The sequence below is a fragment of the Podarcis filfolensis genome, assembly GCF_964270895.1.
Source record: "Podarcis filfolensis genome assembly, chromosome: 11".
Taxonomy (NCBI): Eukaryota; Metazoa; Chordata; class Lepidosauria; order Squamata; family Lacertidae; genus Podarcis; species Podarcis filfolensis.
Window position 1 is genome coordinate 28,879,047 of NC_139613.1, and position 143,291 is coordinate 29,022,337.

Genomic DNA, 143,291 nt, shown 5'->3' on the forward strand with positions numbered 1-143,291 from the left:
ATACTCAAATAGGGCAATGCTTTCTTTAAAGGTCCATATGGAAGTTGGGAAGTCATACATTTAATCTGATAACACTTTGAGGTGTAGTGCACTAATACCATTAAATAAATAAAAAATTGACTTTGGATCAACAAAGCCTTCTTAATCAATTTATAAACTAAGTAACAAATCATGTATGCCTCAGCTGCTTTGCAACCATAGGCTGAGCTCTATTTTGAAAATATATTTGCAAATAAGTAACTAGGAACCAACTTCAGCTTCATGGGTAGGTGTGCTTGTGTGTGGACACAGTGAAGAAGATGGGACACCTTTGTGACACCTTAATCAGAAGAGGACAGGTGGTGCTTACCTGGGTACAATTCCACAAAATGCAAAGCTAAAGATAAAGGCGTATAACTTTGAAAGGGGCTGCCTCTGATCTGGAACAGGATCCTATTAATCTATCTTTACTTATTTATCTTTACAAAATTCTTAAGACGGTTCTCTAGAATTATAGTTTATTTCACATTTTCAGGGACGTAAAACTACGAAGCAGATTGGGGAACCTTTGGCCCTTCAGGGACTCATCCGTATGTCATTTAATGTGAATAGCAAGCTTCCTCGACCTCCATGAAGTCTCCATGGTCCTTATGATGCTCTCCTCCAAATCACTGCCTTTCCACTCTTTCACCTCCCTCAATCTGTATTTGTTTATATCCTCTCCTTTCTGGAGTATCCCTGGTATATTACTGTATTTATTGTAACTGAGGCTCATGCATATTTACTAGGGAGTCAACTCCATTGCATTCAGCGGGATTTACCTGACTTCTGAGTAAATATGGAGAATCAAGCTGCAAGTCCCAGCGGTTCCATTTAATTTACTCCACAATAAGCATGTATGGATTGCAGATTTACCAGGACCTAATCCCACTGAGCAAAGTGATATTTACTTCTGTGCAAATGCACTGGGACACATTGCAAAACACAGTCAAAGACCTGCAGTCCAGGAGCCTGGATGATTAAATACACTGTTTCTTATTAAATAAAACGGAGACTTTCCTTCTGTGTTATCCTATGCCAGTTTTATGGCTTATTTACAATACATGGACCATCACTAATGCCTGCCCTTTCTTTTCTTCATTGCAGTAACATACATGAACCTCCCTTCTTCCAGCTCCAAACTCCCCTTTGTTGTAAAATCATCTTTCCAATCAATTTCTAAGCATTTGCCTACTGCACGTTCAACAAAGGCTGTCACTGACGTTATAGCCCTCGCTACTCTGCCATACCCAAACAAGAGATCGCGATGCCGCCAACCCTCTCCAAATGTCTTTCTCCATCTCTGCGTTTCTTTGCCGCCTGCCCATCACTGGCAGCTATCAGTCATTTTGTTCTCTGGAATATTTGCAGCGACTGCTGTTGTGGAGCACGGCTGCAGCAATAGATTGGGGGCCTTTTGGAAGGAAAGGTAGGTGGTGTGTTGTGCCAACGTTACCCTTCATTTTGCATTCATAAATCCTTCGCCCAGCTGTGCCGTCTTTGGAGCACGACAAAAGGAAGGCTTGAATTGATTTTACGCACAAGGTCTCGTTTGTCCCCGGATTTCTTTTGTTGTTGGAGCAGCGGCGGTGGCGGCGGCAGCAGCAGCACCAGCTTCTTGCCGGCTGGGCGATGCACTGAGGAGGGAGAGCTGCAAGCGCGCTGGAGTGGGTGCAGCTGAAAGCTCCAGACGTTGCAGAATGAGTGCGTCAGAAACAGGGAGAGGAGAGGCGAGCGCGGCAGGGGGAGGGACGCCGATGATGCTATCAGGCGCCCAGTAGCAACGGCGAGAGGAGCAGAAGGTGAGCCTAGGTGGACTCCTAGCTGGCCCAGCCACCCCCGGTCCGTTTTGCAGCCCCGGAGGAGGTAGATTTGCCCGAGGTGAGTGAGTGCAGAATGCAGGGGGCGTGATAGGAGATGGGGCAGCCTTCGGCTGATGACAACCTGCTCCCCACTCTCCCTAGTAATCCAGGCCTGGCAAGCACCGGATCCAGGATTCATAGTTGTTGCTAGGCAGCCCGGGTGGGAGTGGTGGTCAGCCCTAGGGTTCGGGGTCTCTCCTCCTTCTCCTCGAAAGGAAGTGACTGTGCTTATCGTCGCGTAAAGCCAGGTAGGCGAGGGCAGCGGAGACCCGGCCGCTGGCGTGTGCGCGCGTCCCTCTTTCCCTGCGCTCCCCCTTGGCGTGCGCTCTAAGCCCACCCTCTCCATGTTCTCTAGGCCTTCCTGCGCTGCGCCTGCATATATCCGAGTGCCTGCGTCCCTCGGGTGCCCGAAGGAACCTGGGCGCAGCACGGGGGGCTTTCGACGCCCACCGCACCCGCTAGGGGCGACCAAAGGTGCCTCCTCACACCGGCGCCCCGTCCGCCCCCTCCGGCTTTTCGCCCGCCCACGTCTCCTCTCCGGAGTGCGGCGTGCGCCTTGCAGCCTTTTCTTGCCGGCCTCAGCTGTGGAGAATGAATTAAACCCGCGCTCCGGGCGCAGCGCTGGGCGTGGGGTCACCGAGGGCGGCGGCAAAGGTAACGGGCGCATGGGATTTCGAGGGGTTCAAGTGTAATCCGGAGGGGAAAAAATAATAATCGTTAATTGGCAAGGTTCCCTTTTCTGTTCCGGCGGCTTGGCGCCCCTCCCCCTTCTGCCTTTTCTTACTGTGATACTGTATGTAGGCCAATAATTGTGGTGGGAGGGTTGTTGGTGCGCGTTATTCTTGCCCAGTGCTCGTTTTAAGCCTGTTGGAGGGAAGGGGTGGTGGACTCTGAGGAGGTATTTGCAAACATCTCTGCATTTTTAAAATGTCGGTGTGAGAGAGGTTTGCTTTTTCTGGATTGTTTACGTCGGGGGTGGGTCGGTTTCAGGGTTGTGAGGTCTGTTTCTGCAAGAAATTCAAAGTAATGTACACTTAGTGTGAACGGTGGAGTCAGCAGCTGTGTATTTTACAGTATTGGGTTTCCCTTTACCATAAGGTCCCGGGGTGGGTAATAGCAACTGAAAAAATAAACAATTGCAGTATATACCAAATAAAACAGTTAACAACCATAAAGACAAGTGTCAGGACAATGAGAAACACTTCCATGCATAAAACAATTACATATATAAAAACAGTTAAAATTAGTTCCAGTGCAGACTGGGATGTAAAGATATTCAACTTCAAAGGCTTGGTGAAAAAAGGTCTTGAGTAGGTGCCAAAAACACACACACAAAAAAAACCAGAGACTGCCTGTTTAATATGGAATGAGAAGGCTTTCCAAAGGCTGCTACCATGTTAAAGGCCTGATTCCTATATCCCAAGAAAGGAACCTCCTGATAACATGGTATCCACAGGGGGCCTTCTCCTGCAGAGCACAGTGATCAGTTGGGTATATAAGTGAAGTGGTGAGACTATCTTTTCGTTTTCCTGGTTCCCAGCTATGTAGGGCTTTGTACCCCAGTACTTGGCAGCATGTCCTGTAAGCTATACACTGAGAAAAAAAGTACTGTATATGAGTACAATCTGCATCTCAGTTACTACAGATCAGGGACTTACTTAAACATAGGACTCTTAAAGCTGGCCAGTAGAACTGCACAAAGACCTAGTCAAAGGCAAACACATTTCATTCATTCAGCCTTTATTGGCATAATAGCAAACACTTAATCATATTTTATAGGAGAGGAACTTAGAACAAGACTAGCCATGCCAGAGAAACATGTATTTTCACTTGCGTTAAATTATACGGAGTAAGAAGTAACTGCAAATCACCTAGAGTTGTAGATCCTGAGGATCTACCTTTTATCCTGGTTTACATGAAAGTATTCGGCAGGATCTTTTAACAAGTCACAGGTTAACTTTGTGATTTATATAGGGCTTATAGCAGGCATGTCCAAAGTCCATTTTGGGGGCCAAATTCGGCCCCCGTGGCAGCATATGTCCTGGGATAAAATCCTTTGAAAGCTCAACAACTTTGGGGTGAAATTGTAAAAAAATAAAGCTCAACAACCTAAATCCTAAAAAAAGGCTCAACATCATTGGTTGGCCCTCACACATGTTCACTTCATCAAATCTGGCCCTCTCTGAAAAAAGTTTGGGCACCCTGGCATATAGGAATGGGTAGTCTTGCACATGGTTACAGCACAGTCCAATCCTACTTACAGACAAATCTGGTCGGCTTCATTCCCAGGCAAGTAAGTTCAGGAGTGCAGTTTAAATTTAGGTTAATTACCAGGAGTGGTGATTCCCAAAGTGTGTGCTGGAGAGTTTCTAGGGAGGTCTGGGCTCTTGGGGCTTTGTGTGTATGTTTGTAGTAGCAAGTTTATTATGTCTTTGCTGTTATACTCTCAGCTGTTCTTGAGGGATTTTATACCTGATTCTAGCAAGATGTTTTTGTGTGCCATGTTGCTTTTGCTGGTGTAAATAAATTAAGGTGTGCTACTAACAATAGACATGATAGTGTCCCTCGTGTGTCTGCCTTTGTGCATATTGCTGTGAAGGGAAGCACCATGCAGAGGCATTATAAATTAAGAATGTGTTTCCAAAGTGGCCTGCCTTGAGCTTCTCCAATTTGTGTGGTGGTGAGTGACTACTTATAGTACAGTATGTCTAATACCCCATGCTTCCCTGGGTTGATTTCAAGGGTGACAAACAATTTGTGTCCCATCCTCCCTCACAAAGTTCTCAGATGCCATAGAATCCCTCACACCCTTCTGCTCATGGGTCTTGTACGTGCCCTTTGTCATTTTATCAACTTGCCTCAGCCAAATCATCTGTTTCACATTATGTCTCAAAGTTGAGGAGCCTCATAATTCTTACAGCCTTGGGGAATTGGTTTCTGACTAAGTTGGACAACTTCTGCACCATGGCAAAATTCTGTTTTGAATCCTAGGAATTACCGGGGCTCTTAATTGAGAATTACTTTAGCATGCATCCATCTCTGTTCCCCAGACTTTGGGACCTGGATGGATGCAAACTGATTTCATACCAGGGCATTGCCTGTTTCAGATTGCATTGCAATTACTGGCAGTGCTGCAATGAAGACGTGTCCTCTTGTACAGTGGTAGCTTGGGTTAAGTGCTTACCGTATTTTTTGCACCATAACACTCACTTTTTTCCTCCTAGAAAGTAAGGGGAAATGTCTGTGCGTGTTATGGAGGGAATGCCTACGGGTGGCTGGGGGGGGGGAATCTGCTGCAGTAGTGAGCAGAGGATCCATGGTTCCCCTTCCTTTCCTCCTCCGTGGCTCGCTTTGAAACAGCAAAGCAGGAGAAGAGCCGCTGAGTGGGGAGGAGAGAGGGACAGAGAGCCTGCTTCTTTAAAGGAGCAAAGCGGGAGAGGAGAGGAGCCGCTTACACGAGTGTAAGCGGCTCCTGTCCGGTTGGTTCCTTTAAAGCAAGCAGGCTCTCTGTCCCTCTCTCCTCCCCACTCAGCTCGCTAAATAGCAGCAAAGTTTTTCAGCTCGCTAAGCCAGGGATGAGCGGGGAGGAGGGAGAAAAGCAGAGCCTGCTTGCTTTAAAGGAGCAAAGTGGGAGAGGAGAGGAGCCTTCTCCCCTTATACCCCTCTTCTGCATTATTAGCAGCATCCTTCTCCTTGTCCCTTGAGTGCTTTCCTTCCCTCCCCACTTAAAATGTGGTTACAAAGCACGGATCCACATGGATCCTCAGGATTTTTGCACTGGGTCACCCCAAATTCACCATCAGATCACATAACATGTCCATGGCTACATCTTGCACCAAAAAAATCACGCACCCACTGTTGCCTGGGGCTGCAGTGGTGCAAAAACATGGTTACAAAGCATGGATCCACATGGATCCTCAGGATTTTTGCATTGGGCTACTCCAAACTCACTGTCAGATCACATGTCTGTGGCCACAGCATGAACCACAAAAATCATACATCCACTGTTTCGTTTAGAATATTTTTTTTCTTGTTTTCCTCCTCTAAAAACTATGTGCATGTTATGGTCGGGTGCGTGTTATAGAGCGAAAAATACGGTAATTCGTTCCGGAGGTCCGTTCTTAACCTGAAACTGTTATGAACCTGAAGCACCACTTTAGCTAATGGGGCCTCCTGCTGCTGCTGTGCCGCCGGAACATGATTTCTGTCCTCATCCTGAAGCAAAGTTCTTAACCCAAGGTACTATTTCTGGGTTAGCGGAGTCTGTAACCTGAAGCGTATGTAACCCGAGGTACCACTGTATTCTCTAAAGCACCATGAACATTGATGGTGTTGTTTACAGCACCGCCCGCTGACACCATTTTAAAGCATGTGAATGGCATTAGAGTAGGGGCTTAGATGAGCAATAACTTACCCTTAAAAGAGAACTGCTGTTGAGAAGCTCAGGAGGTATTTCCTTCTCCCACTAAGAACCTTGCTCTAGGAGAGGCCAGATGCAGAAGAAGGGAGGATTTGAGGAGGTGTTGCATCTCCCTCTTCTGCACAGTTACTAAAGGTGCCTGAGCCCTTTCCTCATTTGCACCCAATCACCCTAGTTCTAGAGGACATTCTCAGTCTGTGTGGGTGTGCCAGAGAGGCCTGCTTGGTTGGGGAGGGGGGACTTGAAAATTGTGGGTGGGACGGAAGGACTTCTCCTCTTCGCCAGATTTCCCAACCGCCACCAAATGGTCATTTGGGGAAATGCAAAAAAACCCCTACCCTCTATGAGATATTTTGCTTGTTTTGGAAGGAGTGAAATGCTCTCTAAGATAATTTATCTACTCAAAATGTTTAGTATGGATTTATTTGTGCGAGACAAAATACTGCCGGAGAGAAGGTTAATTCCTCAGAATTCTGTAGACTTGAGTCCTAGATGATACTGCTATGTCCTTGAGAAAAGCTAAGAGAGCTTTAGCTGCAGCTTGCCACCTCTTCCTGGTGACCTTTGATCTAGTTTGGAGATATTAGAAGCAAGCACCCTGTATCTGCTGTCCTTTTGATATGGCTGACCCCTTGCGGTGGAGCTTTCCGCCTCTCTTCTCAAAGGACTGACGCAGATACCCTAGGGGAGCATAGCACGCAGCAGTGTGCAGCTCCCTCTCTCTAGGGATGTTATATTTTCAATTTTGCATGTACAGAATTTAAGGCATTTACAAGGCTGCAATTCTATGCACGCTTACCTAGAAATGAGCTCCATTGCGTAGAGTGTGCCTAATTGTGGAGTAAACATCTGTAGATTTCCCTAAATATGCCAACTAGTACAATTTTATGTGCTAAGTTATAAACGATGCAAGGCTTGGGGAAACCCAGCCAGATGGGCGGGGTATAAATAATAAATTATTATTATATTATTTGACATTGTTGAAGTTTTACTTCTTTAGGGTTGATAATAAAATAAATATTGCATACATTCAAAATTTGCCCTCAAAATCTCTAGCCTGGCAATGCAAATTGTGGGTGTACCTTAGAACCAGTAGCCTTCAACATTTTCAGATCTGGGATCCAGTTTCATCCAGAACGTGCATTGGAGACTGGGAGTCCCACTTCCCACCAGACATATCTCCTTCAGGAATGTGTTCCACAGTTAGGGTGCACCACAGAAAAGACCCTTTCTTTGTACTTCTAAAGATGGAATGCAGAGAAGGGTGTGGGGGACAGTTCTCTTGTTGCTACTCCAGTGAAATCAGGATGCAATTCAGTTGTGGGTCCTAATCTACCAGTTTACGACCAGTGCAATAGAATAGCTCCTGTTGCAAGGGAAGATCAGCACCAGGGGACAAACTGGCTTCCAATCTTGTTGTCATGGAATGCCTCATATTGCTCAGAACTTTGCAAACCAATGAGATAGAAAACAAAGCTCATTGTTAGGTAGTGTGAGTCTTAAACTGTCTTAATATGTCTGGCAGAATAACTTTGACAAGAGGTATGTCATACCTCCATTCATCTCAGTAAATTTCACCTCTGGACCCTAATAATTCTGTTGTTTTTTTCCCCCCAGCATAAACTGTCTGACCACATCAAATCCCCAGGGACTGTGAGTATTTGTTAGCATTTACTACTCTCTTACTTTAATCTGTTTATATCCAGCCTCCATTGTGTGGGGAACAACAATTGCGAAAAATAATAAAATAAATGGCTGTACAACAGAGGTACCCCATGCTTGGCAGAATACCAAGCATTTTTGTAAACTGGTCATTTATCTGTCTGGCAGCTTTGTGCAGCGTGGGTGTGTGGTACAAAATCTGCTAAGGTTATATGCAGAACAAGGGCTGTTTATATCTGGAAAAAAAGTACCGGTATATAAAAGTTTTCAAAAAATAAAAGGGCCTCATTGCAAAAGTTGCCGCCATTTGAATTCTAAGCTTGCTTCCTTGGAAGCAAACCCCTCTGGAGCATATTGAAATTTCCTTTGCGGTGGGCTGGGAACTGTGATTCCAATTCAGATGTGCTCTGGATGTTTGCAATGGAAGCCAGCTGTTAGGCAGCACTGACAGACTGACTGGCACTCCCTGTGTATTTATTACATTTCTATCCCAGCCTTCCTCCCTGAAGAACCCATAATGTATGGAAACAAGGCACTTAATGGCCCTGAATCTCTGGAGCAGTGCTTGTAGCTTGAGGGTAGAAGATGGGTATAGTGGGGAGACCACCGTTTTGGAACCTAATATAAATTAGCTTAAGGAAATTCACAGAAGGATAACTTCCAGTCCCCTGAAAAGTTTTGAAGTAGGGCCAGGGGACCTTCCTGAATGATGTGGTGGGGCAGCGGGGAATTGTGTGAAGGTGGGCAGAGCGTCACATCTGCATCCTGTCAGTCTCCTCAGCCCATCGGGGGCTTTTCGCGATGCACGGATGGCAATGGCATAAGGAGTGCATGTGAAACTTCCTGTGAATTTCCTTAGTACAGCAGCTTTTCTTAGGATCCAAGCCACAGTTTTTAAAACAAGGATAAATATGCATGTTACGCTTACAAAAGCAAATAAAAATATCAGGCAGGTTGCCTGTCTAAGCCTTGAAGGAGATGCAGAAGTTGGATCTGAACAAGCATTCAGTTTGTATCAGCCAAACTGTCAATGGGGGCTACCAGGCGCACCTTGTGGGTGAGGAATGTGGTGTGAGCTCTCTTTTATATTATAGAATCATAGAGTTGGAAGGGACCATGAGGGTCATCTAGTCCAACCCCCCTGCAATGCAGGACTCGTTTGTCCGAGTTGAACCCACAACCCTGAGATTAAGAGTCTCGTGCTGTATCTTCTGAGCTGTCCCAGCTGGATATGTTTGTCTTCATCTTTCTCTTGGTTGTTGCTCCCAGTTAAAAGTATCCTGACAAACGTTAGTTCAGGTACACATGTGTGCATCGGCTGGAACACTAAAGATTGCCAGGCTCCTTTGGAAGTACAAGAGGAGGTGCGTGGCATGGGGCTGCTACCCATGAAGTGTTTGTTGATTGCGCCATTGATCGTGACGTAGCGTGATGGCAAAGACCATTTTGACCATGTAAAGTTGACAAGTGACGAAAGCATTTGCTTTCAGATGGCTGCAGCCAGCAGCATATTTGAGCAGCAGGAGCTTAAGAACTTTTCTGGACACTCTTCGTTTTTGCACCTGAGATGATTGCATTGCAATGGTAGTTTTGGCTGGTTCGGTATCATCCTAGCAAATTAACTCTGTTGAAGTCCATGTGTCCCTGATGTTGCCTCGGTGGAGGATGGAGAGGGGTGTGTGAGTGTGTATGCAAACTAGCCTGCTGTGCAGAGTTAGAATTCACATCCATTGCTTTGCAAGCTTTTGCCTCTGGCTGCACCCCTTGCCATGTGGCCCTCTGAAACACACTAAGAAAGAAAGCGGCCCTCAGCTTGAAAAACGGTTCCGCACCATAGTGCTACACCAGCATCACAACATAGAGTTCAAAGAATTTGGAAGCTTGGCTTTGATGTTGCTTGATATTGGCAAGCACAGTTGACAACCATTATCTGAATTGATATGCTTTTAATGTACAGCGTTCTTCCCTTTCCTGTGCCTTTAAAGGGGCTCAGTTTTTCAAAGAGTTGTGGGAGTTACTTCCCTACCAATGCAGCGTGTGCAACTCTAAATTGTGTGCCCTTAAAGGAGGCATATCTGTAGAAGTTCTGACCCTGGAAAGATCCCTGTGTTCCTATCAATTCCTGGCCCTGTTAACCTGCCTTTGTGGTATTCAAGGCATTTAAACTATTCTGAAGACTGAAAGAGCTGTGTGCTTTCATGAGAGTAATTAATTCTGGTTACCACATGATTGTTGTTTCTCATATAAACTCTACGTCGAGAATGGAGAAAATTGTATACAGTATATATGTATATAAATCTTATAACTCATTTAAATCAATCTTGCGTTTTTGTTATTTTAGGTTTCACATATGTGCTCCAGATACCTTTAATCTGTTTCACAACTGACATAAGACTTGCACAAGACTTTGTGGGATCATGAAACCAGTATTGTGTTTTTAAGTTGTACGTTATATACCGCCTTGCAATATTTTATACCAAAGTGCGGTTTATAAATATTTAAATAATGATAAACTACTTTGGGTGACGTTAGCTTGTCCCATCTAGATTAATTTTGCCTTGTAAAATTCGACCTGTTGATTTTATAATGCTAAAAACACTCAAAGCAGCACATTTCAAATATTGGCCAATTTAAATTGGATTAAAATATCTATCAGGATATTTAACCTGGTGCACTGATGAGATGAGCCAGCAGAACTTTTTACTTCCCTGTGCCATTTTCTAACACATGTGGCAGTTTTTAGGCAGAGCATTCCCAGGGGGGCCAATTGCCTTGAGTTAGACTTTGATCTGACAGAAGGTCATTGTTCTGCTTGAGCCGTAAAAAGATGTCAGTTTTTGATTTTGACCCATATGGTTTCTGCTTGAAAGCCTTATGGTTTCCCAGAGATGGGCTGTCTGTAGCTTACAAGCTGTGTGAAAGTTCATTAGGGCAGTTTTGTATCCTCTACAATGTAAAAGTCCTGTGAGCACTTGTTCTCCCACTGTGTATGATTATAAATTGCTAGCTTTCACGGTGGCCGAAGGAAGTTTGGAAATGTGGTGGGAAATAATGCTAAAGGATCAGAAGGAATGAATCAAATAAGATGTTACCGGTATTTCTCTGTGGATTTTTCACCTCATCTTGATGACGTAGATAACACTTGTGTGTAGGGCTGGGCGATACATGGTTTTCAACAATGTGATATATCACTAGCTAAACACCACACTATATTGATGTATCACAATGTATGAAATAAGGAAGGAGCGGGGTGGGGTAAATTCTATTGGGGAAACCTTCCGGCATGTGGGATTTGGCTGATAATCCAGAATCTTTAGCTGGACCCTGAATTTCAGGAGTTTTGATTGGGGCAGTTGGTGTATTCTACACTGTAGAAGTTAGCTCCTCTCCTCCAGTGTCACGACCCAACAATGTGATCCGACCCCCAACAATGCTGCTCTTAGCTTAAAAAACAAATTGTGGTTGGTCAGACTTCCTGCTGTCTCATCTAGTTTGGCTCTGAAATATGCCATTTAGTTGGTTCACGATTCATTTCCCCTTGGTTGCTGCTGAGTAAACGTTTGACCCTTGCCCCTTTTATTTTTCCTTTTGCAATTCACCATGATATATATTTGTAGCGTTACATGTCAGAGGTTTTTCTACCAAACTTTGTTTTCCAGAAGAACAACAAACTCTTCTTAAAAACATGAAACCTTCATATGAGCCAGAAGCATGGCAGCTGCTGTTTCTCAGGTTTCATAAATAGTTGTGCCTTGACATAATTTAAAAACTGTTGAAACAGATGAAGACTGAGGGCAAGGAGGAGTAGGAACTGGGTCTTCATTAATTTCCCTTTGAATTCAGATCGGAAGCTATGACTTGTCTCACTTTCTAATACAGAGCAGCATAAGCTCATTGGAAAGAGATTACAAATAATATGGTTGGTGCATTAATCTAGGCTTCTTGGTGGATGTTGACAACCTATTTTTAAATCTGACAAACAAGACGGTGGAAAGTAATCTTGTTGTAGCATTCAGCTGTATGAAGATCTAGGGAAGATCTTACTCTGCCCCATCCCACGATTTTTCGTGTCTACACAAAAGTGCCGGAATAGGTTGCCCGGGCATTTGTGATTAGGTGATATCAGTGTACTGAGGACCTTCCTCCTTTATCTTCTGAGCCAGGTGAGGTGGTGTGAAGGGCCTTCAGTGGGAAAGTGGGCTATAAATTTATGAATTATTAAGTAAATAGGATGCTGGTGGTAGTAAGTGATGTAGGAACCAAAGAAGGGCATATCTTCTGGCAAGTTGAGAGTAAAGGCTTAAAAGTTAGGCTGAGAATCAGAACTTTAAAATTTTGGGAATGTAGGGGTGGTCCCTCCAGACTTACATTTTGTTTCAGGTGCCTCCTGAGACCTATTCTTGAGTCATGACACAATCATGGTGCATAAGTGGTGGGTTGATTCTTCTTTACCTTGTTCTGCGATCCTTCCCCAATGCCAGCTCATCGTTGCTTTCCGGGAGTATATAATGCAGCAAAAGGGAGGTGAAAATAAACCCAAACATTTGTGGTATTCTATATTGTTAAATAAAAAATAAATTAATTAATTAAAAATTTATAATTGTAAATTGAATATAAGAGATAAATATGTAATATCAAACAGCAGTGGGGAAAACTATGGACCGTAACTATGACTAGGAGTGGGAAGTCAACTTTTTGGGGAAATTGTATTAAATTTGATGTAATTTGGCATTGATTTGTTTTTTTAAAAATGGAAAACTAATAAATATTATTTGGCTAGATAGATGGATAGATAGTTGTGAGTTTTCAGCAGGGAGTAGGGGATATGTACTGATTGCAAATGAAGCAGTGTGACCACCACAAAACTTTTGCAGGGTTGCATAAGCTTAGTTGTACTGTACTGCATATGACCATAGCCTTGCCTGCCAGAGCTAGGGGTCTTTTTATTAAGGGCATCTATCCCCTATCCTTCCTCTAGCTCTCTCAGTGCAATGAGTGGTCAAGTTTAGAACTGCAGCAGCCTTCAGTTACCATATTTTTCGCTCTATAAGACGCACTTTTTCCCCTTCAAAAATTAAGGGGAAATGTGTGTACGTCTTATGGAGCGAATGCAGGCTGCTTGGCTTCAGCGATAGCAACGCGAAGCCTCCGAAGTGCAGAGGGAGAGCTTCCCCCACGCTCCGGATGCTTCGCGTTGCTTTCGCTGAAGCCGCCTGAAGCCCCCGGAGCACAACAGGAACTCCCGCTGCACTCCGGGGGCTTCAGGCAGCTATCCGCAAACCTTCGGAGCGCAGCAGGAGTTCCCGCTGCGCTCTGAAGGCGTGCGGATAGCTGCCTGAAGCCTGGAGAGTGAGAGGGGTTGGTGCACACCGATCCCTCTTGCTCTCCAGGCTTCGCTTCGCTGGAGAGGCGCTGCACAGTTTTCCCTCTCTGTGCAGCGCCCCTTCAGCGAAGCGGGAGGAGAAATGGAAGGGGCTCCATTTCTCCTGAAGCTTCACTGAAGGGGCGCTGAGCAGAGAGGGGGAGAATTCCCCCCCCCCCCCGTTCTCCCCCTCTAAAACAAGGTGCGTCCTATGGTCCGGTGCGTCCTATAGAGCGAAAAATACGGTATATTGTACTACAAATCCCACACCAAAATATGTTTCTCATAGAATCCCTAGAGGATCATCTAGTCCAACCCCCTTTTGCTCAAACCACGACTCTGAGATTAAGAGTCTCATGCTCTGCTGATGGAGCCTTCCCAGGGCAAAGCGTTTATTTACTATGTTTACACCCTGGTTTTCTGGTATGATGGAACTCAAGATGGGATTCATAGGGGCTGCCAGGCTGTCTCTTGCCCTGCTTAGCTTTAGCAAAGTTGCTGCATCATGTACCTTGAGAACCTGCCCTGTTCTGAGACCATTCAGAGCTTTGAAGAGAGTTAACTATACTGGACAAGTTATTGGCTTAGTTGCTCAGAATGTACACATTCCCAACACTTCCTGGCAGCTGCATGCTGCAGTGGAAGACGGATAATAGTGCCTGTCTTCCATTACTGACTGTGCCAGTGAGGTACCCCAAAGTTCCTCCAAACACAGCTGGAAAACCACTTTTCTAGGCTGAGCAGTCTTTGAACATACTGTATTTATTATATTTCTTTCATTTTCTCGTGTGATACTGAGATGCAGTGGGAGTAACATAAATGACCAGGCAACTCCCATTTATTTTCAGTGACAGCAGTTTGGTCATGAATGGGCTGCCTGTGAGATGCGCTTGTTGAACTGCGTTCACAGTTTTTTTAAAAAAAATAATTCTGTGGCAATTAATATAATGCACTTAAAATTAAAAATTTAAGCTAAGATGAGCTGGAATCTGCAGCCTGTTCGGCAAATTATGGATCATGTTTCCACAATTTCTTCCTTTTGCAAACTGTTCTGCGATTGCTGCTGTCTTGCACAATTGTCATAGAAGAGGAAAGGATGCTTGAATCTCCCAACCCGAACAAATGTTATTTAGGCCTCTCTGCTCTCAGACTTCAGCATTTATTATTACTCATACAGATGTTGCAGCCTTATGGGCTAGTCTTGTGTCCCTCAAAGCTGAATTCTGTGCTTGTCACATTCTGCCCTTTCCCCCTCTTGTTCAGCCACAGCCCTGGTTTTTCCCCTAGGTAAATCCCTTTAGCTCATCATTGTATAGCTCATCATTGTATTACAGGATATTCCTGTAATCAGCCATATTGACATTGAAAATGCTGAAGTGAATCAGGGTGCCCATACTTGCTTATTTTGTGCTGCATTGAATTCAGTCTAAGAAGCCACAACAATGGCACATTCTGTTAGTGATGGACGTGCTGCTTGTAGCGTAGTCACTTTGCACGGCCACGGAGTGTGTGGAAGGTCTGTAGCTATTACAGTGAAAGCAGGCACGACTTCGGGGTCTTAGCACAAAGAACCTTTTAATGCTGTTATGTAAGTGCGCACGGTGGCGTCTCTCTCTCTCCTCTTAACGGTGTGATAAAAATGAGAGTGCCTGCTTGTTTCATACAAAAGCGCCGTACTCCTAATTAAATAATGGGTTGTGTTTGGGATTTATTGGAATTATTGTCTCTTCCCTTTTCAAATTTCCGTTCTGCATGAATGGCTGCGACAATTTGTGTTGCTTAAGGCTACATTGCGTTTGTTCAGGCAGCCAGAATATTCACTGACCGATCGGGTAGTTATCTCATGAACAGAGCACAACCCCGAGCGCATGACGAGGATTTGATCTGACAGTTTTACTGTCATGCAATGCAAAGAGGTTTTAAAGCAAGAGGAAGGAGAAGCAGCCATCTGGGTGTTGTAGGAGGAATCTGGGCTGTCCTCAGTTGTCAGAAATGATGCAAGATGCTTTCCAGCATACACAACTGCTTCTGTCTGGCTCATCTGTCTGTCTCTGTCTGTCTGTCTGTCTGTCTGTCTGTCTATCCATCCATCTATCTATCTGTATCTGTATCTGTATCTGTATCTGTATCTGTATCTGTATCTGTATCTCTATCTCTATCTCTATCTCTATCTCTCTATCTCTCTATCTCTATCTCTATCTCTATCTCTATCTCTATCTCTATCTCTCCATCTATCATCTGTCATCCATCCATCCATCTGGCTATCTAGCTATCATCTATCATGGATCATTGTTGGCATCCATCTGTCTCGAGAGACAATGGAAGAATGCACCTTTGGGGGTAAAGTCAAATTGTTAGGAGACTTACAGCGCCTGCTGTGGCTGTAGAGGCCAGTACTAAAGAGACATGTTTTATTGCAGCTGGGGAAGATGAAGGCATCTGGTTTCACTGTTACAGATGCACCATGGCATTTCTTCTCTCCTATCAGAGAGAGTGAGAGAGCGCTAATTTTAATATTCTCCATATTTTAAAGGCTTATTATGTAACCTCAAAAGAAAGCTAAGCAGTGACAGATACGCATCAATATGGACCATACGTCGGCTTTTGAATCCAGACTTACATTTTTACTTTCATAAGTCCTTGGTATATTTACAAACAGGCATAAAAGTCACAGATTAAATTTGTTAATTGCAGTGAGTTCACTTTTGTAATGGATAGTGTTCAGGACTGGAAAAACCCTGTTTAAAGTAAAGCAGTATCTATTAGGATTATTGATGATCATGACAATGAAACACCTTTCCTAGAAAGGTGTGTGTGTTGTCTGGTCAGTCTTTTTTGTCTCACCAAATCCTGGAAGCAAAGCCAGTGTATTTGACCTGAGAATTGTGAAAGACTGAAATGAGAGAACTTAACAATTTTTTACACTAGGTATTGGAACGAAATATATAACAGGAATTTATTTGGATTTTCTGGTTCTGTGAAGAAAGCAGAAGCTGAGGAAGAACTATTGACTTGTGTTCCTGAAATGCAAATGCAAAATTCTGGTTCATTACAAGCACACAAATGAAGCACAACATTTTTCTTCTCCTGGAACGTTTCCGTAATTGAAAATGAAGCCAGAGTGCAGCAGTTAAGCAGTTGCTGCTGCTCGTTTTCTGCTTCAGTTCTGCTTTATTCTAAAAATGTCAGGAATGATGATGACCTAGAGGGTTTTTGATGGGGCAGGTGGTTCACATATTTCACTGTTGTGTAAGCCTGATGGAAACTTCCACTGTAACACGCAGGTTCTTACCCTCTCCCACTTTTTTTATTGGATGTTCTTTAGTTTGGTTGTACACAGTGCAGAGTGATTTTCATTTGCTTCCAGTTCTTCAGCTGCACTGTTCTACTCTAGTAAACTTCAGCCTTGAGCATTTAGGTTTAGAGTACAGTTTTGAAAATACGTGACCGAGTTACACTACTAAAACTGAGCAGGTCTTAACACTGCAAGCAGCCAGACTGTTTGGGCACCATTCCTTTAGCTGCTCTATTCTCTTCAGAAGAAGGGCAGGGTGTTACGAATAAAATGTCATGAAGCTGTTAATCTGCCTCCCAGGCTTCATACCATCACTAGTTCCTGGTGCCACGTGATGCAAATGATTTCCTCCTTAATCCTACCTTAATTGTCTTTTTATGGAAATGGGCCTACATAGGATTTGGGTCATCCTTAGCAGCCGTGTCATTTTCCTAAATGCAAAGCTGCCATTGTAGTTTCTGCCTTCAGCTGGAGTTGGGAGAAGTAGCTTCTGGTATCCGCCAAAGCTTTGTGTGAACCATTTGTCCATAATAAGCGTATACGCACATTATGCACTATAAGCAAGGGCATATATGCTGCCTAAAAATGTTCTTTGCGTAGCTTACATTATCAATGAAATATCAAAATTACAGCTGTACTAGGTGTAGGCACTGTGTTAACCATAATAACAATTTCCCCTGCTTAAGTGTAGCACGTGTGGGAGTGAGCTACCAAGAAAACAGGATATTACAAGTGTTGTCTATGGCGTATCGTATGCAGACTTTTGCTGAGGTTTTATTCCTCCTTGCTTTTGATACAGAAAAATAGGGGTGGTTGGCTTTTGCTGCCCTACTCCCCAAGGGACAGAGTCCCCTAAATCCATGATGGGTTAGAGATGAATAGATGGAGGCAGTGAAAGCAAGGCAGATCTTTTATTTTTCTGTTGCAACTGAGTTCCCTCCCCTCCTAGCAAGGAGGCAAGAGAGACCCAGAACCGCGAAGAAACATCCCTTTTAAGGGTTTACATTTTGGTGTGGAGAAAAAGGACACCCCCTTTACAAAGAGTCAGAAATTACATCTCACATAAGGTGGGGTTACTGTGGCTCAGGCAGGCCAAGGTGTGATATTCCTGAAGATTAACAAGTTTTACATCGTTCCAGACAGTTTACACAAAACACCAGCATTTGATAAGACAACCAGAATGCAGGTCAGACATCCCTCAATGCAGAGCATCTGGGCAAACGATGACAATTAATACAAAGGAGGTTCATAGATCTAGGAGGGAAATCCCTTCTGCCTCCGTGTGCTCAGGCAAGGGGGATTAAGGAGGCAGAGGAAATACTTACGTGTCTTTAGGAGAGCCAAGATGGCTTTTGGATTGCTCTCCTGTACTATTTTAGACATGTGGTTTATATACTTACGTATGTGTGTTTACCTTGTGCAATTATCAACATTCTATATTTGAGACCTTGGAATTCCTATAACTATTTCATTTTGGGGAGCTGCATAAATTCAGCCAGCTTTGAGAAATGACAAAAGAATTGTTCTGCTGAGCTGTTTCACTTGAGCGGATATAGTAACAGTGAACTGCAAATCTCGTCAGTACATGTGTGAGGATAGCGTTTTTATTTCCCCGCCCCAGTATAAAATCATGGAATTGTAGAGTTAGAAGGTACCCTGAGGGTCATCTAATCTAACCCACTGCTAATCAGGAACCTCACAGTGCTTGGAGATTTGAATTTATTTAAAGTAGCTAGGTGTTTCCTTACCACCTCTCTTCCTGCCCTGGGCTACAGCTCCCTCCCCGCATCATTTATTCTCTTACCACTAGCTTTAGGCACTGCTTTCCTTTTGGGTGAAGATAGAGGCAAAGTAGGTGTTGAGCAGTTCCACCTTATCTCAGTATGCATCCTTTGAATCTCATTTGCCTTGTGGTTGCCTGTCTGCTCTGTTTGGAGAGGTCCTTATTTGAAGGTCTTTGCAGTTTGCTTGGATTTTCACCATCCTGGATTATTGGGAGTCCTCCACAAGCGGTACCTATTTATCTACTTGCACTGTGTGCTTTCGAACTGCTAGGTTGGCAGGAGCAGGGACCAAGCAATGGGAGCTCACCCCGTCACAGGGATTCGAACTGCCGACCTTCTGATCGGCAAGTCCTAGGCTCTGTGGTTTAACCCACAGCGCCACCTGCTTACTTTGACTTAATTATGAGGAAATTGAATAACAACAGTCCCAGTGCAGATCCTTGGGAGACTTCGCTTCTTACTTTTCTCCATTGTGAGGCTGTATTTACTCTTGCTGCCTGGTTGCTGGTTTAACAAAAGGAAGCAATCAGTGCACATCCTCTTATCATTTTTGTGTTAATTTCATTAGTTTTAATTGCCATGAGCTCCGGATATAAAAATGTAAACAAATCTTCCCTCTGTTGAGTTTACTAGTAAATACAGTGATTAGTGTTAAATACTAATCACTGCTGGTTAGGGACTTCATAAAATGCTTTTTGAAAGCCTAAGTAGCCTGATTGCAGCCAGCATGTTTGTCCATGGTGGAACATGAGGCACAAAATATTGAAAGGAAAAATAATGTCACAAATAAATTTTTGCAGTTCATATATATGTGAGTAGGCGTGCTTGTATTTGCTGGACTAGATTGGGATATAATTGAGGTCCTCTCCTAAATTTTGTGGCCTTAGAGTTGAAATCAAATAAAAGTTGTATTCTTGTGAGTTAGTTGTCTGCCTGCAATAGCAATAAAACATGTCCTCTGTTTCAAGGGGATGGCCTTCCCTGTGGACTTACTGGAAAACTACAGTCATGAAGACCTGGAAAGTTCTGGAGAAGATTATATGTCTGATCTCAGGTGTGGGGATCCAGAAAACCCAGAGTTCCTGTCTCTTGCCAGTAACGTCAAAGTAAGATTTGAGAATTAGCTTGGCATCTTGGTGTTTTATATGTCTGTTAACAGTGGACTTTAGCTGTACATTTATAATGGCTTTCAATACTCTGTTACTCAGAGCCTTTTACTCTCCCAGTATTTGTCAGATGGGGTATATATGGCCTGTGTCACAGGCATTGTGTGTTCTGGATCAGCCTTTCCCAGCTTTTGGTCCCCAGATGTTGTTGGACCTCAACTCCCAGCATCCCTGACCACTGGTCCTGCTGGATCTAGGGATGATGGGATTTATAGTCCAACAACACCTTGGGACCGAAGGTTGAGAAAGGCTGTTTTGGAGGCACTGAGGGCCCAGTCTGTTTGTTTTTTTAAAAAGACCAATGTCATAGGAGAATCAAGGAGATGGACACCCCCCCCCCATCCATCACTCACAATTTCCAACTTTTTGTTTTGCTTTTCTCTTTGTAATTTAATGCCACAGCTAAATCTTTCATTCTTGGATCCTGGCATGTCCTTGGTAAATTGATATGCAGCAAAGCAGAGGGAGAGACCATGTCTGGTTGGGTTCTTTCTTTAAAAAAACCTTTGACAACTGCAGCAGAACAAATGAGTCTATTGTCTCTGCTGTAGCATATTTTAATGTGTGACTGTGCTAACAGTTTTACAGCAGAAGAAGAACATGAAAAGATGGTAATGTTTTTCTTCTCCTTCCTGCCCCCACTCCTCAGATCCCAATTCGTCTATCCACAATAGGCTTCGTCCCCCTTTATGGCGGAGAGGAAAGGCACAAAGTCCTTGCTTTGTTTGCGCCAGAGGATTCGCTCACAGGTTTCACTTAAATTTTTGTTTCAGTATTGTAGTGTTCTGCTCTGAGTCTTTTTATTTTTACTATGCTTACTTATTTCTTGACCTTGCTCCTGAATCTCTCTGTAATTGTGCATTTCAGAACCATAATAACTTTAGTTGGTACTGAAGCCAGGGTGCGGAGCAGCTAGCTAGGCAAATATTCAGCTTGCTCCAGCTCCAGCTGTGTAATGCTTGGTCTGTAGGAAAGACCTGCAACCTGCCCGTCAGTGTTGCCTTGTGGGCACTGACAGATTATACAACCTAAGGAGGTTATCCCAGAGAACACCCCTGGCTGTTGGATGGAATAGTGCTGCTATGCCCCCTTCACTGTTATTTTGGAAGCAGGAGCAGTTTGCCATTACTGAATGGAAACAAAGAGCCTGAGGTTCAGATGTAACAACGAACCGTGGTTGGATGTTACAAGTATGAGCCTTGATGTCATGCGTTCCCTCTCCACCCAAGAACAGAAGAGGTTTAAAGTTTCTGTTCCTGGTTGTTTCAAACCATGGTGTCCCTTTTTCACCCAACCCACAGTTTTCCAAGTTCGGACAGAACAGGAAACTGCCCTTAAGAGCAAGCCAAGAAAAGGAGCTTTGAATCTCTTTTCCTTGCACACCGAAGCAAAGAGGTAGCAATCTGGCTCGTCCTCATAACCGGCCATGGTTTGTTGTTGCAGCTTGAAGTAGTAGCCTGTGTCCATCAATGCTACTGTAAAGGCCAGCTAGCTTCTCTTCTCCCCACACTGCCCCTCCTGCTGAACCCTTTTGGCTCAATAAGTGACGAGGACTGAAACGTAATGTGTTGAACAAGTGTTCACTGTGAATAAAACTAACCCTTAGAGTGCAATCCCAATGCTCCTAATTTAGAGGAGGTCAAGGATTAGGTACATAGGTACCTATCCACCTGCAGAGAGGACCGCTGCTTGAAGGGGAACTGGACCAGCTGGTAGAAAGCTACTGCTAGCAGTAGCAAGCAAGAAGACTCACAAAACAACAGGATGGAGATAGAGCTTTGGCATCTTTGGATTCCAATCCCCCAAGAGGTCCGATCCCTTAGCTATAGCAGCCAGCATCTGGCATTGCCAAAAGGAAGACCCAGCCCCCACTTCTGCTCTGGCTGGCATAAGCCTGTCAGAGCTGATGCAGAAGTTGGCTCGTCACTCCTCCCAAATACATCCTCTATTAAAGTAGCAGTTTGGGACCAGTCTATTTGGAAGCTTGACCTACCCCATATATGCAGCCTTGACATCTTTGGTTCGCAGGACGATTACAGATGCGACAGAATACTTGTTCCACACAAGAAATTTATCTTTTTGTGTGACCCCCCATATACACTTAGGAACTCCCAAAGTTGACATCCGGCAGGTGCCTCTTGCTGGAGTCCCGTAGAAAACATCGGCACGCATCCAAAATACATGGGCACGATATAAAGCGTATTAGCAGAGTCAGTGAAAGCAAAATTGTGTAGGAATTGTGGCATCAAGTATTTTATTATTTACAGCAAAAGAAACATGGCATTTTGTGTGAGGTCCTCACACATCCTCTCTAGCTGGACAGAGAGCAAAGAATGGAAGTTTGTCAGCTTGATTTCTGCTGGCACACAGTGATAAGAAATGAAATCATCCCATCACGTGACCCTCTGCAATAGCGGCAGTGGAAAATACTGACACCTTCACTATACTCATTCTAGCACTTGCTTAGAATATTTTTGGTTAAGCAAGTCTCTCCAGACATACAAAAGTTACATGTGTTTTATGTTTTTGGTTTTTTTAAGCTACAGTTGATTTTAACCAGATTTGAATATTTTAAAATACCTGTTTCAAACTGTTCTTTGGCGACCATTTTAATTTTTGGAAACTTCTTAGAGATAAATTACAACTAACAGGTGTAGATTAAAAAACAACAACTGTAGTAGCATTGTTATACCTACTTTTATGCAACTTCACACTTACTCAACATAATTAAGACCATCGCCACCATCGCCCTAGCTTCATATTTCTCTTTTCTCATTCAAGCTGTTGCCCTTTTCCTTGCTGATCAGTGGTGGCCTGTTGATGATATTGTGAGAACATCTGATCCTTCCAGAGAAGGACTTTTGCAGGTACGTAAAGCTTTTGTTCTGTTAAGTGTGTGTGTAATCTGAGGAGCCATCTAATCCAAACAGAGATACTGCGTAATGTATTCAGAGTGTCTAATTCATATTTACTTGGAACAGAATTGGTGTGTGTTGCATGCACAGAGATGTGCAGGCAGTGCTTTCTATAATTCTGATTATGTTTTCGGGTTGTGGCGCAAGCGACTTGTATGTGTCGCAGGAAGCTGACTCTTTTTTTAAAAAGCATGTATACACTACAAATTTAAGATGGCTCAGCTGATAAACAGCTTTTTCCTCAGCAAATCCTGGCAGATAATATTTTTGAGTGAGTGGTCAGGCTCCCTCACGTAATCAACAGCCCTCTCCCCGGACCTCCAGGTCCCATAGTCTCATGAAAAAAGTGACAGTAGCTTAACCATGAGCACTGTTTTGCTGGAAAGGTAGGATACAAATTTAACAACTGACAAATAAATTAACACTTCAATGTGGGTCTGCCCTATCATCAGGTGTTCCTCTAATTCCTGGCTTTATGGTGTATGTATTATGTTTATGAAGAATTGATGCTTTTGAATTACGGTGCTGGAGGAGACTCTTGAGAGTCCCATGGACTGCAAGAAGATCAAACGCATCCATTCTTAAGGAGATCAGCCCTGAGTGCTCACTGGAAGGACAGATTGTGAAGCTGAGGCTCCAATACTTTGGCCACCTCATGAGAAGAGAAGACTCCCTGGAAAAGACCCTGATGTTGGGAAAGATGGAGGGCACAAGGAGAAGGGGACGACAGAGGACGAGATGGTTGGACAGTGTTCTCGAAGCTACAAACATGAGTATGACCAAACTGCGGGAGGCAGTGGAAGACAGAAGTGCCTGGTCCATGGGGTCACGAAGAGTCAGACACGACTAAACGACTAAACAACAACAATTATGTTTATATTATCTAAAGTATTACAGTTCTCTCGAGTTAGTTTACAAATGAAGATAAAAACAAACGGAATAACCGTGTCATAACCACAAAACCCAAACATATTTTTAGAAAAAAATTAATCTACCCCTCTTTGCTACCTTGAAAGTAGGGATGTGGATTTCAGCAAAATTTAGCCACATGGCCTTTTTGGAACAATATTTTCTTCTTCTTCAATCATAGTCATATTCTTTCTATGTGTTTACTATAGGTGAACTCCATTGGAGAGAGAGTGGTCCTCTATGTGCTAAATAGATTAATTTATCGCAAGCAAGAAATGGAGAAAAATGAATGCCCATTCCTCTGTCATGGTAGCCATGATTATGCAAAAATACTATGGAAGAAAGGAGAGGCAATTGGTTTTTATTCTGTTAAGCTTCCAGGTAAGATTTCCCTTTTAAAATAAAATCACAAAATGGCGTTTAATGCAAGGCAGAGAGAAACAAAGTCCATCGTTTTACATTGTTTGAGAACCATGCTTGTAGTTCTCTTGCATTTTTACGTTCAGGGTGATAAATGGTAGTGGCAATGGAGGCCATGCATAAACTGAAAACCATAACATTATAAAAGCAGCATAAAATAGAAAGCAGAATTAAAATGGCATCTATGAAGCTTGGGAAAATAATGATGTCTTTGCTGGACACTGAAAGGACAATAAAGCTCATTTTAAAAACATAACAGTATAAAAAAAATACTTATTTTAATATCAAATGCCAATCTAATTCCACAAATAAGCCTACAATGGATGTCTGCGAAACTAATTGCACTTGCTGTATTTGGGGGGCCGAATGGATTATGTTATATAGCCTTGATGTCTGTTGGAAACTTGATACTTGGGCAGATGGGTTTCTAGCCTGCTGTAGCTAACCGCATCTTAGGGGAAGGCATTAAGCAGATGGCAGTCTTTTTGTGTGTTTGTTCCTGTTGATACTTTGACCTTTGTTAACGGAATACACTATTTCAAAGTATATTTGAAGTTTACAGTTGGTCTCAGGGATTTGTAGCCTGTTGTTGTTTTTAAATTGTTCCTCTTGGTGGGTAGGAAAGTGATTGCTATAAAATCATCCAAATAAGTTGGCATGCCCAAGTATGCCCCCTTGCCATCACCTGAGACTAGACGTAGTGAGGATAAGGTTCTGCAGTAAGTTACTTTCAATACTGTTTGTCCAACCTTGCCACCCTAATTGCATCCCAGGTTTGTTATGTTAGCCTGGCACTGCCAGAATCAAGAGTAATGGGGTAAGAACAGAAAGGTAAAAGTTGATACTTGCCAGTGTTAATGTAGGACTAGCAGCAATCACAGGGATGCGGGTGGCGCTGCGGTCTAAACCATTGGGTTGAGCTCCTGTTGCTGTGTCCCGGCTCCTCCCTACCTAGCAGTTTGAAAGCACGCCAGTGCAAGTAGATAAATAGGTACTGCTGTGGCAGGAAAGTAAACAGTGTTTCCCTGCGCTCTGGCTTCCATCATGGTGTCCCGTTGCGCCAGAAGCGGTTTAGTTATGCTGGCCACATGACCCGGAAAGCTGTCTGTGGACAAACGCCAGATCCTTCGGCCTGAAAGCGAGATGAACGCCGCAACCCCATAGTTGCCTTTGACTGGACTTAACCGTCCAGGGGTCCTTTTACTAACAGCAATGTTTTAGCTACAACTTGAACCCAAAGGGCAAAAGAAAAGTAATGAGCTGATCAAAGTAGAAGTTATATGCCTGGGCAGCAGTGAAGATTTTTCTTTTTTGCGGGGTGGGGTTTAGAGAAGAAGATGCAAAAAGAAAATAGAACATTTTTGAGGTGCATAACCAAAAATATACCATAAGTTGCTAAGTTCATAAGCTGCCCAGATAATGATTTTGGGGATGTTACAGAAATGCATGCAGGACAGAGAGAAAGGGTTGTTTAGTTGTCTTTGAAGAACACCTTGGACACAGGAACAGAATGAATGCCAATCAGAGCTGCTGTTATGATTGCAGGAAGCATATGTGGTGCCTTTCTGACCCAGAGCTACCAGCTTCCGGTCCTTGATACAATGTTTGTGAGGAAGAAACATCGAGGGAAAGATTTTGGGCTCCTGATGCTGGAAGATTTTGTGGATTCTTTCACAGAAGATGCTCTTGGCCTGCGGTTCCCACTCACGTCTTTTATGCTTGTTGGTAAGCCCTTCCGTTAGTCTCATTGCATCAAACCATACTGATATGGATAATGTATTTTTTTAGTTTCTAGGGTTCTGCTTAAAGGGCCATCCAATTATATCCAAACAGATAAAGAAACCTCCTTGATCTCAGGAACCACAGTGCCAAATTGAGCAACGGTATCTTCAGAGGTGTCCAAATCAGCACTGTTTGAAATGGTTCCGACCAGCATTTTGATTCAAAATGGTGTCAGAAGGTTTCTGAACATAGGAAGAAGAAGAAGAGTTTGGATTTGATATCCCGCTTTATCACTACCCTAAGGAGTCTCAAAGCAGCTAACATTCTCCTTTCCCTTCCTCCCCCACAACAAACACTCTGTGAGGTGAGTGGGGCTGAGAGACTTCAGAGAAGTGTGACTGGCCCAAGGTCACCCAGCAGCTGCATGTGGAGGAACGGGGACGCGAACCCGGTTCCCCAGATTACGAGTCTATCGCTCTTAACCACTACACCACACTGGCTCTCTAGGACAAAACCTGTGCCTCCCATCTTGGGAACAGTCATGCCAAACTGGCTGACTATATCGTCAGAGGCATCCCAATTGGCACGGTTTGGAACTGTGTGTTCTGCCCAAGGGACCTGGGCCCCTTAGAGTTGGTGCCTGTGGTGGGAAGAAAGCAGGAAGTACACAGACAAGGAAGAAGAGAGAAAAGCCCAAGATACAGCAGTTCTCTTAGACAAATGAAATATATTCTGTATCATGATTGGAAAGCCTGTGGCTCTCCAGGTGATGTTGAATTCCCAGCTTCCATCAGCCCAACCAGCATGGCTAGTCCAGCAACAACAGGAAGGCCACAAGTTCTCCATCCTTGTACTGAATGTTCCCTCCCTCCCTTGAACCAGCTACAGCCATCAAACACCCCATTTCCTTCTGCAGTCATTACTGTGGGTTCTACATTTTTGAGTCCCAGTGGCTAGTTTGACCTGTGGATATACTGAATGGGAATGTTGGTTTTGGTCCTCATATAATTTCTCTGTTCGTAACTTTGAAGCAGCGTAGGAATCAAGTACATCAGAATCGGGCACATGCCTCAAAACGGTATCTGCTATGAGTTGCTATGAAGATAGGTTTTTACATAGATGTTTCATACCTCAGTTACTGGATCGGATCTTTTGCATTCCTGTTGGCTTTACTTGAATTAGTCTTGGTTGTATCCTTTTGCATACTTCAAAGACCTGACCAGGCAATTAAGATAAGACATGCAGTCTGCCACAGTCTGCCACGAAGAGCTGTTCTGAAAGTTTAGGGTCTGAAATCGCTTGGGTGTGGCAACAGAAGAGAAAGAATTGCAGATACGCTTACTTTTCCCCTGGGTCAAGGTCCCAAAAGTTATTTAAACTGGTGGCATTTCATAGATGCTGAAGCTCCTGTTACTTTAACATTGCTTTCAGTTACCGTATTGGCCTGAATATAAGCCACACCCAAATATAAGCCACACCTTTAAAATGGGAGGGGGGAAAAGAAAAAATACCCAAATATAAGCCGCTCCCTTCCTCGCTGCTCCTGGCTGCATACTGGGGGTACTGCATACGCTTTGTTGCCTTTCCCCTTCCTCGCTCTCTCCCTTCCCAGCCTTGTGGGGAGGGGTCGGGGGGACGATGGACGGACGACTACGCATGGGGCAGACGCCGCTTTGCCGCGCACTGTAAAGTCACGAATATAAGCCGCACTTTAACTTTTCATGTTTGGAATTTGGGGGAAAGTGAAGCTTATATTCAGGCCAATACGGTATACAGTGGTACCTCGGGTTAAGAACTTAATCCGTTCTGGAGGTCCATTCTTAACCTGAAACTGTTCTTAACCTGAGGTACCACTTTAGCTAATGAGGTCTCACCCTGCCGCCATGCTGCCGCCGCACGATTTCTGTTCTCATCCTGAAGCAAAGTTCTTAACCCGAGGTACTATTTCTGGGTTAGCGGAGTCTGTAACCTGAAACGTCTGTTACAGGTTACAGACGTTAAGAACTTTGCTTCAGGATGAGAACAGAAATCGCGCGGCAGCAGGTTAAGAATGGCCCTCCAGAACGAATTAAGTTCTTAACCCGGGGTACCACTGTATTGCTTGGGAATTCTAAAAGGCAAACAATAATCTGCAGTTTTGAAATTGGTGGTTAAAATCAGTAGTTTTGAAAGGTTCCATCTTCCCCTTTGTTTCAAAACGACATCCAGTTGTATCCAAACATAGATGAAAACCTGCTCCTTGATACCAGGAACTATCATGCAAAATTGGGTTAAAATCAAAGTAGATTTGAAAGGTTCAGTCCACCATCTTGATTCCGCATAGCATCCAGTTTTATCCAATCCTAGTGAGAAACTAACTTCTTGAGACCAGGTACTGTCATGCAAAGCTTAGTTACGATAAGTTAAGAGATATCCAAATGTATAGTGAACAAACAACTTTCCAAAACATTCATTAGTTAAAAGGTGCCTTCTTAGCTGTTCATGAAAGCAAATAACACAGATGATTTACAGATATAGGCTGCTAAATGCTTATTGGAAAACTAATTGTGCTTATTTACACGAGACAGCTGGTGTGGTGTTGCAAATAGTAAAATATATATATATATATATATATATATATATATATATATATATATATATATATAAATTCAAAATATTCTTATGTAGGGCAATTATACTGTCTGTGACAGAGCTGACACTTCCTTGGAGAAGTCTTTAAAATAAGTTTGTCATCATGGTGAGGAGGAAAAGTATTTTGTAAAGGAATTATGCAAGTACTGAACCCATTTTGTTAATATTTTTCCCAGCTTGCCAGAAGTACTTTGAACGGTATCCAGGGGATCATGACCTTCTGTGGGAAATTGAAGGCACTGGCAACATTCACCAGCGGAAAACTGTAGCTAGCATTTTGCAAAGAGAAAGTTTCAAATGCATAGGTATGATGGCATGGTGTAAGCACGGCTGGGGGAGCGGGGGGGATGAGGTGCTGAAAAATACACGGTTGCTGATGTGGACCTTGGAGAGAGGCTGTTTTAAATTGGCGTTTGCATATTCTTTTTCTGAATTTTTCCAAGAACAGAAGGCTCACAGAAAGAAAACAGTGGTTCCCAGGCTGATGAAAGTTTTCTGCAGACTGCCATGAACACCACAAGTGAGCAGGCATCTGAGCCCAGGGAAACACAGTTAAGTGTAGGTACACAAGCTGTTTTCTCTGTTTTAGTTTGGAACATGTGTGTCCCCTTTATTTTTAACTTCTGAGCAGTTTTATTGAAGTGGGAAGAAACATCAGGGAACACTAAAAAGCAAGTTTGCTTCGGGTTGGGTGCTCTGCCCCTCCTCCCAAATTTACTTCAATTACATATAGTGATATTCTTCTATAATTAAAAATTAATGTTTGGAAAGGATATGTGAAGTGCTTCTGCTGTTCTTAGAGGTAACAGGTGCTGCATGTGTAAGCGTGTGACAGGCTTTTTACATTTTTGCCCCCTCATAAAACATCGTCGTGCATGTGATGTTGTTCAGCAACATGTGTATGTTTAAAGCCTTTTACCTAGCCAGTCAGTTGAAGGATTACTTTGTTCTGTTTTTAATGGTTCTATGTTTGGTTGTGTATAACAAAACACAGAACCATTAAAAACAGAAAAAAAGTAATCCTTAAACTGACTGGCTAGGTAAAAGACTTTAAACTTACACATAGACATACAGTCGTACCTTGGAAGTCAAATGGAATCCGTTCTGGAAGTCTGTTCGATTTCCAAAATGTTTGGAAACCAAGGTGCGGCTTCTGATTGCCTGCAGGAAGCTCCTGTAGGTAATTGGAAGCTGTGCCGGACATTTGACATGCAAAGAACGTTCGCAAACTGGAACACTCACTTCTGGATTTGAGGCGTTCGGGAGTCAGAACGTACAAGTGCCAAGGCATTCAGCTTCCAAGGTACGACTGTACATACATACATACATAACTTGATTTGTATATTGCCTTCTCATAGTTCAAACCATGCTCAAGGCATCTTACAACATGGAAAAAATACATAATTTCAAACATAACAAGAGTAGTCATAAACTAAAACATCAGAAAGTACACAACCAAATTAAACAATTTCCGCATACATCATAATAAGATCGAAAACAAAGATACAAAAAATAAACATCAATAATAGCAACAACTTCCCCTAAACAATTCCCCAGCCCAAGAGTCTGCAGAGGGCTGTTGCCCCAAGGTCCAATCTAACCTATCCAGATGGCACATACTTAGTCAAAACCACCTAAAGGTGCTGCAAGCAACACTTCACAAAGAACAAGGGCTTATGGTCTAAAGTAGACCTAGAGAAAGGGAAATAATGGAGGGATGGGAATGTACGGGAAAGAATGGGATTATATAAATTACACATACTTCAGCTTAATTACGATGTAAGGTATAGGGACGGGGGGGGTGAGGGAGCAGCAGTTTCTAAAGGATCAGGAAAAGAAATACGGGGCGAGGGATGTGGAAGTGGAACAATGAACAGAAATGAGATTAGGATAGAGACTGAGAAAAAGGGGGCTTGTGGGTGCCATGAAGTTTGCCAAAAAGTGTCTCTGGCAGAACCCAGAGTTCAAGCAGTCCTGGCACACACAGACTCTTCAGGGACCTTTGGCTGTTGCCACAGAGCAGCCACCTGGGCAGAGGTGAATTGGGTGAAGGCTTTGCCTTAGGTAGGTGGTGGAGGAGGGGAAACTTTGACTCCCTTTCATAAGCTTGCCTGTGAAAAGAAGGAAGCAGCTGGCACAGCTTGTGTTTTTCAGGGTGGTACATATGAAAAGGGTAAGGTAATACCTCTCGTGTATCCTAAGTATTTCACGAAGACAACAAAGGGAATTAACTTTTTTCAAAATCCAGATGGTGTGTATAATTGAATAATAATACGAATGCAAGAAAATGTGCCAATAATGTCATAAGGATCTTCAGTAGTGTGTCATTTATTTATTTTTAAGTTTGTTGTTTCTCTCTTCCAGGCTGATGCTCATAAAAACAAAGATGGCTTAGAAGTATTTGAAGGCACATCTGAAGGTAAAAGAAGTCTAGCTTGCATGATTTCTGTTAGAACTTGCTTGCAGTCCACAATATGCTCCATCACCACCTAAGCTTTGTGTTCTTCACTTTTAACTAATGCCTCTGCATTGCAGTGAGAGATTTCTTTTTTAAGAAGTCAAAAACCATGCATGGAAAAAATTGGCACATTTTAACTTACTTTAATGGAGCCCTGGCTGGTGGGGGAGGAGGGAAATTAAGTAAAGCGCTTAGTAACTTGTGTATTCCTAAATTTTTTTTAATCGTATAAAGCACAAAATGCAAATGAGTTGAGTACAATCCAAATAAGAACCAAGATTCAGAATACTTAATTAAATTGCTCAATAGGAAATAGAGTAGTTTATGATCCAGAAAATAAAAATATATAAACTGATTCCAAAACATTTCTACTTAATCTGGAATATCTGTTATGAGTGCACATCTTGATTGTTTTTCAGGTTCCAAAAAGTTGTTACAAATTGTTCCAATTATAACACAAATCCTTAGTTTCCTAATACACTCCCAATCGTCTCTGACCTTCACTAAATGAATGAGTTTAGCCAGGTAGAGGATTTGCCAAATAGGCTCCAATCAGCCCTCTACTTTAGGCCATTTACTTGATTCCACTTGCTGCACCTTGAACTCGCTGCTGTCAAAACAGTATGTAAAAGTGCAGGTTTATTTCAAAGATAAAATGACCTGGGAATAACTCCCATAGAACTCAATGGAGTTTGCTTCTTAGTGCACGGTACATTCATAGGAGTGCAGTGTGGAACTTGCACAGTCATGGGAATAAGAAAGTTCACCCTCTTTGAATTTTGTGGTTTACATATGAAGACTTAATAACAATCTTCTGTTCATTAGCAGGTCTTCAAACTGGGTAAATACAACCTCAGGTGAACAACAGCACATAACATATTACACTGTCTCATGATTTATTTAACAGAATTCAAGCCAAAATGGAAAAACTATAAGTACACCCTTACTGCTTCCATAGGAATTAAGGGACTAAGCAGCGGATAGGTGCTGCTGATCAAATGCCCTTGCTTAATTGATCATCAGCAAGTCTGCCCTTATACACAGAGTAAAGATTCTTAATTTGAAGAATGCTCAGATGATAGTGTTACCTCTCTATTGCATTTGCTTTGGAGAATGGGCAGTTCTTTATGATGCTTCCCTCTGAACCTGCAAAGGCATATGTAAAATCTTTGTTCCTGTGGATGTCACTGAAGGAGGAGCCACTGCCTGCACCAAAAAGTAAAAAGCCTAAGAAAATACGCTTCAAATTCCTAGGAACCAGGACTTGATTTTTTAGATGGCTACACAAAACTGTAAAATACTTGATTTCTAGTGCCACCAGAACAAGGTTAGCGCAGGCTGGGTTTCTAGGCATGTTCAAGCTTTGTGACATTATTTACCTGTATTCAGATCTGAGTGTGTGGGGTTTTTCTTCCCCTCAGAACTTAATGCTGCTCAGCTTTCTACACGATCACGAGGCAATAATCTCAAACGTCCAAAGTTGGGGAAAAGGTTCCAAGAGTCTGAAATGGTTGAAGATGAAGATATAAGTGTTTTTCAAACACCAGAAAGCAGGTATACTTATGTGTTGTATAAAAAACGTAGGGTCTCTGTTGTATTGAATTGTACAAAGGAATAGATAATATACTTGGGTAGTTGTAGATGGATTGAAATCTTGGTATGTGATTGTTATTATTATTATTACTACTACTCATACTATTTATTTATTCAGTTGATTATTTCCCTTTACCCAGGAGAGTTTCAACTATTTAAAATACAGTATTAAAAACAGTTTAAAACAAAGGAAATTTGTTACAAGGAAAGGCTTGTTAATGTTTATTTTTTATTCCTCATCATCAACCCATCGGAACTAAAAGAGACTCTGCATGCCAGATAAAGTTTTTAACCCTGATTTTTCACCCATCTGACAATGTAATCCTATACATGACTGCTTGACATTAAGTCTCGTTGCGTTCAGTAGGAATGGAGCCTTTACCCAATTTAGTGTGTATAGGGTTGTAGCCTCAATGAGCAAGGTGGGAGGGAGGGAGTTACGATTGTGTTGAGGTGTTTTCCAGTGGAGAAGAGCAGCAGAAAAGAGCTCATTTAGCAAGGTGGGAAACTCCACTGTGGAAGCCGTTATTTCACCTGCAGAAAGCTCCACATGCTTGGCCTGCCACCATTGGTGTTACGCCCCAAAAACAGGTGTTTCGGGGGCAGTATAGGAGAGAGGCAGCCTTGGATCTGCTGGATCCATTCCCCTTTCATTCTCTGAAGCCGCCACGGGATCAGGCTCCTTCATCCATGGCTGGCGTTGGCATCAATAATTTCTGCTCATAGGAACAAATGCAGTAAATTGATTTCTATAACGCGTCATTTGAAATGAAATACTTCCTTGATTTTTAAAAATGTTTCGTTCGATGAAGTTACTGGTTGGGTTTGTCTGTATGTCACACTGCTTTATTATCCGCTGCCTAATTTCATCTGCGTCCCTCACGCTAAAAGTGTGCATTTCAATATTACATATACCTTGAGTATTTCACATTCAATGTTCTTGTTGCTGCACAGACCAGAACCTGATGCACGTGTATCTGAAAGTTCGGAAGAGGTGATGGAGATGGAAGAAAATGTGGTTGAAAGTGAGCAGGAGGTGTTAGTTGAAAACCAGAAACAACCAGCCCAAGAAGCGCCACAGATGTGTCCTGCATCTGAGAAGCAAGAGGATAAAGAGGTGTGATTTGAATATATTAAGAACAATTTGTCTGTTTGAGGCACTAACAACCCTTTTTCTGCCAAGTATGACAGAGGAGGAAGCCATGGGCTTCTGCCTGCTATTGCCTTCTCTGCTTGGACAGAAGACTTTGTATGCACTGAGATAAGCATCTAGAAAAATCTAGGGTACATATGACCCCCTCATGGTGTCAAGTTTATATATTAATCTAAACTCTGGAAAGGATGTGCAAGGTAGCTTTACTTGGAAGGTACGCGGGTGGCGTTGTGGGTTAAACCACAGAGCCTAAGACTTGCCGATCAGAAGGTCGGCGGTTCGAATCCCCACGACGGGGGGAGCTCCCGTTGCTCGGTCCCTGCTCCTGCCAACCTAGCAGTTCGAAAGCACGTCAAAGTGCAAGTAGATAAACAGGTACCGCTCCGGCAGGAAGGTAAACAGCGTTTCCGTGTGCTGCTCTGGTTCGCCAGAAGTGGCTTAGTTATGCTGGCCACATGACCCGGAAGCTGTACGCTGGCTCCCTTGGCCAATAAAGCGAGATGAGCGCCGCAACCCCAGAGTCGGCTACGACTGGACCTAATGGTCAAGGGTCCCTTTACCTTTACCTAGCTTTACTTGTAACAAGTGGAAAAGGAGTTGACTGAATAATGTGTGCATCCAACCAGGAAGCAATATTTTTTTCTTTTGTTGTTTTCTATGCTTTTTATAATTTGAGACTCTTGTCACTGATGTATTGAATTCTGTTGTTAACGTTACATGATAAAAGTGGCTTTGCACCATTTTAATGTGTACATGCCATTTTATAGGAAATGGAAGTGGAGCCACTCAATGGAGAGCTCGTGGAAGATGCTATCAAGGTCTCAATAGTGGCTGAAGGACAAACAGGAAGTGAAGCGGTGGATGGAGAGTCAAAGCTGCAGTTGGAAAATCCAGAGGAAACAACCCTAACCTTACTTGTCCCATTAATCCTTGATTCGTCAGTAAAATCCACTGAAGACAGTGATGACAACGTTTCTGATAAGGTGAGGGGAAATACATAAGCGATGCTTAAGAGTTTCTTCTCTGCCATGTTGGTACAATCATTGGCAATATTATAAAAAAATTAATAATAATTAAATCCAGCCCATTGGAATGTAGCATGCCGTACAAGGGAAGCTTTTAATGTTTAACAGACTACTGTATTTTAATACTTTGTTGGAAGGTGCCCAGAGTGGCTGGGGAAACCCAGCCAGATGGGCGGGGTATAAATAATAAATTATTATTATTATTATTATTATTATTATTATTATTATTATTATTATTATTACAAAGTTAAGAATCTCATCCGTGGCCCTCAGAATATTGTCAAAAAGTTTCCTCGACTTTGACTTAAAATGGCTAGCAAGAGTTTGTTTTTCTCCATTAGGTTGACAGTGTGGCAGATGCAGAACTTCCCCCCGAAGAGGAACAACAAGCAACGCAAAGGAAAAGGACCCTTGTTCCGAATGCAGGTCCCGTCGCTGCAGCCGAGAAGGAAGAACCCTCCAACAACGGCCTTTCGAACTCTGTAGCAACCACTGAGGCTCTGGAAGATACCATTTCTGAGAATGTGTCTCCTAACACAACTTCCTCTGTGGAGGAACAGAGTGAAGAAGGAGGCTCTGACACTCCAGAGGCCCCCGTTGTTCTAGGCCAGGGCGCTCTAATGATGGTTGAACTGGAGGATATCTCGTACTCGCATCACCCAGAAGGGCAAAAGAACCAACTGGATGAACAGTCTGAAGAGTCAGCTGAGCCCGCCTCTGAGAAAGCCGCAGACAGCAGTTCAGAGGATGTGGAAATCGAAGTGCCCGTAGTGGATAGGCGGACCTTAAGAAGGAAGGCCAAAGGATACAAAGGACCACCCAAGAAAAAAGGAAAGCTCATTTGAAAAGGGAAGAAGAGCAATGTTTCCACCCAGCTGGATCACTTTCCGTACTTTTCTTTAAAAAAACAACAAAAAACAAAAACAAAATATGAAACTACATGGAACACCAGAACACACGTGTATTCAAACACTGAAATCACTCTGCATTTCCCGGTTCAGTTATTCGTTTTGTGTGTTTAACCACTATATGAGGAGAACAAATTTGGAGGTAAACGGTTAGTCTTTTAAAAAAATAGTAGGACCTATTTTAGCCCAGTTCTTTAGCCACAAAAAAGGCTTTCCATCAGGCCACAGTAGAGTTGTGGAGAGGCCAAACAAATTACACGACAAATTGTAAATTACCAAGCCTTCTGATGTGGCTTTTGATTCGTAAGCCATTATTTACAACAGCTGTTCCCCTAGAAGTAAGTAAGTGCCACCTATTTGTCCTGTATGTTCTTATTATGTGTACTTCTCCAGTTCTAGCTTAGAGAACATGCTGTGAATCTGCCCCTTATGGTGTGGAAGTAGACACACCCTGGTAACTTCAGAGTTAACTTTCATAGGCTTATTGGGAACAGAAGCTATGACTAGTTATTTTTCAAGCCGGGAGCATTATTTTGTAGCGAATTAAAATCCTGTTTTAACACAATGCAAAATATCTGACATTATTTCTGCTTAGTTGTGAGCGTTTTTCCCTGTTGTATCTTTGGCTCTTCATGGATGCTAATATCCACTTTCATTAAGTCAAGCGTCAGCCACTCCCAACTATGGATCAGATAATCCTGAATTCTGTTTTATATTGGGAGTCTTCTTGTTATTTCACATTGTGAATAAAGCAGATTGTTTTAACTAACGAAGCTTCTAAAATAACAGATGGAAACTGAAGAGTAATTAAGAGTTAACGGTAAGATAAGAACCTCAGATTTGTACGGTTACACCTTTTTATAAGTAGCGGCAATTGGTAAGGTTCGTAAAAAAATGTTACGTTTTAAATTTGAAGCAATTTCTTTTTTAGTGTTTATTAATAAAAAGGTTCACTTGAATAGCGTGGAAAGATTTTGATTTCAATGTGCTGAGGATTGGTCTGTTTTGGCTTTCTGATTGTACAGAATTTCTGGCTATTTTCTAATAGCTCAGTTGACTGGTAGGGCTTTTTTATTTTTTAAAAAACTTCTTTTTCTTGTCTTGACAAAAGTGCTGGGTTTTGGTTTTTTTAAAAAAGCATGTCATGAGAAGGTTTGGGACATGCATAGAACTGCCAAGTTGATTGGGTTTTTCAGGGTGTTCTTTTTTCTACCAATGTACATTCTGTATTGTGGATTAGAAGTGTATGTGCAGAAATATTAGTTGTTGTTTATAAACAATATATTCAAGTGAACCTTCAGCATTTTTAATGTTTGATTAAATACTTTCTTACAAAGCACATTAAAAATCGTTTAAGGCTTGTCTCTTGTAGTACTAAGAGCTTTTTTTGTAAAATACAACACCTTGACAATTTAAGAATTGTCTGCAGCTTTTGCCACGTCACTAGGACTGGAGTTTTTGAGGGTGATGATGGGGTGGGTTTAGAACCTTGTGTACAGAGTTTTAACAAATATAGGCTATGAATGTTAGGTGTGTTGGGCTAAGCATTATTAAAGTAAACATTTTGTGGGACTTTACATTTCTTGCTCTGTAAATCAAAGCTGCGTTTTGTGAGGTGACTCAAGTCTGTATCCCTGTCATGGCTTCTGGATTACAGTGATAACAGTTTTAAGTGTGCTTTTAAATTGGTGTGCGTTCTCCCCAAATCAGACATTGGTCCTTCTGCATTTAAAGCTATGGAACTTTGCTAGTGAAGTCAAATTTTTGTCTTCATTCTGCAACTTCAACTGGTTTGTGGTGGCATCTTATTGCAAATGTATATTTCTTCAGTTAGAGCTCAGCTTCTCCACACTACTTGGGTGTGTTTTAAGGTACCATAATATTCATGGAAGTGGGTCCAGGAGCGGGTGCTTTGTGCATAAACCGGAGTAGCAAGTTTTTTTCTTTTTATGCAAACATAGGAAAGGCTTGCCCATCTGCCATAGCCTATCAGGACTCATTGTTAAAACCGTGTCTATGGAAGACAATCTTACTCGGCTATGAGTGATCGCCAAAGAAGAAAGAAGAAGAAGAGCCTATCATATGTTAATTAGCCGTGAGTGATTCTTGTTTGCATGCATTTGACCAAGATAAGAATATCTCAAACCATGCTTTGTTGATAAACTAAACACACAAGTCAGCCTTTGTGAACCCGTTGCCCTCCATATGTTTTGGATGACAGCACCATTGGTCCCAGCTGGCTGTGGCAAATGGGAGTTGCCTTCCAAAACATCTGGAAGACACCAGGATCTCAGAAGTTGTGAAGACCCTCTATGGATAATGTGTACCTTGCAGTTACAGCTTCTCCTTCTTGCAGAGCCACATCTGGATGGTCTCAGTCTAGTAAGCACCACAACTAGATATTTGTTCCTCTTCACCAGCTTGTATTTTTAAAAAATGTACCTATTGCTACAGAGTACATCAAATTACTAGAACTATGCTGAAAGGATCAGTTAAGAACAGGTCTGTAAAGTTGAAAGAAGGCTGTGTGACTGAAAGTTTATGCAGCATTGAAGAACAAGTGCTTGAAGTTTATTTACTTGTTCAGCACTGAAGTTTTGTAGACAACCATAGAAGACTTATGACTCTTTGAAAGGAAGAAAAGGATCAATTCTTCACTGAAGGTCAGAGCAAATGTGACTACAAAACATGTGGACCATTGCATACAATTCACAGTATTAATCACTTTTTAAGTTGTAGGAGCTGGCCAAAAGAATGTTAGTGTGTGGACTCAACTTTGTTTTTAGCTGTGCAGTTCTGCTGGATCTCACTACTACATGTTTGAATGTCTTACTGTTTCTCCTAATGTCTGAAATGTGCTTTACATCCCATGCTCACTTCACCATTTTCAGAAGGTTTTATTTCATGCAGAACTGCTTTGCTTCTGAATCTGTTGCATGAAATAATGTAGGACCTCATCTTGTGTTAGGAATAAAATGTTTTGCCCTTTTAGCTCAACATAAGCTTTTTTGCTGTTTCTTTGTTTCTCAGTGCTGCTATCTCGGCACGCAAACAAAAGCAGTACAGTGGTACCTCGGGTTACAAACACTTCGGGTTACATATTCCGCTAACCCAGTAGTAGTACCTCGGGTTAAGAACTTTACCTCAGGATGAGAACAGAAATCACGTGGCGGCAGCAGTGAGAGGCCTCATTAGCTAAAGTGGTACCTCAGGTTAAGAGCGGACCTCCAGAACGAATTAAGTTCGTAACCACAGGTACCACTGTACATAGTTCAGGTTTCAGCTCCTTGTTTTCAGTACTGTTGCAGAATTGTCTTCAGTTTAAGGGAATCGTCACAAACATGGCATTAATTGTTGTTCTGTCAATCTCTTCATGTGATGCTGTTGTACAGTAGCGTTATTTGGTGTCTTTCAGTTTGACCCTTCTTAGTATATATTGTGTTTCAGCAGTAATTAAAATTGTTTTGTAATTTTCTCATTGGTTTCAGTGGCTTGAGGTCTTCTCTCTTCTAAACGTTAATGTGCTTTTTATTCTCACCTATGTATGTAATGTATACCCGCAAAATAGCTTATACAGTGGTAGTCTCAGAAAGCCAGGGTTTCCCAAACTTGGGTCTCCAGCTGTTTTTGGTCTACAATTCGCATCATCCCTGACTGCTGGTCCTGCTAGCTAGGGATGGTGGGAGTTGTAGTCCAAATGCAACTGGAAATCCAAGTTTGGGAAACCCTGCAGTAAGCTAACAGGATGCCCTTCAGTTTGGACACCCATCAGCCATAGCCAGCATGACTGACAGCTGCTGGGTACCATATTGAGTGCTCATCCAGGAGGCAGTAGCTGCTGCCTGTTGCAAGTTGTAGACTGGCACTGTTTGTGTTAGTCTACATCATGGCATCTACATCATGTTAAACACTGGATAAAATAACCTGTGCTGAATGGAAACAGTTCTAATGAATCCCAAGTAGGGCTGCATATGATTTCTGTCAATATCTTGTGATAAGTTCATTGATATGAGAAAAAGGACATCTAAACAAACCACTTGTATAAACCGATGTGCTAGGGTAGAAATTGTACTCCAGTTACTACTACTAGGAGTTATGATACTGGTCATCTTCTACTACCCCACTAATAGACAACACACAATCTCCCCAAATATTTCCTTGTATAAAATAATGTTGGCTGTTTCTTGTCCCCAGGCAGCCAGTGCAACTTCAAAATCCAGTTGGGAAATACTTTTTTTAAGGACCAATCAAAATGTCCACAACATTGTTGGCAAGTGAGGTCTCCAGGACTCTTGATGAGGCAAGTTGTTACACAAAAGCAAATGGCTGGGGAGGGGGGAACCTAGGCTCTTATATTATAGCCATGAGGTTAGCATGTACTATAGACTCAGTTCCAAGATGGAGACTGCTTATTCTTAGCCAGACTAAAAATCTTAAAATGCCTTCTGTAAGCTTTTAAGCTTAATCTTTGTTTAATGTGCAGCTAGTGGATTATTTATTTTAAATAGTTACACAAGCCACAGGTATCAGTGTTCCACCTGCACTTCCATATGTGCAATATTCATGCATCACACAAGCACTTGGATATATGGTAGTGCATATGGCAAAGGTAGGTAAACACTTACCTGTAGTCCACCTCAAACTATTTAGCTAACTACAAAACACACTTTATGTACCCACTTCTGTTCTTTTTCTTTATCGTCTGAAGCCATGCTGTGTATGCTTCCACCTACTGAAGTTTGGATACTGACTAGCTGTAAGAGGTTTCTTGGTTCTGGTGCCAGGTCTATGGGATGGTTTATAGGGAGGACTGTAGTGGTCCATTACAACTTGGCTGTTTTTAATTGAGCTCAAAGGCTGTCATAAAAGTCTGTTGGGTGCGTTCTCTGCTCTGCCATTTAGATCTGTCTTGCTGCTTTTGAAACCATTAATGTTGATGTTATTTAACTGCATTTGTATTTTTTACTGTTTCTTTTATTATGAGCTTCTTTGTTTCAGTACGAATTTTTATTCTGTATCCTACTGTACAAGATATAGGGCTATTATGCTACATTATTTTGCTAAAGTTAGACAAGTGGAACTTTGAAATGTATTTAAACTTTAGGCCTTGTTAAATGTGCTGTAACACTTTTCACTTCACTGTTCCACACAAACTACTGCTTGATCTTTGCTTTGACATTTGGCATTTCTGTACCTATTAGCCTTTGAGTAGCATTTTCAAAGAATTCTATCTTTGGCACATTTCTAATTTTCTTAAAATTAGGAATAGGTGGCAGATGTGTTTCTTTCCTACTTCATTTATGTGGGAAAGGACTATACACATTACCAGCATCAAGGGGAGACGTTTGTATGGTTCCTCTATTGAGGGCAAATCTTAGGACAAAAAAAGATTTTCTTGGGCTGAAGGAGCCCTGCATGTTTCTGATGCCAAACATATATAGCCAGGACAACAGGCACATGCCTGCCTGCAATCCATCTACATGCATTCACAAACACTGACAGTATTGTGAATCCCCTCCCTTTGTGTTTCCCATATCAACTTCACTTGTCTTTGAAGTCTTAAGTATCTGATATTACTGTCCCTTCTGTTCTATTCTAACTGACCTCTGCTCATGTGTTTACCAAGAAGTCAAACACTTGTAATGATTGGGATTAGTTAGTTTGGGCCCACAATGGTTTCCTTTTATTGATTGTAAGGTTCAGTGAAAAACAGTTCTTAGAATCCATTTCCTGACTTCGCATACTGATGCTTTTTTCTTCTTCTGCAAGTTCTTCTTCTGCAAATGTTTTGAGGAAGTCATGGTTCTCCTTGGAAAAGTAACTGTGTGTATCCAAGACTGTAAGATGCCAGTTAGACAAGCAGAACTGCGTTAATGCACCCATCATTTTCTGGATTGTTGGTTACTTGTGCATATTTTCCTGAAATGGGAAAGAACTATATTAGCAGTTACTAAAGTGAGAATAAGCTGCACTTATGTTCATAGAAATGGCACATGCTCATGCATTTATTTTCTAAACAGCAATTGTAATGTAGGCATAGCTTATTGGCTAGTCAACCTTGGTCCTTGGTCTACAGTGGAAATGAGAAGTTTCCACTGTTCACTCCCTCTCATGGGAATATGCCTCAACACTAAACCACCCTCTCACAAAATAATGAAAAGGAATCCCATCTCCACATATGTGGATATCTTTATTAAATACACAAATCGAAACCTTAAAAGGCTTTAAAGGCAAGGAGGCAGCACTTAAAAATGAAACAAAGAAAAGATAAGAAATTTAAACAGAGGACCTAGGGAAATAAGCTGTTTTGAGAGGAATAAGTTGGAAGAAAAGGGAACTTCAAATTTCACATCCTAAAGGAGGAGAGCTCTGTTATCACTGAACTAACCCATTATCTAGTTAGCCTGATTCTGTGGCTGTTATCCAGCAGACATAGCCACCTGTGAGTGCACCTTTCCACCAAGCTCAAAGATAATAAGGCTTCATACTGAATGGCTAATTAAGTCAGGTCTTGATGTAAGAGTTGGGGCCTACAATTAGCTATGGACAATGCAGTTTAATGTAACATGTAATATGATGCTAGTCTTATTTAGACTAGAAATAAGACTAGTTCATTCACAATGTAGTTTCAGGCCAAATTAACGATACCACAAGACATGTAAAAATATATTCTGACTTTGATTGAGAGAACTGTACATGGGAGTGGGGGGGGGGTTAAAATATTTTGTATCCTTCATGCTGGTTTTGGGCAGTTAGGCAAGAAGGCAGAATATAATTTTGTTCTCCTATTGCAGGCCTGAGGAAAATCACTCATCTCAAGGTACTGTTTGCACTGAGAGGAAATTCCCTCTCCCTATTGATGCAATAAAAAACCCTGCACGTAAGTTTAACATTAAGATTGGTAACTGGTATTCCAATACTTACCCCAGACGACCTTGCCTCCTTGTGTCACGAGACCAAGCTCACTCACATTCACCTCGATGACGGTACCTTTTGTAATTACCCCCAAAGATGTATACAGAGGAGAAGAGGGATTCTTTTTTACACCAAGAATAGGTAGGCAAAAGGTGGCTTTAAGTTCAGGATGTGTTACATGGGCCTTCTTGAATCGTAAACCCTGTTAGGTAACAAAAGATTGCTGTAACACTAAATAGAGATGAAAACATAACTAGCCATGATGGTGCTTCAATAATCAAATCAACAGTGCAGAAAATTAGAGGCATCTCTGTTAGATGTTTGGTATTAAATGCTAACTTTTTAGTGTGTATATTACTGTAAATTACTCTGCTATCCAATACCTGCAAATAACAAAAGGTTTTACTGGCTATCTAGTTCTGAAGTGTAGATAAGACTATCAGTTCAAAGAAAAAGGTTCTATTACAACATTGTTGAAACTGCTAATGTTTTCTCCACTTAAGGATGATAATCGTGAAGTGAGCAACAACTTATGTAAAGAATAATCAGTCAATCAAATCATTTACCATTGGCCGAATGAAACGTTCATATTTAGGTGGCTTTCGGGTAAAGCCATCCCCAACAAAACACACTTTAGTAACCATTCTCTTCCAAGCCTTCTTCTTTCTCTTTCCTGTACGGATCACCTTGAGCACTTCTGTTTCTCCCTGAGCACGAACCTTGGGTACAGGAACCTCCCATTTCCCCTGCAAAGAAACAGCAAGAAATGGTTAGAGTGCTAAAGTCGGAGAACAACTAGAATGAACAACATGCTGTCTTAGCTAGTCAAGACCAACTACTTGTTAAAAATTGACTGCCATCTGATAACATGAAAAAAAATACTATAGTTGTGCAGGTGTGTAGGGATATTGCCGAGTGGACAGTGGGGTCCGGAGGGAGACACTTTCCACCAGCAGGCAGCCACATCTGCCTGCACGCGTGACCCTGGGGTGCAGGGAACCCCCCCCCCAGACAAGCCACGGCTGTCGGAACATCATCCCGTGTCTGACCTTTTGCGGTCTCAGCAGTCAGCAGTGTCCTGTCTGTAACCTTTTTCCTTAGAGACCTTTTGTCTCCATTCGTCATACACTGTGCAAGGGGAAAATGACGCTGTGGAACCGGTGCCAAAATAGCTTTGTACCACCCCACGATCTCAGGACGGAAGATGTGTAAAGGTCACAGCCCAAAAATGTATCTGCCTAGCTTGCATATTTGTCTCAATAAAAGGAGGCTCCACAGGAATGGCAGTAGCTCGCTTCAGACCACCTGTGCGCAGCTCACATGATGATCAACACCTGTCTTGGGCCTTCACTTCACAGGTGTATGCACATTTTTGCTTGATTTACTAGCCAGTCATCGTTTGTTATTACCACCAACACTTTGCCTTTAGCCCTCTGCTCATTCCAGAGCACATGGGGGACAGAAGTTCTCATAGGCTCTGAAATGGACAGAAGAGATCTATTGCTTTTATGTACTTCAAAGCTGATTATGGCATGAGGCTCTGCTCATAGTGACCTGGGTTTTGGAGCCGAGAGAAGCACAGCATGTATTACAGTTCTTTTGCCTTCTCCAAAGTTCAGTGCAACAGAGTGCTGCTACGCTCCTCACTCTAACCTGCACAGGGGGTGATTTTTTAAAATGTTGTACAGTTCTTTAGCTTCTACCTACTCCAGATCTCTGTGAAATGTCTACCTTGCAGAGAAAGGAATTATACTGCTACTGCATGTTGAAACTTGTTTGGGGGGGGTCATCTCTGGCAAGGTGCACGTCCATAGCTAGGGACATTTCCCCTTCTGCAATGCAATGCACTGCCCCTTGCCCCTCATCTGCTCTGGAGCACTAGGCTGTGTGCATGACCCTACCATGGGGAGAAGTCCCACTGAACGAGTTTGCACAACACTGGATTTTACCCAGAAACCTAGACCAACTAGGTCTTGATACAACCACATGCAACCTTTTTTTTAAAAAAAACCCCACACATTCATGAGTAGAAGTTAAATCAGCTTTTGGAGTATGATATGCAGCAGAGAGTTGCTAAACTGCAAGTATACTGCACGCAGTATATTAGCGCAAGTCATAGATTTGTCTTGGCAAGTCCAATAATTCCTCACTGGATATACACAGGAGAGTTTGCCTGGTTAAAACTGAAAACGGAGAACAGTATGTGTGTACTTCATACCCTGAACAGATACCAGAGCCACCACCTTGAAAATCAGTATTTTTACAGCTTGACAAATAGTGATAACCTGAGCTTCTGCAATACTTACAGCTTTCTCTTTTCGCTTCTGTTTAATCATGTTGGAGAGAACTTTAGCTCGGGACTGACCCTCTCTGTCCAGCAGATATGCTGGCACAGCTCCTTCTGGGGTCTTGTCATCATTTTTCTGCTTGGTATTTCTCTTTTCATGCATCTTAATACTAGATAAATAGAATGTGCACAAATTATTTTTCTAAAAAATTGAAAAGCAAAGTTTCAGGTGGGAATCAAAGTCAACTGAAAATAGTTACATCAACACATGCTTTATACTAGTCACAATGTTTTTCCTAACCAAGAACATGACTAAACCAGCAGAACAAGCTATGCAAAATTAATGTCATCTGAAGACTAACGGTTGTCTGAGATAGTTACACAGTACTTAAAAAGAAGAAAGTGTACATTTTGGCATAGGTTTATAAAAGCCCAGTAACAGGCAAACAGTAAGTTTAAAGGAGTAATCAATAGTTTGTCTTCCAGTGGAGCTAGTTCTGAACTATATTAGTTTTTCACTATACCAAAGAAGTTTAGTTGAACAAAAAAAGCCCACTCACGTCTTTTTCATCTGTATCTTCTCTGCATGGCGCTGTTTATGATAAAGCTTAGCTTTCAGTCCAATCATTTTCTTAGCTTTTTTTGAGCGTTCATGAGCCTCACGGCCCTCTTTCTTCCTCTTTCTCTCATGGTAATCCAAACGATAACCATATCGCTTCCGATGTAACTCTATGTACTCGTTTTGTGGCTGCAAAGTGCAAGGAAATTAAATGTTCAGAAGTTTTTTTTTTTAATGTCAACAGTAAACATTTTTAAGAGCTTTGTTTTCTATATATATAAAACAACCACATATGTATATATATATAACATATAACAATGAAATACTTTGTGAAAGTTGTATTTACTATTACCACTTTCACTTCAGAAACGTTTCAGTAAGAAAAATCCCTTATTCATCCTAATAATTTTCAATTATTTCAATGTGATTGTACCACTGTGCACTGTTATTTTAGCTTATTATGTTTTTATTGAGACCTGAAATTACCCAGGGTTCAAGGGTCAAAGACTGCCCATAGAAATTGATGCAGTAGACAATAATAAAAATGAAACTGGTTTAACTACTTTGTCAGTTGGTGTAAGAAATCCTGCTTATTTTTACTTGGCTATCCATCCCATTGAGCTCGATAGGATTATCTATTTATTTATACTGCTTCTATGCTGCTTAGTATATTAAATATATATATATCTCTTAAACAGTGTACAGAAAACCAAAACAAATGACCACTACAAAAGTAGTTAACATACAAAAATCCTAAAAATAGCAATGTACTAATGTAACTACCGGTAAGTCACCCCTCTGCTCTTGGTTTTTTCTCCAAGGAAGCAGCCTTAGCTATAGCGTAATGAGAGATGTGCCTTGTCCACAGCATAAGCTGTTTGCATTTTGATGCGTTTTAAAGTTAAATAAGGACGTAAGGGCCCAATTGTATCCAACCAAAGGCCCATCTAGTCCAGCAAGGCCAACAAGATGCCTATAAGGAAGCCCACAAGCGGGTATTCAGAGGCAGGCTGCCCTCCAACAGCGGACAGCGGAACATAAGCCAGCACGGCTAGCCTTATCCTCAGTGAACGGGCCTCGCTTTCGTTTAATGATAAGCAAACAAACAGCTTTAAACCGGTGTCGCACGTCTTAATGTAAGGCGGAGACTGATAAATCTAAAGGAAGAGGTCTCTGGCCCCCGCCCTCCCTCGAAGAAGCCCTTCGGAGCCGAGCCCGCCGCTCCTGCTACTCACCATGGCGCCGCGGTGCCTCGGAATGGACTAGACTCGGCGCGGGACTCTCGGCGACTCTCCTTCCCGGCCGCCGAACCCGAAAGGCAAAGGAGAGTTCCACCGCGAAGCGGCCCCGGCTCGCAACCCGTTCCGCTTCTTGGCGTTCCGCTTCCAACGAAGGAGACCCAGGTGTCGGGCGTCCCCCCGGTGCCGATCGCGCGCTTCTTCTCCCCACCCGCTGCTCTGCTCAGTTTGGAGTCCGGGAAAATGGACAGAGGCTGATTTGCGAAATCCAAGGACTTCTTTTTTTAAAATAAACGCCTTCCGGAACGAAATAGTAAGGAGGGCGGACTAGAAAGGTGAGCATCCGGCGGAAGTAGCGCGTGTGGCACGCTGAGACTAAACCGGAAGTTTCTAGGAGTGCGCAATGAGTCCTTTTCTGCTCTTCTCGGAGGTTTTGCTTTATTCTCAAGAGCGAAGCGATGGGCGGCGGTGAGGCAGAATTTCACGCAATAGTAACCTGACGGAGGCGGCGTTTTGGCTGCCGAATAGCCGCTTCTTAAAAGGAATGTTTGGACTGTTTAATTACCAAAAAGAAAGAAACAAAAGCCGGTTTTAATTCGGTGCCTGTTTGTGTTGAGGAGAACTTGGCCATCGATTTCAATATTCTTTTTAAAGCGCTTGCCTCAACTCTGCGCCGTTACCCGTAGCAGTTGCTTATGTGACCAGGATACTAGATAGATATGCTGCGAGATACAAGGAAATTGTTACTGGGTCCCCTCAAAGTGGTATGTTTACACAGTGTGGTAAGTCCCCCCCCCATCGATTATTTTTTAAAAAAAACTAGCAAGTATGTTAATAGCCAGTGTTACACAGATAGTATTATGTAGGCTGTTTTTGCATTTATTTATTTCTATTTATTAAGCACCTCCCAGAAAATATCTCAAGGTGACATGAACAATAAAAGCAATTAAAAATTCCATTTGTCAACAGCATATGCAATATTTCAATTTCAGATTGAATAAATAAATTTCACTTAAAAGCCTTATTGGAAAATGAAGGTCTTCAGTAGGTACCAGAAAGAGAATACATAAATAGTGCCTGTCTGATGTGTAATGGAAAGATGAGATGGTATCCACAGGAGGTCCTGTACTGCAGAGGGCAATGATTAATTGCATATATAAGGGCTGAGGTCACCATAAGATATCCTGGCCCGAAACTTGCATAGGGCTTTGTATCCCAAAAACAACACATTGATCTTAGTTTGGTAGCTAATTGGCAGCCAGTACAATTTATTCCATAGTAGACTTATAATATGTTGCGGCTTCTGGTCCAACCTCAAGGGCAGCTTCACATGCAGCCCAATTCAGTAATCCAAACTGGAGGTTACCAGTGCATGGATGATGGCTGTCCTGGCCCACAAACAGCTGTAACTGTGTTACCAGCTGAAGCTGTTAAAACTCAATTATAGCTGCTGAGGACACCTGGGCCTCTATTGCCAGGTGGATCTATGAACCTGCTTTTTCAGGAAGAGTATGTAATTAATCAAGCTTACAAGTTTTTTTTGCTGGATGTTAACATTCTACGTTTGCTTGACCTAGGCTGTATCTGTGATTTATGCTTAAGATATCTAAAACTAGCTAGCTAGTTCTAGCTGGAAAAATCAGCATTGGTCTTCTGACAGTGACATGTATTGTGTAAATAAAATTATTTTGGTGAGGTGTGTTGGCTTTCTCTAATTGTGATTTTCCCTTTTGAAGTGTATGTATTGCAGAAAATCAAGAATTATAGCTGTAAAATGCTTCAAAGGTTCTTTGACTCTTCAGAGAAGTTACAGTTATCCAGCAGGTAATTCCTTCCTCCACTCCCAGCTTACATTTTCTATACAGATCTACTATAATATGATAAAAAGGAATGAGATGTACTTATGAAAATATGCTTCTGTGCATAACTGTTACATGCCAGTATTATTGTTGCTGTATGTAAAGGTTCTGTATGTGGAATTGTTTTTGTAGCTGATAGTAGGAACATAGGGAACTGCTTTATACCAAGTCAGACAATCTGTCTAACTCGGTATTGTCTACAGAGTTATCCAGGTTTTCTCATGGGGGTGAGGAGACACCCTTCAGAGTTGACAGTGCTGATAATCACATCAGCCAGAGAAAAAAGTGTGTGTGTGTGTGTGTGTGTGTGTGTGAGAGAGAGAGAGAGAGAGAGAGAGAGAGAGCCTCATGTTCAGTAGTAGACGCAAGTGCAGGAGGATCTCTGATTGGTACTGATGCTTGTGCTGTGAAACATAACTTCTACTCATTGGAAACATTATTAATGCTCTGGCCGCTTCTCTTTTAATAGGTGAAGTAAAATCTTTGCGCTCTATTATCACTCCACCTGCCTCTAAGTAAGTTATTAATTTTCATATATTCTATTTTTCCTATTTATTTTTTGCCCTTCACACATTGGTATTAGGGTAGGCTACAATAAAATTCAACAGAAAAGAATTCATTCAGTAAAACCACAAGAAATAGTGTACTAAAAAAGGGCTGGGAACCAGGCCAAGCAGCTGGATGTGGCCCTCCAGGTCTCTCTATTTGGCCCTTGCAACTCTCTGTAGGCCAAGCCCCTGTCCAGCCGTACTCCATGCTCTCTTTGTGTTTTGTCTGGCTGGAATGTCATTGAACTATAATGCCTCTTACTTGCCCAGATGAAGAAATGGGTGTGTAGAAACCTCTGATTTCTGCATGCCTGTGGTACAAATCTATTGCTCTGCCTGTTTGTGCCTCTGATCCTACTCACCACTGGAATGCAGCCCCTAGGGTTTAAAGACTGTTCATGTACAGATGAGCAAAGTTATTTTTTATGTATTATTTGTAAAGTTATAATTGCCTTAGATACTTGGGTGCTAAGTGGGAATTCTTTGCTTTTCTTAAACAGAATCCGCAACATTGGCATCATGGCTCACATAGATGCAGGAAAAACAACTACCACCGAAAGGATGCTGTATTATTCTGGGTACATAAGAAACCTAGGAGGTTAGTTAACAAAATCTGCTATGGTTCATTCTTAGAGAGGGAGAACACACATATAAAGTATTGAACCACTCAAGCCTCTGCCGCAGGTTAAGTTGGCTGTCACCTTTCTTGTGCTGGTGCAGACTGGGCAGTCTCCTATCCTTCTACTTGCCTAGTTGTCATTTTATTTTTCCCTTTCTGGGGTCCCTTTCCAGGGTTCCTGAGTAATAATCCTGGTGCTTTCCCTATGAGGTCTGCTCACTGCCCTGTCCCATGTTTGGCACAGGAAGAGTTTCTGGGCATGTCCATGGAGGTTATGGGGCTCTGTTTGCAGGTGTCTTTTTTGGTTTTTTTTGTTCTTTGTATTTCTGTTCTTTGTGTGTAGGAGGATCTGGTCTGCTTGTTGTATGGGCCTCTGCACTGATACTAAGGTTTGGCTTAATTTATCATTTGCATTTTTAAAATGCAGCCTTGCACACATACAAAGTGAGGTTTTGACCGTGGCATTAAGGATGAGCTATTTACTTGTGTTGCCCCTGCCATGACTTTCTTGCAATGCATTCTACCTCTCCCACCTGTCCAGCACCTTGCATGGTTCACCTATCCATTCAATGGATAGGACTTCTGTTTCCGTTGGTGCAGGAATACTGCTGCCCATATACAAGGCCACGTACTTGGCATCCTAAACAGCTTTCCCGGTCTTTGACATTAGATAGGAGAACTGGGCCTTAGGCATTTTGTTTTATAGCATTTCCCCAGTGATACATTGCATTCTGATAAAATGAATCAAGAGCTAAGATCGTTTTACAGCGGCCAAACTGAAAAAAGCTACATTCTTTTTATTAATCAGATGTTGATGATGGTGACACAGTCACAGATTTCATGGCACAGGAGCGAGAACGTGGCATTACCATTCAATCTGCTGCTGTAACTTTCGATTGGAAGGGCTACAGAATAAATCTGATAGACACACCAGGTATGTTATACAGTGATAAGCTGGGTCAAAAGCTGCTGAGAGATCCTGGAGAATCAATAGGATCACGCGCCTGCTGTTGCTCTCTATTGAAGTTCATCCACCAGGGTGTCCCCAAACCAGGCCTGGGTGCAGATCATCAGTTTCATCCAAGAGGGTCTGTTGTGGTTTTAGACTGAGTGCCTATTCATCACAAGCCAGTAAAAAGTTATTAGGTGAAGACATGCTGCCTTTCTAATATTGTTAAAGCGTTACTATTCTTATGACCTCTGTTACTTCTCTGTTTAAATTGTATGTTAGGTCATGTGGACTTTACAGTGGAGGTGGAACGTTCACTGAGAGTGCTGGATGGAGCAGTGGCTGTATTTGATGCCTCGGCTGGTGTGGAAGTAAGAATGACCACAGTGTGCTGTGACTTTACCTCACTTTAGTCTGTTTCTATAGCCATGATTTTAACTGATGAGAATTTAAGGCCTAGATGCTCACTTCCACCAGCAAATGCTTGCCTCACATTATAAGGAGAGCGTATGTCATCAGATGGAGGTAAAGGCAGGAGAAGAGCCTTTTGGGGGTGGTTAGTGATCTGCTGCCCATGTGTCAAAGCTGCCCCCATTTCTGCAAAATGCAAGCCCCACAGCTATGAACGTTTATCCTGAGGATCTAATCTGAGGATCCAAAATGGCAGCATCTGCATGATAGCATAAGAAATGCTATGTTGGATTAGCATTCTTTCTCCAGTAGAAGCTAGTGAGATGCCTCTTGAAGTATGCAAGAAGAGCATGTTCCCTTGTTTGCCCAACAAGTACCGTACCCAGAGGTTTTAATGACATACTGATTTCAGTGACATATATTGCAGATTGACTACAGTTGTTTTTTTAAAAGAGCTCCAGTTCTTTGAAGGTGCCTGCCAGCTGCCATCACACTCCCCCGCTCCATTCCTCATCCATCTCATTTGTCACTCAGTCTCTTGACTTCTCTACATCTTGTCTCATCTGTCTTACTGCAAACCTTCTGAGTAGGAGCCACGCCCATTTTGATGCCTCATACATTGCAAGTGTTAAAGAAGCGTTTACACAATTGTAGGTGACAGCAGGCACCCGTTTTGCCGAAAGGATTGACACTTTCCATCTTTGCCTTAGGCTCAGTCTTTGACAGTGTGGAGACAAGCAGACAAGCACCACATTCCACGGATTTGCTTCTTAAACAAGATGGACAAAAATGGAGCAAGGTACTAAGATGTCTATTTCTTCCAGGGTCAGTGAAGCAAGGAAAGGCTTGCTTCACTGATTGTATTATATTTTAGGGTGGTTTCTGATTATCCAAGATTCGTGTGACTTAACACGAACGTTAACTGTGCAGTGGTTGCTTTAATTCCTTTTATGTGAAATTTACAAAAATGCTCACTTGCCTGGTTGCTTGGGATGCTTCCTGGTCACCAGACAGGGTAACTTTACAATATTTGTTTGATTCATCCTTTGATTCTACAAATAACTTAGATATAAGTATGTATGAAAAGGCGGGCTTGAAAAAAGAATGGTGTGAATTAGAAAAACCTGGATATTTGCAAGACAGTTTTAAAATATTCAGATAAGGAAGTTAAATGCTTTCAAAATATGTACTTAATCTGCATAACTGACACCCTGGTCCTATCATGTTTGTGGAAAATCCCAACTAGCGTACATATGGTCCCATCAATTCAGGTCTTCAGAAAGGCTCTAAGGTCCGGTTTGTTTTGAGTTGCTTTCTCTTGGACTGAGATGGGCTTAGCTGTTTTTAAATGGGCTTTGTGTTGACTGGAAATAAACTATTTTTAAGGTGCTTATGCTGGTTGTTAACTCCATTTGGTTTTATTGTTGTCAGATTCAATTTTGGTATTGTGTTTTATAAGCTGGTTTGTGAAAGTTTGACCTTAACAGACAACCTAGAAATTTCTTGAGATTTCCACATTTGGATCCTTTCTCAGATGTTTAGTTTTTGTGTGTGTGTTTTTAGCTAAAACACTGTGTTTTTATTTAGTTCCCTATCTTATGTCTCAGGTGGGGTTTTTTGGCTGGGAGGAGTGACATGTTGGATAAAGATAAAGACACGATTTTCTCTCTAACAGTAATAATTTGTCTTTAGTTTCACCTATGCAGTTGAGAGTATCAGGCAGAAGTTGAAGGCTAAGCCTCTGCTTTTACAGGTAATGTAAAGCAAACTTTTACTTTTAAACAATTAGCATTAGTTACAAATCATGATGCATTTTAACTTTGGTGTTTCCTTCATACTGCTATGTCTTACTATCGAATTGCGTTTATTTATATTTTTGTTCTCTCCTTCCCACTGAATCCAGTTGCCAATTGGAGAAGGAAAGAACTTTAGGGGAATAGTTGACGTGGTGACCATGAACCAAATTATTTGGAAATCTGCAACCGAGTTCGATGATGGAAAGAATTTTGAACAGAAACCCTTGGAAGAAACTGAAGATCCTGACTTGCTAAGGGATGCCAGGGATGCAAGAAATGCCTTAATAGAACAAGTAAAGTTCTAAAGTAAATATGATATAAAACAGTTGAGACCTTTGATTAATGCAAATATGTCTGAAAACCAAAACTCAAGTGACTGATACTGTTGGCCATACAAGTTGAGATTCTGATAAAATTGTATATTGGGATGTTTTAAATAACGATACACTAGATACTTTAATTATCATATTTTGTACATTTGACTACTGGGAGAGAAAAAAGTTCTATATTTCCATTTATACAAACTGCATTTTAATTTGCAGATTTGTACACTCCTACCCAATTTTGAATTTTGGTTCAATATAAACAATGTTCCCTGTTTAGTTAGTATAAGCAATGTTGTGGTATCTGCAGCCTTGTCATTCTCCAAGGAAAACCTGAACTGCCCGTGGGAGTTTCTTCCCCGCTTTGCCCAACCCTTGTTCTCTCTGGGTTGGAGATAAAGAGGCTAAAAATATAAAAGCAGAATTAGGGAAGTTTATATTTTCACTTTGCTGAATACTCTAAAATTCTATATTTTTAAATTTCATATATTCTTTTACATGCCAATTGGTGATTTGCAGATGGTCAAACAGACATTTGGTGCACTAACTTGAATAGTGTGTAATGGCAATAGTGTAGATTTTTTCTCTCTCTCTTCATAAGGTTGCAGACCTGGATGATGAATTTGCTGAGCTGCTCCTTGGGGATTTCAGTGAGAATTTTGATGCCTTGCCAGCTGATAAGGTACATGGCTCTGGGGGTTGTTTATTATATAACTGCATATTATTACAGTTTTATTGTGTTTGTACATAACAGGATAGAGTGCCTTTTTCCTGCATGTGTGATGCAACCAAATTATTAACGCTTGGTAGAGAATGCTAGGATACTGTGGCAAACCTGCAGGAATGTGATTTGGTAAGGGGAGTGATGATGAGATGGCAGCAGGCAGGGAAGGAAGGAAGACGAGAGTAAAGCTGTTGTGAATGACATGTATTGACAGTATTTAGAAATAGTTAATAAAAGGGTACTGCCCCCCTGCAGTTGACGGGATAGTTATCTTCTGCTCCATGTCAGTATTTTAGTCCAGACCAAATACTGATACAAGCCAACATGCAGAGCCGCACAACTAGTTCATTGAGTCCAGGGGAACTTTGAACTGGCAGGCTGCAAACAGTTGCCTGCACCCCTTCCATACAGTCCCATGACTTTTGAAAGTTTCACAAGCAGCTTGGGACACAGTGGATGCGGCTAGGGCCCACTGTGCAAATAAAAATAGTTTTTAAAAAGATATTGGGTGCACTTAGGTCTTTGGGCATACCTTGGCAGCACTGGGGTTCATAATGTTAAGCTGCATGTCTTACTGGTATTAAATTTTTTTTTATTTTTAATAAGGAAAGCAATTCTTTCTAGAAACTTCATGGTTTTATGGGAAGACCTGATCGTAAAATGCTTTAAAATGATATCCTACTGATATGTTCTGTTTATAATGGGAAAGAATCCTTAGGTTGAAGCAAGAGCCACAAGCCATAAAACCAAATGGCAGCTACAAAGCCATAGAAAGGATAGGTTTTTTTTTGTGGGCAGCAATATTATAAACCCTGAGGGTCAAGGGTATATTCAGGAAGGTGCTTGCAATGCCTGCAAGGTGAAGACTGAGGAATATGGCCAGAAAGCCTGTTGCATAGCACTCATCGGTTGCCTTGTTTTTTAGGGTGGCTTGAGAAAAGAATATGCCCTAAAAGAAATTTTCTGAGGTCTTTGATAAATATCACATAATGCATATCAAGCAGAAGCCCATAACTTAAGTATTTTTTCATTAGGACCTGGAATAATGTATATGATAAACACCTTATGACCAAAACAAAATACCATCCAAAGGTGCAACTCAGTTAATGCTTGAGCTGTATACTCTTCCTTTGACTCTTAAGTAGATCATTGTTAAAATTATGAATCTTTGTGCCTCTGTAGTTGCATTCTGCTGTACGAAGAGTAACCCTAGCACAGAAAGCTGTACCTGTGTTCTGTGGAAGTGCACTGAAAAACAAAGGTGTTCAGCCATTATTGGATGGTGTCACCAGGTATTTGCCTGCACCGGATGAACGCAGCTACGACTTCGTGTGAGTAAGAAGATGACGCGTTTTAATAAGTTTAAGCATGTGTTAGAAAAGCCATGAAAAAGAAACCGTTTATTAGCATCTTATGGGAGATTACAAATAGGCCGGGTTCTTGGGAAGGAGAGAGAGGCTCTAGTGAGGCACAGACCTAGGAAGCATGCACAGACCACACATTGTAAGTAGCAGCTGGTGTGCTGCAATGTGCACTCATAGCCTAGGACTCGGTAATTCTTATGCAGATTCCTAAAAGGATACAGGGTACATGATGCCCCATCATTTTTCTATTAAGCAGTTTTATTTTAGCTCAGCTAAACTAGTACCGATAAACAGATTATTCGCATAGCCAGAGAAAATGCCCTATTTTTTATCATCCAAAATATCCATTAATGTTATATTTTTCCTTCACTACTTTTTGCAGGCAGTGGTATAAAGATGACCTGTGTGCTCTAGCATTTAAAGTTATTCATGACAAACAACGTGGGCCGTTGGTTTTCTTCCGTATTTACTCTGGCACAATGAAGCCTCAGTCAGCTGTCTATAATATTAGCAAAAACTGCACGTGAGTAAAAAAAGGGTGAGGAAAGGATTGTGAGTGTAACTGTTCGGATTCCTCAGTAGGAGTAGCATTTAATCTGAGCCATTCCTTGCAGGGAGAGAATGAGTCGCCTGCTTCTGCCTTTCGCTGATCAGCAAATAGAAATCTCTTCGCTAACGGCTGGCAATATTGCCCTCACAGTTGGATTGAAACAGGTGAAGAAATATGAATCCCAAAAATTTTTGAAAAATTGCGTCAACATTAATGTAGAGAATTACATTTTGCTGATTGCCAATATTACTGGGAAAAAGTGAAACCAATTCTCTAGTGACTTCTTTATTTTTTAACGACATAAGTTTTTTGTTGGTTCTGTTAGGGAATCTCTCTGCAGCTATAACCTGACTAGCAAAGGGTTCACTTTGTAGTAAGGAACAATGTGTTACACATCAAAGAAGCTTTTGTCACAGTTTTTTCAATTTGGTTCTCTCTACTGGCAAAGAAAAACAATTAGAGAAGGTGAGTTGAAGCAAAACCAAAAAGTTGCTCTAATTGCTGTCATCCCAAATTGGTTTGTCTTTTGCCTGGGAAAAGACCGCCTTCGGCAGTTGGCTAATTTTCTGTGCTTTTTAATGATGAAAACCAATTACATGTTGACAAACGGCATGCCATGTGCTTTTTGGCATCCCCCAGAGTGCCACTGGCGACACCATTGTTTCGTCAAAGGCTTCAGCAATGGCTGCAGCTCAACAAGCTGGAAGAAATGTGGGGTCAAAGCACGGTCGAAGCAGCGAAGTAGAGAATCTTATCTTGGCCGGCATTGAGATTCCAGAGCCCGTCTTCTTTTGTACCATAGAGCCGCCTTCCATGGCCAGGCAACCAGGTATGAGGCAATTACTGAAAGTGCTAATAGTGTACTCTTAATTCATACGTAGCCCTGAAGAAATGGAACGTTCTGTGGTTTCTCAATATGCACAATGTGTTCAAGAAGACATATTAAAAAGGCCCAGTCTTCTCATTTAGATCCAGGATGGGGGAGGGGATGAATATGCTTTGCCAGTTTATAAAAAGTTCTTTAAAGTACAGTCGTACCTTGGATCTTGAATGGCTTAGTTGCTGAATGTTTTGGTTCCTGAATGATCGAAAACTGGGAGTATTCTGGTTTTTGAATGTTTTTTTGGAAGCTGAATGTCTGATGGGGCTTCCACAGCTTCTGATTGGCTGCAGGAGCTTCCTGCAGCCAATCACAAGCCGTGCTTTGGTTTCTGAACATTTTGGAAGTTGAACGGACTTCTGGAACAGATTCTGTTCTACTTCCAAGGGAAGGCTGTATTGACTAAAATGCCTAATTCAGAGTCTAGGACAGAGCTTTCCTAACTTTTCATGCCTGTGACACACATTTTAGACATGCATCATTTCGCGACACAGTAATTTAGTTTTACTAGCAAACTGGAGGTTAAATGAACCCCTTTCAAGCCCTGGGAGTGTTCACACAACACACACTGCAACTGGTACACTAATGTGTCGCGACACACAGTTTGGAAGGCTCTGGTCTAGGAACAAGTTCTGTACTCCTAAGCATGAATGTGATTGGCAGCTCCTTGTGTGACAAAAGATTTCTTGAAATGGATTCAGGGGTTTCAAAACCAGCTTTTGGTTTTGACTGGTTTTGCCAGTCGATGGACTACGATGCAACATAGCGTTCAAAAGGGAAGTGAGGGAGAGAGAAATTATCATTGGGACCATAAGCATTTGAATTATTTTCCTTCCATCACATTGGTGGAATTTTGATCTATCTTTTGTTGGAAGCTAGAATCTTTTAGTACAGCAGTACAGAAACATTAATAGGTTGATTACAGCTAAAGATACTTTAGCTATATTTGGAAGGCTTTGCTATTCCTATATATTGCTATTTACTCCAACCTTTCTTTGATGGAAGGGGAGCAGGAACACAGCAACACAGCTGCCTCTTCCCTCTCCTACCTTTAATGTCCACATATTATTTAAATTCTCAGCAGAGTCTACTTAAACCCCAATTGTGCTCTTCATACTTGATATATAGTCAATACTTTTATTTTAGATCTAGATAATGCCTTGGCTTGCCTGCAACGTGAGGATCCAAGTTTGAAAGTCAAGATAGATTCAGACACTGGGCAGGTAAGGCCTTTGGTGCCAATTATTAAATTTCTCCCAATATTATAACTTTGATGCTTCCTTGACTGTGTTTTTAATGTCTATGGATGCAACAACTATTGCGCTGTCTTAGGCTAATTCAAGTCTGTAATGTAGATATATCCTAAGTGCCATGGCTTTCCAATGAGAAATGTTGGGAATTTGTTTTCTGTAACAGTATTATTTTCCCTTCTCATAAATAAGCAGTTCTGCTGCTTCTGTGGAAGCCATTATGATTAAACTGGTTTAAAACCAATTTGGGTTTGTATTACTAAGATGTGATTTAAAAATAGAAACAAAAACGGAGGTTTAACAAGCAAGCATTAGTGTTACAAATTTTACAACTTTACTTTTTATAGCTGTGACCTTTTACCTGTAAACTGCCCACAGCTTGACTCGGCACCAGTTTACTTCATTGGGAAGTTGTTTAGATATGTTAAGAGGCCATAAGTTTATAACATGTGATAATATTTCTTTAAATATTGAGAAGAATATAAATGAAGCCACATGAATGCTACCAGTGTAAAGGAGATTCTGAGGGTTCTTTTGCCTTGTTTTGTGGCATAAAAAACATGTATCTCAAACTGGTAACTTTAATACTGACCTGCATTCTGTTTTAGATTATGAAGCTGTCCTTATTTATTCTGTTTTTAAATCCAGAAAATTTTATAAACTCGTATATTCCCTTTATATTATGTCACTTTTTCACATGCCTTTAATTCTCCAACACATAGTTCATTTCTGGCTTGCAAATTGAAATTTTGGATTTGCCATATACTTTTCATATACTTTTGAGATCTGTTAACGAACAATATAGTTTAAGCTAATCTATTTTGCAGAGTTCTCCCACTATTCTCAGTTGAGTTAAATGAACCAACGTAGGCCGAAGTCACTGAAAAATGCAATCTGCTTCCTGCTGTGTTGCTGTTCCCCTTGATCTAGGTTTTTCTTAAAATCTCACCTGAATTATCCTTTTTGAAAGAAGATAAAAGTAGCTCACCTCTGTACCCCATGACTTTGATGTAACTGTTAAGAATACTTTCACATTTTTTGCCAGACTATCCTCTGTGGCATGGGAGAGCTGCACATTGAGATCATTCAGGACCGAATCAGACGTGAACATAAACTTGAGACCTATCTGGGACCTCTTCAGATAGCTTACCGAGAAACAATCCAAAACTCTGCTAAGGCTATAGGTAAAGTAACTGTCGTCTTGGACCTGCAAGTGAACGACTTAAAATTTTGTTGGCAAGAAGTTCAGTGTGATCTGTGGGATTTCCATTATTTTGTCACAGACACGCTGGACAGAACTGTAGGAGAGAAACGGCACCAGGTGACTGTAGAATTGGGAGTGAGACCGTGGGCGGGAGAAACATCAGCAACAGCACCGGTCATTGAGTATGCAGAGAACGTCTGTGACTCGCTCCAGCCAGATCTTCGTGAAGCTATAGCAAACGGAATCCATACATCGTACCTTCAAGGTAAGAGCCACCTCAATCCTTATTTTGAATTTATTAGAATTGTTGTTTTCTGAGTGCCTAGCCCAAGCAAAGACATTTTGTGAAATGGATCCAACATCATGATCAGAATCTTCCTCCCCATCTGCACCCCACTTGCCTGTCCCTACCCCCTTCCTTCTGGGTTTGATTATGAGTTGTTATGAAGAAAATACTGCAAAAAGTAAGTGTTCTGAAATTTGTATGTGAAAATCTTTCAAGTTTCTTTTTTTAAAACAAATAAACTAAACACATATGGCAGTGTGGCCTGGACTCTGAGCTCTGCAACCCTGATAATTCTGTGAGAGAGATTTTAAAGTATGTTTAGCAGTAACCATGGATAAAAGTTGCCTGAGGTAGCTCAATCCAGTCAGTTGATGGATGAATCATGGCAGTCAGTTCTGGTTTCTGATCAGAGTTGGTGTTCTCTTGGAGGTGCAACAAGTTAGCACAGCCTGACTAAATATTGAATTATTCATACCTATTATTTTCCCATTCCATGGGTTAGTAGAAAATTGGAAACTGTAAATTAATGCAAGTATATTCCTCTATTTTGTTTGATTACTCAGTTTCTTTCTTTTTAAAGAAAAAGAACAAAGCTTGTGTGTCTGGTGCCGTTTGCCAGGGTTGTCTTTACCTAATGATAGTTAGATTATCATTAGTGATGACTGGGGTGCTTTTACTTTTTCAAGACTAGTAAGACGACCAAAACAAGATAGCATTGAGTTTGATGACCAATGGCTTAACTCAGAGTAATGCAGATTTCTGTGTTCCTGGCTACTATCAGTGTCAACTAAATGTTATGCAGACATTAAGAAATGTCCTTTTCCTAGCTTCCTAAGAAATGTTCATTTGGTGTTAATGCATTCTTTGTATTTTCATGTTGTAGGACCACTGCTGGGGTTTCCAGTTCAAGATGTAGTAGTGACGGTACATGCAGTGACTGTTAACTCCGATACATCTCTGACAATGGTTTCTGCTTGTGTTTCCCGTTGCATGCAAAAGGTATAAGCCCAACTGTCTTTCTGAGGTCATTTGCAGCAGTCTTCATTCAAAGTAACAGAATTACAGAGGGGTTAAAGAGTCTCCCTTAATTGTATTGTCCAGTGGTTCCCCAATGGTGGTCTGCGGACCCCAGGCGGTCCATGGTACCATTCAAATAACAAAAACTACCATAGACATATTGAAACTTTCCAAAGTAGGGGGTCCATGGCTTGGCTTTTGAAAAACAGGGGGTCTGCAGTACTTAGCTAATTGGGAACCACTAGTATAGTCTGTTGGTGGCATCTTCAGGATGGTAATATGCCCATTTTCAAATGTACAGGAGGCCTACACTTTATAGAGGGGCTACATTCCAGGGGTCCATGTGAAAAGGCAAAATCATGTAAGGTCAGGAAGACCCCTGGAAACCACTGCTCAAGCACCCCTACCTGTCCGGAGCAGGCCTTGTCCCTCCTTGCTTACTGCATCCTTCCCAGAGCCTGCTGAGCAAGGCTTTGTCTGCCACAGAAAGAGTTTTTAAAGCCTTGCTTAGCAGCTTCTGGAGGCTCTTGTGAGATCTCGCACAGCCCCTTCCAGTGGTTTCTTCCTTCTGTTTATTTTTTGATGACACGCACAAGGCTGCGATGGCATAAGTAAATTGCGTGTTAAGTTCCAGGCCTATTGTATATTCAATTCCATTATTTAATTGCTTTACTTCTGTTGATATTCTCATGCACAACCAGCAAAGGTGTGATTACAAATTAATTATGTGATATGTTAGTGTCATGTATATTGATGACTGTGCTGAATAAGCATTTGCCTCTTATTCTGCTTGTTAGGCTCTGAAGAAAGCTGATAAACAAGTGCTGGAGCCTCTCATGAACCTGGAAATAACAGTGGGCGAAGATCACCTTGGTGCCGTACTGGGTGACCTTGCACAGAGAAGAGGCAGCATTCAGGAAATTCAGGGTCGCCAAGACAACCAAGTTGTAATTGCATCTGTTCCATTGGCTGAAATGATGGTATGTGCGTAAGGTGCTCAAAACGGATGCTGCATATTTATTTTGTTTTGTGTTATCAGGGTGTTTTGCAGCTCTGTTGAACAAAGCAAGGCATGCCTACACTACAAGTGTGAACTTTAACTACTGTTGCTTTTCATGAAAAGTAGGAACCATAATTTTTGATGGTGCTGAGATTTCTGTATAAAGTTGTCTTATTCTGTGGTAGACCGATGGTTATCCATCTTGCTAGTTCATACTGTCCAGTTTGATTGGACTGGAGTTAAACCAGAGTGGGGGCTGCTTTTCTAGGAAATAAACTACTTAATGGTTCCAGTCGAATGATTAAAAAAAAAAAAATTAAGGTAGTAGTTGTGTAACCTAGTATGGATCAACTTTCATAAAAGTAATTATTATCTATTGGTTTTTGTTGTAGGGTTATTCAACAGCTTTGCGCTCTTTGACATCTGGCTCTGCAACATTTACATTGGAATTGGCAAGCTACCAAGTGATGAGCCTCCCAGAGCAAGCTGCTCTGCTTAAGAGGAGTGGTTTGCAGTAGTATCAGCATGGAGGAACAAGGAATTGCCTCTAACAAGGCAGCAGTGGATTTTTGTAAGTTTCCTACCATCAAAGCACGTGGCTTCAGTTTAGCATGCACACAGTGGGAGTATCTTGTAAAATACTTGCTAGTTACAAAATTTGAGCAGAGTATTTTCACAGAAGTAGTAAAACAGAAGCAACTACCTCTTCCAGGCGACTGTATTACTGCAGTTGTCTGCTTTCAGTGATTACGTAGAATGCTGTGCAATATTTGTGTCTCATTCTGAATACCGTATTTTTCGCTCTATAGGATGCACTTTTCCCCTCCAAAAATTAAGGGGAAATGTGTGTGCGTCCTATGGAGCGAATGCAGGCTCCTTGGCTTCAGTGATAACAACAAGAAGCCTCCGAAGCGCAGAGGGAGCGCTTCCTCCATGCTCCGGAGGCTTCGCGTTGCTTTCGTTGAAGCCTGGAGAGCGAGAGGGGTCGGTGCGCACCGACCCCTCTTGCTCTCCCGGCTTCAGGGATAGCCGCCTGAAGTCTTTGGAGTGCAGCGCGAGTTACCGCTGCGTTCTGGAGGCTTCAGGTTCCTTTCGCTTAAGCCACGAGAGTCTTGCTCTCCTGGCTTCAGCAAAAGGAACCCAAAGCCTGAGGAGCGCAGTGGGAACTTGCGCTGCGCTCGGAAGGCTTCAGGGATAGCCACGCGCAGCCCCTCCAGCAGCGAGAGGTTGCGCGGGGCTATGGCTTCTTAAACCCCGCGCAGCCTCTCCCTGCCGGAGAGCCATCCTGCTTGCTGTCTTGGCTTGTGCCATAGCCACGCGCAACCCCTCCGGCAGGGAGAGGCTGCAAGCAGCCTGTACGCTGCTCTTTGGGGCTGGGGGGGAAATAAGAGGTTTTTTTCTTGATTTCCCCCTCTAAAAACTAGGTGCGCCCTATGGAGCGAAAAATGCGGTAATTTACAATGACAAATGTGTATGCTATGTTCCCTACTCAGAGGAACAAGTTCCTTATTATATGCATTCTTAACCCTTGAATTATAGTGTCCTTGCCTCAATAATTCTCCACCCATTTCTTTGGCCCAAGCTTTTAAGTCATGTAGATCAACCCAGCCATCTGCAACAAACACATACGCACAGGTTCCTTTTTTGAATGAGCTACTTTCTTTTAAAAAGTTCAACATCATTTATTTTTTCCACATCTATAAGAAATTAACCTCCTCTAAATTTCAGCATTTCAAAATGAGAGTGCTCCATCCAGTGCAGTATTCAATAGAAATGTGCAGGTTTTTCTCCCCAAAAGGCACTTCTGGCAATGTCCTCCTACAGCTGTTAGGGGTCTCTTGCTTCGTGCCTGCAGTATCCAGTAAACAAAGGCTGCGCTGCTATTCCACGCCTGTGGGGGAGAGAAGTGTGACTTGCTTTGCCTTTTGAGATTAATAAACTTCCATGTTTTGATGTAAGAAATCTACACTGATTATTGATGGGATTGTACCTGAATCCTGCTGTACTAGATTGTATTGCTTACCTGAGCATGCGGCAACGATGTTCATTAAGCCTGTTATAAGCATCTTCAATATCGGTTACATTTTTACTGCTCCAGAGTCTCTCCCCAACAGCACTTGCCCGAGGCCTGGAATATGAATATGAAGACAATTTTTTAAAAAATAAAATCTAATTTAAATATAAATTGGTTACTGTCCATGCAAAATAAAAGTATTTGCAACATGAACGTATGCCAGTACTCCATTTCTTAAAGGGGGGGGGGCAGATTGTTTTATCAAGCACACCATGTTACAGCATTGTTCTGTGCAAAATGAGAGCAAAACAGTGAGATGTAATATTAAAAGTGGCACACTAGCTCAGCCTTCCTCAAGCTGGTGGCCTCCAGGACTTTTAAACAACAACTTAAATCATCCCTGCCTATTGACCGTGTTTGCCAGGGCTGATGGGATTTGTAGTCCAAAACATCTGGAGAACACTAGGTTGGAGAAGGCTGCACTAAATTGCGTACTGCAGCCTTGAATTCTGCAATTCGGCTGGTTGATCAGGAACTCAATGCAGGCAGGTGAGGGGGTGGGGCGTCACTCCAAGGAAACCTCACTTTTCTGTTACCAGCTGAGGCTGGTCATTTCATAAAAAGCAAGAGCCCTGCCATCTTTTTCAGCTGGCCTTTGTACACCCGAGTGCCATGCAGTATCCATGGGTAAGTGGGAACTATGCCAATCACTAATATAGACAGAATTAAGAAGAAGGGAGGAAGACAACTTGGGAAAGTAAAGTTTAAAAATCATGATGCAAGCGTAGTTTTGTCAGATGTCAGTATCAATAAGGTTAGATCAAGATGGTTAGCATTTCTGTTGGGAAAAAAAATCAGGTGAGTGATTAACTATACCAGAGTCTTGGTGTGAGATTAGTTGCATCCACATATTCTCCCCAAAGACAGGCTTCTCCACCAAGCACCAACTCTTTCTGGGATTGCCACCCTGTGTTTGAGGAAAAGAAGTATTGGCTTGTGTCTTCCTTTAAAAGCAGGCTCAGTCTGATACAGGTACAGTATTTTACACTTGCAAGTTAATTAAGTCATACCAAATCTTAATGTCATGACTATTAAAATAAATCCAGATGATTTGAGTTGCAGCCTATACATTATTATTAAAAGCCCATATGACCAAACATAGTAATATTCTTTGTATTTATAAGCTCACTATCTTTTATTTAACTCTACTTCAGTGACAAAGTTCATTCCCCTGCAGCCAGAACTGAAATCAATAAAAAGGAAATAGTTCATTTTTTAAAAAACGCCACCACCAATAATTCGTCTCCCCTTATTAACAGTATAGAATGGCATCTCCACCAACAAACTGGGGAGATAACTTGGGTGAAAGAAGAGTATGGAGGAGTGTACAGGAATATAATTTTATCATTCATTAAAACTGGGAGTCACAGCAACAAGGCCATGCAACTTTCCCACTGGAACCAATGCCTGGATAACGCTCAAAGAAAAAGGAAACTACAAACCAAGGAAGTCTAGTGGCTCCACGCTGTAGTATTTCTTCCAGTCCTGGCCGTAACTAATGAGGTCTAGGTACCATGGTGCTGCCAGGATGGCGCTGTGCCCTGCTTTGGTTACTCTTCTTAACTCTTCTTTATACAAGGTCCCAATCCACACTTCAACTATTGTGTCTGACTGTAGCTGAAGACATCAAAAACATAGTGTTCAGACAGCATGAAAACAATCTGTTCAGCTACAGACATCTCCTCCAAAGCATATGCAGATAGTAGCATGCCAGGTTATGTGATAACGGTTATGTGAAAACTAACGTCACTCATATCGAGTCCCATTGGGATTTGTCCACATATTGGTGTGACATCAACTTGTTCCATGGTAATTATAGCATCTTTGCAATTACCCCAGTGACAAGATTTCAAAGAAGCCTCTTAGAAATCCTAATATGTGGACGCTCAACCTGAAGCTACTTTAACCTGAGGTATGACTGTATACAGATGGCTGAGACAGGGCTGTCAAGCCTGGAGGAGGTCAAGGCAGGAATACAAGCAGGTGATCAAACCACTTGGACTGCTGCTTTGCTCAACCCCTCCTCCCCACCAACAACTTAAAGTACTGTGGAAAAGAAGGCTGGCAAGCTGGTAGGCTAAACAGAAACACTCATGTAAGAGATGAGAATCCACAGCAATTTAGTGTTGCATGTTCCACTTGTGTGACTGGTTTGCCAAGAGCATTTAGTTATGCTAAGATGAAATGGTGAAAGAAACTTAACTGGTACTGCCTAAAATAATTAACCTTAACATAAAAACAGCAGGCTTAGAGACAGTCTGCCTTTTTAAGGGTTGCTTTGGCATATTAAGTTCTACAAGACTGATGCAATTTTAGAAAGGCATAAGCTATGAGACAGCCACATATGGTATGTCACCTTTCCAGCATCATATTGTATGTACTTTTGAAATATACAGGACAGTCACATTTCTATTACATTTGACTTATAATGTATTTGCTTCTTATATTGCCTTGATGAAATTGATCCTTAGATCAGATCACACAATTCTGAAAGGCTTAAACATTTCAGATAGTGCTACAGGTGTCTTCTGGGTTACTCTAGCACATGAAAATCAAGTTTTCGCAGAACAGCACAAATCATCTCTCAGTCCTTACCTTTGCTCCATGATCAAAGACTTCCTGCCACACTATGGATTTCTTGTTCAGAGAAGACACCATCTCCAATATTCTAGTAGTAATAATATTTTAAAGATGTTATGTACTTGCTATTTACTTGTTTCATTTACACCCCTTATTTCAGCCATGATTGGCTCAAAATGATTAAGAACAGCAAGTTACTAGCACTAATTGTGGCTGTGATCTACTTTAAAACATGCAAGGACATGGTTTACTAAATCATGGTTTAGGCATTGTGTGCAAACAGCCAATAAGCAGGCTCTTGCCTGAAAGAGAAACTCACTTCTCAACATAGTGGGATTCCAGTTTAGCATAGGTAAACCAGACCCCTTGCTTCTTCATGAATTCTTGTATATCAGGATTGGACCTCCTATAAGGGAAGAGAGAAAACACAATTATGCTTCTTGCCAAGATCAGCAGCATACTACAGAAGTACCAATGGGATTTTGTACCAAGACTTACTAGGAAATAACATGTTACCCACTGACCACCAGAATCCTCCAATAGGCATTCACTCAGAACTCTCACCCCTTATGAATAGGAAATATCTGGCAGAGGATGGCCACAGACAATGGCTTTACTGAAGGAAAAATAAACAATAACTAAATGATTACTATTTATTAAATTTGTTAGTTGCTTTATCTTACCCAGGGCAACCGAAAGCAACTTACAACCAACCAGCCAGGTGAAAAACCCCACATGGATACATTAAAAAAGGAATGCATTAAAAAACATCCTGCCTGCTTCTGAAAACCCACAGATTAGTTAAAGGCCAAAGGCCTGGTAAGAGAGGACAGATTTTGCCTGGCACCTCAAGATATGTAAGAATGGCGCCAGGAAAGCCTCCTTGGGGAGAGCTTTCCACAAACAGGGAGCCATTGCAGAAAATGCCTGTTCTCATGTTGCCACCCTCTGGACCTCCCATGGCGGGGGCACACGAGAAAGGGACTCAGAAGATGAGCACAGGGTCTGGGTCAGTTCATACGGGGAGAGACGGACCTTGAGGTATTGGCAGTGACCCTGCATCTCCACGACAGATGAGCAAGAGGAACAAAAACCAAGTAATTCAGATAAAGTCAGCTTATGATGAGATTTTGTAACTTGCATAGGATAATAAATACACGGAGGCAGGCTGATCAGTGGTTGCAAGCCATGGTAATGGCCAGATTTGTGACCCAACAAGCTAAGACACTGTCTACCTCACATGTACGGCAACCTATTTGTGGTTGCAGTACCAGGTAGGCTCCAAAAGACAGAGAAGGGGGCGGGGAGCAGCGTTTATCACTCAGCAGACACCTGGCTGTGTTTTGCTTTATGCCTGCTGTGCTTTAACCAAACACTGAAGCTGTTCTCTCTGTTAAGACTTGATGCTGCTCTTCCCAGCATCTATCAAATGCTAGCAAGTCGCTGCAACCATGCCCTACTTAATGAAGTTATCCAAACTACTGGCTCTGGAAAGGCTCTTGAGCTAGATGAGCAGTAGTTCACCTCTTGCCAGGGGCTTCATCTGGCTGCCTAGGCAATTTATTTTTCTGGCCACCCAAGACAGCAGCAGCAAAATGAAAGGTTAAATCAAACAAAGCCTTGGGTTGGGTGGAGAGGCTTAAACCTCTCCCCTCCCAGCCCAACTGTTTAAGGGATTATCCTCTCCCCAATAATCAAATGAACCATTAGATGAGCAGGGGAAGGGGCAATAACCTCCTCCCCTTCAGCTGGTTTGCAATTTTGGCCACGCCCACCAATGACATGCAGCTCCTGGAGGGCTGGTCAATGAATTTGCTCTTAGGGTAAAAATGAGTATCAACCCCCCTGAGCTAGATGGACCAGTAGTCTGCTCCAGTATTGCAATTCTTCCGCTTTCAACAGTATGCACAGAAGTTCTAAGCTAGCCAGAAGCCATGTAGGGCTGCCTTGTGCAAAGTCTTTCCCCAATCTGCTAGCCACACCCAGACCAGGATTCAGTTCATCCAAAGTGAGCCACTGGCAAGTCCCACTACAGTGGTACCTCGGGTTACATACGCTTCAGGTTACAGACTCTGTTAACCCAGAAATCGTGCTTCAGGTTAAGAACTTTGCTTCAGGATGAGAAGAGAAATCGTGCTCTGGCGGCGCGGCGGCAGCGGGAGGCCCCATTAGCTAAAGTGGTGCTTCAGGTTAAGAACAGTTTCAGGTTAAGAACGGACCTCCGGAATGAATTAAGTACTTAACCCGAGGTACCACTGTATGTACAATCAGCTGCACCCCTCCCCTTTATTGTACAACACTATTGTACAACCTTCTGCTTTGTCTAACAAGCCACGAGCTTGGAGGAACGTGGACCCCAACCTAGTGCAAAGGACTACAGTCTGGTGGGGGGTGGGGGTGGGGGTGGGAGAGCCACACTTGAAGGGCTTGAAGGATCCTTGCCTATCCTATTACCTTTCCTGTCACAGTTTCCAACTCAACAGATTTCAGGTGAATAAGCAATGTAGACTCTTCATGTTATACCGTACCAACAAGTGAAGTCCACTTCGTCTCCTCCCAAGTGGATATAATCATCCGGAAATACACTGCCAATTTCTTTGAATAATTTAGCCATGAAATCATATGTTGTATTCAAAATGGGGTTTACAGGCCCGTAAGACCCACTCGGATGTGCTCCATTGTAGCATGGTGTGAGGATGTCTTTTTGTCCTAAAATAAAATACATCAAAACAAGATTAGCTTTGAAAGGTGCATTTGTTGTTGCTGCACCATATAAAGTTGCATTCTTATGCTTGTTTTAAAAACAATTCCAAGAACTTAAATACATGGGGTCCCCCCCCCAATATGGTCAAGAACACGATTTTTTTAAAGCTTTTAAAAATTGCAGCGTTCTATAGAAGATCAGATTCTGAAAAGTATGGACCAGTAGTCACAACAGGTTTAGATTCACTTGCCAGATTTGTCATTTTATTCCAGAGATTAGCAGTTTCTGTTTCACATTCTGGGCTACTGAACATTTTGTTTCCCTACTAAATACTCCCCCCCCGCCCCCATTTCCTATGATTTTATTATTGGCATTGTTAGAAATGTTGTCCATACTAGCAACATAGGAAGCTGCCTTATCCTAAGGCAGACCATTGGTCAATTTATCTAAGTATTGTCTGCACTGACCAGCTATGAGTTTACAATACTATTTTACTAGATGTCAGAACAAAAATAAAAAGAACTGATCAGCAATATAGTACAAAGGCAGATTTATCACAACAACAACGTTAAGAAGTTCAACCCACTTCTAGGTTATATATTTAAAGGCCAATCTTAAAAACCCTGAAACATATAGTTAAGCTATATGTAGCATGGTGAAAACTGAACTGATTTTGGAATTAAATTACACTTCGCAATAAATCTGTACTTGCACTCAGTTGTTTTTCCTTTCTTCATAATGGGAGGGTGAAATCCTTCGGCTGGACTACTTCCTATAGTAGGTTCAATACCCCACCTTTGTTACTAAATGGTCTGAAGGCAGTTAATAACAATGCAAATACAATAAAAATTAATACGATAGCAATAATAGAAGCATCTTGAAAATAAGAACAAAGTGGGTAAAATAAAATAAAATGAAAAAACATAAATGCACCCAACTAAAGCCAGTTCCTACATGTTTACAGTATCAATAGCATTTCAGAATAATATGCATCTTACCTTTCCCCCAAGATTGGGTATGTCCTGGACTGTCAAATTCCGGGATAATTCGAATCCCCCGTAACCGAGCATACTCTATCACCAGACGGATGTCAGCGGGAGTGTAAACATGATTGTATGAATAGGCCCCCTGTGAAAATGTCCACACATGTCGTTCTTTTACAATGTGATGCCAAGAATATGCCAGTAAGGCTGAAGAGCCAATTACACTTGACAGGGTCGTGTTACAGCACCCAAGGACTACTGGCAGTGTAGTTTAGCTTTTGAGCAGTTTCAGTGTCCCCATCTGGGGGATAAGTCTGCACTTTTGCAAATGCAGTCTGAAATAAAGTTGCAGCTGGTATTGGCCAGAGTGGTGTTGTTCCAAGGCTGGATAATGTTGTACAAAGGCCTGGGTGACAACTGGTTCAAAATAGTAGCCCATGCCAGTATATTATATAAAGCAAACAAAGCAAAAGCAGGAATCACCAAGACTATTTGGTTATTTAACCTGAACTGTTGTCCCTTGGGGAAAACAGGATACTGGATTAGGTGGGCCTTCAATCTGATGTAAAAGGGCTCAAACTATGTCCTTAAGATTTAGGAGGTGGTACCAACCATGGGGGAAAGTAGCTAGGTGACTGAACAATCTGAAATGTCATATATATATATTAAGCTTGCTCCAGAAAGCAAAAAATAGGCAAAGTCTCAAAATGGTGCTATGATTTATAAGACACTTTAATCCAAGATATACATTATATAATGTTTCTTATATATTTCACTGCCATTTTTGCCCACTTTCTTCATTTCCTTTCTTTTTTGTTCTTTCTTGTGTTGTGTTGTCCTGTCCTTTCTCCGCCATTTTAAATTTCCCAAAGGAAATGAATCTTAAAAATCAGCAGCCCATTACAGTGGTGTTCTTGGAGCCAGGCTGCAAAGTGCCGAGCTGCTAGGGAGCCAGAGGCGGCGATCTGACTCCCCCAGGTGCGCCTTCCATGCTTTCAGTGTTTCACTGACTCTTTGTTGCATCTGTTCCAACAGACTTAACATGGTCGCCTCTCAGAAAGGTGCAACAATGCTATTCCAGTGAACCGTCTGCGCCAAGAACTTTCTCATTTTCCCACTGACTGGGAGCCATTGGCCCTCCAGAAGCTGTTGAGAGTACAACTCCTTTCATCCCTGAGCACTGGTAATGCTGGATAGGACTGATTGGGTTTGAAGCCCAAAAATATCCAGGGAGCCACAGGTTCCTCTTCCTTGTATTATGGCTTTTAAACAGCAACTAATACAACGTAATAGACTCATGTATGGAAAAGGCTATTTATTAAAATAACAATAAATTTATTGGGCACTAAATTTTCAGAATGTTCTACAGGACCATTTACTTACCTGGCGACTCAGTTCAGGAAATGTGATACTTTGATAAGGAAAGGAAGGGTCGTCTACAATGTGCCAATGCAGGACATTGAACTTGTTAAATGCCATAGCATCCTAAGAGAAAAAAAGGATGGTGTTTCAGTTAGGTATCCTGCATGGAGAGGCAAGTCGTTTTTAAAGAGGGATTTTTACATAGCACTTAGCAAAGTCCACCCTATAACTGTGTTCTTCAGTGCCATAAATTAAGGCTGCCATACTTCCAAACAATACTGGGATTTCAAAGGCGGAAGGGACATCCTGCTGGCTGTTTATCCTGAATCTTCAGGAAGTAAACAGAGAAATCGTGGCGGGTTTTTTTTGTTTTGCATTTTCATAAAATAAAAAGTCAACTGCTTTGGTGTCTTAAAAAAGCTCAAAAACTTCCGGTTTTTCCTAAAAAGATCAACAACTTTTGGGGTGTCCTGGTTTTTTACTTTTTGAAATATGGCAGCCCTACATAAATCAGAGCAAAGTGACCTTACCATTGCTTATCCAACACCTACATTATTCTGAAACACCATAACACCTTTACCCCCAATCCTAAATAAAGGTACATTAAATCTGCTGTTAAAGTCCCACTGTAATGCTCTTTGTTCCTCACCACCCATGGTTCCATTACTAAGCAGCCAGTAAAGAAGAAGATTGTAATTGCCTGGCAGTAATATAGTTGCTAAAGCAAGCATTCAAGGTCCCTTTTTCCAGATACTGCGGTAGGCTGAGGCGGGAGGGCACAGACATTTAGAGTAAGCACTTCCCGTTTCCTAGCACTGAGTAAAACCCAGGTGCTTGAAATAGCTATCCTTGACCCAGAAAGGACAAATATGCTGAACTGAAAGGAAGCCCCACTCAGAAGGTGCCTGTGCCTTGATTTTCCGTGATTTCCTCAGCCTCCTGCACCATTTCCCACCCTAGTCAGTCGGGGGGGGGGGGATGTTAGGGATGAGACTCAATGGCTGTCAAGGAGAGAAGGGGTGTGTGAACTTCCATGGGGGGATTTGATTCAAACAATGGACTGAAAGTAGTACTACTTCAGAGTCAGCAACAAGGAACACAGCCATTCTCCCACCTGGCTGATTTTTGCCACCAATTACAAAACTGGGTTGATGTTTTTGCTTCCCAGAATTCCCGAGCAACACCAAGTACAAGGCTATTAGTATCACGTATTTCAAGTGATTTGAACTTTAATCCTTTTCTTGCTAAGGAAACAGGTGGCTTCATTTAAACTTGCCACAGTAGCGGAAGACAGGCGGGGGAGAACATGCCGATTGCCAACTTACCAAAGTCATTAGGATAGTTTTCAAAGGCAGAAAATGCCTTGAGCTATCAATCAAGATCCCTCGATAAGCAAATCTTGGGAAGTCAGTAATGTCGGATTCATTGACAAACAGCTATTAAAATATAAGATAGGAAGAGAAGGTTCAACAGGTTCCCAAATTAATTTTTGTGATATGATACTGTAGCAGCAGCTCCCAAACTCTTTTTCACCAAGGACCACTTGAAAACTAATGATTTTTCTACCTGTGGTAGCAACTGTAATTCACTGTGCTAGATGCTGTATGGTTTTTAATAATATTTTTATTGCTTTTTATTGTATTTTATTGTATTCCATATAATTCAAAGTGCAATACATTTAAGAAAAAGGTAAGGAATAAGAGATGCAATTAGAATCTGAAATGAAAATGGGCAGAATATGACATTGGAATCCCAGTTCTATGGTCTGACATGCAGATGTAGCCATGTAGTCAGCTATTAGCTCCTGGTCAAAACAGGCAACTGGAGTTATTTCAGCAAGGATATAGCAAGCCAGGGCAGATGCTGCAGAACAGATTTAATCTGCTGCTGGTACCCACCACCTGGTACACCGCAGCTTCCAAACAGTCTCTGAGGCAACCTTGGACACAGAGCAGCCTGAAAAAATTAATAAGCAGTTGCTGAAGTCCAAACTTGGGGAAAACTCCAAATTAGCCCACTGTGCAATGAAGAGAAATACTCACACTTCCATAGTCGTCTTCATTTACTAACTGACTGAATGTTTCTAAACCTGGAAGTCAAAACAGATTGAACTGTAATCCATAACTGGCAAAGTAAAACGGATGTTATCCAACAGCTACTTTGGATGTTCCAAGGAACCCGAGAGCACAAATGACTAGCACTTTTTTCTAACTTAGCTTCTAGGCTGGCCTTCCAAGGGTTGGCCAGTGGGAGAAGATGGGGCCCCTGTGTGGGAATGTTTGCTTTTCTTATTCTGGGACAGAATGTTTATCTCCAGTGCCTCCTGTATCAGGAACAGTATGAACAGCAGTTGCGGGAATCAAGAGTGGGGAAGAGTGTTGTTCATTTCAGCAAGGCATTTGACAAGGTGCCCCATGATATTCTTGTAAAGAAGCTGGTAAAATGCGGTCTTGACTAAGCTACCACTCAGTGGATTTGTAACTGGCTGACTGACCGAACCCAAAGGGTGCTCATCAATGGTTCCTCTTCATCCTGGAGAAGAGTGACTAGTGGGGTGCCACAGGGTTCTGTCTTGGGCCCGGTCTTATTCAACATCTTTATCAACGACTTGGATGATGGACTCAAGGGCATCCTGATCAAATTTGCAGATGACACCAAACTGGGAGGGGTGGCTAACACCCCAGAGGACAGGATCACACTTCAAAACGACCTTGACAGATTAGAGAACTGGGCCAAAACAAACAAGATGAATTTTAACAGGGAGAAATGTAAACTATTGCACTTGGGCAAAAAAAAAAAAAAAAATAACGAGAGGCACAAATACAAGATGGGAGACACCTGGCTTGAGAGCAGTACATGTGAAAAGGATCTAGGAGTCTTGGTTGACCACAAACTTGACATGAGCCAACAGTGTGACGCGGCAGCTAAAAAAGCCAATGCAATTCTGGGCTGCATCAATAGGAGTATAGCATCTAGATCAAGGGAAGTAATAGTGCCACTGTATTCTGTTCTGGTCAGACCTCACCTGGAGTACTGTGTCCAGTTCTGGGCACCACAGTTCAAGAAGGACACTGACAAACTGGAACGTGTCCAGAGGAGGGCAACCAAAATGGTCAAAGGCCTGGAAACGATGCCTTATGAGGAACGGCTAAGGGAGCTGGGCATGTTTAGCCTGGAGAAGAGGAGGTTAAGGGGTGATATGATAGCCATGTTCAAATATATAAAAGGATGTCACAGAGAGGAGGGAGAAAGGTTGTTTTCTGCTGCTCCAGAGAAGCGGACATGGAGCAATGGATCCAAACTACAAGAAAGAAGATTCCACCTAAACATTAGGAAGAACTTCCTGACAGTAAGAGCTGTTCGACAGTGGAATTTGCTGCCAAGGAGTGTGGTGGAGTCTCCTTCTTTGGAGGTCTTTAAGCAGAGGCTTGACAACCATATGTCAGGAGTGCTCTGATGGTGTTTCCTGCTTGGCAGGGGGTTGGACTCGATGGCCCTTGTGGTCTCTTCCAACTCTGATTCTATGATTCTAGGTCCTGCCTGTGGCCTTCCCAGAGATTTCTTGGCTGTACACTGTGTGAACAGAATGCTGAAGGAGAAAGGCCTTTGTTCTGATCCAGCAGGGCTCTTCTTACCTCCCTGCAAAGAATATGCACTTGTCTCTACATTGGACAAAATCCAAAAGTTTAAGTCTCCCAACTTGCTTTTTATCACCACTTTTAAAATGTTTGGAGAAGCTCCACCCTTTTTCATTTTGTTTAGAGTCATAAAGATAAAATGATGGCCACCACTGATTAAATATCTCTAACACACAAACCACTTAGGCTGATTTACACAAGCAAATTTGGGGCTCCTATTCCAACCAAGACAGAGATTGTGTTCCCCCAGGTTACAACACACACCACTGCAAAACAGGTCATGTCACTCCGGCTTCAGCCATGACTGTAAGTTGCTGAATTCTGCAGCTTAGGGGGGTGCCATGGAGAATGCCCTTTCCTGGGCCAACACCCCCACCCCTGAGCCGCTGAAGGCGATGGAAACACAAAGGGAGCCCCCTCTGCTGAGAGGGCCTGATGGAAGGAGAAGACCTTTCAGTACTCACCTCTCAACGCTCCCCAAACTTTGTCTGCCTTCAGCACAGCTGTAGGTCCTGATACCTGGAGCTGATCTTTAAGAGCAAATGACAATTAATTATGAGTTTTAGTAATGAAAATAATGAAAATATCGGTTTACTTATAAAGACAACCAATTATAACAATTTGGGAGCAGTCCTGTACAAAGGCTGCTTGTATCCAAATGAAGTCAGGATGTCTTAAGCAGTCTCTGGCTTGGAACTGAAAATACATTCACGGAAGCAAGTTCAGCCATCCTCTCCTTCCTTTTCAGCAACCATCTTGCCCCAAGCAAAGTTTGTTCAAGAGGGGCCCCTCCCCTCCAGAGAACGTGGGGTGGCGTTTGGGAGGTTGCAGGGAAAAGAGGGCACGGGAAATTTTCCTTTCATTAACTTCTGCAAGTTAATTTGTATCAGGATCTAAGCCCAATCTCAGGCAACTTTCCTCTACCCACCCCACATTGTGCAAGAGGGCCTCCAAGTCTTCTAGAGAAGATTTTGGGTGGCCAGTGTGGTAGGAACTCCCTAGGTTAGCTAACCTTAGGATCCAAACCTATGGGGTTGGATTGCAACACTGATAATAAGCTAGTCGTTTTAAGTCCTGGGTGCCTTTTTATAGAAAAGCTGACCATTGGCAATTAAGGAAAGGTGAAAATTAATTCTGGTGCACCTCTGGTCTTCATGCAACTATAAAAAGACTTGTAGGAATAAGGATTTCTCCAAGTCAGGTCTGCATCACTTGTGGCCCCAACACAGCATCCCAAGCCACATACTGCAGCCACCTGAATGCTGCTTAACGACTCCTTTGTTTCTGCACTAACAACAGCAAAAGCCCTGATAGGGCTACAAAGAGGCCTATGAAGTTGTGCAAGCCTACTCTGAGCAGTTTCTTAAAAACAGCCACACTGCTGAACAAAAATGCAAGTGGAAGTGTGCTGTTATTTTAGAAATCACTTCCTTCCTGCGTCAGAGAGAAGCATGCACCATCACTCTTGGCTGCCTAAGTGTCATGATGATGCATGCTTCTTAATTAAAATAAGCCAAACACCATTTCATCTGCACAGCCAGCGATCTTTTAAAACAGGTTGGGAACCTTTTTCAGCTTGAGGGCTACATTCTCTTCTGGGGGCCAGAGGCAAAAATGGGTGCAGAAATCGTTGTTGTTACCCTGCCCATCTGACTAGGTTGCCCTAGCCACTCTGGGCGGCTTCCGACAGAATATAAAAACACAACAATGACTGGCCCAAAGCCGCTCAGTGAACTTCATGCCTGCGTGGGGATTTGAACCCTTGTCTCCCAGGTCCTAGTCCGACCCTCTAACCACGACACGACACTGGCTCCTTAGCGCTAAGTAACTGGTTCCATCGGTGCAAGGATTTCTCTTTGCGCAACGTAACTTTTTCCACCTCTCCTCCACCAACGTCCCCCCTAAATCTGTTCTGGGGGCTCCCCCAGTACTCTGGAGCAGATTTGGTCCAACTGTTTGGTTCAATTCCCCCTTTCCTGCTCCAAAGCTCAGCACATCAGGAGAAGACACCCCCCTGCTGCTGCTGCTGTCCCAGTCCTTCATGCCACACTGTAATCCCTTCACGGCCTAGGACCCTCGTACCTACGGGACCACCTCTCCCGGTATGCCCAACGGAGGACGTTAAGGTCTGTCGATAGCAACACCCTAGTGGTCCCAGGCCCTAAGGAAGTTAGATTGGCTTCAACCAGAGCCAGGGCCTTTTCAACACTGACTCCGGCCTAGTGGACCGCTCTGTCTCACAAGACCAGGGCCCTGCAGGATCTGATTTCTTTCCGCAGGGCCTGTAAGACAGAGTTGTTCCGCCTGGCCTTTGGCTTGGAGCCAATTTGATTCCCTCCCCCTCTTTCTTTTTCCTTTCTCCTCCTGTGATGAGGCTGCATTTTAATATTTTAATGTGGTATTTTAATCTTGTCTTTAAGTTGTATTCATTCAACTTGTTTTTATTATTGTTTGTTAGCCGCCCTGAGCCCGGACTTCGCTGGGGAGGGTGGGGTATAAATAAAAAAAATTATTATTATTATTATTATTATTATTATTATTATTACATGGGAGCTACGTCCTGGGGATCGTGCCTAAAGTCAAAACCGCATATAGTTCAAACACACTGGGTGCAATGGTGGGTGGGATTGCCGAAGTCTTTTCCCCACCCCCTTTCTATTTTATTAACTGCCAAGTGCATAAAGCTGAATGCACACATGGAGCAGGGAGAAGCAGCCCAAGTCTCCAAAAACGATTGGGAAGGGGGAACGTCTTGTATCCTACTTGGCTCTGGAGCAGGGAAAAGCAACACAACTATCTTGTGCTGCCTCTGTCTGCTTCAAAGCCCTGGCTGAGGACCTGAGATTCCCCTTCCAATGCCCTCCCCTGAGACTGACAGTAACCACAAACAACATTAGATGACTAAGCCAAGGAAAAGGAGAACTGAAATGTGTAGAACCTTCCAAAGAGGCAGTCCCTGCCTTCCTGTATTTCTGCTCTCGGCAGCTCCAGTCCACAAAAAGCCAGTAATTCTGACACCCTATTGATTTCAATGGCATTTCTGTGACAAACTTTCTTTGGATCAGGGTCATCCTATATATCCAGTAGGCACAGCATACCTACAAATATTCTGTAATATTTACAAAGAGTTTCTCCCTGCTCCTGTCTGCCCAGTATAGCCATCCTCAAAATATGCCCCATTCCTGTGAACACAGGAAAACTAGGAAAATGTAAACAAGCACCTTCAGAACTTGCAAGACACTCCTCCTATATTTAAATCAGTAGAATCGTCACTATTTATCTCATAGCAACCATCACTGTAACACAAAGCAATTTTAATTTTTTTAAAAAAAATTAGACCACCATTTGGATCACATTCTCCAGGGAGCTTATGAAATAAAACATGCAACAGTTTCGATAAAGCAATGAACATAAAAACAAAGGATATGCTTTTTACAAAACAAACAAACCCATCCCAAGACAGCCCAATGCATATACTTGCCTCTATCTCCAAAACTTACTCAATTGTGTATTCTTATGCAATCAAAACAACACAAACCATTCAAAAGAAGGAAGCCTCATCAGGTTTGGATGAACCTGAAGGTTCCCAGAATTACAAAAGATGTTTAGAATAAACCCTCAGCAGGGGACCCCAAAATAGCCTAATTAGGATTGAGTGTGTTCATTAACTATGGAATGCAAATTGTTCAGGGCAAAAAAAAGATTTTAAAAAGGAATGGCTCAAATCTGGAACACTGATTAGGGGTGTTCCATGCTAAAATATTCTGTGGAGGCTCCACTTGTGTTCTTCTAAACTTCCAGTTACACAGGTGTACTCAGTTTCAATTGATGAGGAAGAATCAGCAATGTGGCTGGGTATATATTGGCGTACTCCATAAAGCACCAACAAGTGTCAGGCATTTGTCCCTGATTTTCCAGAATGCAAGTCTCCACACCCATAATTTAGCACCCCAGCCAATCTTGGTTGCTGGGGAAAAATGCATCAAAATTATGAATACAGTACAGATATTAATACCAGTGAGACACATTCAAGACTCTTATTTTTAACTGAGTCAATCTATTTTCTTCAATTACTCACAACATAAAAGTTCATTATTATAGCCAGCTGTATATGCTAGGGGAAAAAACCAGTGTCTACAAGCCAAACCAGTATAAGAAATAAAATGATCTGGTGTGGGAAGCCTATAGCCTCTCAGATGTTGTTCAACCCCATCAGTCCCAGTTAGCATGGTCAATGGTCAAGAAGGATGATGGGAATTGGAGGAGAGGGTCCAGTAATATCTGGAAGGCCACAGTTTCCCTACCCTGATCGATAGAACACTGTAATTAATCCACAGCTAGGAAGGAAGAAGGCACTACACACATTTACACCATCAGATACTTACAAGATTCATCAGATGCGATGCTGGGAAATTTATCACATTCAGAATCTTCTGAAGTAATAATCACCTGAAGCGAAGATAGCTCCGTTTCCAAAAGAGGTTTCGTCTCATCACCATTCTGCCATTTGGAATACCCAAATATGTATTCATAGTACCTGGAAGTGAACCCAGAAAGATGTTATGCACAGCATAAATCTATATATTCCAACAAGATCTTTGTTAGGGGAGGCAGGTCTTTTTGTTGGGGGGGGGAGAACCTAAGTTTGCTATGTATTTTTATTGATGGGAGCAGCTGCCCCTCCCTGTCCCTCCTTGGCTACACCCATGTATTCCAGTTTGACTACGTTTCTTACCGACTGAGCTCCTATCAGGCTTGGCTAACCTGTGATCCTCCAGATGTTGCTGGACAGCAACTCCCATCATCCCTGATCACTGGCCATGCTGCCTGGCGCTGATGAGGTTTGGGAGTCCAACAACATCTGGAAGGCACAAGATTAGCAATCCCTGATTTATAGAAATGCTTACAGGCTTACAGAAAGCACAAGTAGGATGAGTGCAGTTTTTAAACCCCATCTTGACTTCAAGTTGATACAGAGTGTGAATTGAGGGATGGGCATGTTTTGCAAACCCATGTGTCGGTCAGTATAGCAGTATGTGGCGGATGAAAATATGCAAGCTGGTTTCACATATTTTGAAAGAATAACTCCTCACTAGGATGGTTTAGACAAGTAGATTTTCAAGCTGCCTTCTGGACAATCCTAAAATTTTATCAGGCGTTTCACCGAGAAGGTTACGGGAACACTAGAAGTGGCCTTCTTAAACAGAGTCAAAACATTCTTCTGCCTGGGCTCAGTGCTGTCACCCCATATGCATGAAGCTGGGTGAAGCAATTAGCTTCGGGAAGCAGATCTGACCCCTGCCCTTCCCTGCCACTGTGCCACTACCAGCCCCACTGAGGCTTCGCCTGTGCCACTGCTGCCACAGTGCCTTGCCCTCACTGCTGCCACAGCATCATAACAGCAGCATGGGTGCAGCTTCAGGGAAATTATGACTAAAACCACAGTGGTACCTTGGGTTACATACGCTTCAGGTTACATACACTTCAGGTTACAGACTCCGCTAATCCAGAAATAGTGCTTCAGGTTAAGAACTTTGCTTCAGGATGAGAACAGAAATTGTGCTCTGGCGACGCAGCAGCAGCAGCAGGAGGCCCCATTGGCTAAAGTGGTGCTTCAGGTTATGAACAGTTTCAGGTTAAGTACGGACCTCCGGAACGAATTAAGTACTTAACCTGAGGTACCACTGTATTTCAGTTGAGGGTACAAAGGGTACAAGGCTGTTGGCAGTGCAGGCAAAAAGGCCCTGATCTGTGGCAGGCAGGCAGGAAGGTGATGTTTGTGTGTGTGAGTGTGTGTGTGTGAGCAGCAAGATGTTTCCTACAGTGGTAAAATGTTTTGGGCTGCCCCTGGTTGTATAGCAGTGGCTCACCAAGGTTTCAAAACACAAGTCTTTCGTGGCCCTACGTGGAGATTCTGTAGACGAGATCTGGGGCCGCAGCCCTTCCCCAAAGGTCAATCTTTCTTGGGAGACAGAAATTTCACAATATTCTATGGGAATGTGCAGTCCCACAATTGTGTTGGGCATGCACTTTTCCATTTACACAGGAAAACAAGGACAGGCTATACGGTCTGGACAGCATGCTCCTTGAACTGGATGTGCTCCCTAAAAACAAACCATTCCATGAGGTACCAACATTGCCACAGCAAGGCAAGCCTGAACACACGCAAACCTGGTCCAGTTGTAATGAATCTTGACAACCTTCCACACTAGGTTTACCAAAGTCACTCAAGATCAAGATCCACAATCCAAAACATTGTCCATTTTGTTTCCCTAACTGCCTTGTGTTTGTGGCTATATCTACTGTATCAGGAAGGGGAACTTCCTTGTTTGTGATACTTTAAACTATGTGTTGTAAACCAATAAAGTGTAATTTGTTAAATAATAAAAAAGAAAAGGTTTGAAAGCCACTGTTTTACTTCATCAGGATGATTATTTCCTTGTTTGTATAAACAGCAGTGTTTAGGGTACTAGTGTTTGCTCATTTTGTTGAAAAATTCGCATGACACTGGCCATCATTCAACACAAGATTCATTGGCGTGCGTAGCCAATGAATCCAAGCACACCTATCTCTGTGCAAGTTCACACGACAACCCTGTTCTTGTTTACATGACCATTATTTATCCTAGGGTGAAAGAGGCAACTAAAGAAACTTCGATCCTGTCAAAAGATACTGACTCATATCATTTCAGCTGATGCCCTTAGGTTATCCAAGCAGCAATTACGGTACTCTCCAACTACCCATTCAAAAGGAAAGAGAGCAAGTAAGGTTAACAAAATAGAACCTGGTGGTTGGTGGCTCACTGAAGAACATGGATACCCCTGACACCAAATTTGTACAAGCTCTTTTTTCATTTTTGATGCTAGAAAATAAAAAATATTCTGTGCAACTCTACTGTTGAGAACAGATCCTCCAACTATTCATATTAGGTAAGAATAGCTCCACTCCCTCTTGCATCTGTTTTCATTTAGAAGGCGGTTCTCTCTCAACTTAAGGTTAGCTGATTATTTTTTCAAGGTTTTTTGTGTCATTCTGATTATGTCAAGGTTTTTTGTGTCATTCTTTTATTATCTATTAGATTTCTATCCTGCCCTTCCTTCCCAAAGAGCTTAGGACTCAGTGAATAGATGGAAGACAGGCATGAATCCTGTCCCTTTAAAAATTCTCCAGGCAAGAGAATTTGGAGCTGGTGCAAACTGTCATGGCAAAGTATTACAGGTGAGAGAGATGCTGTTACGGTGAGATTTCCCTTGCCTACATACAGAAACACTCAAAGGTACAGGAGCTCCACCCCCCTTGCATCTGTTTTCATTTAAAGGACGGTTCTCTCTCAACTTAAGGGTAGCCAATTTTTTTTTTCTTATGTCAGGGTTTTTTGTGTCAGTCTTTTATTATCAGATTTCTATCCTGGCCTTCCTCCCAAAAGATCTTAGGTCTGCAAACAACCAAGCAGCAGAACAACACATACGGTATATATAGTTGCTGTGGTGAACAGCAGCATTTTCAAATTGCTCCTGAATGTTAGTAACAAAAGAGATGGATGGACACATCTCACCACGGAAGGTAAGACCCAGAGAGCCTTCCATCAGCTTCGGCTGGTTGCCCAGCTACACTCCTATCTGGACAGGGATAGCCTAACTACTGTTGTCTGTGCTCTGGTAACCTCAAGGTTAGATTACTGCAATGTGTTATACGTAGGGCTGCCTTTGAAGACGGCCCAGAAACTTCAGGTAGTGCAGAATTCACTCACTGGAGCAAGATGGTTTGAGCATATTACACTGATCCTGGTCTGTCTCTTTCCACATGAACCTACCCTGACCCCGAGATCATCTTCTGAGGCCCTTCTTTGTGTGCCTTCTCCTCGAGGCCCAGAGGGTGATAACACGATAACTGGCCGCCTCTGCAGTGGCTCCCCGTCTGTGGAATGCTCTCCCCAGGGAAGTTCGCCTGGTGCCTTCATAATACACCTTTAGGCACCAGACAAAAACGTTCCCTTTTAAGCTTCGTTTGATTTGATTGACACCCTATGCCCTTTTAAAATGTTGGCTGGGGGGGTTATTGGGTTGTTGTTTTTATTTTGATTATATATTTTGTGGTTTTATATTTTGATTCTGTTCCGTGAACTGCCCGAGACCTTCAGGTATAGGGTGGTATATAAATTCAATAAATTCAATAATAATTTAAAAGCTACACATTTAAAGTACATCACACCTCCTAAAAGAGAAACAAGGGGTTGCTTAGGGTGCTGAGATCTGCAGCTCTATACAAGCTACAATTCCCATGATTTTTCTTTTTGTGGTGGTAGGAGGGAAGATGTATATGCTCTTAATTGGATGGCCTGCATCTACACATCGGGTCAACGCGTCCCCTGTCAGATTTTACATGCCGCGCGAGAAAAACACAACAGCCCTTCCCGGAGAAAGACAAGAGAACAACTCGAGCGGGTGCAGCTTGCAAGAGCTGAGGTAGAGCAGGGCGGCTTGGGCTGGGGGTACGAGGAGGCAGCCCTGCCCGAGTTGAAACCGAAAGCTCTCGCAGCTCACCTCCGGAACGCATCTTGCAGCAAGGAGCAGCTCGGCCCCGCCGAGGAGCCCGGGCCGTGGACGACCTGGAACCGCTTGGGCGCCAGCTGCAGCCGGGCTGCGGAGACGCGGAGCGAGCGGGGCAGCGGCCAGAGGGAGACGGAGGAGGAAGCCGCGCTCGGCGGCCTCGCCGCCTCCGGGCCCCAAAGCAGCTCCTCGGCTTCGGGCGGCCCCTGCGGCTGGTGCGCGAACGAGGAGGCAGCCAGCGCCGCCGAGACCCACAGCACCACCGCCAGCAGCTCCATGGCTCCTCTGGCTGCCGACAGCCGAGGGGCGTCGAGGTCTCCCAGCCGCCGCAGTCACCTGACGGACAGGGGGCCGGGCTCTCCCCGGCAACGCCCAGCGCCGAAGCCTTACTCATCCTACTTGCACGCCCCGAGGAGGAAGTGTCCCCGCCCCCAAGAGTTGCTCCTCCAGAGGAAGAGGCAGGCAGCATTTGAACTCAGAGCCCGGGCAGCGCCTCATGTGCTCAGGGAGAGGGCCCCCCCGGCCGTCTCCCGGCCACCCTACTTCCCAGGCCAAGGAAAGGCGAACGCTCGAGAAGGGCGGATTACAAAACAATGGCCGCTCTGTTCTCTCCCACTCGCGCCGCTCCACAACTGAGGCGTGGAGACGAGGCTTGCCCGGAGACAACCCAAAGGCGTTTTGAACCCGAAGGCAACCCCCCCTCCAAATAATATCATCATTATTATTATTATTTAGCTGATCTTAATCCTAAAGGCTCCCAGGGCTGGTTACAGCACAAAAATAGGTTGACTTAAAGGCCAGTCCTTGTTTCAAGGCAGAGGAAGCACACAAAACCACCTTCAGGTTTCAGAGTTTTGTGTTGTGTAGGCTCCTATTTGTTATGTGCAAATGGCTTTAGATACCTATTAGGTCCATAAATTACCATATAGCATATATTCAGCACAAAAAACTGCGACAATTTGTTCTTGACAAAGGACAGCTGGACACATAAAGAGCCCCATTACCTTCAGTAGCTTAGGGCCTCATCAAACCTAAATCCGGCCCTGCTTCTGCACATGGCTTCTCTGCTCTTTCAGATCATCTGAAATGGGTTGAATTGACTGCGAACATTTATGGCAATGAACATAAGTAATATGGAAGGTTACATGAAAAGTGAGGAGATCAAACGAAAGCAAGGAAATGTATTTGTGAGCACTGAGTCACAATTCTGCTGGAGCAGTAAACACATGGTCTCAGTAAAAATTAGATTTTTCACGTTTGCCCCTTTTCTAGCCATTATGATCAGCAGCTTTCCTAACATTGTGTTTCCATACTAGCAAAAGCTACAACTGCCTGTCAAGCAGCTGCTAAGAGATAATGCCACAATCAAGAAATAAGATGGAAAACTCCCCCCCCCCCCCCGCGGTTGCATGTCAAATTCAAGAACTCTGGAAGCTGTCAGGGAGGAGTGTTCTGTCAGCATCCCTCGTCATCATTGGAATTCATTTATTAGCACATTGTTTTGAGAAAGCATCCTAGATAGTATTTGCCCAGAGGCTCTTCCTGTTTTAGGAAGAAAAACTCCCAGGCCCCATTACGTCTGACTCATTCTAGGTTTATGGACCACACCATATTTGTAATATGTTTTCAGTACTGTATTTAAATGTAAGAAGGAGGGTGTGCTGTTTCTTTGACTGAGATTGTTTCGTGGTCACGTTCAATCCAGAGAGCTCCTTCATGTTTGAGGACTTGAAGAGGGAAAGTCAAAACCCCCAACAGACATGTCCAAGACAATTGGACTGGGGCATTATTGTAGTTATTTCTATCAATTATGATTGCACAAATTTGAAGACATAATGGCAAAAGGTGTTGTGTGTGTTCCTAGATTGCCCATTCTGCTACACAATCTAGAAAGGTTTGCTTAAGAATAATATCATTATTAAGACAATAAGTGCATGATTTGATTTTGCTCATTTCTGGATTTGGGACCTCAACACTGCAGTCAGGTTTCAAGTTTACCTCTGCAAGTTGAAATAAGAATCTTGGGACTTGATCTACAGCTAGATTAAAGGTAAAGGTAAAGGAACCCCTGACCGTTAGGTCCAGTTGCGGACAACTCTGGGGTTGCAGCGCTCATCTTGCTTTACTGGCCAAGGGAGCCGGCATTTGTCCGCAGACAGCTTCCGGGTCATGTGGCCACCATGACAAAGCTGCTTCTGGCGAGCAGCACATGGAAACGCCGTTTACCTTCCCGCCGGAGCGGTACCTATTTATCTACTTGCACTTTGATGTGCTTTCAAACTGCTAGGTTGGCAGTGTGAGATTTTGACCAGCTTCGGCCCATCCGAAGCTGATACAGGCTCGTCTTATCTTGAGCCCAAGCAGAGTAGTCCACACAGCAGAAGGATAAGCAGTATGTGCCACATTCTTAACTTTATTTCCACTCTATGCTGAGAGAATACAAACATGCATCTTGCCTCTGTGAGAGCAGAGAAGCAACTCCTCTCGGAAACAAAGAACACCAAGAGAACACTGAAAAACAGGAAACCAGTGTACGTCACATCCAGTCTCCCATTCCCGTGGGAATCCAACAGTAACTTTGACTGTGGAATGCAAAACAATGTCTTGTGACTGCAGTTGCTGCTCAGTGAGGGAAATAGAAACCAACAGGCAGGAGCAGGGACCAAGCAATGGGAGCTCACCCCGTCGCGGGGATTCAAACCGCGACCTTCTGATCGGCAAGCCCTAGGCTCTGTGGTTTAGACCACAGCGCCACCTGCATCCCTAAAGCTAGATTATCCGATTAATCTTGGCCACAAGGCAGTTTTCCCTGGTTATTTTCATGGGATTAAAAGCTTTGTTCAGATTTCCAACCCTCCAAGAGAGCAGACATTTGCCTGGCATGATAATTACCAGATTTCACTGTTTGGTAGCATAGGCATTACAGTGGTACCTCGGGTTACAGATGCTTTAGGTTACAGACTCCACTAACCCAGAAATAGTACCTCAGGTTAAGAACTTTGCTTCAGGATGAGAACAGAAATTGCACGGTGGCGGCAGCAGGAGACCCCATTAGCTAAAGTGGTACCTCAGGTTAAGAACAGTTTCAGGTTAAGAACGGACCTCCAGAACGAATTTTTAACCCAAGGTGCCACTGTACACAGCCTGGAAACATATCATCCGATATAGCAAAGACTGAAGTGCAGAGTACAATGCCCACCCAGCAGGGCTGGCCCAAGACATCTTGTCACCTGAGGCGAACCACAAAATAGCACCCCTATGCCTGCCAGGGAAGAAGGGACAAGCGCGTGCACCAAAGATGGATATAAAGATCTATGTCAGGCTCTGCCGCACCTGTGGATCCTGCTGCCTGAAGCGGTCATGTTACCTTGCCTCAAAGATGGGCCAAACCTTGCCACTCAGTAAATAACTTAAAACAAACCCACCATTCACCTACCAAAACTGTCTGAAGAAACAGAGTTCCCATATTCACTTAAACAGCTCTTCTAGTTTTCCCATTTGGTATTACCCCAAACATTTCCCCTTAAATGAGATGATAGCCCTCAGTTCTTACACCTCAAGAGGCAACTGATCTATAGCTAAATCTGTATCCAACCTGTATCCAAAAGCGGGTTGATGAGAAGGTAGCAAATTGGATACAAAACTATCTGGTGAGGATTCGGATGGGATGCCAGTGATGAAACGAAGCTAAACATTGCAAAGGTGGTCTGCTTTTGCTATGATGTTGAATACAAAGAAGCATGAGAAACGGAAGCTTAATTCCTTGAATGGCTACTACATCTCAGGCAGAAGGTATGCACCAAGTAGGTCAAGAATAATGATACAGGCCTGGAAATACTCAAATTAATACAACAAAATTGCATGCATAAACAGGAAGTCAAACATGGCATGAATCAGATGGGTAAATACATAGTTCTTCAGAAGACATCAGATGAATCAGAGACTTCAATATATACTGATTTAACTAATTATAATCTTTGCAGTAGGTAACCCTAACTATGCAGTTACGTAAGTCACAATTGTCACCCACACATGTAACCACACACCCCAGTTCCACCTAAGCCTTCACTTCATAAGATAGAATTGCTTAAACATCCCTGGGATCTGAACACATAGATAAGGGCTGGTTACAGGTTTCTGTGTGCTCTTACAAAAGGGACCCACAAAAGGCAGTTAGGTCTTTCAGATGATGGTTTCATAATCAAACTTTAAAAAAAACTAACATCCTAACTATTGTATGGACCGAACTTACTGTAACACAAATGCTGGTCATTCAGAGCAATTAGCCAACTGATCAATAATTCTTATTACTTTTTTGCCAAGCAGAACGTCTAGGACAAGACTGGGGAACGTTTGGTCCAGCTGATGCTGCTGAACTACAGCTTCCATCATCCCTTGCCATTGACCATGCTTTCTGGGGCTGATGGGAGGTGAAGTCCATTAACATCCAGAGGGTTCCTGCTCTAGGATGAGACCCAGAAAAAGAACACAAATGGTATCATACTGGGCAGACGTGAAGGGAGCAGTGAGAGAGAAGGACAGCTGTTTATGAATGTCCCATCATGTTCCCTGTTACTGGTCTCCACTCCAGATGGTGGATAAAGCTATCAATGGCTACTACTTGTTTTTAATGTTGTAACCCACCCTGGGGCCTTAGGGTGAAGGCCGGGTAGTAAATAAAGAAATAAATAAAACTGATAATTGTTGTTTGTTGGCATCCGTCTGTCTCAGGAGACTAGTGGAGTGTGCCTTTGTGGGCAAAGCCAAACTGTTGAAATGTTACAGCACTGGCTGTGTCTGTAGATGTGCTGGTCCAGGGAGGAGGTTACCATGGGGCGAGGTCCAGGGCCTGAGTTGAGGGTCGGCAGACAGTCCTCCTTGGGCGAAGCAGGGTCTACAGCGAGAAGCCGGGCAAGGACAGGAACTCTGGGGGAACAGGACTGGATGCTGGCCGAAACAGCTCATCAACGACGTTGCTCCCGCAACCTGGGACCGGGCTGACTGGCCTTTATCTTCTCTGAGGCCAGGGGCGGTCCCGACCCCCAGGAGACCCGCCTCTCCTGGCCTTAAGGCGAGCACTCCTCCTGGGAGAAACCAGTTCCCTTCGCCTCTCTGCCCTGAGCCTCTGCAGTTCAGGAGAGGCTGAAGGGTTACTGGACCCAGGGGGAGACTCACCTGTAGGCACTGAGTCCTCAACCACCTCCGGAGCCAGAGTAGATTCACCTGGTGCCTGCTCCTGAGGATCCGGCACAGGTGCAGGCGCTTCAGAATCAAGGCCCTGCCCCAGTTCAGCTGGCCCTGGAGGCGGGGACTCCTGTGCAGGCTGGGATTCCTCCGGTTCAGCCTCTGAATCGGATTCCCAGGCCATCACACCAGAGAAGGGTCAGTAAACTTTTTCAGCTGGGGGCTGGTCCATTGTCCCCCAGACATTGTGGGGGGCCAGACTATAAGCCATCCCCCCATGACTCTCCCCTCCCTTCTCCACAACACTGGACGAGCCCAGGTGGCTGCTTACTTGTGTCTTGAGAGCAGCAGGGGCTGGTGGCGGCGGAGGGACAATGAGCGGTGCGTGAAAGGGCTCTGGAGAGGCGCTGCTTAAAATGGCGGCCGCTTGAGCACTGCTGCTGCTGGCTCCAACAAAACCCAGCCCCCTTCCTCCTCTAGGCAGGGTGGGGAGAAGCCAGGAGGGAGGAGGCGCCACCGCAGCCATGTAAGGGAGAGGGAAAGAACGCACGCACTGGCGATCCACACAGCAATTCCCAGACTGTCCATGGGTCAGATTCAGAAGGCAATTGGGCCTGATCCGGCCCGCGGGCCTTAGTTTGCTGACCAATGCTGTAGAGACTGATATGAAAGAGACATGTTTCATTGCAGCTGGGGCAGATGAAGGCGTCCGGTTGTGCTGCCGCAGATGCACCATGGCGTTTCTTTTCTCTGCGTTCCTCCCAGCGGTCACTTCCCCTCTGGGCACTGCTACGGATGCACAACTTGACTGTCTGTCTCCAGGCACTGCGGTCGTCTGCAAGGGATTCCCACATGGCAGAGCTGGTGTCGCCAGCCTTCATGTCACGTTTGTAGAAATCTTTGTACTGCAGAGTTGGTCTGCCAATGGGCCTGGTGCCTGAAGCCAGCACCCTGTACAGCATGTCCCTGGGGATCCTGCCATCTTCCATTCTGTGGACATGACCAAGCCAGTGTAGACATTGCTGAGACAGGAGTGTGAACATACTGGGAATGTGGGCTTGGAATAAACTCCTCCTCTTTAGAAATATGGTCAAATCTGAAGCTTTCATTGCTAGGCTGTATTGCTGTGATAAAAATGAATGTATTGCCAAGAATGTTGTTTTTGTTTCAAACATTGCAAATTTTGGATAAAATGGACTGTTTCAAGAAGTGGCAGAGAGATATTTCTAGATTCGTCTGGCAGGGCAAGAAGCCCAGAATAAAATTTAAAATACTAACTGATGCAAAAGAAAGAGGTGGATTTGCCCTGCCAGACCTTAAACTTTACTATGAATCAGCCGCATTTTGCTGGCTGAGAGAATGGCTGCTTCTTGAAAACACAGACATTTTGGACTTAGAAGGTTTCAAAAATGTATTTGGGTGGCATGCATATCTGTGGTATGATAAGGTCAAAGCACATAAAGCATTTAAAAACCATATTGTCAGGAAAGCATTGTTTAATGTCTGGACAAGATATAAGGACCTACTTGAAAATAAAACCCCAAGGTGGTTGTCACCGATGGAAGCGAAGGCTCAGAAAAAGCTCAATATGGAGGCCAAATGGCCGAAATACTGGGAAATTCTGGAACAAGAGGGAGATAAATTGAAATTGCAGAGCTTTGAAAAACTAAAAAACAAAGTGCGAGATTGGCTTCATTATTATCAAATAATGGAGGCATACAATTTGGACAAGAAAATTGGCTTCCAGGTGGAAAAATCAAAATTGGAAACAGAACTGCTAGATCCTAAAATTAAGAATTTGTCAAGAATGTATAACTTGCTGTTGAAATGGAATACTCAGGATGAAATGGTGAAATCTGCTATGATTAAATGGGCACAAGATGTTGGACATAATATTATGATGGCTGACTGGGAACAGTTATGGACCACAGGTATGAAGTTCACGGCATGCAATGCCTTAGGAGAGAATATAATGAAAATGATATACAGGTGGTACATGACACCAGTCAAGCTTGTGAAAATTTATCATTTGCCCGATAATAAATGTTGGAAATGTAAAGAAACTGAAGGTACATTCTTTCACCTTTGGTGGACGTGCCCAAGGATTAAGGCTTTCTGGGAGATGATCTATAATGAAATGAAAAAGGTATTTAAATATACCTTTTTGAAGAAACCAGAGGCCTTTCTCCTGGGCATGGTCGGCCAATTGGTGCCAAAGAAGGATAGAACTTTCTTTATGTATGCTACAACAGCAGCAAGACACAAGACACAAGATCTACCCACCCTGGAAGAATGGCAGATGAAGGTGATGGACTATATGGAACTGGCGGAAATGACTGGCAGAATCCAAGACCAGGGAGAAGAGTCGGTGGAAGAAGATTGGAAGAAATTTAAAGACTATTTACAGAAATACTGCAAAATTAATGAATGTTAGAATGATGTTGGAATGAATTTATATGGTTTTAGCAGTAATGTTATAAAGGAGTATGTAAAAATGGGTTGTTAACAGGTGAGAATGTAAAGTTACAATATATTAAGATAAAAACAAAGATGGAAAGGATTTGCTGAATTAACTAACTGAACTGGAATACTAAAAAGGGTGGTGTGAGGAGGTCAAGGAAACAAGTAAATGAAAGAGAAGATATGGAAAAATTGATTTGTTTTCAATTGTTTTAATTTTTTAGTATTTTGTATTTTTTTGTTTTATTATTTTTTCTTATTTTTGTAATTCTTTGAAATTTTAATAAATATTACTTTAAAAAAAAATGGAATAAACTCCTCCTCCTCCTCCTCACAATAGCCTTGTTCTACCTTAATTGTAGGAAGTACCGGTAGCATGCCTCTGAATACCAGTTGTTGAGAATCACAGGTGCAGAGAGTGCTGTTGCACTTAGGTTCTGCTTATGGGCTTCATAAAAATAAAAAAATGCATTAATTATCCTGACAATCAAGGATACGGACACAGGGACACACACATACATACACACACACACACACACGGAGAGGAAGAGTGAGTTCTGTCAGCTTCACCACAGATCAGTTCCTGAATTCCGATCAGTTTGGCAACTGTACACATCATAGCATCTCAGTGCTGGGGGGAAATGGTCCCACTCATACACTGCTAAAGGCCACAGAAATGCCAGAAGCAAAGGTGGGAATACATATAATGAACTTACTTGAACTAGGTAGTTTTCTGTGTACTGTATTCCTGACTAAAGTGGAAATATTATGAGGAGCAGACTTACTAATATTATGAACACTATTTGGAGAAATGCACCTACTTCATTATAAATGGCATATGAGAAGCTTGTCAAACATGGAAGCCTGATTGTAGCTCACACTACACCAACATAAAACTTTTGTGAATCATTTTGAAGGTTCCAAATGGGAAGACAAAGAGTCATCAGTGCAAAATCTCAACCAGTAGGTGGCAATAGACACCTATGAGTTTTGTAGGTTCCTTTCAGTTCATTTCAGGTACAGTGGTACCTTGGTTCTCAAACACCTTGGTACTCAAATGCCTTGGTTCTCAAACACTGAAAACCCAGAAGTAAGTGTTCCGGTTTTCAAATGTTATTCGGAAGCTGAACCTCCGATGTGGCTGTCGGCTATTGTTTCTAGGGTGCCTGCACCAATCAGAAGCTGCACATTGGTTTTCAAACATTTTGGAAGTCAAACGGACTTCCAGAATGGATTGAGTTTGGTGCTTTTGTTTTTGCTATTTATCTTGCCTTTTTGTTTTTGAGGCTTTTTTGATTAATTTGTTTTTGTGACTGTGTGGAACCCAGTTTAGCTACTGATTGATTGATTGATTGTATGACTGCAGAAATGGATAAAAGCCCCCCATCCAAACTGACTATCATCAGAGCAGGTAAGAAAAAAAATTAATTTTAATTTTTATAATCTACAATACTGCCTTATTTATTTTATAGTACAGTACATTGCTTTCATTTTATGGATCAATGGCCTCGTTAGATAGTAAAATTCATGTTAAATTGCTGTTTTAGGGGTTGTTTTTAAAAGTCTGGAACAGATTAATCCATTTTGTATTACTTTCTATGGCAAAGCACGCCTTGGTTTCGGAACGCTTTGGTTTTGGAATGGACTTCTGGAATGGATTAAGTCTGAGAACCAAGGATAAACTGTGGAATGAGCTTTTGGGGGGGATGCCAAACCCTGAAACAATCAGGGTTTGTTTAGGTGCACAAAAATTTGTTCATCAGTCCTCAGCTGCCTCTCATTCTCCACCCTCAGCCTTACAGCTATCTTGGAAACATGTTCCTGGAATCTTGCATTGCTGTACACATACAGCAGCAGCCCTTTGTAAAGTAGGGTGTCTGGTTGAAAAAAAGGGGGGGCAGGCCTCCCACACCTTTAAAAGTTGTGACAAATAAAGAATTTCAGTTGGTGAAATTCCCTCACTTGCTGAAATGCCCCCTTCAACGTAAGTATTAAAAACTCAGGACTCTGTCCTCTTTTGTAATTGGCCAGAGGGAAGGTAAACGGCGTTTCCGTGCGCTGCTCTGGTTTGCCAGAAGCAGCTTAGTCATGCTGGCCATATGACCCGGAAGCTGTACGCTGGCTCCCTCAGCCAATAAAGCGAGATGAGCGCCGCAACCCCAGAGTCGGCTACGACTGGACCTAATGGTCAGGGGTCCCTTTACCTTTAAGGTACCATTGTGCCTCCAGGTGTTGTTGGCTTCAGAAGTGGCTTTCTGGGTACAGTGGAGCTGGTGCTACTGGGCAGGAAGGGAGAGCTGGGAAGAGCAGCATGGTGGAAACAGACTGGTGGAGCCAATCCACTGCTCATTGTGATATGTCCCCATGCTGACCTCCCTGTCACATCAGCCCTCACGCATTTGGTAAGCAAGAGACATTTACCTTCTAGAATGCTAGCATAGCAGCTCAATGTCACCTGGTGAGCCCCTCCTGACTGTCATGGCAAAATATTCAGGGATGACGAGAGTTGTAGCCTAACATCCAGAAGGTCACACATGTCCCCCATCCCTGCCCTAGGAGGAGCATTCAGTCAAGTAGACCCCCACCTGCAATCTGACATGATCCTGCCCAGACACAAGGCGGTATATGTGGCTTTCCTCATCTCATATGGCCCGCACAACAAACCTGTGAGGAAAGTTAGGTTAGGAGTTGATGACTAGTCCAAAGTTACCCAATGACCACCATGGCCAAGTGGGGATTTGAACCCTGATCTCCAAGGTCCTAGCCTGAAACTCTAACCACTACACCACATTTGCCTTGAGAACCAGGTCCCTGTCACTTTGCAAACGGTGTCTCCCTCTCCTTTCCCAAATTCTGATCATGTTTATATTCACTGGATTGAAGGAAAGATCCCAAACGTTAAGGACCATCCGGCTCCTTTGGCTACAAGTTAGCCTTGCTCACCTGGCAAGAACCACTAGGAGAGGCCCCATTCAAACTGAGAATACCAAACTCTTTAAGGCCACTATTACATGAAACAATTACACATCTAATTGAGCAATCTGACAACAGAAAGTCAAGGGCATGATGGCCAATTAGTTGTCTATTTGAATTTACTGCCTCAGTTTCAAGATAAAGAAGATGAGGTGGATAATTCCTGCGAAACCCCAGTGTTACAGCATTAAAATGAGATACACAGCTTCATGCTTATATCCCAAAAGGTCTACCTTTGAAATACATTCTAGGTGTGCCTGCTCTGGCACAACTGGTAATGCTGCTGCATGAGTGATGGAAAAGTCTAGTCATGCTAGGTGTAGAGATCCTTCCACTGGAAGTTCACTGGGAACTGACTGGAAGGAGTCATTACAAATACGGTACCAGGAAGGGTTCCAAAATGTCCTGGGAATTTCCATGAGTGCTTCACACAAGCTGGAGTGTGAGAAGAATGTCAATGGAGAAGGGTGGAGTTGACACACTCATCCTCACTCATATCTCCCACCATGTTTACTTCCTGATATTTGTATTACAGAGGTACCTTGGGTTACAGACACTTCAGGTTACAGACTCCGCTAACCCAGAAATAGTACCTTGGGTTAAAAACTTTGCTTCAGGATGAGAACAGAAATTGCATGGCGGCGGCGCGGTGGCAGCAGCGGGAGGCCCCATTAGCTAAAGTGGTACCTCAGGTTAAGAACAGTTTCAGGTTAAGAAGGGACCTCCAGAATGAATTAAGTTCTTAACCCGAGGTACCACTGCACAGTATATGAAAAAAAAAGAGTGCTCATGGCAGAGCAATTAATAACTATCAGGATAGACAGAAGCTGGGAATAGCTGCCCCATGTGGTAAACAACTGACCTACAGGTAGCAGTTTCATAGTGAAGGACTGATGTCTCCCACCTACATGGGTCATAGCTGTCAACCTTCCCATTTTTTGCGGGAAATTCCCTTATTCCAGCGCCGTTTCCCGCTGCTTCCTGCTGCTATCCCAGATTGTTAGATATCCCGTAGACTGTTCCCGGGACAGGTGAGGCTGCTGATTCCTTATTTTCGAGGCTGCTGATCCCTTATTTTCAAATCTGAAAGTTGACAGCTATGACATGGGTGTAGCCAAGCATGGGCAGGGAGGGGCAGTTTCCCCCCTAAAAGAATAAAATTTGATACAAATACATAGTGGTTTTGCCCCCCCCCAACAAAAGACACCCCCCTGAAACAAAAGACCTGCTCCCCCTAACAAAAATCCTGGCTATGCCCATGCCCACCCAGGTTGGCCACTGGATCCTCCAGGACAAGGCCGGACAACCTGTGAGGCAAAGTGAGGAGACTGCCTCAGGCAGATCTTTATTCCCCCTTCTTCCTGATATAGATCTTCACTTACCCCTTCTTCTCTAGGCTAGCAGGGTGTGGGTGGGGTGCACGCGTGCCATTTTGTGGTTTCCCTTAGGTCCCTAACTGCCTTGTACCAGGCCTGCTCCTGCACAGTAAAGGTCTTCCTGGTTCATACTGAGCCTTGCCTGAGCAACAAAGTTTTGATCTATGCCAGGCCTCAGCAAACTTTTTCAGCAGGGGGCTGGTCCACTGTCCCTCAGACCTTGTGGGGGGGGGGGTCAGACTATTTTTTGGGGGGGGGGATGAACGAATTCCTATGCCCCACAAATAACCCAGAGATGCATTTTAAATAAAAGGATACATTCTACTCAGGTAAAAACATGCTGATTCTCGGACCGTCCACGGGCCGGATTTAGAAGGCGATTGGGCTGGATCTGGCCACCGGGCCTTAGTTTGCCTACCCATGATCTATGCTGTATCATTGCTTGGTCTTTGGTTCTGACTTCCGATATGTTCTTCGGTTCCTGGCTTGTCCCACAGATTCAGGTTCCCACAGCCCAGCAATCCGAGTCAGCCACCTTCTCCTCTGGGCTCTGATACCATGCAGTTCAGCCTAGCACTTACCACACTGACTCCAAGAAGCTTCATTTTGCATAGGACAGTGCAAGACAATGAGCACACATGACAGTGGACATACGAAGAGCCCAGCTGTATCAGACCAAAGGCCCATCTAGTCTAGCATCCTGTTTTTGCAATGGCCAATCAAATGCTTATATAGGAAGTCTGCAAGGAGGACCTGAGTGCAACAGCAGTCTCCTCACCTGTGAATCCTAGCAAACGGTATTCAGCACTGCCTTTGACCGTGGAGGACGGACGTAACTTTTATGGATAGCCACCAAAATGAACAGTGGCATAGACTAGCTGTCTTCTTCTAGTGTTGTTGCCTTGAAATGTGGTTTGGAAATCTTTTAATAAATCAATGAAAAGAAGAAGGATAGAATTGTAGAGTGGGAAGGGACCATGAGGGTCATCTAGTCCAAACCCCTAAAACACTGGAGTCTTTTTGTCCAACGTGGGGGCAAAGATTAAGAGAGTCTCACGCTCTGCTGACTGAGCAATCCCAGAAAGAAATAAGATAAGGAGCACATGGCGAGAATATAAGAAATTGATGTATTGTGCAAGTCAGAACATTAATAGTACTTTATTAAAATATACTGGCCTGTTAATGTACTGAATTAAAATGGCTTTTTGCAGTTATGGCCCATCTCACAAGTAAATAAGGTTCATAAATAAGGAATCGTTCCTTGAAATAAGGAACAGGTGCACAAACACAACGGCAATGCTTTCTTTTCCTTGCAAGTGGGACTTCTTGCTGCCATATGCAGAGAGATCTCCTGGAGCAATGTAAAGCACATGCTCTCTGTGAACAGGCCATGCCCAACTATGTGGTCGCAGCCAGCCATCTGCTTTGCCATGCTGTGGTAATGCAAAACAACCATAAAATCTACACTGGCGACACAGTCGGAACAGGTTTGCATCTGCACTGAATTTCAAGAACATAACAAAGTAGCCATAGTGTATGGCTCAATCGGTGCAATATCCTAGAGGAGCTGAAAACGGTGACAGATTGCCTCCATCTATCTGGAAGAAAAACCCACCAGTTCTCCTGATATAATTTAATTTCCAGTCATCCCATTTAGGGATGCATAGGCTAGAGACATGCATTTCTAACAATAGGGATTGGGAAGTCACAGTGTTGGAAACAAGAATGGGCATAGCCGGGATTTTTGTTAGGGGGGCAGGCCTTTCGCTGGGGGGGGGGGCAGAACCTGAGTTTGCTATGTATTTTTATTGATTGGGGGGGGCAGCTGCTCCTCCCTGTCCCCCCATGGCTACACCCATGGAAACAAGCTTGACTTTATGGAAACAAACAGGGAAATGTGTAGGGTTTTTGTTTGTTTTAATTTGCTGCAAAATATCTAATAAAGAGGCATCTGCAAAGGGCAACGGAAGGAATTACACACACACACACCAAATAGCAGGGATCTAGGATGGTGATAAGGAAAACAACAACAATTCTATTTCACAGCACAAGTAGAAAATGAGCTTTTGCTTGTACATTCTGGATTGGGTCCAATTGGCTGTTGGTTGTGTTACTATGGATTCAATGTGTAAAATGTTATATAAGGAGCAGCTTAACCAGCAACAATTGTGGTGGCTTTCCTTCTTCCTACCAAATGCCCTGACCTCCCACAAGGAAACATGTAAAAATCTATAAGGGACTTAAGTGATGACTCAGCAATGGAATCCAGAGCTCAGATCAAATACTGTGAAGTCCCTGTCAAGGCTGGCAGTTTAGAGATAAGCCAGGAAACAGTTGAGTAAATACATAGAGATTAGCACTCTTAAGAGCTTGTTCTGTACCTGAATGATGAATTGCTTTAATAGTCACACCAAAGTTAGCAGCTTTAAAAGGATCAGGTGCAATCCTAGAGGCCTTTTTGTCCGATGCCCCAGAGTTTTTGGACTATAAGTCCCATCACCCCTGCCCATTGGCCACGCTGGCTGGGGCTGATGGGTTTTGTAGTCAAAAAACTTGGTTGAGGAAGGCTGCTATGTCTAGCTTTCGCTCTCTGTAATGATGTTCTTGAGGCACTGGTGATGACAGGTGAGTCACTCTCTCTTCTAGCAGGCTGCCCTGATGGCATAGGTTAGAAAGTTGGGAGCTTGGGACACACGCTGCATGCTGTAGTTTGCAGCGGGCAAGCATGCTGGCTGGATTGGGAGCCCTGCTGCAAAGCTGCTCGGTGCAACCTATCTAAATATAGACCCAGGCCCTTGCCCACCATGCTCCCCCATTGAATATCATTTGTGGTCCAGTCCACTTTCTATCACGATTCTAGATGCTGTAGGAATGTTTTGTTCTATTCCACCTCTAAGAAAGCCAGGGTGGGCAGGATGTGACCGGTGAATGGATTTCATGTGCCTTGTGGTGTCTCTCATAACCCAACCTCTTCAATCCTGAACCATACCTGTGGAGAAGTTGAGACCAGGTAGAACTTTCAAAAGGCATCGCAGGGAGAGCAGAATGCTTTGACAGCAGGGCTGTGGCTGAACCTTGCAGATAGTTTTGCTGCCCAGGCAGGAAATGGAAGGGGCGGTGGTCATGGGAATAGCCAGGATTTTTGTTAGGGGAGGCAGGACTTTGTTAAGGGGGGGGCCAGGACCATCATCACTGGTCAGTTAGTTAAATATTTATATTGTTTTACTTGACGGGGGGGAGGCAGCTGCCCCCTGCCCCCCCCCCCCGGGTAGGCCCATGGAGGTGGTTGCTTTCTTGGTGATGGCAACAGTGGCTGTGCAACAGTGGGGCCAGAGAAGGAAGAAGAGAAGAACATAGGGAAAGCTTGCTGGTTCTGGCCAGTGGCCCATATTGTCCAGCTCTGACATGGGCCACCCAAATGCCTGTTGGAAACCTGCAAGCAGGACCTGAGCACAACAAGACTGGTTTCCAGCAACTGCTATTCAGAAGCATTACTGCTTCGGACCATGGAGGCAGAGCGTAGCCATCATACTCTGGGCATGGACAGAGAAAGAAATGAGCATGCTGGAAACGGAGGGAAAGGGGGGCAACAGAGAGAGAGGGGTGTGGGAGAGAGAAAATACAGAGGGAGGGAGAGGAAGAGGGAAGGAGAAGGGTGTGCCAGAGAGAGGGGGTTCTTAGAAAGAGAGAGAGCAAGAGCGAGAGAGCGGTGGGAGGAGAGGTGTGTGTCAGAAAGACAGAGAGAGAGGGGTGTGTAAATTTGGTCCTCAACCCAACACATATTTCACAGAGCTATGCTTATGTGTAGGGATGAGGGAGAAATTCATTTCAGTTTGCATTTAATATTGAATTTCTCATTACCTATCCGTGGCTTAATACGCATATGCATTTTATCACATTTATAGTTTGCTTCAACGGTTAAATAGATCATTGAGGCTCACTTCTAGATAGCAAGAATGGCAAAAATACACCTTGGGTGAGACCTACATTGGCTCCCAGTACATTTCCGAGCACAATTCAAAGTGTTGGTGCTGATCTTTAACGGCCTTGGTCCAGTATAACTGAAGGAGCATCTCCACCCCCATCTTTCAACCTGGACACTGAGGTACAGTTCCAAGGGCCTTCTCTGGTGGTTCCCTCACTGCAAGAAGTGAGGTTACAAGGAACCAGGCAGAGGACCTTCTCCGTAGTGGTGCCTGCCCTGTGGAATGCCCTCCCATCAGATGTCAAGGAAATAAACAACTACAGTGGTACCTCTGGTTACGAACTTAATTCGTTCCGGAGGTCCATTCTTAACCTGAAACTGTTCTTAATGCGAGGTACCACTTTAGCTAATGGGGCCTCCCGCTGCCGCCATGCCGTCGGTACACGATTTCTGTTCTCATCCTGAGGTAAAGTTCTTAACCCGAGGTACTACTTTTGGGTTAGCAGAGTCTGTAACCCGATGTGTTTGTAACCCGCGGCACCACTGTATCTGACTTTTTGAAGACAGCCCTGTTTAGGGAAGTTTTTAATGTTTGATGTTTTATCGTGTTTTTAATATTTTGTTGGGAGCTGCCCAGAGTGGTTGGGGAAACTCAGCCAGATGGGCAGGGTATAAATAAATTATTATTATTATTATTACTTTCAGGATGCAAAAGAATCACCAGAGCTCAGTTACTCTTACTGTTTAATCTTCTTTTCCCGTGATTCACCTGCTCTACCTGCCATTGGCTCTGGCTTACCTGTTGTTGGTCTCCCTACCTTCCACCCTACACCAGCCACCAATGGACACCAGCCACCACTCACTTGTGGACACATTCTAACATTTGCTGTGATTAGAATGGGGTTGGCAAATGACTGGGCCTCCTACATTTATTTTACTTCTGTTTATTTACAGATCTATAACCTGCTTAACCAACAGTACCAAAGCGGTGCACAGCAAAATAAAATCAGGTAAAAGAGAAAAAAGACAGAGCCAATAAGCTAAAAGCTCTACAATGGTTGGGTCAAAGTAACATCTTTAGTAATCACCTAAATATCAAGAAGCTAGGTGATGGTCTTAATTTCAGTTGGCACACAGGATTCTTGAGGGCTACTGCTATGGTGTGGTATATAGCACGGCACCACAACATATAATGCTGTGCAGAACCATACAATGTGATGATGATATTGCAGGGAAGTGTGCCACTGTTTAGGTTATACATTTTGCTTGCAAGGCCATCTGGAAATTTTGCCAGCAGAGCAGGCTAAAAGCAACTTTTCATGCAATAAAATTACAAGTGAATTAAATGAGGGTCCCTATCAGACAACAGTTAACTGTTTCCTTTAGCTTAACCTTAACCCTCGCTTCTTCAAATAAATATACTTCAATCAACTGCTCAACAACACTCGTGTCTGCAAGTTACAACACATCTGGAAAATTAGACTAAATGGAGAAAACAGCACAAAGTTTGGAGTATCTGGCATCCATACAAACTCTCCATAATGCACAATTTTATGGTCCAGATGTGGCATTTATGTGTTATGAAGAAAGGAGGCATGTTCGCTCATACCTTTTATTGCATTTAAAATGTAAGGTATATTTTAATAACTCACAATGGGAATTGTATCACAGTGATTAGAGGCTGTCAATGTGTCACGCATAAATATTTGAAAAGTGAGTGTATCTGCTAGAAAACAATAGGTATAATTTGAAGGGAAGTTTAACTGTACACTTATGGGGAGCTGGCAAACTAGGGGGAATGCTTCTTATAAGTTTCCACTGACTATTCCAATGAAGGTGATCCATGAATCCTTTTGATCTTACAGTTGTGTTTATATCCTGCGTAGGCCTGTGTTCTGTTACATTTACTGCCCTATGAAATAATTACTTCTTTATGCTTATTCTTCAGCCTTTCCCATTTTCTCATTAAGATAATAACTTTGCACAAAAGCCACCTGCAAAATATCCATTTTTACAGACCTCCGCTGGGGGTTCTGCAGGGTGAATTTAACATATGGGTCTTAAAGAGCTGGTTTAAATCCACTCAGCCTACCTTAGCTTTTGACTGCTGTTTTCAAGAACATTTTAAAGGTCAGTAGGGTATCTTCTTTCCTTACCCATTCAGTTTTCCTGCTATATTCTGCATTGCACATTGGGTTCAAAAGCCTAGCACCTCTGGTTAAAAGGATATCACCTAGGAAGTACTGGGAAGTCCAAGACCGTTGAAAGCATCTGGCAGTCAAGAGTAGACAATATAGACGTAGAGCTGTATAAGGCAGGCTCCTATGAGAACGCAAGAAGAGCTCTGCTGGACCAGACAAAAGGCCCATCGAATGCTGTTCTCATAGTGGTCAAGCAGGTGCCTATGGGAAGCCAACAAGCAAATCATGAGTGTAACAGCACTCTCCCAACTTGTGCTCCACAGAAACTGGTAGTCAAGCTATACAGTGGTACCTCGGGTTAAGTACTTACCGTCTTTTTTGCACCATAACACTCACTTTTTTCCTCCTAGAAAGTAAGGGGAAATGTCTGTGCGTGTTATGGAGGGAATGCCTACGGGTGGCATGCCTACGGATTTTCTCTAAAAACTATGTGCGTGTTATGGTCGGGTGTGTGTTATAGAGCGAAAAATACAGTAATTCGTTCCGGAGGTCTGTTCTTAACCTGAAGGCACCACTTTAGCTAACGGGGCCTCCTGCTGCTGCTGTGCTGCCGGAGCACAATTTCTGTTCTCATCCTGAAGCAAAGTTCTTAACCTGAAGCACTATTTCTGGGTTAGCGGAGTCTGTAACCTGAAGCGTATGTAACCTGAAGCATATGTAACCTGAGGTACCACTGTATTGCCTTTGACACTGGAGGTAGCATAAAACCATCATGACTAGTCAGGGCCGGCCCAAGATATTTTGCCACCTGAGGTGAATCAGAAAATGCCTCCTCAGGAATTGGAGTTGTTTTTTTTTAAAAGAGTGCGTAGATATAAATGAGTTTGACCAAATTGAGGGGGGCAGTGGAAGACAGAAATGCCTGGCGTGCTCTGGTCCATGGGGTCCCGAAAAGTCGGACACAACTAAACGACTAAACAACAACAACAACAACTGATATAAATATTTATAGATAATGAAAAGTCAATCCCCTCCTTTGCCTCTTGCCTTCTCCGCACTGAGCGGCAGCAGGAGCAGAATCGGCAGTGGCATCAGTCAAGACTCTGGGTGGGGCTCTGGGTAGGGATGGCCCCGGGGGCTGGCACGGCTGAGCTAGTGACCAAGGGCAGCAGGAAGGGTGTTGGCTGGGGCCTGGGCACCTCTCTTCCTCCTGTACCCAGAGGCAGCCTCTACAGAGAAGTTGAAGAGCGTGCCAGGAGACAGGTGGTGTGGAAGCAGCTGGGATTGACCAGCTGGGGAGGGCAGGCTGGGAGCCAGTTAGAGCCACTAAATATTGGCGCTGCTCTGGAGATCTCCCCCAAGGAAGCAAAACGAAAACAGGATTGAGCTGCAAGAAGGCTTGAAAAAGACTGCTGCTGCCAAAGTAAATCCTTAAGCTGAGAAGCACCTGCAGATGTTGTGGGGAAAAGCTCAAGTAGGACCTAAGAAGAGCACTTTCTGTTCCACCAATTGGTATTCAGAAACATTACTGCCTTGGACCTTCAAGGCACACTAGAGGTTTAGCGGTGTTAGTAGAAATAACACACAGTCTCAGATTATCTGCGGATTATGGCTCTCGTGGAGATTTGCACATTTTCTCTCTCTTTGCAGTGTGACTTCCTGGACCTTTGGTTTTATTGCTAACTATTTCAGCTAGCAACAAGGAAAGTTCTGTGCTGTCTTCATTGTTAACTATGTATTCTGCTCCCCGCCTGCACCTGTTCTTTGTACATCCTCATATCCTGAAGACGTTAGGGGGCGCTCTTGTTTCACCCAAAAAGGCTAAAGTTGCATTTTCACAGTAACATTACTGTCCGGAGGAGAAAGTGTCAAGACATATGGCAAGACCATATTTCTTGCCTGCCTAAACTTGGTACTGATAATGCTGATAATTCTTAGTTTTTAACCCCCCGGAATGTTACAAGATACAACTGAAGGACTAAGGGAGAGAATAACACTTCACATTTGGGATGTATACGCACAGTACATTTAAAGCACAATGGAGGAAGCAAAGATTCCTGGAAATTGTAGTTTGTTAAAGGCGCTTGTAATTGTATCTTTCTGAGGGGTGAACTACAGTTTCCAGGAGACTTTGGGAGAAGCCATGTGCTTTAAATGTATGGTGGATTTGTGTCTGTGTGCATTTATTTATATTTATTGTACAATTTCTGTTTATTTCAGACTTTAACTGCCACCGTCCAGAATGAAGAAAGGAGAGAAGGAATGTGAAAGAGGGGGGAAATCTTTGACCTGAATCCTGGAGACATGGAGTATCGCTGTGACTGCTCATCTAGTTCAGTACTGTCAGCACAGACAGCGGCTCTCCAAGGTTTTAGGCAGGGGACCCTACCAGCTCTAGCTGGAGATGCTGGGGTTGAAACTGGGAAGTTTTGTATGTAAAACACACACTCTGCTACTGATCTGCAGTCCTTCCCTGCTAAAGAGAGTGGCTTAGTAGATTTCAAAATGAAATGAAATAGATAAACACATCAGAGTTGGTGCTTGCCAACTTCCTGAACTTCGGGACATAGCTGTCAACCTTTCCTTTTTTTGTGGGAAATTCCCTTATTCCAGCGCCGTTTCCCGCTGCTTCCTGCTGTTATCATGGATTGTTAGATATCCCGTAGACTGTCCCCGGGACAGGTGAGGCTGCTGATCCCTTATTTTCAAATCTGAAAGTTGACAGCTATGCTTCAAGAGGGAGACAGTTCCTTAAGATGGGTTCCACAACAGAAAAGGCCCTCTCCCAGGTTGCTGCAAGATGAATTTCAGCCGACTTTAAAACAATCAGGAGGGCTGCATCCAAAGCAAGCCTCTGTGGGAAAATATCTCCCAGGTAGCCAGGTCCTAAATTGTTTACTGCATCAGTAAGTCAGGAACAGAAGCTTAAACTTGGATCAGCAGCAAATTGCTGGAGATCCAGCAACAACTTGTGGCTATCTCAACACCTGAGCCTGGGGGAGAGCTGGCTCCAGCCCCAGGGCAGTTCTTTTAGAGATATTGTTATGTGCTGCCTGTAATAGTTCCACTCAGTAGCCTAACCACTGCATTCTGCACAAACTGCAGCTTCTAGACCAGTAGTAAAGGCAGCTCCACATAGAGAAATCCAGTTTTGAGGTTACCAATGGATCATTCTGGCCAGGCTATCCCTGGCCAGGCTTTTCCTGACCAGGAATGGCTGTAACTGAAGCTGGTAAAAGGCACTCGTAGCTACTACAGCTACTCGGATCTCCTGTGACAATGATACACCCTGTTCTTTCAGGGAGTGCACAACCTCATCAAGAACAGGCAATCTGCCCAGTCCCTGGACCTGAGAACTACTCTTATCAGGATCCAGCTTACCGGCCCTCATTCAGCTGACTGCTGGGTCCAGGCATGAGTCCAGGACTTGCATGGCTGCACCTGACTCAAGTGTAACAGAGAAACAGAGCTGGGTGTCATCAGCATACATATTTTTGTTTTCATGGGGAGAAGGGATACAGATCCCTATGCTCTATCCCCCCCCATGAAAGAAGAAAGAGGCTGGGCACCTCAGTTCTGAAGGTGAAAAACAGCCAGCAGGAAAATAATTAAGCACCCTTCCCATCAGCCTCCACTCCTTTATTGCAGCCGCCTCCTCAGGCTGCTTTTCCTTGTAGAACTGCCCTAAACCTGCTGAGCGAAAGTTACACGTCTGTAATGTCTTGTTTGGCCCTCAGAGAAGAAGTTTGGCCATGGGATCTGCAGCACACATGCAAATTCCACATTTCAGTGCGTAGCTTATGGCCGACTCCAGACGCCATAACCCATCATTTTAGATGACAGGAGGCAATAATAGGACTGCTATCTAAACACAGATTTTCACACAGTCTTATGTAACCACTGCTTTCTATGTTCTGCAGTGATCCAGTACCTGCCTTTTAAAGAGCTGTGCTGTTTTCATTTCCAAACAGCTTTGAATGGAGCCCTTTAATTAGACCAATATATACACATACATTTTGTTCCCTACAGATCTTTTCTTTCAGGTGCGGGCATGTCTGGACGTGCCTGAAAGGTCTGCATATTGCCAAATGGTATACAAACTCAAAATATCAACAATTTGCTGCTTTGAGCGGCAATCAGATGTGTAATATAATTAAAAGCCAATCATCTGGTTTCCAAACTAAACTAAACTCAAGTCTATGAAGGTCACACAGTTTTATGGATTCGGATCGATAGACTGTATGGATGGGTTTGATCGATCATGTTATACAAAGCCTTTCAAAGGCCTGCCAGCAAAACATTCATTAGGGGCTAAGAGTTGCTACATCTAATCAATAGTTAGAAGAACACAAAAATAATGGCCATGATCCTGAAACCATTTCGTCCTCCTGCTGCCACCACTAATGGCTCTTCTTATGAGTTGGTGATTTCACAACTGTTACTAATGTATGCACTATATACGACTTGCAAACTAACGACTTTATATCTTATTCCCAAGATGGAAATAAAACATACGAGATCATTTTCATTTATAGTAATTCCTAACTTTTTTGTGGGTATATTATTTTTCATCAAGGCAGCTTAGTGATGTAAATCAGAGATGGGGAGCCTATGGGCCTCTCTATGTTGTTGAACTCCAACTCCCATCATCCATTATCCATGCTTACTGTGGCTCATGGGAGTTTGAGTCCATCAACATCAGGAAGGACACAAGTTCCCCATCCCTGTTACACATAGAAGGAGAGATCAAAATAGCATTTATAGTAACACTGTGAAAGAGCTACTGAAATTTGTATACTGGGGGTATGTGTGTATCCATGTCAGTGTTCATTGAGCTGTTTGGGGATTAAATAACCCCTCCCACACCATTTCATTCACCCTGCCCCCAGCTATGAGTTATACCCTCCCAAACTGACTTTCAAAAAATGTTAATACAACATTTAGGACCCAATCTCTATACCCGTATAAGGCCAGTTGAAAACATTGGTAAATATATATCAGTAAAATAGGACTAGAATCTAACTATGGAGTTAGCATATTATACTGATTTTTTCTTTCTTTCAAAAGAGTATACTTTTTATTGAAGTCACACCTTATAAACTATACTTTTGGAATCATAGTCTGGAAAATGTCAGTGTCTTTCTTTATATAAATAGGAAAAACACTGAGCCAAAACATTTCATGCTTTTGATGCCAAAATTCCCAAAGCTGTGATGATCACTAGATTGTATGGGCTGTGGTATTGCTTAGCGGGGTTTGTTGATGTTCATTTTTTGTATCTTTATTTCAGATCATATTATTTATGTGGAAATTGTTACATTTGGTTGAGTACTTTTTGATGTATTGTTTATTGTTCATGGCTACTTTTGTTATGTTTGTAGTTATATACTTTTTATATGCTTTAAACCACCTTGAGCATGGTTTTAACTTTGGAAAGGCAACATACAAATATAATTATTGATTGATTTATATTAATATTTTCTTGGTGGGGGACACACATAAAACAGGAGAATTCTTACTCCTCCTTTAACTTCCAGATGTAAATCATCTTCATCTTCAGCATTAGAAGTGGTCAAAGGACTTCACTAAAACAGCCCTGTAAGGTGGGTCAGTATAGTCATCCCCATTTTGAAAATGGAGAGCTGCCACTGAGAGACAGTGGCTTGATTCAGGACTACCTCTATCTCTCCTTTAAATCAGAACCAATGAAGGCGGTGAATGTCCTGTGTGAGTGTCTCTAGATTCTAGTTCACAATTATGTACTACACCTTACACTATAATTCTCTTTTGAACCAAGGAAAAGGACCTCCATCATTTAAATAAACCTTGGCCTAACAAATTATATAATTTTAACTGGACCAGCCTCAGTGCTTCCTAGTACAACAGTATAGAATGATGTCTGTGAATCATGTTTGCACTGCACTGATTTCGTTCCAGTGACATGTCATTAGGGATATTTCCCAGAGTCAAATGTGTCCTTTCAGTGCTATAAAAAACATGAATGGAAGATGGAAATGTTCATTGTCTAGGTGTCTTTAGGAAACACAGCTCTATGTGCTTCCTTAAAAAGGGACAGGAATGCAGTCTGGGGAATGAAAAAGGGCAGTTCTGTTATGATGAAGTAACGAAAGCAGGTTTGGCAGTGAGGGCATACTCAACTGAGAGCTGTAGCTGATCCCTGCTTTCTGGCATAAAAAGAGCCCTGCTGGATCAAACCAAAGTCCCATCCTGTTCTCACAGTGGCCAACTACAGTCATACCTCGGGTTGAAGTAGCTTTGGGTTGAGAGTTTTTGGGTTTCGCCGCTCGTGCATGCACAGACGCTCAAAATGATGTCACGCGCATGCGCAGAAGAGGTGAATCGCGACCCGCACACGCGCAGACACAGGTTGCGTTCACTTCAGGATGCGAACGGGGCTCCGGAACGGATCCTGTTTGCATCCAGAGGTACCACTGTAGATGCCTGTGGAAAGCCTGTCAGCATGATGGTAACAGCACCCTTCCTATTTGTGATACTCAGTAACCGGTATTCAGAGACATATTGCCACCTTCTGACAACAGAGGTTAGTGGCAGAAAGCAGGGAGCCCAGAAGTAGGTGGACCCAAATCCAATGACGGGTAGAGGCTAAACTAACTCCAGTTTTGTCCCCAAGCCAGTGAGTTCTACAAAAGCAACACTGAGACTCGACTGAATGTAAGAAAGGCGGCAGGCACTTGGGGGCAACTGAGGTTGGTAGAGGTAAACATGGCCACAAGAAAGTTGTGTGCGAGAGAGAAAGGGGTGTGTGTGTAACCACAAGATACAGAGGCAACCTAAAGAAAACTCATAAAAATAAATTGATATGCAAAGCAAGTGTTAGCCACTGTGGGGGTCTGTGGGGTTGTATTCCCCAAGGAGGCCTCTGACCCTATTAGGTTTGTAGCCTAGCATTAATTAGATCAGTCTAATTAATTCAAAGTGTAAATTAGGAAACCATGAAACTAAATTATGTTTGAAGGCTCCTAATACATTTAACCTCGTGTTGTTTACTCAGCAGTTTTTAAAAAAACATTAAAATGGTTGAACAAAGCAAAAGCTCAGGATCTATCTGCTTAATGGCATTGAAAACAGGACCTACGTCGCCCATGCAACTCTGTGAGGTGTTATATACATTGATGGTGCAGTAGGTTTTTATTAGTAGTAGGTTACTACTACTAATAAAAATCCTATAGTGTGGTCTTGGAATGCAAACACGGGGGCCCCTAGTGCTATGGTTGTGGCCAATCAGTGTAGATAGTACTGAGTTAGGTGGACAAATGGGGGAGTCAATGTGGTGCAAATCCACTGGCAGAGCCAATCCAACATTCCTGCTGGTGTGTTTGCACAGTACCAATCTCTCTTATGCCTTCTCCTCTCCCTCCTGGTAAGCAGTAACAACTCAGCTGTTAATTGGCTAGAAGAATGCCACCATGCTATCCACTTACTGATTTGTACCTGACTGTTCAGACATTACAGAATCATTGATTTCTGGTTGCTTGCCTATACATAGATTGCTATTTAGTTTTTGTGAGTTTACTTGTTCTATTTTATTTTGCTAATCAGAGGGTATACTTTTAAAAAAACAACAATGAAGAGTATACTTCGCAGAGTACATTATGCCTTGGGTTCTTTTTGATATGCCTCATTGTTGTTCTTGATATTTGAAAATAAATTCTGTTTAAAAACTTTTTTTAAAGTGAGTTCAAATGGCATTGCCATTATTTTATGATCCAGCATGCTTTTCTCCTTTTTTTTTTTTGGCATAAGGGAAAAAATGAAATTGCAAATAGCCAAGTTAAATTGTGAACTTCCTCCCGGGGAAGCCTAAATGGTTTATTCTCCCTTCCTGTCGGGTTATTTTTAAACTCTAGGATGGTTTGCCACCTCTTAGCTGGCCTGAGGCTCCTATACCCGGGCTTGGAAATTAAAACTCTGACTTAAGGGAGGCAGAAAAACATCAGCACTCAAGCTGTCCAAGTGTTAAACGTTAAGTATTTTAACAGCGCTAGCCAATCATCAGTTAAGAAGCAGCAGCCTTCTTGAAAGTTATTTAGTTATGTCGATTGTGGAGACTCAGCTGGTGAGCTGTCTTCCACTGGGACTGAAGAGTCTCAGCCAGTTGTTGCTTTTTCTGTGAAAGGCTCAAGGATGTTGCGTCAAAACTTTGGCCTGAGAGATGTGCTCTCACGTGCAAATCCAGTAAGACAGTAGGTCAGCCAGGGTTGGGGGTATGTGTGTGGAATTTCATTCAACCACATGCTTAATTTATAATGCAAGGAACATTCAGCTGATTTCAGCAAAACTCCAAGAAGAGTGTAAACAAGTGTCAGTTGGAGCACCTTTGTCCACTATCTTTTTTTTTTTTACAGTGATATTTATGTTGGACTTTTTCACCAACACAGAGTGTGCACAGCGACTGGAGTGTAGAAATAAATGGCTGTTCGCAATATTTTTGCTAAGTTTTATTTTTGAAAACATAACAACCAAACGCTGCAAGCCATCACTCCTCCTCACCAACAGCATACAAAACATTCAATCAACTTCAATACAGTTTTCAAATAATCAATTATCCTATCACATCCCTTCCTGCATCCAGTGCAGAAAGTAAACTCCCCTTTTAATTAGTCAAATAGTCAAGAGACCACAGGTGTGCAGATAAATAGGTCAAACTGCAAACATACACCACTAAGTAGCACCATTGACCACCTTAAGATAAAGAAAAACCAACAGTTTATGCAGCATGCATGATGTCATAAAAACCTACGTATGCTTTATATACTGCTTAGTGCTTTACTTTCTAAGCGGTGTATAAGTTTAGAAACGCTTGCCTGCTGAAATAAAGGTCTTCACCAAATCCATCTATCTATGTGTGCACAAACAAACCACCTTCTCCTCATCTCATTTATTTCTTTTCCTATCTGTTCTTATGGGCACTGGTGAAAGTAAATGAATAATCCCAATGAAGAAGGTTTGCTTTCTGTATCAGTTTTCTTTCTTTCTGCCTAGCCCTTTGAGGGGCAAGCGTGTTCGTGTAATATGCATTAAGGCCTAGGCATTGCCATTAAAATGTTACAACTCCAAAGAAAGGGCATTCAAAGAGCAACAAATTTATCTCTGCAGAATACTCCATCCAGCATGCAACATATGAGAGCCATTTGCTTTGATTCAAGCGCTGCCAGCTATTGGCCGGGAAACAAGAGGGGGGTGGGGAGAGTGGCTGGGGAAAGTGGAGAGTTTTTGTTTTTTTGCTTTTCTGGGACTGGTTGTTTCCTAAAGAGAGGAGACATCTATATCAAAACCAGAAGGATCATGGCAAGTTCCAAATAGATGGAATCACAATCAACTGCTTTGTTCTTTAATGGAATTTAAATGCTGATAGATATGCATATTTGGGCAAAAGTCCCCCTCCCCAATATATTAAACAGGATTATATCTTCTGTTTTAAATTCGTCCCTCCACTTTACCTCTCTCAGGCAAAATCGAACTTTTCCTTTGCTGCTTTTTGACAAATCAAGATTCCATCACTGCGTGCAGCCATTGTACATTGCACAGTATAGACAGTTCCCCTAAAAGTATTGTTTCCTATTGCTTTCACAAATAGGTATTTATCCTAGATAGCCCCTGTGCACATTTCACCTTTTCAATAAAATATCACTCATAATAAAACAACTACAACAACAGTATATCCAACTGAACCACACAGTCTAACAGGGTATTGTGGCACATGGCTTTAAAATTAGTTGATAATAGATTATATAGTACAGTGGTACTTCAGGTTACATGGGCTTCAGGTTACATACGCTTCAGGTTACAGACCCCACTAACCCAGAAATAGTGCTTCAGGTTAAGAACTTTGCTTCAGGATGAGAACAGAAATTGTGCTCCGGAGGCGCGGCAGCAGCAGGAGGCCCCATTAGCTAAAGTGGTGCTTCAGGTTAAGAACAGTTTCAGGTTAAGTATGGACCTCCGGAACGAATTAAGTACTTAACCCGAGGTACCACTGTACATCCTCTTGGGGTCAGGACTATTCCTCTGGCCTCTGGATATTGATGGGAAGGGAAGGCCATCATTTTCATGGTTTCTCATCCGAGAAGCTCCTGAGATAATCTGTATTCCGCATTCTTCCCTTTGCTGTTTTCTCTTCTTGGGGTGCACTGATACTCCCTGTTCTCTCCCCCCCCCCACACACAAATTAAGTTATTGTGTCATGCATAGCCAACAGCCTAACAACCATCCTCCTGCAACTCCTGCTGCCTACGGACTCACCATGGGGGAACTATTACCACATTATCTTATAATTACCAATCAGTTACAAGCTGCAAAGGGATACATCACTGTCAGTCCCCTGAAGCAGAGACAGTAGGAGGTGCAGTGAAAGCAACACAGTTCTTTTGAGGGTAAACAACCATCTTCCCCTGATCATCATGGAGGAAGGGGAGGAGATCACAAATAAATAAGCAGAGCCTGCAACAAAACGTCAGTGTGCAGTGCTCCTATTTAGGGTTCTAGCCAACAAGCATCATCCTGTCCTAGGATACTCCATTACCTGATTTTGTGGATTCTCATCCCCCTCCAACAGTCAAAAGGCATTTGTATGGCTCCTGGTCATACATTGCTCAGCATTCATTGAGAAGCTTGCTGTTCCCCGCCCCCTGAAGAGTTTCTGCAAACCTTGGATTGCCTCAAGCTTGCACAGAGAACTGAGTTCACCACCACTAAACAATATGCTGTATTTTAAGTTGTTGCTATGCAATGAACTTGTACCAGAGGCTACATCTCTATAGCAACCCCTGTGCTCTTTATCTGGTGCTCTAGAATACAACTGGGGAAGACCAGCCATGCAAATTGCACAGATGGCCACAAGCTCTTCTGTTGACTGTGTAAATGAGGAGAGGTGCCACAATTGGCTGAAACCTACTGTTGATGTGGACTGCAGGAAGCTGAGGTGCTGTGTGAGTACAACTGCAAAAACAAGTAATAGTGCGGATATGCCCCCACTCTTAAAGAGCTTACCTAGAATAAAAGAGGAGCCCTGCTGAATCTCATTTGTACCAGAATCCTGTTCCCACAGTGGCCAGCTAGATGCCTATAGGAAACCCTCAAGCATATACTTTCCAATACATATTTACCCACCAGCAGGATTTTGCAGCTTTGCTAGTGCTTTGTACAAACTTTTGAAATGCACAATATTAATGCATCCTGCCCTATCCTTACCCCAGTTGTGAGACAATTGAAATGTCTATGGGTGCTTCCAGCTGGGGGCTTAATACGACAAACTTACCATTCAGAAATTGCAAATCAGATACTGGCAGCAGGTGTGGTGTTGCTGTTTTTCTTTTCTTTTCTTAAAAAAACTTGACCGATTTTCTGTGAAAACTGTGACTCTGAATATAAAAGGTATGAAACACAGCCTAGCATTTTGATGCTGATGTCATGGGGGTGTATGTGAGAGCAGTACCAATCCCACAATAAACACCTGTCTGGAAGCAACCTATAATATACCAGGATGCGGAGAAATAGGGAAACGTATCTTTTAACTCTTCAAAAGTGCAGCAGCAGCACATATGACCCTCCCATACGGATGAGATTGTAACATGGTAAGATGATCCCTGCTGGATCCGGCCACCTAGTCCAGCATTCTGGGGCTTGTCCACACCCAGGGGCGTTCTGAGGGCTGGGTGGGTGGCAGTCCGCTCTGGGTGCCATTCCAAACGGGGGGCAAAATGCTGTCCCCCAATCGGCAGCACCCCCTGGAGCACGCGCCGCTCGCCCCCATGGGTGTTGTGCCACGCCCTCGGGACGCACACCATGCCCCCTGGGATGCGCGCCATGCCTCTGTCCAACACCTGAATATGTGGCTTTGCACCTGCCTCTCTCATTAATATGGGTATGTCCACATGATGTCCTCCCCATCCCAGTGTTGTTCCAGATTCCCCCCCCCCCTTAAATGCAAAGATTTTCAAGCTTTGAAAAGTCAGAAATGGCCATCTTGTGTAGTGTATTTTTCTGGGGATACTCAAGGGTACGCAGTACCCACACCTTCCCCCCTCCCCAAGTTAAAAGTGTGGCACTTAATGGAACAACTTCATGGTGATTACCGGCACTTTAAAAAGAAAAAAAAAAGCACGGGGCTCCCACATTTAAAGGGCAGGAAGGTCGTAGACAATACTGGGATGGGGAAGTTTCCCTGAGCGCTGCTCTCCTCGGTTGTGATTCCTGGCCTTGCAGCCTCCCACAGAATCTCCCGGGCACTTGCGGTTTTTTTCCATGAATTACCTTTGGTATAAATTACTTAACATAAATTTACTCTAGAATTGGGTGCATTTGCCTCAGCTTTCTATATATATTGGGGACTAACGCTGAATACCCCCCCACACACACTGAGGCGCCCTTGAGATTTGTGCGCCTTCATTTTGCATGCAGCGACCACGAGCGCAGCTGGCAGGAAACCGCCTCGGGAGCCCGGCCAGCAACGCTCCTCCCGGCTTCCCCACACGCCGCCCGCCGACCCCCAACGGGACACCCTGCCTACGCCTCCCGGAGCCTCTCGGCAGCCTGGCCTCCCCGCCCCCTGCGTGTCACCGGCGCTCTTTGCATAGGCGGCGCTCCCCGCCGGCAGCCCCCTTTATAGGCTCTCCCCTCGCGCCAGCCGAGGCCAGAGCAGGAGCGCGAGGCGAGGCAGGCAGGCAGCGCGCCGCAGCCCCACCTCCTTCGCCGCCGCCGCCTCCTCTTCTTTCTCCTCCTCCTGCTGCTCCTGCAGCAGCGCCGCCGCCACCAGCGTCTCCCTCAGACGCTCTGAGGCAGCTGCCCAGGCAGGAGTGGCGCGGCGTCCCTTACCTTGGAAGAGCGAGGACAGCCTCTCCTGGCTCGGGAGCAGGCGGCTGAAGAACCCACACGCGGAGGGAGAAAGGCGCCGGCGGAACCTGGGGCGAGGAAGGAGCGGCCTCGTATCCATGCCGTGAGCTGCCCCGGTCTCGGAAGGCTGGACGGGAGCGTCCCCGAGGAAGCGCCGGCTGTAAGTTTCTCTCCAGCCTCTTCCTGCGACCTGTTGCGTCGCGCGAGGGTTGCTGGTGCCCGGAGCGGCGCGCGCCGGGTCAATCAATGGGATGGGGGGGGGCAGGGCGGGGAACGGACGGACGACGTTCCACCTTCTGCCTGGCTCGAGCGGGCAGCACTTGCATGTTGCCCGCCCGAGCCTGGGCAGCCTTACTCGGAAGCAAGCCCCTCCGAATTCAGACGGACGTGCCTAGGATTTGCAGCTTTCAGCCCTGCGACCCACGTTCGCGAAGGGTTGCAACGCGCGCTTTTTGAGCATGCACAGAGCGCACCGCCGAGGGAGCACGCAGAAGCAGCAGCATCCACGAGTGTGGGATGAAGGAATAGTGAAGGGTGTGTGTGTCGGAAGGTAGAACTTGAAAGTAGGATCGAGGCCCCCGCCCCCTGCACTGTAGTTCGCTTTTTGAAATGCAGCTCTGTCTGTGTGTGTGATGCGCCTGGGGTTTTGTTCCGAGGGGACAATTGTTTATACAGCGCAGAGAAAGGGAGCCGGGTTGCAGACAGGGCACGTTTCTGCCTTTCCGTCCCACAGGAAGAGGGAAGGTCAGAGGGTGTGCTGCTTGCTTCCTTCCTCTCTCTTCCGAGAGATGGCTCTGGCTTTTCTCTCCCTCCCCCCCCCCCCCAAGCTTCACTTCAAAGCGGAGGGAAGTGTGAGGCAGCCGTTGACAGAGCTTTTGTATTTCGTAGAGACGCACATGGCGCTCTGCTCTTCCAGGCAGCTGCTGAATGGGCACGTTAGGCGAGGAAGTCGGCTCTACATGTTTTAACATTTCAGGCGTCATAATCAAGAAGTATTTTGATCGGCGGAACCGCAAAGTACCAACGTGATCCATTGAAACATGAAACCTCCCCCCTTCTCTCTCTCTCTGCCCAAATCACTGGGAAATTTGAAGTACTGTACTGTATCTTATTTCAATAATAAGAGAGGCGAAGGCGTGTGTGTTCTATATAATTTTATGAAGCTGGGATTTTATCCACTATGCTCAAGTTTTCTGAAATAAAGAAAACTTTAAAATAAAGGATATTGAGAAATCCTAGTTATCACTTTTTCACTTGTGGTCACTATGGAGGGGTGTTTTAAAAAGTAAATATATATATATATTTATCTATACTTCATTTGAATATTTAAAACCCAATGCAAAATATTATCCAAACAATAACTTTCTGAGCTGGTTCAAGAAAGCCGGCTCATCTGTTTCTGCATTAATACGTTTATTGCTACCCTGATAAGATGATAGAATACTGACAGGTATGAACCGTTGAACTATGGCTATGCATTTCTGTTTACCAGAAAAAGATTAATATTTTTCACTGTCCAGGAGGTCTTTTTGAACCAAAATCAGTTTATTTAACAATATAATGGAATATTTTCCTAACCATACATGAGTACATGTGATAAGGAACGATGAACTGTATCAGTATTTGCTTATTATTATTGTTAAATTTATATACTGCCCTACACCCGCAGTTCTCAAGGGGCAGTTCACAATAACTTGAGTCCACCCCTCATGCAGCTCCTGTGAAGTTTGAGAGGGGGCTGCACACAGGAAGCAAAAGAAGATTTTAGCCTTAGGGTATTTTCTTTTTCATTGGGTAAGGTATTATTGCTGCATATGAAAAACAGATCCTTATTGGATCAGCTGCTTAGAGCAAGGTGTGTGTGCAGACCTTTAGTTTTTCCAGATTTCATCCTAACACCAAAGAATTTAGAGACTTTCAGCTAGACTGTGCTTACCGGTGTGTTTCTTAAAAGTTACTCAGGAATAAACACTCAGCTGAATTATTGAATAGTCACTGGAGATAGAATTTCAATAACATGTTTGTTTTATCTCTACCTGTCTCTACTCTTAATCTATTCTCTGCTCATTTGCTCATTGATTTGGCCAAGACTCCCAGTTGTCACAGTTTCTCTTTGGAGACTATGTGGAGCCTCCCTGTTCAGTGGCAATATATCTGTGAATAACAGGTGTGGGTGGGTGGGTGGGTTTGTGGAACAATGAATAGGCAATAGCCATTGGCACCATGACTTGCTTGTGAGATTTCAGAATCATCTGAATGCTATGTAGTTTGTAGGCTGGTGCTGGAAACAGATCAGACTAGATTTGTCTGGTCCAGCAAAGTATTTCTTGCATTCTAGAAAGCTTTAAGAATGAGGACCATGAGCCATCAGTCAGGTGTGTAGTTGCTTTGATTTGCTTCCTGCTGAATTCCTAATAATGCAGCAGTGTTTCAGTATGAGATGCACTATGTGCAGATTACATGTTGTTAATTTTATGGGGGGGGGGGAACTACCTGAAGGGTGTTGCCTCATCTTTTTTGTTCAGTGTCTTTGCCAAGCTATCTTAGCTAAAATATTTGTGGCTTGCGTAATCTGCAGCAACAAAGGAGCAAAGTGTTTCAACTGATAGCTTCGAATGCAAAATGATTTATTCTAGTGGACTGTAGGACACCCCCATATGTCCAGATAAGCAGAAGTTCATAGAAATAGATGTGTTGAGATGGAGCCATATGAGAGATAACCAGTTAGCCATAAGGTCATACTTTTCGTAACAGGGTTCTGCTGCATTCTTAGAACCCTCTGTAATGAAATTCTATTAAAAAGCATTGGAATATTTATTTAGGCATTATTTCAAAAATAACAGTGATACTCTTGTATCAGTGTATTTTGAGTTATTGTTAGAAGTGTATAAGGAAGTGAGCATAAGGAAGTTGTGTTTTTTTTAAAAAAAATCCAGGTTTACTTGTTCTGCTCAGAATTCTTCTGAAATTGCAGTTTTATTATTTTTCAGATTCACAAAAGCTTGACACAGCACCCCTTTACAAGGGCATGGATTGCTGAAAAACCATACTGGCAGGTGACCTTCAGCAATCTGTATCGATGGGCTCTTTCCTGCTTTTGTTCCGTTTATGCAAATGCTGTCAAATTACAAATTGTTAATCTCTGCTCAGAGGAATTTTTTAACTTGAGACATTATCTTGTTTAGCTTCAGGCTTTTAACTTACATGTTAAGGACCTCCTCTTACGTGATGCTGTATAGCCACACCTTGGAGAGACTTGACTTACAAATACTACATGGAACCAGACCTGCTGCAGCTTCAAGTATTCCTTTTTGTATATTTTAAGTTTGAGCTGGTTTGCATGGCACAGTAAGCAAAACCTTGGCTTAGCAGGAGCACGTGAATGTGCCGGCTCTCGCAGCTGCTTTGCTCTTTCCTTGTCCCCTTTGCTCCTGTCCTGGCACTGAATTAAGCCCAGGTTTCGCAAGGTGTGGTGAGCTCTCTCATCACTAGCCACAAGCCGTAGCCATGGTTTGCTTTTTTGCAAGAGCAAAAGGGACAGAGGAGGAGCCAAGTGGCTATTCTCTGGGAACATTTGTGTACGCATTTGTGTACCAAGGTTTGGCTTAGTGTGTCATGCGAACCAGGCCACTGTGTGTTAATCCACAGACTTTCTGTCTTCCTGCCCAGGACTACTTTTAGGAAGGTTTGATCCCTTCATAAATTTTTATGTGAGTAGAGTAGTAACTCTGTCTAGAGTTTGTTTCACAAGCACAAAGGATCCTATCTGCAGAGGTCAAGTCAATATTATTTGTAGGATCAGATTTGATAACTTTACTTACCTAATCTGAGCAGGTATCTCAGATTTCTTAGGCTTCTTTTTCTCATGCTTTCTGCTGGTGATATAAATCTGGATTCAGATCATAATGATTTTCTGCAGTAGGCTGAAATGAGGAATGGATTCCTTCTAGATGTATGATGCCAACTGAGTTCATTGGCTAGGCCTTAGAGGTTTTGGGGGATTCCTCCATCTGGCAGTAGTAAATTATAAATACTAAGGAAAAACTAGGCTAGTTCCACAGTACGTATTAGGTTCCAGCTGCAAGTTTTCACTTGATGATTCTAACTCATGGGGTGATAACATCATCTAACTTTCCGGTAGGTATACCGGGGACTCCTTGAGGCAATGAGGTAAATGGTAATCCAAGATTAGTTTTTGGGGCTTTTGAATGCCAGGTTAATGTATGATTGTTTGTCAGATAATTTGCTTAGCTGTAAGAGCTAATAACAGTTTTATTCTCTGTGTCTAATTTGATATATATGGTGAGACAACACAATCTTAAACGTTTTTACTCTGGAGTAGAATCAGTGTGGTTTACTCCACTGTAACTGTGCTTAGGATTGCAGCCCGGGTCTTCACTTTCTTAATTGCTCACACTGAACCATGTTAATGGAGAAATGTGAAACATTAGACTCAGCATGCAGATTATGCGACTGCTTTGCAAGATGTATCTCAGAAATTCACTTGCAGTGGTGTTCATTCCATACGAAGGCTGCAAATCCAGGTAATAAAAGGATTACTGCATATTTCACCATCAAGGTACGCCACATCTGTAATGCTGAGGTGTGCCGACAGTACATTGTGGTGACCCCTGATGGATTTCCCCTCAAACTGAGGCTTTATTTCCCAAATCAAAGATAACTTCGTTCTGAGTAAATATTATTATTAAGATTGGGCTGTAAAGCTTGAAAAGGTTCTAGTCTCATAGCAATTTCCACAAGTGCTTAGCAGGGATCAGCACCTGTACTACAGAGGCTTCAAAAGCCAGCATAACAGCCAACACCTTCTCCATAAGGTGATATCAAATAAGGAAAACCTGCAGAGCAATCCAAACCCCTGATCTGCCATGTTGAAGGAGGTTTGGATGCAGTGGACTCCCCACCAGCAGAGGAGCCACCACTAGCAAAGAACACCCCCAATACACCTATCCAAGTGGCAGGCCGGTTGAGCTGGTGCTGGTGTCATCATGATGGGATGACTGCGGGCCCAGTCTGGACCACTTGTCCTAGCCTGGCCTCTCATTTTGTGCCCTAGTTGGTGTTTCCAGTAGGGCTGTGATGGTGCCGTTTCTCCACTGTTGCTGGCCAGAGGTTAGAGATGTCAACTAAATACTCAAATATGAGTTGGTTGGTGGGCTGTTTCCTCCCCTGTAGCGGCTCTTTGCCTTTGCTCAAGGGCATTGTGCTTCTAATCAAGCATTGTGGACATACTGTATTATGAAACATACCTACTTTCCCTGAGCTTTATGTGTGTCTAGGGTATGGTCACGTCCAGTGCTTTTTTTCAATAAAAATAGGTGCTGGTACTCACCAAAGTTGTTAAAGTAAGTGCCACACTCTTTAACAACAAGGAGAGGTGCTGGTACTGCGTACTCTTGAGTGCCCCCTGGAAAAAAAAAGTCACTGGCCGTGTCCTTTCAGGTGTCCTTTCATATCTGACTCATCACCCAGCTGCAGATTAATGAATAGTTCAGCTTCTCTTTCTTCTGTTGACACTTTCTGCTTGGGTGACAGGCTTAGTCTTGTGGGAAAGTTTCGTGGAGGCCATGCAAATTATAACTTTCTGCTCTCCAGACTTCCTTCACTCCTACCTCTGGACTGTGAAAACTTACTTAGGCTCTTATTCTGTGGGCTGTGGTTGTTTCTATGAAACTTGAATCAGAGCTGGTCTGACCTGCACAGCAAGTAGACCCAACCCCACTGGACTTTAAACTCAGTTATGAGTGAGAGAACATTTTGCTGTGGTGTGTTAAATCTTCCTCTCCTACCTGTGTTCTCTTGGTGCCCCAAAGCCTCCTCTATCTCTTGTGTCTTCCTAATGGGACAAAATGTTTTGACTTGAACCTGGAACCATTAATAAAGACCTATCAGACTGCAAGGATCTATTTTGTTAGGGTGCTGGCTTATAGATCTCTCTTGCCATGGTTTTGTATCCCTTGTCACTAAATCTGAACTTACATGCGCAAGGGCATAACCCACTTGAGATTAATGCAATAGTTTTTGCTCTCAGAATTGAAGGATACTCCAGAACTCGGGCTCTATTTTGTTTTAGAATATTATTAAATCACAGTGCTTGCCATCTTAGAATATCTGCTACTCATAACAGAAAGTAAAATATGCTAGGCATGGTTTCGGTCTTTCCTTTTACATACCTTTTTGGTGTGTTTGGAACGGTTGTATGAGGATAGTATCTTAATGAGTTTCATTTGTGGATGCTGGTGCTCCAAGCAGTATTTTTACATTCCTGAATGTAGTGTGTCTTGTTGCTCATCCTGCTATGATTCAAAGCACAACAATGTTTTAAATATGTGTATCTGCATATTTGGTGAATCAGCTGCTCTGTACTGGGGAGGTGTGACAAAAATCAGAGCTGTCTCTTTCCCCCCTTTTCTGAGTTACAGTGCCAACATATATTGCCATGAAAGTAAGCTATCTAGTTTGCCAAGATAAACCTGCTATCTTGAGCAACAATTTTCAGAATATGCCAGTTAAGAAATTTGTATCGGAAAAACACAAACTGGCTCAATAGTCTGTGTCTTCAGCTTCTGTTTAGAATTGCTCAGAATTCGGTTACGTTTTGTAAGATGTGGGCGGTGGAGGAAAAGAGAATATCATCATCATTGTTATCTCCTGAGACTTAACTGTATTTTTTTATGTTTAGGTGTGGAAGAAAATGTCAGTCAGCATGCATGAGAATCGCAAATCTAGAGCCAGCACTGGCTCCATAAACATATATCTGTTCCACAAATCTTCATATGCTGATAGCGTTCTCACTCATCTAAACCTTCTGCGCCAACAACGTCTTTTTACGGATGTGCTTCTCCATGCTGGGAGCAAGTCATTCCCTTGCCATAGAGCTGTCTTAGCTGCTTGCAGTCGATACTTTGAAGCCATGTTCAGTGGAGGACTCAAGGAGAGCCAAGCCAGTGAAGTCAACTTCCATAATTCCATCCACCCAGAGGTTCTAGAACTTCTCTTGGACTATGCATACTCCTCAAGGGTCATCATCAATGAAGAAAATGCTGAGTCTCTTCTGGAGGCTGGAGACATGTTGGAGTTTCAAGACATCAGAGATGCTTGTGCAGAATTCCTGGAGAAAAATCTCCATCCTACTAACTGCCTCGGCATGCTGCTTCTGTCTGATGCTCACCAGTGTACCAAACTCTATGAGCTCTCTTGGAGGATGTGCCTTAGCAACTTCCAGGCTATCAGCAAAAGCGAAGATTTTCTCCAGCTCCCAAAAGACATGGTTGTGCAGCTCCTGTCTAGTGAAGAATTGGAGACTGAAGATGAGCGTCTGGTGTATGAGTCTGCCATGAATTGGATTAACTATGATCTGAACAAACGCTACTGTTATCTACCAGAACTGTTGCAGACGGTGAGACTGGCCCTTTTGCCAGCCATCTATCTGATGGAGAATGTGGCTACCGAGGAGCTTATCACCAAGCAGAGGAAGAGCAAAGAGATTGTTGAAGAAGCAATAAGGTGCAAGTTGAAGATTTTGCAGAACGACGGTGTAGTCACCAGTTTGTGTGCGAGGCCTCGAAAAACTGGCCATGCCCTATTTCTTTTAGGAGGACAAACCTTTATGTGTGACAAGTTGTACCTGGTTGACCAAAAAGCAAAGGAGATCATCCCCAAAGCTGACATCCCAAGCCCAAGGAAAGAGTTCAGTGCATGTGCTATTGGCTGTAAAGTCTATATTACAGGTGGCCGGGGATCCGAAAACGGCGTCTCTAAAGATGTTTGGGTGTATGATACGCTTCATGAAGAGTGGTCCAAGGCTGCTCCCATGCTAGTAGCTCGGTTTGGTCACGGTTCTGCTGAACTCAAACACTGTCTATATGTTGTTGGAGGGCACACAGCAGCCACTGGTTGCCTCCCAGCTTCTCCTTCAGTATCCTTAAAGCAAGTAGAACAGTATGATCCTGTGACCAACAAATGGACAATGGTCGCTCCACTTCGAGAAGGAGTAAGCAATGCAGCTGTAGTCAGTGCAAAGCTGAAGCTGTTTGCCTTTGGCGGTACCAGTGTCAGCCATGATAAGCTACCCAAAGTTCAGTGTTACGACCTTTGTGAAAACAGATGGACAGTACCAGCCACCTGCCCCCAGCCATGGCGATACACAGCTGCAGCTGTTCTGGGCAACCAGATCTTTATTATGGGTGGAGATACTGAATTCTCTGCATGCTCGGCTTATAAATTCAACAGTGAAACTTACCAGTGGACTAAAGTGGGAGATGTTACAGCTAAGAGAATGAGCTGCCATGCAGTAGCGTCGGGAAACAAGCTGTATGTTGTTGGGGGATATTTTGGCATCCAGAGATGCAAGACGCTAGATTGCTATGACCCCACTCTAGATGTATGGAACAGCATAACCACAGTGCCCTACTCCCTAATTCCCACTGCATTTGTGAGCACATGGAAGCATCTCCCTTCTTAACTGCATAGGTGCCTATACAGGTAAGAAACCACACCTGCAAGTTACAAGTTGCTATATATCTTACCCATAAGCTCAAGAGATTCAAATGTGGATTATAATGCTTTTTGTTAGTGGAATAGGAAACAGAAAAGGCTGGTGTGATTCAGCCAATGCCATATCATGTTGACAGAATCAGGAATAGAACCCCACTGTCTTAATTAAACCTCACTGGCTTGCAATATAAGATCAGTTTGCGCAAGGTGTTTTGTTCAGCACTGTGAGCAGTCCTAATTGTCCCCAGCTATGCATTTGTGTGGGCAATATAATGATGGACTAGTCAATCATAGATAACAACCATTAGTAATTCATGGCACAAAAATTGCTTTTGGATGTATTTATGATTATTTGCTTCACATGTTATCTTCCTTTGTGCAAGTATGTACTTGAAGGTAGTTGGAGACCGCTTGCACATAGATATGAAAATACCAAAACTTTTTTTCCCTGATACTGGATAGCATTGTCTGAACTACATGAGATTTAGCTTATTCATGAAATTATCTGCTAGACTCCTGTTACAACTCCTATTACTGCTTTTCTAACTACACTATCTGGAAATAAGTTAAATTGACTAATAGCAGGGAAATATATTTGCAATCATGGAGCAAGCAGGATAGTTGTTGACCTTAAAGTATAAATAGGCAACTATCATCTGTTTGCATGGACTACATTTTTCGAAAATATATTTGGTATAGAACATCAAAGGGAAAAGCTGTGGGCTTAGGTAGTTGAACTTGGTGGAAACAGGACTATTTATAACATTTAAGTAGAAAGCTTCTGCTTGTGAAGGAAAAAAAGAGTTTAGTTCCTGTGCCCAATGGTGAATCACGCTGACCTTATGCTTAAAAGAAGACATGCCATTTGGTTCAAGTAATAATTTGGTCTGCAAACTCAGAGCGTTCCAAAGCCCATAAATTCTACTTTATAGTATAGTGCAGCGGCCCAAGTTCTCACCTGATGATGTGGGCAGGTGCATTGCTGGTGACTTCAACGGAATGGCATCTGCCTACAAGCAACTCTGAATTTCAGCTTGGTCATGCAGGTGCTTGTACTGTTCTCTTGCTGGTGCAAACATCCCCCCCTTTTTTTCTCCAATTTTGAAATGCTAGTGAAGCTTCCTCAAAACATAGCCTTTTATTAACGGTTAGCCCCCTATCACTGTCTTTTGCTGTTCCAAACTGGTAAAATATATTTTAAGGTAAATTTGCAATCCTAAGCACACTTGCTTGGAAATCTGTGCCCTTAGAACTCAGAGGGGCCTACTTCTAAGTTAACTTGTACTTCCAACACCCAAGTGTGGGTGTTTTTCCTTGGGATGTGTGCAGCCCAATCCAATTCATAGCTGATTGTTGCCTTTAAAAAAATCATTAAAAGAAAACAACAAAAAAACAGACTTGGTTATTAACTAGTAGTGAGGCTACTCCAGTGTAAGTAGTCTGAGAAATGCAGTTCATGCTACAAGATGCTTGCATTGTATTTTCTTCCAACATTTGGAAGCTGCATAATAGGCCTGTAAAACCAGCCAGGTTGTAAAGACTCTTTGATATTCTTTCCTTGTGAAGGTTACAATTGGTGGGTAGATTAAAAGGAACTAGCTAAGTGGTTTTTGCAATAAAAGTTGGACAAACTATTGCCTCTATAACATAGTAAATAGCAAACAAGGAGAGCCATTAGACATAGCAATAAAAACTATTGCAAATTGGGCCACCGAAATGTAGAAACACCAGCCAATATGGTTGCAGGATCACAGCCTTAATTCCAAAGAACTCACAGTGGGGAACCTGCAAGCTTGAGATTCTCAACCATTGGCCTATAGATGCTCTCAGACCATTCACTGATATCACTTGTATTTGAGGATAACCTGCATGCCAAAGATGATAATTGTGACTGTCCCTTGACTTAAAACAATTAAGCAAAATAACAACAATAGCAACAGCAACAACAACAACAACAAAATCACATCAACCTTCCTAGAGTGCAGTAGTGATTCTTCAGATCACGTTACTTGTAGTCTATTGTTTTAGCGGCCATGGATGTGATTATCTTGCGAGTAACAAATCCTTCACTCCAAATTGTCCCCAGAGAGACAGCGATGCGGTCTTTCAAGATTTCCCCGAATTGTTCTAAAAATAACAACCGTAATAAAACAAATGGGTATCGTGTACATAATCAGAGGACTGCCCTTTCATGTTAGCAAGGGCACAGAGCAAATTTGCTTGCTGTGCTGCCCATCTCGGATGTCTGCTCCCCCATACACTCTGTAGACACAAAGCCATTCCTTAGCTTCTGTAATGCATTAAGATAACTGTAGAATTCAGTCTCTAGGGCTGCATATACATCCAGCAAATAGATCTCTTCTCCTTTTTTTTTTTACTGTCTCCTGCTGCTTTCTCAGTGGGAGGGAGGGACAGAAAGGAAATTACTTCCTATTGCGCTCTGTTTTCATGGTGTTGTGTGGCCCCAGCCTGACAGCAGTTAGGAAGATCTTAAGTGTGCTTTGTCTCTTCTCTCAGACTTGTAGGCTCTGGAGCAGGGGACCCTATCCCACCCCCCACAAAAATGTGAATACTGGTTTCAGTGGCTGGAGTGGAAGTTGAGGGGTGAGAGGGTGGGGAATGACACACCAGGCACAAGAATGTGTAGAAGACTCTGATCAGCAGGAAATATTTCAAAAATAATGAAGGGGCTGTATCTTTAATCTGCGAGAGGCGATGAGCTAGGGCTGCAGATTTATCCTGAATGCACTTTTCTGTACTGCGGTTCTAGTACAGTGCTTTTAGTTTAAGGTTGACTTGAGCTTTCAGTAACACACATGTACATTCAAATCAGTCGCACCAAGTTAACTGGAGCAGTTCTGCAATTACCCCAGCGGAAATCCCATCAAACTTTGCCTCATACATTCTGGCAGAGCTATTAATTGCTACTTTAAAAACCAGCGTGGTGCCTGGTTTGAAAACTGGCTCTGAGCATAATAATGAAGTGAGAAGGTGGAGTCTGGACGCCAAAAAAACGGCCGGGTCCAAAGCCAATATTTTGCGCTGCATAATCAACGCACGGGGGTGGGGGGGTTGGGGGTGGGGAGAAGGCTTCAGTGCAGAGGCATCGAAGCATACTACATTGTCACATGACAAAGCACAGCAAAGCAGAGTTCTGACATAATGAATAGCAGAAACGTTTTAAATAAGGGGATTAATATGTCTGCCATTCATATGCTGAATCAATTCTATTCAGGATTCTCCGTGGTTAACAGAGGGCATTGGTTAGAGATTTTCTTTCCAACAGGCTGGCTCCCCCCCCCCGCCCCCTTTTCTCTCCTTGGGTAGTTTGATTTGGCTCATGACCAAAATGACTGTCTTGCTACTTCTGCCAGCAACTTTGCATTACATGAATTTTTATTCTGTCTCTGTCACATTATCTGTTCATGCAGCTCACAGGAGAGTTCCATACTGGATCAATCAATCACATTGAACCGCCCCCCTATGTTACTTATACAGTGGTACCTCGGGTTACATACGCTTCAGGTTACAGACTCCGCTAACCCAGAAATAGTACCTCAGGTTAAGAATTTTGCTTCAGGATGAGAACAGAAATTTTGTGGCGGCGGCAGCAGGAGGCCCCATTAGCTAAAGTGGTGCTTCAGGTTAAGAACAGTTTCAGGTTAAGAACGGACCTCCGGAACGAATTAAGTACTTAACCCGAGGTACTACTGTATTAAGCAGAAACCTTTGCTGTGAATGCTCTCAGAAGGAATGCTTAACAGTGCAATCCTATACATGTTTACTTGGATATAAGACTCATTAAGCTGAATGGGACTTACTCCCAGGTAAATTTGCATAGGTTTGTGGCCTAACTGGAGTCCATATAACTTTGATATTTGTAGTCTGTGAGCTATCGGCTGCTGGTTATTGGACAAGTTCTAAAAAAAGGCACCAGCATAAACTAGGCCTGAGATTGAAAGTCTTATAGTATGTTGTTTCATTGAACCCCCTAAACTTGCTTCCTTTTTCTTTCTTTCTCTTAGCTTGTTGAAGAAATGTTGGAACTGTGGAGAAGCAGCTTTAATGAAGAAGAAAAAAACTGTTCCTTTTTATTTTGAGTTTGAAGAAAATATTCTGCACCTTCTAAATTCTTAAAAAGCTGGAAATGAAGGAATGGGAGGGAGAATATTGTCTTCAGTATATCAGCACATAGTTTAACTATGAATGAATGAACCTATGATCCGATCCCTGTGTTAGTAATTGTGGATTAATGTCAAGTTTAATCAGCCCTTCAAAGCGGGGGGAAGCTGAACTTTTCAGAGCTGCACAACACAGCACAAACCCTCGATTTTCATGGACTTTGCTGTTTGTGTGCAAAATTTGAAATGGTTGTCACCTCTCCTTTGTGACAGCTTGAAGTGTCAGCAGCAGCTGCTGAGGAAATGGGCCAGGTCTGGAGCAGCAAGATGTCTTTGTGAATGAAGATGCAGCTGTATCCCCTGCCACAGGGAAGGGCTTGTTCTCTTAGGCAGTGCCTGGAGCATTGGTTCAAATTGCTGAGCTGCATTGTTGTAGCTGCAGCGAGTGACCTTATACTTGCTAAGGAGCAGAACACCTATTAAAAAAGAGAGAGAAAAAGGAGGTTTTTTGCAGCATTTTGTGGGCGAAGGGAAATAACTCAATTTTTCCCACTCCCCACGCATTTGATTTCCTCTTGTATTTATTAATTACGACTGTCCTACTCTTAAATTGTTACTTGTTGTAGATATAGCTATTTATTGTTCAGTGCTTGCATGCGGAGGGAACGATACCTACAGTTGTCTTTTAAGGGCTTATGTGAATCGTATGTTTTGCACATTCTGTGGTCTCGTGACTTGCTGTGCTGCACAAGAAGAAAAAGTGCTGAGTAATATTTGGGGAGAGGAGAAATGAGGTAAGGAGTCAGAAATTGAAGGATTACAAGGTAGCATCTTAAATTACACGTATACTGAAGGAGGAAGCCATGGAGGTCACTTTCTCAGGCCACTGTTTTGTGTGGCTTGCCAGTGGTATCCCTGTTACACTTGATTTGCCTAGTGTTACCTTTTTTTTTTTTTGAAGGAACTCACCTGGAAGTAGCCACTGTCACTTAACAGTTTTCTTCTTGTGCAGCCTCATCGCTACTGGAAAAGGGGTGTGTGTGGAAAGCCCCTGCAGAATCAATTTACACAGAGCCCTGTTCATGGCATTATCCAACATTTTATTTTTGTTTATTTATTTATTTAAAGTTAGCCGATGGGATGTCTACTATGGACCCACTTCATCCAACCGTGGGAAGTATTTTTGATTCAGAGATACACAGCAAAAATAAAGAAGTGGGGAAGCGTTTTTTGTTTTTGTTTTTTTGCTTTTTCTTTATTTTTTAAAATTAACACGAACTCTTTGTCCATCCACTTTTGAATTTAAATTGTACACCCACACCCACACCATCAGTGTCTTACAAGGTTTGGCATGATTGTTAGGATGACAAAGGAGAAAAGTTGCTCAAACATTGGTTTAATAATAATAATAATTCCTTCATTAATTAGCAAGTTAAGCTTTCAAATGCATACTATCTGGAAGCATCACACAGGATCCCGATCAAAGTCCCATCCCCTGGAATTTATTTTTTTAGTTCTTACTTTCAAGCCTGATCATTCCATTCCATTCTTGGTTGGTTTGTTTTTTCACACTTTGTGTCTTTGCCAGACTTTTAGTTGTGCTATCCATGAGAATTGTTGCAGCTCAACCAGCGTAAAGCTGCTAGTCCTCATTGTGGTTGGTTGTCTTGTCTTAATGTTGTATAAGCAAAATTACTTTAAAATGCATGCATGCATGCCTAAAAGGAATTATGATGATGATGCCTGCCTACATAATGATGATGATGATGTAGCTCAACTCTTCACACTCTTCACCATATGGGAAACACAGTAATCTTACATTGCATTCCTTTGAGTGCTTACACAGAAGTAAACCCACACCGCATTGCGTGGGGCTTACTTCTTAGTAAGTATGTTTAGGATGGCATTATCAGTCTTAAGACTCTTCTCATGCTGCCATAGGCTAATTCTGCAGACTCAATTATGTGCATTTCTTATGTATTCCTATTCGCTTTAATGAGAAATGGGGGTGTGTGCAATTTTGCAAATAGCGAGTAGTGGTTCTTAGCATGGCTAGCCAGAAAGGTTTTTAAGAAACACTGAACAGTATGCACCATAATGTTTGATTTGCAGACCACTGTTTTGATTTGCATGTTTTTGACCAGCTTTGAAATTTTCAGGTATTACAGCTGTATCAAGGGAGGCTGTTTGAGTGGATTCTAGAACAAAACTTTTTTCAAACTTTGATTCAAATGTACCGAGTGCCTGGGGTGGAGGAAAAATGAAAGTGTTCCTAAATGCCATCGATCATTTTTCAGTGAAGCCTAGTGTGCTGGCTATTGAGGGCCAGTGCCCTCAGGACAGCTGCACTGGGGTGCAGTAGGACTGGTGATAGGATTTGCTGCAGGTCACTCTTTGCTCTAGAAAGGGTTGTTGGCATTTACTGTTTGTTGGTTTAAGAATCACTGCTGAAGTTGGCTCTGAAGAGGATTCTTTTACACAGCAACAACATAAAATGCCAGTAAGTTTAGTAAGAAATTGTGAAAGATGGGAAACTCTCTTTCAAGTAATGCATACCATTTAAGTGGATGACTTAAAAACCTGGGGAAAGCTATAGAACATTGCTTTTGCAAACAAACACAAAACTACCCCAACTTAAATTTGGTTTGTATAAAGTCTACCACCACAAACCCTTTATGCAAGGGTTGTCTCTCACTTTTGGTTTGGAGGTGCCTTTGCCCTCCCATAAAAGAAAAAGTAACCTGTAAAGCCTTACTGAACTATAATCATGTTTTTGCGTTCACTTAACACAGGCATGCATTACTCCCAAGGTGTTTTGAGTAAATGGCTCAAAACCCTTTGTTTAGGGAAGTGACAGAATCCTGTCTGCAGCAGCTCTCTCTATAACTGTTTAGCTTATGACACAAATCTGTTTTGTAATACCATCCAATTTCCTGAAGCGCCCGAAGTCTCCACAGTTGTATTTCAAAGCAGTGGTTTGCTTTCAAGTCCTTGGATTTAATTCCTGGGCCTAGGTTGAAGAAAACAAAAAACCAGGGTGGCCCCTAGCCCTGCAGGCAAATATTTTGGGTTCCCGCTCTTTGAATAGACGTGGGAATCCTGGCTTACTACTTGGCGATTCCAGTCCGAAAAACACCCTACACTTCTGAGAGAAATGCAATTCACACCAGAGTACACACAAAAACCTTGGCATAAGACGAGAAAAGTTCTTATTTTGTGGGCTGGTTGCTGTGGAAACGTGGAACAAAGGACAGCCTACCACTTCTGGTATAATTGTGTAGGCCCTTTTTTCTAGGCCTGACACCTGTCTGAATAAGAGTGATTAGAGCTCAATAGTGTCCCTTGTCTGACAATTGAAGATGCGGTTCACGTACAAAAAAACGGGGGAGGGGGGAGGAAAGCCGTACCAGTGAAGAAGTAAAATATCTATGTTGTCTCTCTTCGTTTGCTACTACATTTTGAGGTTTTGTAAAACTGCATTTTTTTTCACAATGTGAAACTGAAGGTCAATAAATTATTAGAGATTTTCTCTTCAATGAACAAGTTCTCCGGAGGTTTTATTTCACTAGCAGAAATGTTTGGGTCCATTTAGACTCTCGCCTTAACAAAAAAACAGGGCATCTCCAACAAGGAGCTTGCAGATTTCCTTTAAATGTCTGCTTCAGTTACACTTGGAATGCTCCCCTTTGTCCTGTCCTGTCACTCTTGCTATGAACTAGCTCTGAAAGTTCAACAGCTAAAATGACAGGAGCTTTAAGACAGCTCTGTGGACAGGAAATGCAAGAGTTTGTAAAAATCCCCCTGCCCCATAGCTCTTGAAGCATGGCTTAGTGACTGATATTACTTCAGAAGGAAATTATGCAAGTCAAATCCTGCAGTATTATTCCTGAGGGGGAGAAGGGAAAAAAAAGATAATGTGGGTTTCTATAAAATGCATGCCTTTTAGTTTTTAATGTGTCGTAAATAATGTTGAGTGTCCTGTTTCCTTAGCACTCATCAAGTCCAAATCTGGGATGGGCCCCTTTCTGATCATTGGCTCTTCTGCAAATCCACCTTTTTTTAACGTTGTTTTATGTATTCATGCAAGCGCACAGGTAAAACTACAAAAAGAATTCTGATGCCATCATGGGATAATCTGCTCAGGAAATGGCAAAGTCAGCATTATGACACAGTAACCTTGATATAATCATATAGATGTGGTTGGTTTTTGTTTTTTACAGCGGGGTGGTGGTAGATAAGACATAAAGGAAAAGAAAGCTGCGATAAACTGCATGCACTGCATTATGTTAAAAATTTGGAAATAATAAACCAAGCTATGGTAAATTCTGAAAGCCTTGGTGGCAGTGCAGAAATAAGAGAACATGAAATTCAAAACACTAAAGTCCACGGAGAAATTTGGATGAGTTGAACTTCAAAAGCATTCTTAGTCTTTCGGTTAACACACTGTGAAATCCAGTCAAATATAGGCATGTTTTGAGTCCCAATGTCTTAATTTATTTCTGAATGAAATTTTACGTAGTTCAAATACACTTCATTTTGGATGGAAAGTTACATAATTTTGGTTAGGGAGACCTTTGGGATTTATTTATTTTTAAATTAAAGAAGGGAGATCAGCTCTTAAGTACCCTTATTTTGAAGGACACTCTTTTTGTTTAAAACAACAACAAACCAACAAAAACAATGTTCAGGTTCTCAGGAATCATAAATGTGATCACATGAACATTTGAAGACCTAAAGACTGCACACTGAAACATGCAGAGTATTCTAATGTTACAGGAGGCTCCTATTTTAAGCCTTCTGAGGTGCAATTTCTTTCCTTCCCATATTTCTACGTATGAGTTTTTATTAATAAATTATTAAAAGGTAAAGGTACCCCTGCCCGTACGGGCCAGTCTTGACAGACTCTAGGGTTGTGCGCTCATCTCACTCTAGAGGCCAGGAGCCAGCGCTGTCTGCAGACACTACCGGGTCACGTGGCCAGCGTGACGAAGCTGCTCCGGCGAACCGGCACCAGAGCAGCACACGGAAAACGCCGTTTACCTTTCCGCTATATAAAGCGGTACCTATTTATCTACTTGCACTTAAGGGTGCTTTCGAACTGCTAGGTGGGCAGGAGCTGGGACCGAACGACGGGAGCTCACCCCGCCGCGGGGATTCGAACCGCTGACCATGCGATCGGCAAGTCCTAGGCGCTGAGGTTTTACCCACAGCGCCACCCGCGTCCCAACAATAAATTATTACTATTTATTAAATTGTATACTGCCCCTCACCTGTAGCTCTCCGGGTGGTTCACAGCATAAAAATACAAGCTAAATACACAGAATACATAATAAAAACAAGAACAAAACAAGCCAACAGCCTCCCTCCCCCTCCCATAAACACATTTAAAATTTTATAGGATGCTAGTTGGCTAAAGGTCTGGTTGAAGAGGAACATTTTTGCTTGGTGCCTAAAGGTGTATAATGAAGGCGCCGGGCGAACCTCCCTGGGGAAAGTATTCCACAAATGGGGAGCTACTGCAGAAAAGGCCCATTCTCGCGTTGCCACCCTACAGACATATTAAAAGACTATATTATAGGTCATAACCAGCGTTTTGAGTTGTGCCCAGAAATGGACTGGCAACCAGTGTAGCTGTTGCAACTTGGGAATCAAGGGCTTGATGGCAGCAATGTGTTGTGCCAAACAGAACAGAAGTAGCATCAAAAACAAGCCAAGGCCAATCCTTGGGTCTATGTACAATGGGGGCATACTTCATCCCTAGGCCAGGGGTGGCTACCTTCACTACAGGGCAACCCTCTGATGCCCACTTGCCAGCAGTGGCCATGGCCAAAGCAAAACCACTGTTGCCAATGGAGTATTTTCTGCTAAGCCTAACTGCAGCATGGGGGGGTGGGTTCCATTGTGATCATGGTGACGATGGAGAGGGTTAAGCCTACCTTCTCAGATGCTGCGTTACCAGTGAATATTGTCTTGTCCCAATGCCTGTAATCAAATAAGGAAGACAACAACATGATTGCAGGCTCCACAGTTAGCACTGCATGGAGCTAGGCCCTCCAGCTTAGGGATGGGCCAACCTGTTGGTTCAGTTCTCTAGATTTTTGCAGCAATTGGCAAATGTTAGTTAGAATAATCCTCATGAAAACTCACCACCGTTTTGGTGTGAATTTCTCTTAGTAAACACATTTTTGTATGCAGTTTTGACTAATGTACACATTTCTGCGAGCAATTCTCCTCCCCCCAAATATTATTGTATGTTATTTCACTAATATATGCATTTGTATGCACACTTTACAATAGTATGTCCATTTTTTGTACACATCACTTGGCTGGGCAGCTGCATTGCAAAATCAGGAGAAGTGCAAAATTTAAAGGATTGCTGTTTGTGTTTGATTCTGAAAGGATGAATTAGGTAAGTTCACCTTTAAATTTCTCCTCCATCCCAACCTCAGAATCATAGAATTGTAGTGCTGGCAGGGACCCTGTACTGAATCAACTCCCTGGTCCACATTGTACTATCTATCTTGACTGATACAGTCCTCCAAGGTCTTAGACACAGGACCCTCCCTACCCTGCCAACAGGCATCTGGCAAGGATTGAATTGATGCTCTTCTACATGCAAAGCATGCCTGTGCCACCTGAGTTAAGCACACGAAGCTCCCTTTGTAAAAATGCAAAAGATTCCATGTGCTCCAGCGCTTAAAATGTGCATATTGACAACAAGGCCATCTGTCTTGTATGTGACTTCCATAACAGTTCACAAATGGAGAGCATCCTTTTCGGTTGGAGACCACACAGTTAAGAGTGTAAGTTAACCTCAGGAGCAGAAATGTGTGTAAGACACGGCCAGGCATTCTAATGTGTTTGGTTAAGTAAATTACAGGCCCCTTATAATCAGGTTTGGGCTACGCTTTGGAACTAACAGTGCTCGGAGAACCTCGAGGAACTAATTTAGGCAACATTTTCTCCCCTATGCTACTTTGCTCAGTTACCTTAGCAACCATAATCTTTATCTCTGAAGAGGTGGGGAGCCGTGAAAGAAGGAAAGCAGGAGAAACTGCAGCAAAGACTCTTGCTAATCCTCTTCTTATGCCGTCAGATTTCAGCTGCTATTATTTTACACTCGCATACTAGGTGGTACTGGGGAATGTCCTCTGAGATGGTGTGCTGATGCTGCATGGCTTTTGTTTGATGCTTTGATTTCACAGAAAAATCTCACGGCTGACTTCACGCTGGGTGCTACTCAGATGATACATTTCAGTGGAATTATACAATCCAACACATAAATTATTGTTCTCCCAGCTGTTGCACCACCAGTCAGAAGAGCTGGAAGAATTTTGCAAGAATACGTGGAAACCTCTGTGTAGTTGTGGTGGTCAGTTCCGAAAGCTGGCAAGGTCAGGCAGCTCCCAAGGACAGTGGATGGATGGAAATTTGAGGGATCTCCATGTGATGCTCCTCTTTGTCCTCCTAGCACCCAGGAAGCTCAAGGTCATCCCTTGCAGGTCTGAAGCCAGTCTAAAAGTTTGGATTGGGGCACCAAAGAAGAAGGGAGTAGAGTTGCTAAGCTGATTGGATGGTGTCTTCTATGCCTCCTTCTGGCAACTCCTGCAGCCAAGCTGGTGCCAAACGTATTGCCCTGCTTTCCAGCGAGGCCAAGGAGGAGGTATTGTTGTCTGGGCAGCCCAGGACCTCACTTTTGCTAACGCAACAACGCAGGCGCAGTGATTCTCCAGTGGTTTGACTTTACCCCTAGAGGCGCACTCCATTGTCTTTCAAGACAGATGGATGTCAACATTATTATATTAATTTATTATAATGATCATAATGATCATTATTACTGTTACCTGAACAGGTCCTGCAGCAGCAGAAGGCCAGGTTGGAGGGCAACTATTTTGGGGGTTAGGAGAGCACAGCATCCTCCTACTGCCCTTCCCTTCTGTTCTTCACCTGTTTGTTTTTATCCTTCCATCCATCCATCCATCCATCCATCCATCCTCTGGCTGCCTTGGCTTTCCCTTTACTCTTCCTCAGTTTTCCTTAGCTCTGTTCACTTCCTTGTTCCCTCCCATCAATCTTATCCTGTGATACGTAGAGAAACCTGAAGATTGGTTTCAGGCCCACAAAAAGTTGTGTATAGACAAGCTGAACTGCTATGGGAGGGACATCTTCATTCAGCTACTTTAGAACATGGAAGTTTGATAATTATATAACAAGACAGTGAGAGTGAGACTTGACTCCTGTTTCTAGAACCTGTGTGAGGTTTAAAGCTCAAAGTGACAATTTCCCCCTTCCCTCACAGAATTTGGACTGCATGTATTCTGACAGTTTTGTGTCCTAAGCAGTTAGAATGTTCACAAACATTTAATGCCGCTATATCAATCAGTGTCAGGGCCTTTACTGCCAGAAGAGCAATAAACTGACACTATTGGATAGCAAACAGTCAATTTCACTCCAAAGATGAACTTCAAAATACAAGAAAATGTCCTGTTATGGAGAGACATTACCAATAAGGGCAAGTAGCTGTGCAGGTTTTTTTTCTTTTTAAAGAGTGGCATGTATTTTATTAAACACTCTCCCTCGTGATTATGTTCTTGTTTGCATCAGAGTTCAGAGAGCATTTGTATTACCAGCAATGGTAGAGACCATTTGCCCCATTGCCAAGAATAATGTCAGTCTGCACCACACAGTTTTAAAGTCTCTGGGTACCTTTTCTTACATTCTCACTTCTTTTGATAAAAACGACAGAAACTGAGTCTGACTTAAATCTGGCTCTGGGAACACAGGGGTGGTAGAAGGAGTCTCTATCTGATTAGCAGCTTTATTTGTCACCATCTAAAGCTGGACACAGGTCTAGAGTCATGATCTGCAGCCCCCTATAAGTTCTCTAGCATTGTAATTGGACCTTGACCTCTCTGAAAGCAGGAGGTGCCTTGTTTTCATTCAAAGAAGTTTCTGAGAAATCAGACCTTCTAATCTGGATGAAGGCCTGAATGAAAGCCTTGTTAGGGAAGGGATTAAATCCCAGCAGGCCTTGCCACCTCTGTGGGGCTGTTTGCAAAGGCCTTTGGCGGTCTTCTGCAGAAGGCTGGAGGTGGTCCTTCTCAGTTTCATCTGGACACACAGGAAGATTGGAGTTCTCAGCAGGTACCCAGGAGAGATGTCACTTGGACCGAACTATCTTTCTCATCTGTAGCTGCTGCCCAAATGCACCAACTTGGCTTTTTCTCATTGTCTTTAAAAGACCACCGGCCTTCCATGCTGCTGCCAGCAAAAGATGTCAAGTGAGAAGAGAACTCCCTTATGCACAATACATGGCTGAAAAGCAGGCGCAGATCCAGGACTTGAAATGTGTCGAGATAATTTTGCTCCATGTATGCCAAGGCTAAAAATTTAGGTTTTATTCTGGTAGTGAGAAAACCTTTTCTACTGCTATCAAAAGTAAGTGTATCTAATGATGCACTGGATCAAGTCTAGTAAGTGAGAGTAAATACATGGGAGCGTTTTCCTGTTACTGAGAGCTACTATTGAGAGCAGTAATTAATGTGCTTAGGATGGGGTGTGGGGAAGAATAGGGTCATCCTGTTTTTTATTATGAACAAACCTTGGAATAAATCGAAACAGATCTTCCCAGCTGCCTGGATGTTTCAAGGAGAAGGCCCAGCTCCTGTGAGGAAGAAGACAGAAGGAGCTTTCAGGTCAAAACTGCAAGTTAAGAGAAGGCTTTATAACACCTCGAGCCACAGTAACTGCCGCCAAGCAGCTCTGAAGAGTGACATGGAGACTTCAAGGCAAAACGTAACATTTTTGTCATTGGTGCAAGAGATTTTTCTTCCCAAAATAACCAGTATGGAAGGGGCTATGCTGGATCAGAGCTGGGGGTGGGGGCTTTAAGCCTTTGCAATCACCATGGCCATAATTAGAATGCCACCCCCCTTCTCGACCTTCAGTTTGCAATGGAAGGAAAGTTTTTTGTAGCAGTATTTCAACAGCTATAATGTCAAGTTCTGGTCATAACTTTGCAGATAATATAGCAGACTTTATTCAACAATAATGGAAGAACATTGGGGCTCATTTTGATGCCTTGCTGTTTTATTTATAGTCCTTTATTTGCACAAACCCTCTGCTTGAAGGGATGTCTGGTCCAATGCCGGTTTAAAGATAAATAAGTTTAGGAAGGGCAAGCAGGAGGGACCTTAATGTTGCCTGTCAATAGTGAGCGCCGAGACAGCAGACAGGTTACTTGGCTACCGTCTTTCCCCCTGTAGCAAGATGCATTGTTTTTCTATTCAGATTGCAGTATTTTTTTCTAAATTTGCATCTTTACATACTAAGCAGCATATGTGTGTGTGTGTGTGTGTGTGTGTGTGTGTGTGTGTGTGTGTGTGTGTATATAATGAAAATCTGTCATATTCTGTCCTCTTTTGGAGGGGCAATACATAAGTGGCCATTCTGCTCAATAAACAGTTAATAACACATACATTGTCTAGGTTCAGCCCCTGCTATGAACTCTAATGGTAACACTCTTTTGACTGATAAGAATCAAATTCTAGGGGGCAGAACCCTTTAAGAACATCCTGAATCATGACTCATTTGCCAGCTAAAAGGCTATACAGGAATTACCTCAGTGTGATACAATCAGCTTCTGGCCCAGGAATCTTATATGGCTGAAACCGAAGAGGCCATTAAATCGTTATCTTACAGAAAGGCAGCTGGTACTGATGCTGCGATGCCGCCTTAGATTGACTCGAAACTATCCCCCAATATCTTTTTTAACCTCATGCTGATTTCACCACATCCCTCAACGAATGTGGCATCATGAAAAGATACCTGGAGCGCATAAAGATACCTATGTCATTCGGTGGCAGGAAAGGAAATTGTTTCCTCTGAAATAGCCACAGAGAGATTTCCAGCTGCAGATGGAAAGAATCATCCTCCTAAACAACTTGGGCCCGCAGTACCTAAAAGACTGACTGATTCTTCATGTTCCACCTCATTCTTTGAGATCTTCTATTGGGGAGCATTTAGTGTAGCAGAACCTGCCCTGTGGAAATATTTGGTGGTAGAAGTCTATCAGGAGTCATTCCTGCCTTCTTTTAGATGCTGTTTGAAATTTGTGCTGTTCAGACTTTGCAATGTTGCTTTTTTTAACCATCTCGTATTTATTGCTGTTATTATTTAGATTACAGTGGTACCTTGGTTCTCAAACATAATCCGTTCCAAAAGTCCATTTGACTCCCAAAACAGTTCGAAAACCAAGGCGCGGCTTCCGATTGGCTGAAGGAGCTTCCTGCACTCAAGCGGAAGCCGCGTTAGACGTTTGGCTTCCAAAAAACGTTTGAAATCCGGAACACTTACTTCTGGGTTTTCGCTGTTCGGGAGCTGATTTGTTTGTCAACTAAGCCATTTGAGAACCAAGGTACCACTGTGCTGTTGTATTATATTTTTATATTGTATGCCAACTTGTTATCTCTCTCTCTCTCCCTCTCTTTGTAAATAGTGTGTGTGTGTGTGTGTGTATGAATAAATAAAGTGTCTGACTAGGACCAGGGAGGCCCAACTTAAAATCTCCACTCAGCCATGAAGCTCGCTGGGTGACCATGGCCCATTCACTCTCCCCACCTTTCTTAAATTACAATAAAGCAGAATAAAATATCAAGTCTATGAATGCTAGCCAGTCATGATGGCTATATGAGCCCTCCAAGGTCAGAGGTCACTGAATATCTGTTGCTGTGGAACAACAATGAGAGAGGTCTAATGCCTCCATGCCCAGCTTGTAGGCTTCTCAGAGGCATTTGATGGGCCACTGTGGGAAGCAGGATGTTGTACTAGCTGGATCTTTAGTCTGATCTGCCACTGGCTCTCTTATTTATGAAGGAGCTATAAAAAAAGGAAAAAAAGAATAACCAGCTGCTAGCACAAAAGCTTGCCTAAATAGATGTGCTGACTATTCCTCTAAAAGAAGCCAGAGGACAAGCCAAGTGGCCTTCTTGAGCCAGACATTTTACAGCAAAGTAATGACCACCAAAACAGTTATTCTTGTATTTAATCTTTAAAGTACTTTGAACAAGGCTTTACTGAAGGATGTTAATGTGTGTACCATATACCTATGGTAACACATACTCTCTGTTTTTGGGGGGCTTGCAGGGACATGGACTGTATCAGGCGAAACACAGTTACCAAGAACAAAACACTTGGGTATTTGTTGATTTTATAGAGGCATGTATGGTGTGTATGGGACACGGGTGGCGCTGTGGGTTAAACCACAGAGCCTAGGACTTGCCGATCAGAAGGTCAGCAGTTCAAATCCCTGCGACGGGGTGAGCTCCCATTGCTCGGTCCCTGCTCCTGCCAACCTAGCAGTTCGAAAGCACGAAGTGCAAGTAGATAGGTACCACTCCGGCAGGAAGGTAAACGGCGTTTCCGTGCGCTGCTGTGGTTCGCCAGAAGCGGCTTAGTCATGCTGGCCACATGACCCAGAAGCTGTTCGCTGGCTCCCTCGGCCAATAAAGCGAGATGAGCGCCGCAACCCCAGAGTCAGGCACAACTGGACCTAATGGTCAGGGGTCCCTTTACCCTTTACCTTTATGGTGTGTGTATGATAGATCCATTCTTTGGCCCTACCTATGGTTCAAGAAGATCCTGGTTACAGGACAGTCAACTTCAGAACTTTTAGTGGGCAAGTAGGCCAGCCACATTCTTGGAAAAATAAGCTATTGAAGCACTATAGAAAAACAACTGTGTAAGACAGGAATGGGGGAACCTCAGCCTTGAAGGCCAAATTCCAGGGCTTTCTATCAGACCCCCCAGGCCATGGTCTATCCTCAAGTCACATACCTACAGGCTGTGCTCTGCATCCTATGTGAGTACTTTCCCCTGTTGGAATGGACTCTTGAACTGTGAGACTGATAAGAGTCACATCTATTATTCTGACCACTTTTGCATGTGGCCCCCGGAAGGTCCCCCATGAAGAAATGCAGCCCCTGGGCTGAAAAAGCTTCCCCACCCCTGGCATAAAACAGGATTTCTCCTGCAGGAGAGTCAGTAGGACAGCAAGCAGCAAACAGAATCAGAGGCTGCTTGTTTATCTGCGTTGCATAACAGAAATTAAATGCAAACCACAGGGAAGGTAGTTCTTTCCTGCTTAAGGAAAAATATATATATTATCAGAGACAGGCTTCTATATGGTTATCCATGACCACATAACCTGTAGGCTGAATAACTTTGCTCCTTTTGAGCAAGCCACAAATGCAAATAATCTGTAGGCAGAACGGTGGTAACGACAACATCCCGATAACTGTGAGGCCTCCAGCCCTTTCACAGACATGCCACATTCTAATAACATCCTTCCTGGTATTTTAAAAGTTTTTCATCACAAGGCAATTTCCTTTGAACGTAATCATTGTTTTAATTAAGTTCTGCATATGTAGTGCATTGTTATAAGCTCTCATAAAACACTGTGTACAATTATGTTTAGAGTGTACAACTAAATCAGAATTGCCATTAATGAAATCGCTTATCAGAAGACAAAAAAAGAAAAGAAAAAAAAGCCTTAGCTAGAGCTTAGGCAATGCCTCTTAAAAATGCATTCTGCATGAAAGGAAATAATTTGGCCATCTGAAGGGCATGGGAGAATCTAGGAAGGATAAACTGGTTGTGGGGAGGAAGTAGAGAGGATGGAGGGTGGTAGCAAAATTCTGAGGGGGCCCAGGATAAAGGGTCCTTGCTTTGTTTCCTAGATTTAAAAGAAGGTATGATAGTCACTCCCAATTTCTCTAATGTTCTAATAAGTTAAAGTAATGGCAGGTTTCAGCAATTCTAGGGGAAATAATATTTTTACAGGCAAAGTTCCATTAGGCATTGTTTGACATTTATTGCATATATAGCACATTGCAGAAAATGCATTAGCAACTGATGGGTTGTTAGGAAGGAGATTCGCCAGGTTGTGTTTTTACTCCACTTCAGGTGATTAGCACAGAATGACTAGTGGTCTAATTTTTATAGAAATGTTAATATGTACGACACCTGGAACATACGAAGCAGCCTCACAGTAGGACAGACCACTAGTCTGTCTGCCTCAGTGTTGTCTACACTGATTTGCAGTGGCTCTCTAGGGTTTCAGAGCAGGAGATTTTCCCAATCTGACCTGGAGGTGCCAGGATTGACCTTGGGACCTTCTGCATATGAAACACACGCTCTTCCACTGAGCTTATCTTTGCACAAATGTTTTTGACAGAGGACTAAAATAAAAATGTATTAAAAAATATTTTTCATTAGACTATCAACAAAATATATTCCAATAATGTATTAGGTGGCTGGGGCAACCCAGTCAGATGGGTGGTATATAAAGTTGTTGTTGTTACTATTTTCTTTGCATGAGCCCTCTTCCTCCAGTTTTAATAGTGGAGTGAGGTTGTCCCATTGTAAGGGATAATAAATTATTTGATTTGTTCACATACTTTCTTACAGAACTAGTAGTCAAGAAAATGGAAGGGCAAAGATGGAAACACTGAATTTCCAAATGCTTGTGCATGCCCTTGGTAGCTCAGTTGGTAAAACACGAGACTCTTAATTTCAAGGTCATGGGTTCAAGCATGTTCGGCAAAAGATTCCTGAATTGCAGGGTGTTGGACTAGATTACCCTCGTGGTCCCTTCCATTTCTACAGTTCTATGATTCTACTCTCTGCCTCAAAGGTGCACAATCCAAAGCAAGGACTCTGTTTTACTCATGTGGTTTTGCATATGAGACTTCGGACTGCTCACCTTGGTCAGAGTGAGCTGACCAAGCTTTCTGGTCTAAATAAAATTTAAAAATATTCTGTAACATTTCATAATCCAGCTAGGTATCTCAATGATTTTGCCTTTGGGACGGAACATTAGAAAGTGGGTGCAGGTTTTACTGAGCAATTAGGGAAAATACCAACTCTGTGTTTTTTTCTTACTATTCTGCCTGTAAAAGTAAATAGGAAATAGTAAAAAAAAAATATCAATCCATAAATTTTAAAATGAAAGCAGATTACATTGCTTTCCACAGTTCCCTACCCCTATTGGCTATAGGCCCCAGACAACTCCTCTTAGGAATCAAACCCCTGTGAACACACACCTTGGGAGTAAACTTACATGAACACAAGTGGAATTTAGGCATCTAAATAATCAAGCCAGACTGGTTAAAGCATTGGAGTTGTCTCTATCTCCCCTCCCCCATCTCAAAAAAACCTTCTACGGAATAAGGATGCATCACTTGGGTCAAAGGAATAGAAATGGGATGCCTGTGGTATTCACACTTTTACAGCCATTTCATACCACTTTATATTCACAACAGCAATGTGATTAGGCTGAGAGTTGGTGACTGGCCCAAGGCAGGAAATGAGTTCATTCAAAATGTGAAACTGCACATGCTCAGAGTATATTTTGTAGTCCACAAAAGCTTATGTCATAATAATTGTGTTCATCTTTAAGATACCACAATATTTCGGTCACATTGATGCATTCCTTGTTGGGAGAAAAAGGGTGTTTTGGGAAGTGCACAAGAGCCCCCCCTCACTGTAACCCCACCTTCTCCCCCCCTTCAAATATGGAAAATGTGACGCTGTGTATAGATGTTTTATCTATGAAGGCCTGAGCCACTTACTCTAGGAATTTAAGAGCATGAGAGGTTGAGAGCTAAAGGTTTTGAAAAATATTCCTGCAAAGTGATTTACTGTGCTATGTGGCGTACCTGCAAAAGGAGTTAAAACACCCTGGGAAGTTGCTAGGGAACAGAAGTTGCTGCATCATTGACCATCCAATGAGAGATCTTTCTGATGATGTAATGCTTCTGTTTGGTCTGTGCTGATATCATTTTAGGAGAAGCCAGGATGCAGTATTGTTCTGAAAACACAGGAACAATCCAACTTGAATTAACTATTTTTTTAAAAAATTGAGGCTGCTTTGGTTCTGCTCATTGCACTGCTACTATTCCAAGGTAGGGAACAGAACCTTGCCTAGCACCTCAGTGTCCACAGAAATGCATAGATGTGACACAGTTCACCTAAGATTAAAAGCTGAGCTATATTTTAAGCTCACCCTGGGAGATGCTGAAAATAGCAAGTCTAGAGATGAACTGCTCTCCTTCATGCCATAACAAGTTGGAACATTCACGGTACTGTGAATACTTCCTGCGTAGTAAGTTTCCTTGCCCCTGCCAGTATTGGCCACATGGCAAATGGGAATGAATAAATTATCAGTGTCGTATAGCGGTTAGAGGGTTGGGCTAAGACCTGGGAGGCCAGGGTTTAATTCTCACTCAGCCATGAAGCTCCTTGGGTACCCTTGGGCCAGTCAACCTCACAGGGTTGTTGTGAGGATAAAATGGGGGGGGGGAGAAGGGTGTACACAACCTTGAGTTCCTTGGAGGAAAGATTGGAGACCAGTGAAAATAAATAAATAGAGTGCTGTGTATTCCTAGATATCATGGCCAAGAGGGGGAATCATCATAATCTACTCCAAAATTCTGTATGCATTCCATTTCACATATAAGTGACCCCATCTCCATGTGCAAACTACAGGCAGGCTCCCAGGATTTATTAGACAACCTGTTGTGGTCAGAGGAACTCTGTAAGCACACCTGGGCTTCCATGCTTTGAACCAATGTTTCTCAAAATTGGCTCCCCAGCTGTTGTTGGACCACAACACCCATCATCCCTAGCTAGCAGGACCAGTAATCAAGGATGATGGGAGTTGCAGTAGTCCAACAGCTGGGGACCCAAGTTTGA

General features: G+C 43.0%; 5 protein-coding genes across 11 annotated transcripts; 3 read left to right on the forward strand and 2 right to left on the reverse strand.

Moving 5' to 3' along the window:
• The first annotated feature begins 992 nt into the window (after positions 1–992).
• Positions 993–36,898, forward strand: FAM169A (family with sequence similarity 169 member A). 4 transcript variants are annotated; one of them, XM_083577377.1, is made up of 14 exons: positions 993–1,899; positions 7,918–7,953; positions 19,372–19,509; positions 20,219–20,318; positions 22,351–22,436; positions 23,603–23,774; positions 25,359–25,538; positions 28,343–28,471; positions 28,615–28,724; positions 30,531–30,585; positions 32,046–32,178; positions 33,172–33,334; positions 34,138–34,353; positions 34,737–36,898. In XM_083577377.1, exons 3-14 carry the CDS (start codon positions 19,375–19,377, stop codon positions 35,238–35,240), a joined length of 1,983 nt encoding a protein of 660 aa, XP_083433503.1. In that variant the 5' UTR covers positions 993–1,899; positions 7,918–7,953; positions 19,372–19,374; the 3' UTR covers positions 35,241–36,898. The 4 variants fall into 4 exon arrangements, with proteins under 4 accessions (XP_083433503.1, XP_083433506.1, XP_083433505.1 ...); XM_083577380.1 differs by having other exon boundaries at positions 993–1,820; XM_083577379.1 differs by having other exon boundaries at positions 1,887–2,128.
• Positions 36,899–40,955: 4,057 nt separating this feature from the next.
• On the reverse strand, positions 40,956–46,448 carry NSA2 (NSA2 ribosome biogenesis factor). The gene is made up of 6 exons (XM_083577451.1): positions 46,300–46,448; positions 45,066–45,253; positions 44,525–44,675; positions 42,785–42,964; positions 42,228–42,420; positions 40,956–41,222 (listed from the first exon to the last, which is right to left on the reverse strand). The coding sequence occupies exons 1-6, from the start codon at positions 46,300–46,302 to the stop codon at positions 41,155–41,157; spliced, it is 783 nt and encodes a 260-aa protein (XP_083433577.1). The 5' UTR covers positions 46,303–46,448; the 3' UTR covers positions 40,956–41,154.
• A 213-nt stretch (positions 46,449–46,661) lies between these two features.
• On the forward strand, positions 46,662–70,773 carry GFM2 (GTP dependent ribosome recycling factor mitochondrial 2). Of its 4 annotated transcripts, none has more exons than XM_083577365.1 (21): positions 46,662–47,084; positions 48,039–48,126; positions 48,631–48,676; positions 49,210–49,307; positions 50,137–50,262; positions 50,560–50,648; positions 51,399–51,487; positions 52,381–52,441; positions 52,592–52,777; positions 53,409–53,489; positions 54,714–54,862; positions 55,278–55,418; positions 55,510–55,609; positions 56,085–56,274; positions 57,472–57,548; positions 58,621–58,759; positions 58,859–59,044; positions 59,949–60,064; positions 60,880–61,062; positions 61,475–61,653; positions 70,459–70,773. In XM_083577365.1, the coding sequence occupies exons 1-20, from the start codon at positions 47,022–47,024 to the stop codon at positions 61,598–61,600; spliced, it is 2,334 nt and encodes a 777-aa protein (XP_083433491.1). In that variant the 5' UTR covers positions 46,662–47,021; the 3' UTR covers positions 61,601–61,653; positions 70,459–70,773. The 4 variants fall into 4 exon arrangements, with proteins under 4 accessions (XP_083433491.1, XP_083433490.1, XP_083433493.1 ...); XM_083577364.1 differs by lacking the exon at positions 70,459–70,773 and adding an exon at positions 62,811–63,309 and having other exon boundaries at positions 46,681–47,084; XM_083577367.1 differs by having other exon boundaries at positions 46,688–47,066.
• On the reverse strand, positions 62,740–83,538 carry HEXB (hexosaminidase subunit beta). Its single transcript, XM_083577403.1, has 14 exons — positions 82,967–83,538; positions 78,809–78,960; positions 74,888–74,953; positions 72,828–72,874; positions 72,111–72,221; positions 70,807–70,908; positions 69,439–69,568; positions 68,265–68,445; positions 66,056–66,142; positions 65,752–65,824; positions 64,599–64,773; positions 63,973–64,063; positions 63,106–63,210; positions 62,740–62,973 (listed from the first exon to the last, which is right to left on the reverse strand). Exons 1-14 carry the CDS (start codon positions 83,248–83,250, stop codon positions 62,910–62,912), a joined length of 1,668 nt encoding a protein of 555 aa, XP_083433529.1. The 5' UTR covers positions 83,251–83,538; the 3' UTR covers positions 62,740–62,909.
• A 30,051-nt stretch (positions 83,539–113,589) lies between these two features.
• On the forward strand, positions 113,590–130,079 carry ENC1 (ectodermal-neural cortex 1). The gene is made up of 3 exons (XM_083577395.1): positions 113,590–114,064; positions 120,605–122,406; positions 126,444–130,079. Exon 2 carries the CDS (start codon positions 120,617–120,619, stop codon positions 122,384–122,386), a length of 1,770 nt encoding a protein of 589 aa, XP_083433521.1. The 5' UTR covers positions 113,590–114,064; positions 120,605–120,616; the 3' UTR covers positions 122,387–122,406; positions 126,444–130,079.
• Positions 130,080–143,291: the final 13,212 nt, after the last annotated feature.

What these genes read in the sequence shown, in the direction of transcription:
- FAM169A (XM_083577377.1), top strand. Translation starts at nt 19,375, where the DNA reads ATGGCCTTCCCTGTGGACTTACTGGAAAACTACAGTCATGAAGACCTG. An exon ending in CTCTTGCCAGTAACGTCAAA is followed by an intron (nt 19,510 to 20,218) that starts GTAAGATTTGAG and finishes CCCACTCCTCAG; the next exon opens with ATCCCAATTCGTCTATCCAC. An exon ending in AGAAGCAAGAGGATAAAGAG is followed by an intron (nt 33,335 to 34,137) that starts GTGTGATTTGAA and finishes GCCATTTTATAG; the next exon opens with GAAATGGAAGTGGAGCCACT.
- NSA2 (XM_083577451.1), bottom strand. An exon ending in AACGTTTCATTCGGCCAATG is followed by an intron (nt 42,421 to 42,784) that starts GTAAATGATTTG and finishes GTTACCTAACAG; the next exon opens with GGTTTACGATTCAAGAAGGC. An exon ending in AGGAGGCAAGGTCGTCTGGG is followed by an intron (nt 41,223 to 42,227) that starts GTAAGTATTGGA and finishes TTCCCATTTCAG; the next exon opens with GAAAATATGCACAAGTAACC.
- GFM2 (XM_083577365.1), top strand. Translation starts at nt 47,022, where the DNA reads ATGCTGCGAGATACAAGGAAATTGTTACTGGGTCCCCTCAAAGTGGTA. An exon ending in TGGTATGTTTACACAGTGTG is followed by an intron (nt 47,085 to 48,038) that starts GTAAGTCCCCCC and finishes TCCCTTTTGAAG; the next exon opens with TGTATGTATTGCAGAAAATC. An exon ending in TAGATTCAGACACTGGGCAG is followed by an intron (nt 57,549 to 58,620) that starts GTAAGGCCTTTG and finishes ATTTTTTGCCAG; the next exon opens with ACTATCCTCTGTGGCATGGG.
- HEXB (XM_083577403.1), bottom strand. Translation starts at nt 83,250, where the DNA reads ATGGAGCTGCTGGCGGTGGTGCTGTGGGTCTCGGCGGCGCTGGCTGCC. An exon ending in CATCGCATCTGATGAATCTT is followed by an intron (nt 74,954 to 78,808) that starts GTAAGTATCTGA and finishes TTGCTCTTAAAG; the next exon opens with ATCAGCTCCAGGTATCAGGA. An exon ending in GAAGTGGACTTCACTTGTTG is followed by an intron (nt 66,143 to 68,264) that starts GTACGGTATAAC and finishes CTTCCCTTATAG; the next exon opens with GAGGTCCAATCCTGATATAC.
- ENC1 (XM_083577395.1), top strand. Translation starts at nt 120,617, where the DNA reads ATGTCAGTCAGCATGCATGAGAATCGCAAATCTAGAGCCAGCACTGGC.